Source organism: Saccostrea cucullata, unplaced genomic scaffold (assembly GCF_032062105.1).
Source record: "Saccostrea cucullata isolate Sc308-1 unplaced genomic scaffold, CSIRO_AGI_Scuc_v1 ctg2404, whole genome shotgun sequence".
NCBI lineage: Eukaryota > Metazoa > Mollusca > Bivalvia > Ostreida > Ostreidae > Saccostrea > Saccostrea cuccullata.
In genome coordinates, this window is record NW_026918661.1 from 1,371 (window position 1) to 145,549 (window position 144,179).

At 32.7% G+C, this 144,179-nt stretch overlaps 4 protein-coding genes and 4 long non-coding RNA genes across 11 annotated transcripts; 3 read left to right on the forward strand and 5 right to left on the reverse strand.

The window, feature by feature from the left end:
• Positions 1-36,808: 36,808 nt before the first annotated feature.
• On the reverse strand, positions 36,809-38,707 carry LOC134269349 (uncharacterized). The gene is made up of 4 exons (XM_062751550.1): positions 38,666-38,707; positions 38,330-38,522; positions 38,030-38,158; positions 36,809-37,937 (listed from the first exon to the last, which is right to left on the reverse strand). The coding sequence occupies exons 2-4, from the start codon at positions 38,463-38,465 to the stop codon at positions 37,111-37,113; spliced, it is 1,092 nt and encodes a 363-aa protein (XP_062607534.1). The 5' UTR covers positions 38,466-38,522; positions 38,666-38,707; the 3' UTR covers positions 36,809-37,110.
• LOC134269338 (uncharacterized) lies at positions 38,690-42,750 on the reverse strand. The gene is made up of 7 exons (XM_062751543.1): positions 42,578-42,750; positions 42,248-42,428; positions 42,007-42,108; positions 41,747-41,884; positions 41,178-41,386; positions 40,100-40,905; positions 38,690-38,704 (listed from the first exon to the last, which is right to left on the reverse strand). The coding sequence occupies exons 1-7, from the start codon at positions 42,612-42,614 to the stop codon at positions 38,690-38,692; spliced, it is 1,488 nt and encodes a 495-aa protein (XP_062607527.1). The 5' UTR covers positions 42,615-42,750.
• A 7,123-nt stretch (positions 42,751-49,873) lies between these two features.
• On the forward strand, positions 49,874-58,201 carry LOC134269360 (uncharacterized). The gene is made up of 3 exons (XR_009992562.1): positions 49,874-49,940; positions 55,049-55,183; positions 58,091-58,201. It is a non-coding gene; the product is annotated as an uncharacterized LOC134269360 (long non-coding RNA).
• Positions 58,202-62,020: 3,819 nt separating this feature from the next.
• Positions 62,021-87,142, forward strand: LOC134269399 (platelet endothelial aggregation receptor 1-like). The gene is made up of 4 exons (XM_062751592.1): positions 62,021-62,030; positions 63,056-63,190; positions 69,033-69,128; positions 86,955-87,142. The coding sequence occupies exons 1-4, from the start codon at positions 62,021-62,023 to the stop codon at positions 87,140-87,142; spliced, it is 429 nt and encodes a 142-aa protein (XP_062607576.1).
• Positions 71,129-73,259, forward strand: LOC134269366 (uncharacterized). Of its 2 annotated transcripts, none has more exons than XR_009992565.1 (3): positions 71,129-71,639; positions 72,452-72,507; positions 73,096-73,259. It is a non-coding gene; the product is annotated as an uncharacterized LOC134269366 (long non-coding RNA). The 2 variants fall into 2 exon arrangements; XR_009992564.1 differs by having other exon boundaries at positions 72,452-72,511; positions 73,077-73,258.
• On the reverse strand, positions 80,175-84,786 carry LOC134269377 (uncharacterized). Of its 3 annotated transcripts, XR_009992567.1 has the most exons (5): positions 84,488-84,601; positions 83,366-83,396; positions 82,706-82,751; positions 81,482-81,559; positions 80,175-80,233 (listed from the first exon to the last, which is right to left on the reverse strand). It is a non-coding gene; the product is annotated as an uncharacterized LOC134269377 (long non-coding RNA). The 3 variants fall into 3 exon arrangements; XR_009992570.1 differs by lacking the exons at positions 80,175-80,233; positions 81,482-81,559; positions 84,488-84,601 and adding exons at positions 81,859-81,902; positions 84,727-84,786; XR_009992571.1 differs by lacking the exons at positions 80,175-80,233; positions 81,482-81,559 and adding an exon at positions 81,859-81,902.
• Positions 87,143-88,903: 1,761 nt separating the features above from the next.
• LOC134269411 (uncharacterized) lies at positions 88,904-106,878 on the reverse strand. Its single transcript, XM_062751603.1, has 2 exons — positions 106,590-106,878; positions 88,904-89,904 (listed from the first exon to the last, which is right to left on the reverse strand). Exons 1-2 carry the CDS (start codon positions 106,876-106,878, stop codon positions 88,904-88,906), a joined length of 1,290 nt encoding a protein of 429 aa, XP_062607587.1.
• A 21,025-nt stretch (positions 106,879-127,903) lies between these two features.
• LOC134269391 (uncharacterized) lies at positions 127,904-128,816 on the reverse strand. The gene is made up of 3 exons (XR_009992573.1): positions 128,764-128,816; positions 128,440-128,551; positions 127,904-127,973 (listed from the first exon to the last, which is right to left on the reverse strand). It is a non-coding gene; the product is annotated as an uncharacterized LOC134269391 (long non-coding RNA).
• Positions 128,817-144,179: the final 15,363 nt, after the last annotated feature.

The window sequence follows — 144,179 nt, forward strand, 5'->3', positions numbered from 1 at the left end:
AGAAATAATTTAATTATGTCATGTCAAAAGACCTCCAAAATCACGTAAAATGCGCCGGAAGAGAAAGGGTTAATGTTTAAAAAATAAGGATAACAATATTGTAAATCACCTGCGTTAATGTAAAGAGCAATACTAGTATATGATAAGTGTCTCAAATTGCCCCTTAAAATGAATATCTTAATTTTACTTTATATATAGCTTTAATTTGTACATGCGACCTTTATTGGTCATGTTCAATTTGATCAAAATGCCATTGTTTTAGAAATATGACCTCATAAAGTTCATGTTTTCTCGCCATTATAGCTTATATTGTATAAAACTGCTTATTTGCAAACAGTTTCTCTTCCAGAAAATATAGAGCGAAGCCTAGAACAAACTTTATATTTTTACCAAAGATGTATCTATCCAATACTAATTAGTGACAGAAAAATTATGTATATTCTACGCCGCGCTCTATGTTTCCAATAAGAAAAAACATCAAGCAAAAAGCATATTTTTGGCTTTTTTTTGTTAGATTGCGAAAATTGCAATACTTCTCATGTCATTTACAGCCAGTGCGTGCATATAAATGTGAAAAAATATTTTGGAGGTATTTCTAATGTTATCTCTTCTATGAAATGAATATCAATTAAACATATCTGAATATCATTCTTAAATGTAGATACTAAGGAGGCGAAAATTGGCTCTTGTCATATATATTCCTTTGATATGAAACACTTTAAAACATATTATAAGAGCCTGTCATGTGATTATCAACGCTGTGTTAAGATTTAATTTTGATACTTTTCATGGCTGGAAATTGTAAATTAAAGAAATTATCTATAGAACATTCAAATTATAAAGTATAATTTACTTACAGACTGAAATCCAATTTGAACTCATATCTGTGAATCTATAAGCTGGTGCTCAAAATAAAACTTAGATATGTCAAGCTCTTTAAACTATTAACACTAGTACAAAACAGGAAACTTTAATATCTCCTTTAAAGTAAACGACCACACAGTTTGCCCAAAATATTAACTTAACACATTTTTTATCATCAAGGAAGTAGTTCAACACTTACTCAGCTAGATCTATTTAAAAGAAATTGTTTAAGGGCCCTATTCATGAGTATCATTCTAACATCCGATGAGTTTTAAAAAAGCAACATAAATCAAATAAGGTAATTCCATCCTCAGAATTTTATTGGTTCAAAGTAGAAGAAATGCATTTATTTTCACTTCAAAATTAGTTAAAAGCAAATAATAATAGAAGAAAAATGTAAAGGTTGCTATTAGAAGTTAGACAGTACTAAACGGAATGGTATTTCAGCATTAAAAATATTCATTTTTTGTGGACAGTATTATAAATGTTAGGTAAACCCTTATTAAAATACATAATCCTGATTCTTAAATACAAAAATTATGAATATCAGCATTTATCATTATATTTACAAAAAATAAATACCTGAATATATAAGGATTTTTTGTCCCTAGGAACATTTTTAAAATTGAATTTATTGATTAAATAAAAAATATATGCATTTTTATCATTATTTAATAACTTAACAATTATTTGAATTACACCTATTGAAAAACATTCATCAAAGATATTTTTCTAAGAGATATGAATTTACATGTAGATAAATAACATTTTTTGCAACGCCTATGACATCACAAGAAGGTGGAAATGCCTTAACCTTATAATGATATGAAACAACTTACTTTCGTTTTATTCATTACTTATTTGTTTATCATATAAAATCTCATAATTTTCGATCAATTTATATCAAAGTATTAAAACACAGGAAGTTTGTCATATATACGTGTCAAAATTTTTAAGTCCCCACTTATATTTTTTCAAAACGTTCAAAATCTTAACATCAATATACTAGTTGCTGACAAATTTGCTTTAAATTTGCAATACTTACCTGTCAAGGCCAAAAAATTGTATAATCGAATGTGTAATTACTCGACCGTGACCGTTTTTGTAAAAAAGCATGAAGTTCGAGTCTCTTATTTTTCGTATGTATTCTTCAGAATTTTTACTTCCATGTGTTCTTTATCTTTAATTGATAACGAAAAACACAAAAAAGTTTAATTAAAATGCGGTGTATGTCCACACAACAATGTTCAAGTGATGTTGAAATGACCTAAGCTGGTCGCAGTTAAGGAGAGTTCTGTTTTCTTTGACTGTATGACTTTATTTTACTTAAAACCTTTATAATTACCGCCCGAAAAACTACAAAGCATACCTGAATTACTTTTAATCATTAGAAATTCCTAGATTTTCAACAAACACCATAAAATCATCATAGAGTTTATCCGGAAAAATCAATGGAACCGGAACCGGAAGTGCCCTCCCCCTCAATGTCAAACTGGATGAGTGGGGAATACATGTAAAAAGATATTATGTAACTGTTGTAGGCAAGGCAGGGATAATTTTGGTATGCCTTTTTGTCATCCTAATCTTAACCTTAATTAACATGTATGGAAGAAGATAGACCGTAGAGTGAGACAGCTTTTCCAGCAGCAGGATCTAGCGGAACTAGAGGACGATCTAGTCTCCACATGGAAAAAATTCAATAAAAGAATTTTTATTAAATAGTGTGAACTCTCTGAGGAACGGTTGTCTTGCTATAAATTCCTTTGAAAAGAGTATAATGCAGTATTCAACGTTGTGAATTTTTAATTCTAGGGTGCCTTAGCGTTTCTGCGTATTGTGTTAAAGCGCCTAAATAAAAAAAAATTAAGTGAGATAAAAATGTTTAGATACTTTTTTTTATCCTGTTACTTATTAGATTATACTGTTTAAATAATTCGATATAAGAGCGGTGTAAAATAAAAACTTGCCTGGGGACTTAGAAATTTTGACTAGAATATATGACATCTGTACGCTTGATTTGACGCAGTACAAGTGATCCCTAGGAGTAAATCCATTGCTTCAGTAATACCAAAAAGCTTCATCAGGCTTTAAATCGTCATCCATATTTAAATGTTATCGATCAATCAAAAAAAAAAAAAAACCGCTACAGACTGGAACTAACTTTATTTTTCGGAGTATTGAATAATTTAAAATTTTTCTTTAAGAAAAATAAGTTTAAGCTCTACCCTTACCAAACTTACATTATTGATTCATTGCTGATAACCTATGGGGTTTTTTTTAGGTTAGGGCAGTGCAAGCCCTAGTCTAATTCAAATGCTTTTTATCTAATCTCGTATAATTATAATAACATCCTTGTTGACTTTCCAGAATAATATATATTGTTTCTATACTTCACTTTGGGAAAATAACTTGTACACATATGTACGTATGTAAAACATATATTTGCTATATATTTGCTAATGATAAGCTTAAAGGCTATTTCAAGGTCACAGACATTATGTAAACAAAAAATAATTATTTAATGAGAACTTATATAAAGTCCTGAGTTTATTCCTCATAGACTTCACATTCAATTGATGAATCATGTTTGTACAACGTTCTATATTATTCTTTAATTAAATGTTTTTATTTCAAGTCTTTGTCTGAGATAGAATTACATATATTAAATGTACTTTATTTCTTCATAAATTTACAGGTTCATCGATAGTTGTGGTTAAAAAAAAACTAGGTTTCGAGCGGGAAAAATAAAGACAGGAGCGCGGCTTACGGTACAAAGAATAAATGTCACATTTTTTACTTCATGACAATGATCAATCGATTAGCGTACGTGATAATTTTATGCATAAAAGCCTTCGGTGTGTATGCAAATTATCACGCAAGCCACATGATTGATCACATTATATTAAAGCAAAAAAATAGACTGTTATTCCGTAAAAGTGTGTTAAGGCATGTTCATATGTAGATAAACGCTTATCTACAGAAGCATGACAGGAAATAAAACGTTTAATATTTTTTTTCTTCGAACATTAGCAAAGAACATCATATCATACACTAAGCAGTGAATGACAGTGAATGACTATCAGATTATAAAGGTTGGTATACATATATTGATTTTGATTTAATTTTAATTTAATTTTTTTTCTTTTTAAAAAGGAATTGAGTGTTAAGGAAATAAAGCAATAAAGCTATTTATTTAGAGAAACTCCCTGCTTATCTGATCGTTGTGTAATGTCTGTAGTTTCACTAAAGAAAACCAGGAATGTTCTCGAGGTTTTACGGTCCCATCAAATCAAAGGTACAGTACAATGAGACCTAGTTTGCACAATGCTAGTGCTTTCATGTGTTTGTGGGAACTCTCCCGTTTTCAGATCCTGATCTGGGACTGATGTCCAAGTTATTCAAAATCACATACATTGTTTATTTTTAAAAATGTAAAGCACTTCTGTTAAGTTTAAGTTCTTTCAAGAAGGCAAAAGTAAAAAGAAGAAGATTTTTAACGTCTTTAATAGACGTGATAGAGTATATGTCAATGTTAAAAACTGTTTGCTAAAGATTTGTTCTCGGTTACATGCACACATTATTTAAATATCAATTGCATGTATTTCATTTCACAGTGTCTTTAAGGATGCCCTTCCTGATTGTTCTTAGATCTACCGAAAGCAAGAAATGGTATCCAGAAAATCAGCCGTATGATTTTACGGTTAAACTTCCAAGAAAATTCCATGTAATGTCTTCTTGCACATTGGAGCTGACTGCAATTTATGCAAAGCGTACATAAATGTGCCGTGTGTCGATAAAGAAATCTACATTTATTGCGATGCTTGTGAAATGTCCAGAGTAGGAGATGAGGAAAAACCACTGCTTCGTAACATGGTCTTAAACGTGGATAGAATGGATTATAGCGAAATATTTCAAAACCCATACAAAGTAGCAGTTATTGACAGAACTATAGACCATCTCCACATCGAGATAAAAACCAAGAGCAATATGCATGCAACCTTTCTCCGCGACGACCTGACGGTAACCCTTATGCTCCGAGGCCCATTTAGTTATTCACTAGTTCAGAACGATTCTTTGTAATTTTGGAAAACGTGTTCAACATGCAGAAGTAATGTTTGTTAATGTTGGACAGAAGTGATCTTTGTTATCTACCCTCATGACCATACTTCAATCACAAATGCAGTGCTGAAGCAAACATACAGTTCAAATCAAAGTCAAACGTTAGCGCTTTCTTTGTTATCTTCCGACGTTTTATAAGTTGGCAGTGAATATCGATATCTATAACGTATACGTGTGCAAAAAATTCTCTAAATAACTTCTTTTTTGTGGACTTGGACGGGGGGGGTTAACTTCTAATGCTTTATACCTACATGTATGAATTTCATACATTTAACTTTCTGGTTTAGTACACTGTACATGATTTTAATAACAGCAAATTCCCCTGCCCCTCTCCTGGATCCGTGCATGAAGTCACAGTTAATGACGGTGCAAAATGACAAGGAATTTATTAACAAATAGTTGACGATGGTAATGTTTGTATTGTGTAAATGAAACTAGACAAAAAGGAAACCATTTGGTATACACGTGACATTTTACTACAATTCGATGAATCAATATGTAACTCTAATTATGCTCAAGTATTTAAGAGAACAGCTTTACATATAAAAAGGAAAGATAAGATATATCTTATGCATATTAAAATTATCGCATTATTTCCTCTTCAGTTTGAAGGCATGTCACTTCTGACAAGTGAGTTTTATCAAGGATTTTAAAAGTTAAATTTTACAGAGAATATTGTGGTCAGTTTCAAATTTACTGATCTGCGGTAAAATTGATTTGACTTTTTGTACTTCTAAAGCTGTCAATATTTGTATATTGTTTTACTTCCTATATCGATATTGTTCTCTAATATAAACACTTCACTGTGCATCGGTTGAGGGCCTCAAATTCTGACATATACTCATTACAAAGGACCATTAGGCAGTAAGAATTCTTTATCGTGGAAATTTATTGAAATTTTTATACGCGATTCTTTTAACCTCTAACATATTTTCCTTATACATGTACACCTTTTTTTTCACTTCGTTTTCCTTCTTGTTTATTTCAGTGTTTTGAAATTCCAAAAACAAAATCTTCAGAAAACCGTATAGTTGAATGTCATTCGGTTGATGCATACAAGGGGTCATCGAAAAGTTAGACTACTGCGATAACATTTATAAATGTATTGTTTTATTGCTCACAAAATTTATCAGGAATATAAAACAACAAAAGTTTAAGAAGTATTAAAAATTTAAACTAAAGAAATTGATAAGTTACTTATTTATCAGTAACTATTAATAAAAAAAAATATGATTACGCGGCGCTGTCGCAATTGATTTTCATGATGTCCGAACGCGTCATTATTTCTCAATGCCATGTCAGACTACCTTAATCACCTCACTTGATGTGATTCCCTGGAGTTATATAGACTGACATCCATCTTGTTTGCATGATTCTACAATTTCATGGACAGTCAATTCAAATACAGAATTTTGTAAATGGGTCTATACATTATAGAGAAGGATGCTCACTTGATTATGTCAGCATATCATTTGCTTGTTGGAGTTCAGTTTTTCTTTCATATGATCAACGTCACTTAATAATTCAACAAATTACCCTTATCACATGCATGTCTGTTTATACCTTCAAGTTAATTAGATGCAAGTATGCTAGAGCATGCTCAAAACTCCCACAATTTCTAAAAAGAGGCAATCTATAGACACACAAGTCGATGAAACATTACAAATTTCTAATCAATTTTATTGAGGAATCGGAAGAAAATAAATCTTTGACATTATATAGACTTCCAATGAGGTAGTGACTATTCTCATGCAAAGCTTGAACGCTAGACATAAGATGGAAAAAGCAACGGATTTACGGAAGAACTTTGGCTCTAACTATATCATTAAATGATTATTTTTGGCATTTCTATAGAAAGTTAAAGATAAACCAATTAGCCTTTTCTTCATAATTAAGTGTAATATTTTTTTTTACCATGCATAATCATGTTTGTGCTGCTACCAACTCAACTGAAACACTCCAAGCCCAAGCTTCATGATTAGACTAGTGTGCCATTGGATGCCTATCGGTTTTTATTAAAATTACAATTATCAATAAAAACTTACAATTAACGACTAAATGCATGGTAACTCGATCAACAATGAATGTTGGACCTGCTCATGGTTCTGCACAAAATGGAAACAATACGGTTCATTGTTATTTTCATCATATGACAAGAAATACGGACGTATTTGTAATAAGATAGATCTTGACAAGAAGAAACTGTGGGTGTGACTGGTCATCAAGAGATAATCACTCCTACATGGCATCTGATCCAAGCTCTGTTGTTTTGGAGGTCCGTATTTGCTCCTAATTTGTATTTTTTTATGATTTTGATATAGCCTTGTCCTGATTTTTAAAATGAAGGTAAGAAACAACTTCTAACGGCAAATAATTATTATTTGGTCCAGCATAATTTTTTACCTACATGTATTTCGAGTATTCCGAAAATTATGCTTTCCTTCTTGAAAATGGCGTTAAATAGGTCAAAATGGCGATTCAAAATGGCCGACATCCAATTAATTGAATTTTCTCTTACTGTCGTTCAAAAAAGAAAATAATGTGTGAATATCTCACTGAGTGTAATGCAACTATAAAAAATGATAATAGAATGCTAACATTATTACTTAAACTTAGAAAATTTAGTCGTTTATACATTTAATTCGAATTTTCTCTGATTTATTTGTCTATTGTTTCTACATGTATATTATGCTTTGTTCAGGATTTTACATTTGCAAATATACATACACTGTACATTTATATTTTTTCCTCTGCATCGCACTATTCTATAAATGAATGATGGTGCAGCTAATAATTATTTGTCAAAATGGCGATTAAAAATAGCGGATATACACTGTATATATTTTTTTCAAATCATTTCTTAATGTTAAAATAGGAGATAGGATTTGTGAATATCTAACTGAGAGTTGTACAACTATGAAAATGACAACAGAGCAGTAATAGTATCACTTTAAATCGGAAAATTTGGTCGTTTCAATTTGAAATGTGTTAATTAGCTCAAAATGGCGATTGCAAATGACGAACACTCGAATTTCGTAAGATATTCACTCTGATTATTTCTTAGTCGTTTTGCACAAAATAAATATATAAAATTTTGTTTTGTTTTTTAAATAAATGAAATGATGTATAAATGTTCAATTAAAGATTAATGAATTAATTACTTTTTTATGTGGATAAACTTTTAAATATATTTTCCGAATTAAAGTGATAATATTAGTGCTCTTTTGCCATTTTGACCTATTTTACGCCATTTTCATGAAGGCCAGCATATTTTTCGGATTCATCATACTCAAAAATCTATGCTGGACCAATAATAATTATTTGCCATTAGAAGTATTTTTTTTCTATAAATCGGACCAGACTAATATTGAAAATTATTCGTTATCCCCCTATTCTTCATAGACTAGAGAGAAAAAGAGTTTATTTTCTCATGTGACACGAGAAACTATACTCTTTTTGTCTTTATGATGTGAAGCATGAACTATGTGTAAATCATTTCTTTTGCCATTACGAGGGGTTATCAAAAAGTTCGTGGACTGATGCTATAAAATTAATACTATGTAGTCTGTGCTTTAAAAATTTAATGGAATATAAAACAACAAAAATAAAGAAATGTTGAAAATCTTAGCCTGATACGTTAATTATTTGCCAAATTATTATAAAATGAAAACGACATTAAATGTTCACCCGGCGCTATCGTCGTTTAATTTGTTATCATGACGTCCGATAACGTCATTGTTTTTTCAATGTCCGCTTTTTCTACCTCATACACATTTATGATGAGATTCTCTGGAGCGGAGTAAGGACTTCAACCCACCTTGTTTATTATACCCCCCGCTTGAAAAGCGGGACGGTATATAGTAATCGTTAATTCCGTCCGTCTGTTACGCTTTGGGGTTCTCACCTCTTCTCCGCAACTCCTCTCATACCACTGACAGAAATTTGATGAATCTTTCACAGAATCTTTATTACATATTTCCATTGTACACCTCTTATTTTACTTTTTGATCCGACACATATTTTGGGTTTCCAAGGCACAGCAAAACATGGAAAACATGCAATTATAACTATATGGAGGCGGAAGGGGGGGGGGTATCATTTAGTGAGCTCATCGCTCACAGTACCTCTAGTATTACTTTATGATGTCATGAGCAGTGGCCTTCAATGAATATAATATTACAAATAGATTAATACATTGGGAGAGATCCTCGCTTTATTGTGCCGGCATATTTTGCTTTTTGGAATTCAATATCTACAACACTTGATTAACGGCATTTTTTACGTGATTGATTTTTTACACTTTGACTGCAAGTTGACATTAACTGTGTATATCTCTTTTCTCTCTGAATCTATTTTGACATTAAAAGACAAGTACTCTGGATGCAAATTATTTCTCTGTAGCCAGTTTCAACATATATTAGGTCTATACCAGTTTTTTTCAGGGGCAAAACTTTATAGAATGTTGGAAACGGAAACCCCTTTCCCCTTTTGACGTCAATTTCAAGGTCTCATTTGTTTGGAAGTTCCGTATATTTACGATAAAATTTTATAAACTTTCAGAATGAAGTTAAAAAATTTCATATTGTATGGAACAATTGTGTCCCGATACATACCTGAATTAACGGGATTATTGGATGTCAAATGGTCATATCAAAAGAGTTTTTGTCAGTTACACATAGGTCGCTAAAACGTCGTGCTCGAGGTTGCGCCGCCTGGACATACCATTGCTTACAAAAACATTACTAATTTATTCAAAATAAAATTTATAATTTATGGTTTATTCTTAAGATAGAAAAGATGATGCTAACTAGATATTTTTAAATTCATTGATGTGCCTAAAGCGGTTTTAATTTTATGACGCTAGTCCACGACCTTTTTGATAACCCCTCGTATTTTAGGTAACTCGCTATACTCGGCGTCACACAGCATGGTATTGGAGAAAATTTTATCAACAAATACAAACAACCATTATCATATGGTTTGAAACCAAAATCCGATAATACGAATGAGATTTAAACGTGTATGACCTCAAAATATTACTACGCAAAAATGCCATGCCGCTCTTTGCCAATGTCCGACAGCTTTAAAGTTAAACATGCTATATATAATTTGCATCAGTTAAGATACGGTTGGAAATTTATATATTTTGTTTACCATTAAAAGATAGGAAATTCTATCAAACATCTACTCTGTAATGACATAATAACATTTATTAAACTGTTACAGTGTACATGTACATGTAACAGTAGTCCCAACCTTGATGTCTATGCTTCCCCTCGAACATACGTGTCTATATACTGTTTACGCGCTTACTTCTTCATTTTCACGAAAGGACTGAATTTATTTCTTTAATTGCAGATATTGACTGGTCTTTTTTTTTGTTACATAAAGACTTCTCAAGTAAAATTTTGTGGAAATATTGATTTTTTAATCACACTCCATATCTTTAAACTGTAAAATGTGAAATGTTGTTGTCAATTGATAAGTTTAAATTGTTTAAATAATCAGAATTTATTATAAGTGTAAAAATATAAATTTTGCAAATACAATTTAAAACAAATTTCGTGCATGGAACAAATAAAACTGAATTTAACAACTTTCTTAGATTGACTCACATACAAACTCCCTCACATCTAATCTTTGACAGCTTCGCTTACTTTCTTACTGTCCAGCCAATTAAATTTAAGATTGACAGTTGCCTCAGGGCAGGGGGAATCTGTATTAAATAAATTTACAACACTGAAATTAGGTAGAGCTAAGCATAACAAATTCAAAGAACACAATCCTAAGTTTTAACCATAAAGTTGATAACAAGTATGAGTAAATTACATTGATATAGTGAGACAGGAAAGAGATGTCAAGAATTAGATACTGCTACCATGTGCAAATATGTCCTTTTTAAAACATAAAATGAAAAAAAGACCTTCAACAATAGAAGTCAAACAAGACTGAATATTAATAATACAATTTCAATGTATACATATATACAGGAATAGGCTGATTAATAATAATTTGTCATTTAGAAACCTCATAACACATAATCATATCAATAGATACAAACAAATGTTAATCATAAATGCAAAGAATAAATCATTTGTTTAAGTGCGAGGTTAAACCTAATCTGTGGGAAAATGTGCAACATGCAGCTATACCCAAAATATCTTTGATATGTGCTGGAATAATCCTTATATTAGCTCTTGACTAATCATTTGAATAGTGTGCAAGGTCACATCCTTAATATCGTTCAGGTGTGTTCGAAGTAACACATTATCAGTCCAATAGTGTCCAGGGAATTTGAGTTTGAGTTTTTATAACCCTTTTCACAAAAAAATCTTACGAATATTTTTTCATTACGTAGAAACGCAATATAAAAGTAGTTAAGAAAGTTCTAATTGCAAAATCTATCGTAACTTTACGATATGTCCAACCCTCTCTGAAGTATTCTCAAACCTATCTAATTGTAAAAATATAACCACAAACATCAAAATACCGTTAAATAGAACTTTCAAAAGTAACGTCCAATTATATTTTATATTTTTCACAGTCATTTTGGAAAGATAAGAAATTAAATGAAATACACAACAAAATAAGTGTATTTACGATGTAAGTTTCACGGAGAACTTTTGTAACACCTGCTTTTACGTCAAACTTCAAATTTCAAACTTCTTGCTAAATACCAGTAATCAATTGCACTTCTTATTTGTTGTCAATAACTTTTGTTTTGCTGATAAATGACGAAAAATGAGCTTATTCTTTGTTATCATTTACTACTTTTAGGATTATAAAGCATACTGATACTGTTGCTACGCAGGTAAGTTAAGGTTACAACCAAATATTCTACTTGTCAATGTGATATGACGTCATAGTAAGCTATATGACGTGAAGTTTAGAGATAACAATTTCTTTAAATCGATATCTTAGATTGATTTGAGGTCGTAAAAATGAATCAAAATATACAGAGGCAAAATATAAATGGAATATTGTCGTTTCTGGATCTCTGTATTTATCACAGGGGTTAAAAACCAAACCTGTGACGTCATAACTGTTGATCATGCAGTAGTAGAGTGAAAGTGAAACGTAACGAGAATTCATGAAAACAAACACAAGAAATCGGAGTTAAAAGCATTTAGAATGAATATCATGTGTGATTTATGTGGGAATAAAGCTGATGAATAAGGTATGTTAATATATTTCTACAATTTCTTCGTAAAATAAAAGCAGAAAGGGTGTTTACTTGCCGATCAGCCTTTATTCTGTCGTTCGTAACACAAAAGATGCAAAAGTTCAACACTACGCCGCACACACTGAAACTTAAATTTTGTTTTTATCTAAAGTTCTTAGTCTATTGATTTAGGAAATTGCTGCTAGAATCGTATGTTAACAGGTATTGATGAATTTTTTTTCGATCTTATAAACAAGGTGTAAATATTTTGGGAATGTTTCGTCCGAAAGTGTTTAATAATTATTTCTGTGATAGGGCAGTAGGATTCTAGCAGCACTTTTCATGGCACAGAGATGTTTTTACATAAGTATAACTACAAAATTATGCCCGTGGTACATATACATATGTATATAGTGTTGAATTTTTCACTTTTTAATTAAGGCATTTTTTTCTAAATATAGACGTCACGTCATGACGTCGTGGTGGATTGTTTAACGTAGTATAAGTCCCATTAAAGTCTATAGAATGCATGATGATAGCAACAGTTTCATCCATGACTTTTCCGATTTATTAGTGTTTACATATTATAAAAAAAGTCTTAATTCGCCGAATTCTGATCTGTTTGCTGCCTTAACTAACCCGCGTAAGAACAAAGTCTATCATAAGTAAAAATTGAAGTTCAATCTGCAACGATGCGTTCGTGAAAAGCACTGAAGGTATTTTGCAAGAGATTCGAAAGTTAAAATCTTACGCAAAAACTTCAGATTTTTGTGAATAAGGGGTCTGATAGAATTAAAAAAAAATTAAATACATGGGATTCACCTAACTATATACATGTTTACATTGTTTTAAGCATTTTGATTATGTTAATGTTAAAATCGTGTGATTTATCTGATATCAGTTACGGTAGCCTGATAGTTGAGCGTTCGCTTCGTGATCGGGAGGCCCGGGTTCGATTCTCGTTGGCGGCGCCGCGACATACCAAAGACGTAAACAAAGGTAGTGACTGTTGCTTCGCTTAACGCTCAGCATAAGAAGTGAGAGTAACGAGTTTTTCGGATATGACCTGAAAAAACATCATTTGTCGCGGTAGTCGTTGGCACGAATGAGAACCCTCACTGCTCAATGGTCCTGAATTTCGTATATTATTATTTACATAGTCTTTTCGTGACCAGGTACGGGATAATACCTGCTTAGTAAATACCATACCTGGCGAGGCGGAGCTGAAATTAACTAACCAGGTTTCATCCCGTAGCCAGTCACTAAAAGACTATGTAACGAATTTACCCCCATCGATGAAACATCTACGTATTATCTGTGGTTTACTAAGTTAATGATAGGCCACGGTACTTTTACTCATCAACGTAATTCACTCAACCTGCTTTAAAAAACATTTTGGCGAAAATCCGACTAAAATCGGTACCGCCGTTTCAAAGATAATCATTGCTGAACGTCTGCATTGGCACCTGTAAAAACTATCGATAATCCTTAACAATGTCACTTCCGGTTTAAATGCAATCAAGTTCAATGACGTCACAAGTGTGTCTCGCTTCCCTAAAGTGATAGGTGATTAATGACAGAAAGCGCTAATTCCGATAGTTCATTAGAAAAAGACTCGCCAGAATTCTTTTGTGGATCGTCAAGTTTTGATAAGGATTCATTGCTGTGCAATAATACAGAAACTAAGAGAGTATAACCCTTTCGTTTTAAGCCCTACGCAAGTGAACCCTCAGGCGAAGAAGAATCGACAACAAACGATGCAGGGCCCGAGGAAGCAAATCGTTTGCATACTATGATATTGATTGATATATGAGTAAAACAATAGAAAATATTCCCCAAAAACATTTTAAATCATTATTTTAAAAAATATGTTAAATAAAAACATAATTCGACACACACCCCACCCTAAAACTTTTACACGGCATAAACAGCTGATAACATTAACAACGTTGGTCCCTACTAATTTTAATTTAATTTTGCGTAAATTATTTTATATGTTGTGTGAACCCACTCTTTTTCTACACTTGTAAAAATATTTTTCATTGTCATTGTTTTTTTTTTTTTTGTTTTTTTTAGTTTTGCAGTATTTTTTTGACAAACGACCCCATCCCATCTAGTGAACTTGGATGCACATCTGATGCATGACTTTTTAAAATTAGTTTGACGATTAATTGTATAACAGCATATGTAAACATTTTGTAGGTGCAGTTGTGGGAACTGTTCTTTTATGCTTAACGCCCGGGAATGCATATGCAGCAGTGCTGCCAAGAGGAGGACAATATAAAGTCCATTTTTTGTAGGAAGACCAAGGCATTACCTGTATAACTGACCACCCCGGAGTAGCACCAGCCTGTATAATCATATGTGTACTCCAAGTAGCCTGTAATTAATATAAACAGCAGGATGGGGGAAATATTGAAGGTTCTTCAAAGTAATGTGCATTATTTCTTACATGTATATGCGTCTTACTACAAATTATCTTTCAGAATTATCTTTCCAATCTTTACATTTCATATGGATGTCTATCAAGTTTACCATGAATCAAGTGAATTTACTTGAGTTAGATGTCTTGAACCTTAGTAAAAGTTTGCCTTCTCTTCAATACTGAGTAAATAAATCAAATTCTTAGGCTTAAATAACATGGTAAAGGGTAAACCTTTATTATCTTGGTTCTTGCAAACATGTCAAATTGACCATCAAAGACAAAAAATATTTTTTTATGAATGTTTAATTATATATTCAAAACTCAATTAACTTACATTGTATTTTTTACTCCTCACACATCTAAATTCCTTAACAACTTCAATATTATCATATTTACATGTACAAAAATAAAACTGCAAGGTATTCTAGAGGACTATTTTAATATATTGACTTTATGAGCAGTCAACTCACTTTAACATACTGTGTACCGACTTTCATACGTGACGACTTTATTTCGCGATTTACTAGGGGTAAACTATTTAGCGACGATTAATTTTCGCGATCAGACCTTTTTCGATCATTTGTAAATAGATAGAGAAACAATAAGTACCGGTTCGCGGCGAGAAGTATACGCGATGATGAGATTGTTGCAAACTTCGTAAAAATTTCTCGCACGCGAATTAAAGTTAGTTTAAAGTATTCCCAGGTATCTGGCATTCAAGATATCATATTTAAAATAGCTGAGTTCAAATGTAGACGTGATTTAAATTTTTTTCTTTGTTTTTAGAAAATACAGATCTATACACAACCTTTAGACAATTAGCAAGGTGGGTATGGGGGTATCTAAGAAAAAAAAATCTGAGTTGTTTTACCACCATGTGCTGTGAATTGTATCCGAAACAGTTTAAATTGATTTTGAAAATTACAATGGGTTTAAACAACAATAATTATTCAATAATAATTATAAGTTAAATGAATTGAATACATGTACAGTAGAGCCTCTTCAACGGATTTTTTTTCTAAACATGCATTAACTTGATCGATTAAAGCACCATGTCTAGAGTATCTTGAAAGTTTGTCTTGGATAGCAGTCTCTTTAATGGGTCTTTCATAGGCACTGCAAAGTGGAGGAGGAACATTGTTCAGCATGATATACCATTGAAGTTCATGGTCTGATCCTCTGCTGAAGGTATGACCACTTTCATTAATTTGTCAATGTAACCTGCATGTTTTGTTTTTAAATAATTTTGTACAATACAGTCCAACATCATGCTTTACACATCTTAATGATCAATTAAAGCAAAAAACGCTTTCTAGCCACTGGCATATTGATACCCGGGGCCATGAACTACAATATAAAAAAAATCTACTATATGAAGAAGTAGAACTACATGGGCTAATTTTTATATATATGCAATACTACAAGATGCATTGAAGTAAAAAATCACTAGATATGTATGATATTTTAAATTAGATGCCTTTATGAAAAAAAATAATACTGATTAGACTACTAGAATTTAATACATGCATCCTTCTTACCTTCGTCTGATTCTTTTATTTTAGTTTAGCATTTCTTTGATCTCTTTCACAAATGCTTGCTGTCACTTATCTGAAATCCAATACTTCTTCTTGCAGTCTAAACATTATAATATTTAAGTAAGACAAGTGATGAGTTATAATTTGAAAAAATAAGATGCATACAAAAACTTTTGATATACAATATGAGAAAAGTAAGGGACAATATATACATGGTAAATGTACCTGATCAAATTCCTGATCATCAGGTTCAATAAATTCTGTCTGTGAGTGAAACTCATTTATTGTACACTGCATATGTTCATGTTGTAACTGCTTAGATTCCACAACCTGTAAAAAAATTTAAAAATTATGTAGAGCTTACCATTGCCTTAATCAGCTTTTACAAATGTGATAATCATAATTGTTGGACCAAGGGACACTATAAGTTGATACAAAGCAACATTTACTGCATTTATTACACGTTCAACAATCACATCTATAAAAGCATATAGTTATATAAACTTCAAACTTCGGGGGGGGGGGGATACATTGATAATACATGCATATTAATACATGCATATGAGCAAAGGTTGAAAAAATCGCATTGCAAATAATTTTATTTACATAAAAGAATAAGCATTTAAATTTTCAAACTTACCCTAAAAATTCCATATAAAAAAAAAATCAGATCGCATTTTCTTTTGTTGCGAAAGACGCTATGTCGTACTGGTGAAAACTTTCCGTATATAGTTTTAACAAAACTAATCCACTGCCGACGGATAAATGGTCTATTCTCCTTAGGAAAATCGTGTAGGATACATAATCTTTATGTACTGACGTGCAATCCGCGCTGCAACGAACAATTTCCCTGTTCTTTTCTTCAACATGATCAATCCGTCTTATTCTGCATGTCACACTTGTGACATCACACGCGTCACTTCCGGGATACAGCTAATTTCAGTGCGAGCTCTCAGGTGTAAATTCAGTAATTTTTATTAATAGTTCTCACCAGCGAGAGAAATAGTAGTTTTGCTATATATCATTGTTCTCGTTATTGTAATGACTATCGAACTAAGTTAAAATGTAAAACCTACCAAGCTTTTTTTTTTAGATTGACAATAGTCAGGTTGGGGGGAAACGTAAATTCCGCTATAATAGTGGTATCTCACTATTATAGTGAAATTACGCTATATTCCCTGCCGTGGATACCCTCAATTTCATCCGATACCATGTGAGGTGTTTGAACCGCAAGTCATGATGGGTATTAAAATGAACAAAAACTGTCATGTTTGCATGTTTTGAATTTTAATAAATTTTCTACCGTTGCGTTTAATAATGCGAGCACTCTTTTTTTAACGGAAGTTGCATTTTTACATAGCAACCGATGATTGTGGGGGTATTTAAGCCTGTTTGCATCTCACTTATTCCTCAATAATGTGCAGAATTTGATGCTTGTTACAACTGTCAACTCGCACTGGGAAGGGTTTACTGCATTAAACAAGAAAAAGATTATTTCGGTCTGCATGGTTACGGGTATGGTGGCCCGCTATGGTAAACGTTAAGAGTCTACAGACTCATTTTTATCGACCGCAGCGGCTGATCCTTTTGTGGTTGTGTTAGATAGTGCACATGAGAAATGAGAGGTTAATTTTAAATTTGTAATAGTTCAGTAAAATAATTCTTCATTGATAACATGTAGAAAGTCATAAGTAAAATATTTTAAAAATTTGCTTTACTATTTTAAAGTATTAATCGTTGTTATAATGTTTCAATTTCACTGTCACTTCTCAAGATATTTGACAATTTTTGACTATATAAAACAGGGGCGTAGCAATAGGGGGGCCTGCCCCCGACCCCTCCATTTTTTTCCCAACCTTACTTATACTATAGGAAATGTTAATTGAAAGTCTGGTTGGCCCCCCACTTTTAGTGATGTACCGAAAATGTAGTATTAGAATTGGTACTGAAAGTAGTTGTCACTGAGAAAAAGTTTACCCCCCCCCCCAATAGGATTTTCGACTTTGGGTGGTTTCCTTTTTTTGTTTGCTTGTCAAGTCTTTTTCAGATAGGTTGAATTTTTTTCTCCGTTTGCCCCCTCCCCACTTTCAAAAACGATGCTAAGTCACTGTAAAAAGGGTTTACAGGAGGTACTATGTAGATAGAAAAGGAAATTATGATTTAATAATAATGACGTGATACGTAGGGTATGGTTAATAAAAATAAAAAAAACTGATCAGCTAGTAAACAGTGTTTTGAAATTGTTACAGTTGCGAATGATACAAGGATAATTTTGTTTCCATATTTTGCGCAGCGCCTTGCAGCATACCCTATTCTGCAGAAACCATGGACATTATCACGTGATAAAGATCCAGGGTATCTGTACGTGGTTCAGTCATTTTTATTTCAGACTGTCTTCAAAGCAATATGGATAGATAATTTTTTTGAAATAAGTAAATAGAGATTTTAGTGCATTTGCTCATCAGATGGATTCATCGATGTAATAAAGTCAAGGATAAATAATATTAAGAATTTATTGAAAATAAAAATATACGCTTCTCAAGATTCTAGTTCAGCTTTGAATATCTTGTCCTTCCATTGCATGAATATGCTTTCAAAATTGTGAAAGTACTTTTTGAAATGCTAAATTGTTTGCGGCAGATTTGATGGTTTGCATGAATTTTTAATTGTGGAAAATTTAAGTCAATGATATTTTTGACACTATGGTGACTGGTTATTTTAAGTTTCATTGTGGTTTAAACAATAACACTTTTAAATCTAGAAGTCTGAAAAATTAATACTTTTAGTGTGATTTTTTGCGATATATTTTCATTTCATATGATAATAATTACATATATATAATTTTTTCGAATAACAAGGAAAAAAACTATAGCTATTTCTCTCGGATTTTAAAGTTAAATCGTTCTTGCCTAAATGCAGAACCATAAAGCGTTAATAAATTATAGATACATTTGTGCGGAGTTAAAATGATTGTCAATTCATGTTAAAATAAGTTTACAGACACACTTGTCAAATATCCCCGACACCAAAATAAATAGAGTCTTTTTTCCGAAATAAACAATTAACCAGGGGAAATTAAAAATTAGATTTATTTTCTACGATCGTTTATGTAATTAGTTTTTTGGATTATTTATCATTAATTGATTTTGTTAAGAGGATAGGAATCGAGTATATCAATATACTCTTTTCTATGTTTGTCATAATGTGTCTGTCCGTTTACAATAACGAGCCTCCATACCCGTAACCATGCAGACCGAAATAATCTTTTTCTTGTTTAATCCCATAAACCCTTCCCAGTGCGAGTTGATAATTGTAACAAGCATCAATTTCTGCACATTAATGAGGAATTAGTGAGATGCAAACAGGCTTAAATACCCCCACAATCATCGGTTGCTATGTAAAAAATGCAACTTCCGTTAAAAAAAGAGTGCTCGCATTATTAAACGCAACTGTAGAAAATTTATTAAAATTCAAAACATGCAAACATGACAGTTTTTGTTCATTTTAATACCAATCATGACTTGCGGTTCAAACACCTTGCATGGTATCGGATGAAATTGAGGGTATCCAAGGCAGGAAATATAGCGTAATTTCACTATAATAGTGAAATACCACTATTATAGCGGAATTTACGTTTCCCCCCAACCTGATAGTGAGACAGATGAAATAATGATACATGTAGTTGCGGTCTTAAGTTTTAAACTGTACTTAAGTTCTATTTAAGCTTGGTCTTAGACTTTAGTAGCCTTTCTGTTACGTCCCCCTAATGTTTAATATCTTGAAAGTAATGAAGTTTTTCTGTACACATATTATTCCAAAAAACTCCAATGTGTTCACTGTATAATAACATAATTGTATATGCAATAGAACAAACATATAGAGTGTTATCTTAACGATCATGCTTATTTTTTTCTGTAGTCAATTTTAATAAGAATTCAACTTTTTAAAATGTAATATCCTTTATTATTTCATTAATTAAATTCAACTAACATGGTTGCAGTGGTTAATATATATATACATGTATAAAAGAATAAAACATTAATTTTTTTAAGTACTCCTTAAGTTTTGGTTCAATTTTCGCACATTTGGTACTTCTGTAAAGTAATGTACATTATCTTAATACTAATTATTTTATTTTTATTCATCTTTTTTTGTGGAGAGTTATTTTGAATTTTTGTTTTGTAGTTGCTAAATTTCGTGAAATCAATCATTAATTTACATGAAGTTTAAAGAGTCTTACAGGCTTTCGTGCTCTCGATCACATTTCGCTTTCGCACAGCGTCTCCGTGGTTAAATTTTCAAATGTGGAGAAACCTGGTAGTCTATCACTATGAATGATTCATACTAGTCTTCAAATACTTGAATTATATGTATTATTTGGTTTTGCTTGATTCACAACTTCTCATGTCATTATATGTGAAGAGGGTGTAAAACAAGTAAATGTATGATATGTATGTCCTTATAATTTGAAGAATATTCTTGTTCAAATAATTGTATAAATGCTGTATCTAATGGGAAATCCCTTAAATATTATTATCAAATCATGTTTTCACTAGCTATGTTAAGACATTCCAAAAGCTTCAAATATATGAAATGCTATTTGTCTATTTTGAGCTATGTTTTGATTCGATGAAGTATTTCTTTTGTAGATGCAAAAGAAATATCCCCATTTTAGGTTAATTATCACTTTTCTTATCTAATACATACACGATATATCAATTCTTACTACTTGTATTGAGATACATGTACATTTACATATAACAACAACCATTGCAAGACACCTGAGTTCAACATCAACCAACACATCACCATCTAGAGAGGATTTTACATGTACAAGTTATGATTCTCTCCCAACATATCTGCTCAAAATTGCAGTTCGAAATACTCCCCGATCATGTCTGCTCAAGTTTTGAATTAATTCTTGGTACTCCTCCATCACGCCTGCTCAACTTGTCAGTTCTAATTACTGCCCCATAATGTCTGCTCAAAATTGCAGTTCTAGATAGTCCCCCATCATGTCTGCTCAATTTTTTATCTAATTCTATGTACTCCCCCATCATGTCTGCTCACGTGTTCAGTTCTAAGTACTCCCCTATCATGTCAGCTCAAGTTTTCAATTAATTCTAGGTACCCCACAACCATGTCTGCTCAAGTTTTTAATTAATTCTAGGTCCTCACCATCATGTCTGCTCAAGTTTTCAATTCTAGGTCTTCCCGTATCTCGTCTGTTCAAGTTTGCATTTCTAGGTACTCCCCCGTCATGTCTGCTCAAGCTTGCGGTTCTAGATAGTTATAGAGAGAAGTTGCTATAACTTGTACACTGTAATATTTTTGAACAGCCTCATCCTAGTCGCGCGGTATTTTAGTATGTAACCTGTATTGCGGAAATGCAAGTAAAAAACTTTACAACTATGAAGAGAAATTGTAAACCTACTTTGAAATCTAGCTAGCTAAACTTTATTTTAGCAGAAATGTTGCATATGGAAATATCGAGTTTCCTGCTTCTTAAAATTCCTACAGAACAACGAATTCAATTAAACTTCATAATCAATTGAAGACTAAAAGACATAATTTTATTAATAATCAAAACAAAAAATATAAATGCGCTTCTATTGGCGCAACAAAGACTTTAGTTTGACCTTTGCCCACTGTAAATACATCTCACAAAGATTAATTAATTTTAAAAGTTTTTTCATCAATATTTTTTGCTCAAAGAAATTATGTGTACAAGGACAGTCTTATTTTTATCTTAACGAGGTTGGCTCCTGATATTTAAAGTCTTGAACTTTTTTGGTAAAGTATATTTTACTCTCTACACTCATAGCTTAAATAAAAATCAAATCAAAATACAGTGTATGCTTTTTTTGGCGATACAGTACATTAAAATATGATCTTTTTGCACTGAAATATGTGCCTAAATCAAAAATGACACCTTCAACGTTTTCCCTCCAATATTTTGTCCAAATAATGCGTGGAACAAAATAAACTACATGTCTATTAAAAGAGAGACATTTAAAAATTGTGATGAAGAAGAGTTTCAAACTAGAGCCGAGCTCGTTGCAATGCAACGAATAGGTCTTCCGTTGGAGCTACGGAAAAGAAGATGTAACCTTGAGTTTAGGTCAAACCATTCTAAAGTTATAAATAAATAAGCAACCTAAAGGCTTGTAAAGGAAGCAACTTACAATGTTTCGCCAGGAAAAAGACTGTAAAGGAATGTTCTGCGCATGACCTTGAACTTTCTAAATGACCTTGCGACAAGCAATGACAAACTCTGTTATAAGAATACATAATCTGTGTATTACCGACTGGAAAGGTTCCCGTATGATTTTTAGATATTCCTTTAGTCCATATATCCACCCAAAACATCTTATCTTAAGTGACCTTGAACTCTGAGTCAAGGTCATGCCACACCCTGCATTATATGAGCAATGTTTCACTGGTACAAATACGATTGAGAATTTAAAGTTTCTCTGTCAGTAACAGTGACTCGTCCAAAAGACTGTATATGTTCAGTCAAATTTTTTTTCTGAACATATATCGAATCGAAAGAATTTATTAGGTTCAAAACTATGATTTACATAATGATTTAACCAGAAATATATCTATAGGACATGAATGCCCCGCCCAGTGTATATTAGTAAATAATGCGACATTAAATCTGTATAAGTGTATGACGTTTGTTGAGAATATCTTAAATAGTTTCTTAAAAATTGAAATCTTAAAAATGGATATAGATTATAAAAATCCGTTCAGATAATGCATATAGGCATAAGCTTACATAAAAATATCTCAAATGGTTTCTTAAATTCTAAGCAAATTGCAAATTAAAGACAAGTGAGGTCAAGGTCACAGGAAAGTGAAGATCAAAATATATCAGGATACTAAAGTTTGATAAAAATGTCTTGAATGGATTCTTCAAAACTGAAGGTCGCCCGTGTGGCACAGTGGTTAGAGCATCTAATCTACACTAAGGTTTGGATAACTCTCATAAGTGTGTATCAGCATATGAAGTTGAGTAAAAATATAAATGCTTTCTTCAAAACTGAGCTAAATACTAACTGAATAAGGTAAAGTAAGATCAAGGTGAAAGAAGAGGCCAAAGTAAAAAAAAATGTATGTATCACCATAAGAAGTAAAAGAATACTCAGTCTTGAGTGGTATTTTTCTGAGTTAAACACTAACCTGAGAAAAGTTAGGTTAAGGTCAAAAGAAAGGAAAAACAAAATGTTGATGCAGTTACAAACGTGTAGCCTATAGTACGTATCGGCACATATCAGTACATATCGGCACATGAAGTTTGATAATACTATCTTAAATGGTCTCTTTAGACAGATTTAAAAAAGGTGAGATTAAGTTCAAAGGAAAGGTCAAAGTCAAAATATGTTGATGCACAAAAATAGCTCTCATCAATGTTTATCAGCATAGGACGTTTAATATAAAAAAATTGAATAGTTTCTTTGAAATTGAGCTTTGAACTGAGGTAAACACAAAGCGGTACGGAGGGTTAGACGGAAAATGGAAGACGTACATGACAAACAATTATATGCCCGGCCATTTTTATGGGGAAGCATCAAAGGTTCAATGAGAATGTTTTATTTGAAATTTGGAGACTTGTGAAATGATGCGTGGAGACCGATCCTATGGATGAGACCGGATAAATCAAGGTCTTGTGTCGTGGTACATGTAGGTGCTGGCATGAAAAGGATCCAAAGCACCTGATTCCATCAGGCATAAAACTTGAAATTAATAAATGCACAAGCGAATACGATTGATTAAAACAAATATGAGATAAAGTGAAATAAAATACCATATAACGGGTAATTTTTACTACTGTATATTTTTACGAATTTCGGTCCAAAAATGGTGATCTAAATTTTTACACGTTGATGTTTTACGAATTGAATATGTCCGTAAAAATGAAAAACATCAGACGTAAAATTCCAGATCACATTGAATGCATTTACGTACATTCGTACAAATAATGTTTATGAGAGAGAGAGAGAGAGAGAGAGAGAGAGAGAGAGAGAGAGAGAGAGTTATTAAATTGATATATGAATATAAACAATGCAACAAATTACATAATGATTTGTATAATTTTTTAAATAACCTTTATATACATGAGCAATGTACCTTTCATTTATTCATGTTTTTTAACACATAGCTAGGCACACGTGCACATCTGGTATATTTACCGAAAACAAAGAGAGACAACTCAAACTAACATAACTGAAGTGAAAGTATTCAAGTACAGCGTATTAAGAGGTCGAAGTTTTATTCAAAGCACTCGAAGCAGAAGAAAGTGTTCAAGATTGAAAACACGGGTATTCATTTAATTGGAAGACCTGTAATTATTAAGTCATTATCAGAAGTTATGCGTCTCGAAAAAAAATACTAAAAAAAAACGAGTAACCAGGTAGGTCTAACTGATTAATTAATTGACGTTGTTTGTATAATTTATATACAAGTTAATTGAGATTTACCTGTATGACCCCAATTGATGATTGGCTTAAAAGTGCTCAAAATACTAACAGTATACTAATTATATAGCCTCCATGGAGTACATGAGCTTAATAGCAATTACTTTTACACATACCATGTTAAAAATTTATACGCGCCGTTTTATAAATTATGTGAAATTTTACGCGTTGAAATTTTACGGATTTATAAACCTAAAAAAAATACCCGGCATTCGGTAATATGAAAGAGGCTACATGATTTCAAAGCCAATTTCCACTATTGGAGTACACGATGTATTTTTAACATTCGACATGTCTGCGGCTCTCTGTGGCCACGCACGTTAAAAAAATAATGGAGAAACAGAAGAGTGATGGTAAAAATAAAACGTACATATAGGACATTACCTATCTCAAGACTTCCATCACTAATTATAATTATTTGCCGAAGCCCCTTTTCAATTACAATTTTAATAAAATACATTAACACGGAATAGAGAAACAATTTTTGCGTGAACAGGCCAAAGAAAGCGATCAAAATTCAAAATGATTTTATGCACTAGTGTTAGGAATTGCGATTTAATGTAAGATCGGTGAAGTATTCTTATTGATTCGATTAATTAAAAACACAAATTTCTATTAATTGATAGGTCTTTGTACACAATGGATTTTAAACACGATCAAAGACCATGCAGACACTTGCTTTGTTTACGACAACAGGTGGCTGGTACACTAGTGAACGCGATAGGCACCGTGGGATTTGCGCGTTGGATTACATAAGTATGGCGAACGTGGAGATCAACTAAATGATCGTGAATTATTCGATTAATAAAGTTTAAAATTACTTATAATAATAATTAATGTAGAAAGATAGATTTAATATATTCCGATGAAGACATGTTCACTATAAAACTAATTAATAATACATAAAAAGAAAGACTAATTGTTTTTAAAAATTTAATAGTGAACCGTAAAGCATGTATAAAGACCTTTTTAGAAGAAATTTAACAGTAAATACCATAGTGTATATTATTGATAGGAAGTCTGTGTAAATTATACACATGAAGAGGTATTATTTCCTTTCCGAATAAAAAAAAAACGCTACTTGTTACCTGGCCTGCTTTATACTTCGTGTTACGCAATACCCCCGGTATAATCGAGCAAAACAACATTTTCATCAGATCAAAAAGGTGTAAAAGAACAATTTTGATCGTAAGATCCAGATCGAAATTTTTACCGTTTTTGAGTTATAAATTAAAAGCTTTCAAGTTCCCTAAATCCCTAATTATAGGGGCCAGCCCCTTTTGAATAGTATTATATGAAAGCCCCTGCAATTATGCACAACTTTTGTTCTACATGTCTTAACAAAATATTTTTAGTTTTCAAGATATAAAGGAAAATATGTATTAATTTTAGCTTTTTTAGGCGTTCTAATTTTTGACCCCTATATAGCGCCATTTTGAATACAGAAATCGAAAAACAAAAACCGATGTGCACAACTTCAATCCTTCTGTTATCTAAAAACAGTAAAATTTCTGCTCCAGCTCTAGTGGTCTCTGAGCCTTTATCTGGAAATGAAACCCTATATATTTTCGTTTAAAGGGAAATAACTCATAAGCGGAAGTAAATTTTTGAACTGTTAGACAGCATTCTGATAGAGTTTATTATCGTCTATAATGTCTGAAAACTTGAGCAAAATCCATTGAGAAATGAATGAGATATGAGGCCTCAAAGTTGGCGGCTAGGAGGAAAAAAAAAGAATAATAAGAACTAGAGCCGAGCTCGTTGCAAAGCAACGAATAGGTCTTCCGTTGGAGCTACGGAAAGGAAGACGTAACCTTGAGTTTAGGTCAAACCATTCTAAAGTTATAAATAAATAAGCAACCTAAAGGCTTGTTAAGGAAGCAACTTACAATGTTTCTCCAGGAAAAAGACTGTAAAGGAATGTTATGTGCATGACCTTGAACTTCGTAAATGACCTTGCGACAAGCAATGACAAACTCTGTTATAAGAATACATAATCTGTGTAATACCGACTGGAAAAGTTTCCGTATGTTTTTTAGATATTCCTTTAGTCCATATATCCACCCAAAACATCTTATCTTAAGTGACCTTGAACTTGAGTCAAGGTCATGCCCAACCCTGCATTATGTGAGCAATGTTTCACTGGTACAAATACGATTGAGAATTTAAAGTTACTCTGTCAGTAACAGTGACTCGTCCAAAAGACTGGATATGTTCAGTCAAATTTTTTTTCTGAACATATATCGAATCGAAAGAATTTATTAAGTTCAAAACTATGATTTACATAATGATTTAACTAGAAATATATCTATAGGACATGAATGCCCCGCCAAGAGTATATTAGTAAATAATGCAACATTAAATCTGTATAATTGTATGACGTTTGTTGAGAATATCTTAAATAGTTTCTTAAAAATTGAAATCTTAAAAATGGATATAGAATATAAAAATCCGTTCAGATAATGCATATAGGCATACACTTACATAAAAATATCTCAAATTGTTTCTTAAATACTAAGCAAATTGCAAATTAATGACAAGTGAGGTCTAGGTCACAGGAAAGTGAAGATCAAAATGTATCAGGGTACTAAAGTTTGATAAAAATGTCTTGAATGGATTCTTCAAAACCGAAGGTCGCCCGTGTGGCACAGTGGTTAGAGCATCTAATCTACACTAACGTTTGGATAGCTCTCATAAGTGTGTATCAGCATATGAAGTTGAGTAACAAGAGGCCCATGGGCGACATCGCTCACCTGAGAATCTTTTGTCATATTATTCTTTACCAGATTTCCCCCTTGTAATACATATTGTGACCCCGCCCTACCCCAATGATCATAATTTACGCAATTTGAAATTTGCACTACCCAGGATCCTGCCACATAAGTTTCAGCTTTTCTGGTCCAGTAGGTCTTGAAAAGAAAATTTTCAAAGATTTTTCCTATATATTTCTATGTAAAATATTGATTCCCCATTGTGGCCCAGCCATATCCCCCGGGGTCATGATTTGAACAATTTAGAATCTACACTACCCCAGGGTGCTTCCACATTAGTTTCAGCTTTTCTGACCCATTGGTTCTTGAGAAGAAGATTTTCAAAGATTTTTCCTATATATTTCTATGTAAAACTTTGATTCCCCATTGTGGCCCAGCCCTACCCCCCGGGGTCATGATTTGAACAATTTAGAATCTACATTATCCTAAGGTGCTTCAACATGAGTTTCAGCTTTTCTGGCCCAGTAGTTCTTGAGAAGAAGATTTTTAAAGATTTGTTCTATATATTTATATGTAAAATTTTATTCCCCATTGTGGCCCCGCCCAACCCCCGGGGTCATTATTTGAACAATTTAGAATCTACACTATCCCAGGGTGCTTCCACATAAGTTTCAGCCTTATTGGCCCAGTGGTTCTTGAGTAGAGGATTTTTTAATGACCCTACCCTATTTTTGTCTTTTCTTGATTATCTCCACTTGTGAGGAAACTTGGCCCTTCATTTTAACAATTTAAATTTCCCTTTACCCAAGAATGCTTTGTACCAACTTTGGTTAAAATTGGCCCAGTGGTTCTTGAGAAGAAGTCGAAAATGTGAAAAGTTTACAGACGGACAGACAGACAGACAGACAGCTAGACGGACAAAATGTGATCAGAAAAGCTCACTTGAGCCTTTGGCTCAGGTGATCTAAAAATATAAATGCTTTCTTCAAAACTGTCTGAGCTAAATACTAACTGAATTAGGTAAATAAGATCAAGGTGAAAGAAAAGGCCAAAGTAAAAAAAAATGTATGTATCACCATAAGAAGTAAAAGAATACTCAGTCTTGAATGGTATGTTTCTGAGTTAAACACTAACCTGAGAAAAGTTAGGTTAAGGTCAAAAGAAAGGAAAAACAAAATGTTGATGCAGTTACAAACGTGTAGCCTATAATACGTATCGGCACATATCAGTACATATCGGCACATGAAGTTCGATGATACTATCTTGAATGGTCTCTTTAGACAGATTTAAAAAAGGTGAGATTAAGTTCAAAGGAAAGGTCAAAGTCAAAATATGTTGATGCACGAAAATAGCTCTCATCAATGTTTAACAGCATAGGACGTTTAATATAAAAAAATTGAATAGTTTCTTTGAAACTGAGCTTTGAGCTGAGGTAAACACAAAGCGGTACGGAGGGACAGGCGGAAAATGGAAGACGTACATGACAAACAATTATATGCCCGGCCATTTTTATGGGGAAGCATCAAAGGGTCAATGAGAATGTTTTATTTGAAATTTGGAGACTTGTGCAATGATGCGTGGAGACCGATCCTATGGATAAGACCGGATAAATCAAGGTCTTGTGTCGGGGTAGGTGCTGGCATGAAAAGGATCCAAAGCACCTGATTCCATCAGGCATAAAACTTGAAATTAATAAATGCACAAGCGAATACGATTGATTAAAACAAATATGAGATAAAGTGAAATAAAATACCATATAACGGGTAATATTATTGCTGTATATTTTTACGAATTTCGGTCCAAAAATGGTGATTTAAATTTTTACACGTTGATCTTTTAGGAATTGAATATGCCCGTAAAAATGAAAAACATCAGACGTAAAATTCCAGATCACATTGAATGCATCAACGTGCATTCGAACAAATAATGTGTCCAAAAACTCTATGAGAGAGAGAGGGAGAGAGAGAGAGAGAGAGAGAGAGAGTTATTAAATTAATATATCAATATATTACAATGCAACAAATTACAAAATGAATTGTATAATTTTTTCAATAACCTTTATATACATAAGCAATGTACCCTTCATTTATTCATGTTTTTTTAACACATAGCTAGGCACACGTGCACGTCTGGTATATTTACCGAAAACAAAGAGAGACAACTCAAACTAACATAACTGAAGTGAAAGTATTCAAGTACGAGGGTTGTTAGAAAAGTTCGCGGACACATTGAATTACAGAAAATCTATTGTGTACTGTGAAGTATGACCCATGTCTGAATGAATTCCTACATTTTGTTAATTGGTATGTAAAAAATCATGTCCATATAATAAAATCTTGAAGTTTTACAACCATTTTTACTATGGGGTCATGGGATTCACGGAGCAATCACTTGACGTAAGCGACGTGAAAACCAGATTTCAACCCGTTATGCTTTGTCGCAGTTCTATATATCTTTCATTTCTTTGATTTTTCTTATCTTTTTTCTACTTTAAAATTGAATATCTATATCAAGACATGTTACTTTCTACTATAATGTCTTTTGTACTGATTCGGATATTATGAGATCTAAATTTTTTTTTTTTAAAAAGTCTATGCAGTTAATCGATCAGATATAGAAACTATGCAAAACCATATAGGCGCAACGTCCAAGCGACAAGGGGATATTGAAGTATCGGTGGAGTCAATCATTCAAAATGTTAATCCTTCCATCCTTATGAAGCTATGACCATTTTAAAACTTGATCTTTGTATGTGTAGGAAATTTCCGGCAGCATCTTGAACATTTTATTCTCTTTTTAGACATTTTCCTGTCTGCACACTTAATTATTACGTAGTGCAGTGCTCCATGACGCTCAATGACGTTCCGATTTTTGGCTGTGTTTTTACGCGTTGATCATTTATAAACGGCTATAAAACAGTCATATACCCTACAATTTAATTCAAAATTTCTCCAAGTGTTGTTTCCTGTATACTTTAGCGGCAGGTTAAATATCATAAATTTCTTTGCGCTACAATTGTGCAATTCTTAATTTTAATAAAGAGTCTTAGAGATGTAAACGCGCCTAAATGTAGCATGCTCCGTGAAGCAAGATTTATCAAAATAAAAATGCTGTATTTTTTTCAATAATCACAGGAGAGCACCAAATTCTTGTATATTTATTGAAAAAAAGGTTAAGATTTTATCTGGAAAGTTTGACCGGTTTCGTGGAAATAGCGCGCTCACAATAGAACTTGTCCGCGAACTTTTCTAACACCCCTCGTACAGCGTATTAAGAAGTCGAAGTTTTATTCAAAGCACTCGAAGTAGAAGAAAGTGTCCAAGATTGAAAATACAGGTATTCATTTAATTGGAAGACCTGTAATTATTAAGTCATTATCAGAAGTTATGCGTCTCGAAAAAAAAAAAATACTAAAATCTAGTAACCAGGTAGTCCGAAAAATCTGACGTTTTTCTGGCTTTTTTACGATTTTGATATTTTACCTGCCAGGAAAACGTCAGAACCGGCGCCATTACGAAAACTGGGAAATCGCCGCCTCCAACCGGAGGCGGCATTCAGAGGTTGATTTTCGATACTTGTAAACCGAATTAAATGCTGAATTCACATATTATCAATAGTACAAAACCTTTAGTACTCACCAACATCGTTTTAATGTTTCGTTTATGAAATAATATTATCCGATGAACACATTTTATCTGACTGTCGAGATTTGTTTTCATTTCGTGCATTTTAAAATCGTGCAAGTTCTGAATCGAAATGTGGAGTGGTAATTTCTATTCATCGCTATTGGTGAGTTCTAGTAGCATTGTGCCATTGATAAATTGTGATTTCGTCATCTAATTTGGTTCCCAAGTATAGAAAATCAACTCCGGTTGAAGACGGTGAAATTCCCAGTTTTCGTAATGGCGCCGGTTCTGACGTTTTCCTGGCATGTAAAATATCAAAATCGTAAAAAAGCCATAAAAACGTCAGATTTTTCGGACTAGTAACCAGGTAGGTCTAACTGATTAATTAATTGACCATGTTGACGGTGTTTGTGTAATTTATATACAAGTTAATTGAGATTTACCTGTATGATCCCAATCGATGATTGGCTTAAAAGTGCTCAAAATACTAACAGTATACTAATTATTTAGCCTCCATGGAGTACATGAGCTTAATAGCAATTAGCATTACTTTTACATATTATACCATGTTAAAAATTTATACGAGCCGTTTTATAAATTATGTGAAATTTTACGCGTTGAAATTTTACGGATTTATAAACCTAAAAAAAAATACCCGGCATTCGGTAATATGAATAAGAGGCGACATGATTTCAAAGCCAATTTCCACTATTGGAGTACACGATGTATTTTTAACATTCGACATGCCTGCGGCTCTCTGTGGCCACGCACGTTAAAAAAATAATGGAGAAACAAAAGAGTGATGGTAAAAATAAAACGTACATATAGTACATTACCTATCTTAAGACTTCCATCACTAATTATAATTATTTGCCGAAGCCCCTTTTCAATTACAATTTTAATAAAATACATTAACACGGAATAGAGAAACAATTTTGCGTGAACAGGCCAAAGAAAGCGATCAAAATTCAAAATGATTTTATGCACTAGTGTTAAGAATTGCGATTTAATGTAAGATCGGTGAAGTATTCTTATTGATTCGATTAATTAAAAACACAATTCTCTATTAATTGATAGTTCTTTGTACACAATGGTTTTATACACGATCACAGACCATGCAGACACTTGCTTTGTTTACGACAACAGGTGGCTGGTACACTAGTGACCTCGATAGGCACCGTGGGATTAGCGTGTTGGATTACATAACTATTACAAACATCTAGGCGAACGTGGAGATAAACTAAATGATCGTGAATTATTCAATTAATAAAGTTTAAAATTACTTATAATAAAAATTAATGTAGAAAGATAGATTTGATATATTCCGATGAAGACGTGTTCACTATAAAACTAATTAATAATATATAAAAAAGAAAGACCAATTGTTATAAAAAATTTAATAGTGAACCGTAAAGCATGTATAAAGACCTTTTTAGAAGAAATTTAACAGTAAATACCATAGGGTATATTATTGATAGGAAGTCTGTGTAAATTATACGCATGAAGAGGTCTGATTTCCTGTCCGAATAAAACGCAGCTAGGATAAGGCTGTCCGTAAAATATCAAACTGTTTTGATTGCAGTAACTTCTCTGAACTACCAAGATATGACGTCATAATAGAATATGACGTCAAGTCACTGCATACTTGAGTTGACATGACGGGGAAAGTGTCATAATTTGTACATGGCATGTAGAATTTATTTTGGGACCTTATTGTTTAATTCAAGTGTTAGGTACGGAAGCCCATTAGTGCCAACCTGTATATATAAAGGAAAAGCAATATATAAGAGCAAACCTCGATATATAAAGGAAATGCGATATATATAAAGCAAACCTCGATATATATAAAGGAAATGCAATATATATACACATGTATATAAACAAAACTTCGGTATATAAAGGAAATGCGATATATATAAACAAAACATCGATATATATAAAGAGAAATGCGATTTATATAAAGAGAAATGCGAAATATATAAACAAAACTTCGATATATTTAAAGAAAAATATTTCCACCGCCTGACCTTTAACATATTTAATGACCTTCATAAAAACAGAGATTTCGCCAACATATGATAAGCAGCTCCCGATCTAATGATTTGATTACGATCAGTTGGTGTGGCTGTTTCAGGATGGTATTCAATGTGTTGCTTTGTTTATTTTTGTATCTTGATAATTATGATGATTAAAACTGAAGTTAAAAAAACTTGTGTACCATTTACAGTGTGTTGATAAATTAAATTGAATTGATTTACATTTCAAAGACTTCAGAGACTTTTTGGCTTAAAATGTATATTAATGTTGGGAATCTTTTCAATAGAACTATAATTCGGTGCAAAAATACAAGTGTGTTTTATCATGCTTTATAAGTTGTTTTTTTTCACGTTTTACTATGTTTTTTACATGATGTATGGAGAATTTCAAATCGATTTGATTTAAGACTTGGACAAAAATCCGCAGTTTAATTATGTGAGTGTACATGCACTAATTAGTTTCTTTTTATTAATTCTAAAATATAATTGATTTTTTTCCACACCATTATAGACCCTAAAATTATTACAGTAAAATTTTACTTGTCACTCTCTTCCCTCACATTCAAATGAAGTGGGTACCTTCATCCTTCCCCTCCCTCCCATTCCGAACGATATTGTTTATTTTTTAACAATCAATGGGCATACTAGTTTTTTTCAAATAAATTTAAATAAAATTGAATTAGGGCATCAAAAAAGAGACTTTCTGTTAAAGTATTGGATGTATAACAAGCAATATTAGATAATGGAATATTCTTGCATATTTTCTCATGAATGACACTTTGAATGTTTTAATTCCAAGTTTTTATTAAATTTTGACCAAGCGTATTTGAAAAATGGAGCATTTTCAAACCATACCCTCCTGGGTAGAAACAGTGAAGGGGTTGTTATACTATAACAACAATTTCTATGACTTAATTTCACTTTAATACAAAGTTTTCACAGTGAATGAACAAAAATGTCATAGGTGATTAATAAAACAAGAGGCCCATGGGCCACATCGCTCACCTGAGAGGCTTTGACCATTCTGTTCTTTACCAGATTTCCCCCTTGTTATACATAATGCATCCCCACCCTATCCCACTGATCATACTTTAGACATTTTGAAATCTACACTACCCCATGATCCTTCCATGGGCACATATGTTTCAGCTTTTTTGGCCCAGTGGTTCCTGAGAAGAAGATTTTCAAAGATTTTTCCTATATATTTCTATGTAAAACTTTGATTCCCTATAATGGCCCCGCCCTTCCCCCGGGGGTCATGATTCCTATAATTTAGAATTTACACTACCCCAGAATGCTTCCACATAAGCTTCACTTTTTCTGCCCCAATGTTTCTTGAGAAAAAGATTTTCAAAGATTTTTCCTATATATTTCTATATAAAACTTTGATTCCCCATTGTGGCCCCGCCCTTCCCCCTGGGGTCATTATTTGAACAATTTAGAATCTACATTATACCAAGATGCTTCCACATAAGTTTCAGCTTTTCTGGCCCAATGGTTCTTGAGAAGAAGATTTTCAAAGATTTTTCCTATATATTTCTATATAAAACTTTGATTCCCCATTGTGGCCCCGCCCTTCCCCTGGGGGTCATTATTTGAACAATTTAGAATCTACATTATACCAGGATGCTTCCACATAAGTTTCAGCTTTTCTGGCCCACTGGTTCTTGAGAAGAAGATTTTCAAAGATTTTTCCTATATATTTTTATGTAAAACTTTGAAACCCCTTTGTGGCCCCGCCCTTCCCCCAGGGGTCATTATTTGAACAATTTAGAATCTATATTATACCAGGATGCTTCCACATAAGTTTCAGCTTTTCTGGCCCAATGGTTCTTGAGAAAAAGATTTTCAAAGATTTTTCCTATATATTTCTATATAAAACTTTGATTCCCCATTGTGGCCCCGCCCTTCCCCCTGGGGTCATTATTTGAACAATTTAGAATCTACACTATACCAGGATGCTTCCACAAAAGTTTCAGCTTTTCTGGCCCAATGGTTCTTGAGAAGAAGATTTTCAAAGATTTTTCCTATATATTTCTATATAAAACTTTGATTCCCCATTGTGGCCCCGCCCTTCCCCCGGGGGTCATTATTTGAACAATTTAGAATCTACATTATACCAGGATGCTTCCACATAAGTTTCAGCTTTTCTGGCCTACTGGTTCTTGAGAAGAAGATTTTCAAAGATTTTTCCAATATATTTCTATGTAAAACTTTGAAACCCCATTGTGGCCCCGCCCTTCCCCCGGGGGTCATGATTTGAACAATTTAGAATCTACACTACCCCAGGATGCTTCCACATAAGTTTCAGCTTTTCTGGCCCACTGGTTCTCGAGAAGAAGATTTTCAAAGATTTTTCCAATATATTTCTATGTTAAACTTTGAAACCCCATTGTGGCCCCGCCCTTCCCCCGGGGGTCATTATTTGAACAATTTAGAATCTACACTATACCAGGATGCTTCCACATAAGTTTCAGCTTTTCTGGCCTAGTGGTTCTTAAGAAGAAGATTTTCAAAGATTTTTCCTATATATTTCTATATAAAACTTTGATTCCCCATTGTGGCCCCGCCCTTCCCCCGGGGGTCATGATTTGAACAATTTAGAATCTACACTACCCCAGGATGCTTCCACATAAGTTTCAGCTTTACTGGCCCAGTGGTTCTTGAGAAGAAGATTTTTTAATGACCCAACCCTATTTTTGTCTTTTCTTGATTATCTCCCCTTGCGAGGGGATATGTCCCTTCATTTTAACAATTTAAATTCTCCTTCACCTAAGGATGCTTTGTACCAAGTTTGATCAAAATTGGCCCAGTGGTTCTTGAGAAGAAGTCGAAAATGTGAAAAGTTTACAGACGGACAGACGGACAGACAGACGGACAGACGGACAGACAGACGGACGGACGACGGACAAAATGTGATCAGAAAAGCTCACTTGAGCCTTCGGCTCAGGTGAGCTAAAAAACAATTCATTATTAAAAGTTATCATTTATTAATATTATTTCTGGTTTACTGACCTTATTCAATGGTAAGCATGCATTTTATACAAACGCCTTCATTTTAATTTTTTTTTTTAAAAACTCCCAATATGCTTTGGGCTACAATTAACAACAACAGAAATTAACCTTAATGATCACTTTCCATAAAAAAAATACATAAAATATTTTTCACCATGGTATTTTGAAATTATTAAGCATTTATTACCCCTACCCCCTAAATCATCGTTAAATTAGCAGAAACAGGTATGTAACATATCATCTTTAACACTTTAATTTTTGTAAGGTTAAATTTATATTTTGATACCATTTTTAATAGGCATGCAAAACTTAGTCCCAATGCCTATTTTACAATGACCTTGACCTTTTAACCTTGAAAAAAAACGTAAGATTTACTTAATAACAGCAAAAATACATTGTATATTTTAATAAAATTAGAATTAGATCATCTAACCAAAATATTTTCACTACAATTATTCTCACTGATTGATACAAACATCTGTTTTTATACTTTTACAAATTTGAGCCTCATTCAATATCTTTGCAGTCCAAATATACCTGCTGTGCTAGGTCAAAAACATCTCTCCTTAAACTTCTAGAATCCTGGAGTAATCATTTTTACAATACAATCAGTATACAATTATTGACTTTTGTTGAGGTCTTCTCATGAGTATACTGACCTGATCAGGTATTTGTTGACCGAGGCCAAACACCGAGGGTAATCAATACCTTACCAGATCCATATACTAACGAGAAGACCAAATTCAAAAATCAATAAATGTTTTATCAAATCAGAAGTTTTACAACATTTTTGAAATTATAATTCTTGTCTTCCAACACATATAAACACTTATAATGACAAATGTAGAATTTTTGCATGCTCCAGTTGAATGTTGTTTACAAGTTTGAGCTAAAAATAAAGGTGGCGTGACCTTGACAAACATAAAAACAATGAAACAGTAGATACAACCTTTGTTTTTTCGGCACTTATATCATGCATTGTCTTATCTTTACTATATACCAGTACTCATAATTTTCATGAAATTTTATCTGCATGCTACAGAGATCTTAAAAAAAGACATGACTTTGACTTATTTTCTATAAAGGATTTTAGTCGAACGTAGCATAAATTGACAAGGTTTTGTTCATCTAACACAATTAAGAATCACAACTAGAAAAAAACTGCCCTAATTTGGGCATTATTTCCTCAAGGGTTTTCTTGATGTTTGTAACTCGTGGTTGACCTTCACGATTTTTACAGGAAAATATGTTCCTGAGCCCATCCTCTCCTTCACGTTCATATATTTTCTTCAAGTGACCCAGATTTAGTCCAGAGCCAGCCACCTTCTCTGCTGTACTCATTTTAAGGATTCCTTTACCAACAAGCAAGTGCAAAGATGTGACGTTCTTTGCTTTTTCTCTGTTGTACTTTATTTGATTGATAACAGCTGATGGTGGGAAACTGTGAATACACATTTTGGTAGCATCAAATCTTGTGTGGGAAATGAGCTTGCCTAGGACCTTCACATCCTCCATAGCATTGTGGGCATCATATGTAGTGTTTAAAATTGTCCTGGCCAAATCTTCTTGCTTGTAAGACTGGGAGGTGAAGGCCTTCTTGAATACATTGAGACTGTCTATACACCCTGTTACACAGTCAAGAAATTCTGCCTCACGTTTTATGTTCATCATTGCATTCATTAACACAGGAAAATCAAATTTTCGTCCATTGTGGGCAATCAAATACACACTAGGATATTTCTTGAGCCATTTGCAGAATTTATCAATGGAAGAATAAAGATCTTCTGCATGAACCTGTTGACCATGGACTGTCATTGTCCCACTATTGTTGACAATTATCCCGGTTATCTGCTGTGCAGTGGAAGCAATTGGCACCTTTGGATAAACGTAAGCAGAAAACTCTGACACCGATCCCACGACTGATGCAGCAATTTGTGTGATATGTGGATATTTCCCTCCACGCACTGAAATATACAAATGTTTGTTAGTTGATAAATACTGATTAACATATTAACATGTACTAGTAGTTATCTTCTTGCTGCAATTGATATTTTACCCAAGTCAGTTGTCTCCAAGTCAAAAACGATGAAGGTAGTATTTTCCCCTGCAGGCACAGGTTTGAAGTTTCCTTGAGGCACTGCTTCTGGTAAGTGTTCTACATCAGCATCAACAGTAAGCCCAATACCTGCATAAGATTAGTAAAAATAATTTTTTAAAAAACTAAAATGTTCAGCAAAGCATAATATTCCATGATTAAATATAAAGATAGAACACTGATACATGTATTTGTTTTAAATTCTACAATTTCATAAAAAAAGAATAAAAGTAGAAATTTTATTTCAAATAAAAAAAATACCTGACTGATATGAAGCTCCCTCCAATGCTTCATTAGCACCTTGGGTGACCGCTCGCTCTTGTTTAAGCATCAAACGTCGTCTCTTGGTTGAGGGCAGGGAGGACTTTTCTTGAACTCTTTTTCTATGCCTCGTCATCTGCTCAGCATAAGCTGTGGTATATTTCCCAGGAGATAGACCAGCTTCCTTGTGAACCTACATATTCATAATTATTATTTTAATATATAAATATTGTTTTGAATAGTGACAAAAAACAACTAATTTTCATCAACAGAATTTTAGTATGAATTGTAACAAACTGTTTGAAACAACAAAGTAAATTTCATGCATGTACTTACAGCTCTGTGGCTTCCAATCCTTTATTATAACACATATGTCTTAAAAAGAAAACAAAAAACAAAACAATAATACAATTATAAATTAGTAAAAGTGTTATACAAAAGTGAACACAAACAGAAATGTATAAAGTATGCACCTGCAAAGAACCAAGGTGAAAGATTATTCTTTCTGTCATTTAAGATTCTGAGGGTTCCAATGGAAAGAAGAGTAGAAAAATTATGTCATTGTAATGTATTTCTATTTTCTAATTAAGGTCTTCCGTTTCCAACGGAAGACCTTCTACTGATTCTGATGATTAAGATTATTCTTATTATTCTTTTTTTTTCCTTTTCCTAGACGCCAACTTTGAGGCCTAATATTTCACTCATTTCTCAATGTATTTTGCTCAAATTTTCAGACTTTATAGACGTTACTAAACTCTATCAGAATTTTGTCTAGTTTTCCAAAAATTCACTTCCGGTTTTGAGTTATTTCCCTTTGAACGAAAATTTATAGGCTTTCATTTCCAGACAAAGGCTCGGAGATGGCAAAAGCTGGAGCAGAAATTTACTGATTTTACACAATAGAAGGATTGAAGTTGTGCATAGCGGTTTTTGTTTTTCGATTCCTCTATTCAAAACGGTGCTATATAGGGGTCAAAAATTAGAACGCCTAAAAGAGCGAAAATTTACACATATTAAGCTTTTTATCTTCTAAATTAAAAATATTTTGTTAAAACATATAGAACAAAATTTGTGCAGAATTACAAGATCTTTCAAAAGATATCTCGAAAAAAAGGCTGACCCCTAAATTAAGGGATCTAGAGGGGCCAAAAGTTTTTTCCAGATATCTCAAAAAGTATTGAGAATTTGTAATACGTCTAAAAAGCAAAGTTGTTCAAAAATTCAAGCTTAATCTATTGAAGTCGTCAAAATGCGTCTGGTGACGTCACTTCCGGTCAAACCGGAAGTCGTCAGAAAATGCATATTTTTGCCGTTCTTGACAAGTTTTTGGATAACATATGTCACTGGAAGCATAAAACTTAATTTTCCAACCGTCGACATCACTTCCGGTCAAACCGGAAATAGCCAAAAATAAATAGCTTATTTTTTAAGGTTTTGATGCAAAATTGAAATTATAAAGTGACTGGAGACGACTTAGCTCATTGTTTTCTTTTGTTGACGTCACGTCCGGTCAAAACAGGACGGAAGACCTACTCGTTGCTTTGCAACGAGCTTTGCTCTAGTTCATGTATATTTTGGGAATTTTTTTTATGAAATGTTCAATGATATTAATATTTTACAGTTTTGTTTTTCAATCTTAGTTTTATTACTGGTAATTCATGAAAGTAGATAATGCAATAAAACTGATCAACTAAATTAAAAAAAAATACAACAAAAAATTTAAATTCATATTAAAGAATTTTGTATGCAATGAAATAATTTGTTTAATACCTGTGTGATGTACTTCCTTGAGTTCCTTCCCTCATTAATGAAAGCTGCTGTTGCTGCTACTCGAAAATCCAATGATTCAGAGTTTCCATAATGTAATGATTTGGGAGCCCGTAGTGTAACCTCACGGTTAGCATGTTCACATTGTTGGCTACTACCTAAATCTGCTAATTGTTCGGCATTGTTCACAATTGGCTCAAAGATTTTTTCAAGCTGAGATCGAAGACTGTCATCTTTGAGTGAAGCTTTATATGGTAGGCTTCTGTGAACATACTTTTCCTCTGGTTTCCATTTGAATCCACAGAATCTTGAATGACAAGAAGAATGATCCCCAAATTGGTGTGGAATGATAGCTCTCAAGTTTTCTTCCATACCTGTTTTGTCACCTTGGTTCTTCGCAAATGCATACTTAATACATTTCTGTATGTGTTGAATAACACTCTTGCTAATTTTTTTCAAAGAGTACAAATTCTTTCCAATGTTTTTGACGATGTGATTTCTATCATACCGCTTTTTCAATGTCATATTTAAGTCTGACTTAATATGAGAGAGCATGGTGGTATCTCCATCTCCTTCAATGATCTCTATGGGCGTCCCTTCATCTGAGAGTTCCTTGACTCCTTGCACACCACTTTTGCACTCCATTAGTTTTGCGCTCCCAATATGATTACAAACACATCTGTGTTTTCGAACCGGCATTCTGGGTCTATTTCTCCTCCACCAGTTGCAAGTACCACAAGTTCTGTGCCGCACTACAGACTTGATCACCTTTCTTCCATATTTAGCCTTACTCATGAAGAAAGTGTGTGCTGAAAAATAAATAAAAGTTAAGAAAATAATAATCTTACTGCTTTATTTTTATTTTAAATTTATACCTCCAACAATCATGCTTAGATTCATAAAAAATACAATGCCAAATCATATACATGTACATCATTCAGAGGAGTGATTGTGCATTTGAGAGGATAAAAAAATGCTTCAATTAAAAAATTCTAGAGAGTAACATCTAAATAATAAATATTAATCTTAGTATACCAATATATATGATTACCAATGCTACCAAAATAAATTCAGGTCTTACAAGTTAGACTGTCAAATCCCCTTTTGTGCCATGCCGTGTCAGCAGCCGCTGACATTCCTCGCCGTGTCTTACAAGGATAACTGAGCTTCACAACTTTCTTGCCTTTAACTTTATCAACTTTCTTCTTAAATTTTTCAGATCTTGAGGGAGCTCTGGGAGTTTGTAAAACACGCTTCTCTAGGTGTGTAGGATTACAAGGAGTTTTGGGACTGTAATTAAAAATAATTTGAACTTTGTCAATGAGTTAAGACATTACAAAGCAGAGAATATTTTTAAAAATTGCATCTGACATTACTACTATCACACTTCTGAGTGAAAGCACCTGGTTTTGTTTGGCCCAGGTTATTATGATGTGATTTATATATTTATATTAGATTTTCAATTCAAAAAATATAACTGCATGATAATGTATGTATCAGTGGTTCAAGCTTCAAGGTGTTGAATGTTTAATGAAGATTTGTGTTATCCAGAGTACAAGTTTGAAGTTCATTAAGTATAATTCCTTGCAAGTTACCTGTTAACCTAATTCATTGATTGAATTATACATTTATTAATCTAAGAACAAATACCTATCGTCAGAAATTGGAGTTGATAAAGTCTGTCTTGGAGTACTTGCATTATTCTGCTGTTGATCATCTATTGTGTCATCAGATTCAAAGGAGATGTCCAAATCCAAAGAACTTGAAGGAATGACATTCAACAGCTTTCTATACAAAAGAATATTACATGTACATACAGTAATGAATATTAAAAATACTTTCCTTTCCTTTTTCAATATTTTTAGCCAATATATTTTAACAAATTAATAAGCATCAAAATGTTTACAAACCCAGAAGCTACGAGTGAGTCAGGGAGAGGACATACTCCTAAATCATCAATCATCTGTCCCATAGACTTCAATGCTTCTGCACTTTCAGCTTCTCCAATTTCTCTGTAATATTTAAACAGCTACTCAATATACAATTTCTAAATTCTATGCAAAAACAGTCTTTAAGCCACTTTATTGTTGGTACATGTATATAATTTTTTTCCATACATTCATAATCTTTTTTTAAAAAAAAAAAACTTACTCCATTTCCGTATTAAACGCATCAGTAGCAGCTTTCCGGGTGGACGTATTGGCAACAGCTTCTACAAATACCCCAGCTCTTCTCTCCATGTTTTTTAGACTTTTGGAATTTACAGGCTTCAAGTTTAATGTAGACAAAAAATTGTTTACACGAACAGGTCCACCAATAGAATCTATCATACCTGCAATAGTTTATCAGGTGTAGGAATCTACCTATATAGCTTTATTTACCTATATAATATAGCTTTATTGAGCTATTTCTTAGTAAATTTTTATTTTATGAAAATAATTATTAATGATATAATTTCTAAAAAAAACACCATTCACATACCTGTGCCCAGCTTAGTATTGATGGCAAAACAGGGCATCCCTGTTTTCTTAAGTCTGTGGGTTTTTCCGTATGGAACCAAGTTCACCCCTCCACAGTCTACATTCAAACATTTCACGTACAGAAATCCACCTAATCCTTTTCTTAGCTCCCCAACAACGTTTAGGTGTGTTAATGGCACCGGTCCCAGCTTACAGAACTGACAACACTGTAAACTCTCTAAAAGAACTCCAAGTTCAACGATCCGCCGACCCTCCCTCCAACTCTCTCTCTCTGCGTATTTACCGAGTTTTATATTTCTAAAGAGGGGGCAGTTCGGGTCTTCGCATGGATTTTTTTCACAGGTATGGCCGGATTCGTAATTATGGTCCAACAAAACGGTACGAATCCCTCTTGACGCTTTGGAAATCCTTTTTCCTTTAAATCGCCCGAACTTATCCCTGGGCGCAGCCATTACTACGGACCATAACTCTTGTCTAAGTAACGATAATTCATGACTTCCGATTCCCTAGCGACAAAGACTGGAATCAAGGGCAGAGAACCAGAACTATTCCGAGAATTGCCGAGATCGACGCCACATCGGTTAACATCGGAATTTTTACCGGAAGTGCTTTGTTATACATCTAAATCCTTAAACATTATTTTCATAAATTATCGGTCGTAAAACCAAAGGAAGTACGGCTAAGTTTTTGTAAAACAGAACAAGATAGCGCTAGGTTGTAAAAACAAAGTTGATCATATACATGTAAAGCCAATAAATGCACAGAAAATACGATAAATATTATACTTATTTCATTAATATATATACTAGTAATTAAATCAAAGGCGTGTGCCCCCGACCCCCCCCCCCTTTCAAATATTTGTATATAAAAAATGTAGGTCCATTATCCTAAATTCCGTACAGCCACCAGACCCCTCTGCCTTCTACTGCGCCCCCCGTTACGAAATTCCTGGATCCGCCACTGTAAATGCTCTTCTTCTCAATTAAGTACATTATTTTATAGGGCTGGGCAATAATATCGATATTTCAATATATTGCAATACGATGACAAAAAATATCGTATCGCAATACGATTTTGTAATATCGATATATTGGCAATATGCTTAGATTAAGGAATTTTGTCATTAAATATAAAAATGGACTTATGAAAGCTTGTTATAAAGCCAAACAGTACGATAGAAGTTGTTTTGTGGGAGCATTTCAGAACATAACTTTAATGAAATCAACATTTTTTTTTTGTCAGTGTTGGTTACTTGTCATAGTTATGTACATTCTGCATGTAAATTAAAGTAAATATAGTAAGAAAATGCCATTTAAATTACATTGAAAATATTGCAATACATATCGCAATACAGTTACAAATATCGCAATATATCGCAATACGAAATTTCGGGCCAATACCCAGCCCTATTATTTTAAGTAATGTTACAATTACAGTTCATTGATACATGCATAAACAAACAAATAAACACTATTACATAGCAACATTTTGCCGATTCTGGGAAAGTTATAAATGAGTACTGTATAACTGATTCCCCCCTGCCAGGAGTTAATCTGTATATAATCTTGATGGACAGCCGAGCTCTACAGGTCACGCAGTGGAAAATTTTCTCTTTATATATATCGCATTTCCTTTATATATATCGAGGTTTTGTTTATATATATTGCATTTCTCTTTATATATATATCGAGGTTTTGTTTATATATATCGCATTTCCTTTATATATATCCAGGTTTTGTTTATATATATCGCATTTCCTTTATATATCGAGGTTTGCTTTATATATATCGCATTTCCTTTATATATCGAGGTTTGCTTTAATTTATATATTGCTTTTCCTTTATATATACAGGTTGGCACTAATGGGCTTCCGTAGTTAGGATTGTTTTTAAGCTCCGATGTGTTATTATGAAGTTGAACATTTGAAATTTATATAGTCTTATCTCTTTTGCTTGTCTGATATGCACATAATCAAACATTACAAAAAAATATGTGTGAAACGCTCCCCTCACGTGTCCGTAGACAGAGTTAGAATTTAAGAATCGTATTTACATTGGACTGGCACAAGTGAAAGACAAGGATAAATTGAAGATATTCTGCGTGAATCTACAAGAGAAATATGTCCTCTAACTGAATTTTGCTGGGGGATTGTGTATAGTTTATCCATTTTTGTATAAATTGCGATAAGGCGTGGAAAATACCCCCTCTTATGTTGGTAGGTTGAATTTCTCGTAAAATATTTTCTTAACGAGTAAAAATTAAACCTGCCCCCAGCACTTTCTAAGTACCCTAGATCACGATGAATCGATATATGTAACAAACTTTGCACAATATTTTTCATAGGCGTAGTCACAGGGGGGGCAGCGGGGGCACTAGCCCCCCCACTTTCAGATGTGGGGGGGGCAAGAGTATGTCTGTGCCCCCCCACTTTTTAAAAGAAGAACAAAATCACAGCTATTTTCCCCAACATTACCTTTACTATAGGAAATATTCATTGAATGGATCCCCCCACACTTTTTGACCCTTGTATAATTGGATTTGAAAGTAACTTGCCTTTGAAAAAGTTGGCCTCTACCCCCCCCCCCCCCCCCCCCCCACGAAATAGGATTTTCGAGTTTGAGGAACTTTTTTTTTTTTGCTTGTCAAAGAATTCCTGGAGTTGAGCCCCCCACTTTTAATTTGTTTGTTTGTTTTTTTTTTTTTTTTTTTTTTTTTTTTTTTTTTTCCCAATTTTTTTATAAACCGGTTTTTTTTTTTTTTTTTTTTTTTTTTGCTTGTCAAAGAATTTCTGGAGTTGAGCCCCCTCACTTTTAAGTTTGGTTTTTTTTTTTTTTTTTTTTTTTTTGCTTGTCAAAGAATTTCTGGAGTTGAGCCCCCCCACTTTTAAGTTTGTGACTACGCCTCTGTTTTTGTTTTGCACTTGTGCTGAAGCGATTTTTGTGCAACATTTAGGAATGTCATAAATCTCCGTCACGTGATCAACGCAGTCATGTGACATCACAAAAATACTTTATTATAATACCTGATTAAACTATCATCTCAGGTCGACTGCAATTTCAGACAAGGGTTACATATTGAAATTAAAATCTAGGTCAAAATAAAATGTATATTTTTAAGGCATTTAAGGCCTTCGGACAGCCTTATCATAGCTGCGAAAACGCTACCTGTTTATCTGGCCTGCTTTCTACTTCGTGTTACGCAATACCCCCGGTATAATCGAGCAAAACAACATTTTCATCAGATCAAAAAGGTGTAAAAGAACAATTATGATTCTTCTATGATTACCGTTTTTGAGCTATAAATCAAAAGCTTTCAAGTTCCCTAAATCCCTAATTATAGGGGCCAGCCCCTTTTGAATAGTATTATATGAAAGCCCCTGCAAATATGCACAACTTTTGTTCTACATGTCTTAACAAAATATTTTTAGTTTTCAAGATATAAAGGAAAATAAGAGTAAATTTTCGCTTTTTTAGGCGTTCTAATTTTTGACCCCTATATAGCGCCATTTTGAATACAGAAATCGAAAAACAAAAACCGATGTGCACAACTTCAATCCTTCTGTCATCTAAAAACAATAAAATTTCTGCTCCAGCTCTAGTGGTCTCTGAGCCTTTATCTGGAAATGAAAGCCTATAATTTTTCGGGAAATAACTCATAAGCGGAAGTAAATTTTTGAACTGTTAGACAGCATTCTGATAGAGTTTATTATCGTCTATAATGTCTGAATATTTGAGCAAATGAGAAAGATATGAGGCCTCAAAGTTGGCGTCTAGGAAGAAAAAAAAAAGAATAATAAGAATAATCTTAATCATCAGAATCAGTGGAAGGTCTTCCGTTGGAAACGGAAGACCTTAATAATCGTAATCATCAGAATCAGTAGAAGGTCTTCCGTTGGAAACGAAAGACCTTAATTACTTTGCATAATCAATTATTTGATATTTCTGCACTGAAAAAATAAGATTTTTCAGCATTGAAAATTTAGAAAGCAAGAAAATTATTTACAAGTCTTAAACTTTTATAGGTTTTTAGCACATAGTCAAAATCATCTTAAATATTCAGAGAAGAACATCAAAAGGAGGGGTATATGATGTAAATTTTTAGATATAACTAAAAATCTGTCAATTTTATATTAAAATTATTAAAATATACTTCGTCACTTAAAGCTATTGGTATGCAATTGAATCATGGAGTTTTAACTGAATATAGTTAAACTGCCGATGTAATATCCAAATTTTTTAAGAATTAAAACGTTACGTGGAAATATAGGTTAAGATAAAAATCTGCTAAAAAGCTCAGGAGCTAACCTTGTTAAGGGTTAAGACAAAGCTAATTTTTGATTATATGTTTAATAATTGTTTTGAACTGTATAGATTGAATTAAATTGTTAAACTAGAGATTTAGCCATTATAAACCATTATCTTCGTGTATTTGAATTTTATATCAACAAAAAAAAAAGAAAAAGAAAAAGAGTGTCTGGCGACTAAAGCAGCCAAGGTTTCTAGAACTTATAAGCATGATCATTGATAAACGTGATTGTCTTTTATGATTGTTTTAATTGAGAGTTATTATATGAACATTGTAAACCGTTAAGTGTTATGATAGAGATACAGAATGTTTTTAAATACAAATGTATTAATAACTGAGAGAATAAAAACATTTGCATGACGAGTATAAGGAATTTATGTTTGTTTTATTTTGGTTATAAATTCAAAATTTAAATCTTGTATTTTGACTTATATTATCTATGTCCCCAGCATCACTGAATAGGTCAACTTATGGGGGGGGGTTAAACTTGGAAACAAGGAAGATAGATATTTTTACCCTCCCTCTCAAAAGTCAAAGGAAATGAAATGAAAATACACTATACAGTGACTAGGTGACTAGATTTACATGTAGCGAAATTAGCGAGTGAGCAATTGAATATGGCTGACAAATTCCTTTTACGAATTGTGTTCAGTTTTACTTCACAACAATTCTTGAGAACTACGAGATTCAAGGGTTTACTTGTGATATTTTTCGCAAAATGATAGCGTCACCTCTTTTGAACGAGGCAAAATACAAATGGACTGATCCAGTAATACAGAAACGCAGAAAGAAGATTACAAGGATATGTCCATTAAGGAAAAAACATTTGAACGAAAGGAAAAATCTATAGGAAGTTAGCACATCAGTATTTTGTATCAGTAGAGTTTTTGTTTTTTCCTTTAACTGTGACTGTTAATACATAAGTAAGAAATTCTCAACTCGCACAGAATTTAAGGACAGACGAGACGTTCCTTAATAACAGATAAAATTTTCCAAGATTTTGTCATTGAAGTATTGCTAGTTAAACATGTTTCCTCACAAAAAAACTGAAGTATCTTACCAGGCATTTCTGCAAAATACTAGGGGTAGTTTTTCCTATATAATCCTTTTGGGAGGAAAAATAATTTTTCAATTTCAAATGATTAAGTGTTTGGATTTTTAAAAGACGTTTAGAAACTGGTTTAGAAATCAGAATGTAATTAAAATTTTGAATATTTTCCATACATTACGAAAATATACAAAACAGATTTTGAGGAACGTCTCGTCTGACCTTAAACTGGCCAGCCATGACCCAAAAAAACTTTTATCTGTTTGACGCCCGTGTTCAAAATACCGTTTTATGAACAGTCCAGTGATAAATAAACTCCACTGTCTGCAATCCCGTGTTAACAATTATTATGACGTCATGTTTAAACAATACTCATGAATAAAAAATAGAGTATCTATATATATGTATTCTTTTTAGACACATTCAAATAAATGTACTCTCGTTTCTTGATAATATACACATAAATAATTTTGCAATTTTTCTTGTCATAATAACCCTAATCGAAAGGAAAATGATAACCAACTTGATCTCTCTCTACGTTCTGAGATGACGTCAACTCATAATATAACACGACGTCTCTTTGTATTTTATACGTGGATCAAGCTATTATCATAGTTTGTAAGAGAAAAATTATTGTGTTTGAAACATGTATAACTACTATCCCTTCTATTTTGAAAAGTGTTGAGAGCCGGTTTGCACTGTTGATTTATTTCGTATTTTAACATTATTTTAATGGGAATGACACCTAGAGTTTATAGAAAGACGACCACAATTTGGTTATTTTCACAATTTTCACAATTTCCAAAACATATCAGCGTGTGTTTACAGGACGCTAGGTAGCTTTGAATGGACAAATGAACAATAATAAAACCGATCAAAATTCTTGTTCAGGAAATGGGATACTGTAAATAACATATTTTAATGGGTCAAATTTTTATGGTTTGAGAAAAAATCTCTTGGTTCATTGGGATTTCATTTCGTGGATGGAGAACCTTTTGGTTGTCATTTATATTTACACATTTTGAATTTCGCGGTGGACATAAATTTGTGGGTCTTATCATACCACGAAAACAACGAAAATTACCCCCACCCGAAAAACTTGTGAATTCACAGTTTTTAAATTAAAAGAAAGCAAATTCAAAGAAATATGCCCCCCTTTCGGTGTCTTTGTGGTTGAGATGTCAAATATCATCGTCCTATCATATGTCATTCAGAAATTATCACAAAAGTTGAATTTTTAATAAAATAATAAGGCCAATCGTGAAGGCCAAGGTCAAATAGTCAGAAATCATAGCATGCTTGGAAATATCTTGTCATAGGTAATGCATATACAAAATATGAAAGCCTTATCTCTTCTCAATAAAAGTAAAAAGGAACAAACGCATACAGATGACCCCGTATGGCAACAAAGCGAAGATTTAACTTTTCTTAAATGCAAATGAAATATATTGGTACCCAAATTTTTAAAGTTTTCAAATTACAAGGTCAAGATAAAAGGGTTAAAGATTTTTTTTCCCAACAAAAACAGGTTTGCTTTATTGCTGACTCACTTTCATCAACATTGGACCGGAAAATAGTGATGAAACAATATTTTTTTTCATTTCAGGCATCCTTCCCTTTAAAGAGTATTTTGAAATATATAAGGAAGAAAATAATTTTGAAACATTATGACTGATCAATGCGTATGAATAATTTTTTTCTTTTAAAGACTATTACAAAAATTAAGTGTAAATGGCTCGATTATCTTTTCTCTTGGTAATTTTGATTAACAGAGCATTGTCCTGCGATAGGTATGTATAGTTATCTATATGTTAAACAAAAACGTTGTTCCAAATATATTTCATGAAATTTATTACATGGTTATAATTTTAAAAAGTTTACCAAAATTTCATTTTTTTTTGTTTTCAGTGGCATTTCAATAAACTGCATATATTTTTTTTTTACAGACGATATGATAAGGAATGTTGTCCTTATGCACACCAGTGGGATTCAAACACTAATTCTTGTACAGGTAAAGAAAAGCCTAAAATATTCATGCTGAAGAACATCCTTACATGAAACGTCAAGAACTTTGAATAGACAGACTTTTTCTAAATTACAAAGCATACATATATGGAAAAATGTATTAACTATTAAATTTCGCACTGGCACTACATATATTTTGATGCATGTTAGTTTTCTTATTTATATCCCCCGCTTGAAAAGCGGGATGGTATAAAGTAATCGGTATGTCCGTCCGTCCGTAGGTCCGTCTGTACACGTACGAACTGTACATAACAACTGCCCATCTCTCCAATTAAAACAAATGATTTTTTTCATGATATTAAAAGGTTTTACTGTACTTATGAAAATGGATAAATGACCCCTTGATCTTTCCCCATGTTTGAGTTATGTAAAATTCGACATATACATTGTATGATTGATAAAGTTCATTCTTTAATATATGTGCTATCTTCTTTGAAATGGACAGCAAATGTTTGCTTTTGCTGTATTTTTCTGTAAACATACATCCCCACCTTATGAACTTGTGAATTTACAATTTGCCAAACTCTCACCAGAGGACGCGTTTCGCAAGCTTCACTTACATGTGTTGGAGCGGAGGGTAGAACGACCACTGGTGAGAGATTGGAGAGTATGCCCAAATAACTTGCCCTAAAAACAATTCATACTTTCCATACTTTCGAATAACAATATAAGAATCATAGGCAAACCTCGCTTTTAAATCTAGAATTTGTATTTTTGTATTCTTTGACGTAACCAGGATCCCAATTTCTCTTTGATAAATATATCCATATACATACAAAATAAATTCTATGGTACAAACATTGAATAAATAGGAAGAATTTAATATATAAATAGTAACAGGATAAGCTTGTTAAATGACTTCAACTACTGTGTTTTAAAAACTTGTTCTTACCATGTTTACCGGCATTAATTTTGTGCATCAAGGTTTGCAAAATAATTAGACAACAGTCCAAATAAGCTTGCTACATTATAGCCAAGGGGTACACACGAGCGTTGAAACTACCATTAATAATTTCTACATGTAAGACCTTTCTGCAGAGTTTGAAAAATACATTGTTTTGTCAAATAGTTATATATTAACCATTCAGTTATTCAAAACGAGACAAAACATACCGAATGAAGATTTTTTGTGGTTTTAAATTGATCTAGTGAATTGATAGCCTAGCATAGCTTCAGATAACACGAGAACCTCTGCTTCGCAAGTACAGGGTCTGATCCAGTAGTTTTTGAAAAAGTGAAGGGGGGGGGTCTAGGTCAAACCGCAAACACTTTTTTTTCAAAATCAAATTTAAAAAAAAAGAAAGGCCCATGGGCCACATCTCTCACTAAAGTATAATTTGAAAAATCTCTTCTTTACCAGACCCCCCATGTGTTTTTTATTGTGACCCTACCCCACCTTTAGATTTTGACAATTTAGAATCTTCACTATCCCAGGATGCTTCCACATAAGTTTCAGCTTTTCTGGCCCACTGGTTCTTGAGAAGAAGATTTTAAAAGATTTTTCGTGTATATTTCAATGAAAAAATCGAATTCCCTAAATTGCAACCGCACCCTGCCCTTTGGGGTCATGGTTTGTAGTTGTGGTTGCATTTATTTTAATAGGTTAAAATTCTTATTAACATGTTTTGATTGTTTACCTCGTTTATCTAGTTGCGTTTCGGCAACTCGTAATAAATAAATAAAAGATTCAAGGACAATTTAACGAGTATGCATCACTTAATATAGGGTTAAAACCCTAGGAGTTGAAAAAAATTATCTTAGGAATATTCAATTTGAAGAGCTTTCGAGAAAAATCGTGTAAGCTTTTTTACTCCCTTCTTATATTATTGTGATTTAAATTCAAGCAGATGGTGTACGAAACAATTCATATTTGTAAAAAAAAAATAAAGGTATTAGAGACTGAGGTTTAAAATCAACGTCTTCTCAATTTTCATTTTTTTGGTCATTAAAATGGAGCCCCCCCCCCCCCCCAGCGACACTTACAGGTTTCTTATCACGCATGTAAATTTCTTAAAAATTCAACAATTTTATATTCCTGAAACATATAATTATCGTTAATATAAAATAATATATAAAACTGTTGCATTTAGGCCATAAACGTCCGTAAGTTAGGGTCCTCGGATTAAAGTTCTCCGCTAATTAGATAGGTGTTACGTGGTACTATTAAAACGTCAAAGGTGTCATTGGGCAATTAGAACTCGTAAAGCGTATCGGAAGAAAACATCTACCTAATAGTAACAGATTTTTAACTTTACATAAAAAGAATAAACGACCAGGTAGAAAGAATTTTGATATTAACAATATTACTTTGATTATGGACGCGCAATCTTATATCTACCATGTACCATAGAAAAATAACCAAAAAACGTACCGTGAAAGGAAGAGATGGCATTGGAGACGAAGCCCTTCACAACTTCATTATATTGATAAATAATACATTATGATATTTTGTGTATTTTCTATCTGTTACAGCGGTGAATTTCGTATACTAGTCGTAGAAAGGACACTTCAATCTTCGATGGCGCCGTGCACAATTACGAACTTCATAACACTCAGTGCATAATGTGTGTGCGACTTTAAAAATGCCATCTTCGCTAGCCAAGAGGGACAATCCGCTCCTCTGAAAAGAGCGGATTGTCACCCTTGGCTAGCGAAGATGTAAAAATGCATGTAGATAATTCTATTTGGAAAAGTACAATTTTCATTTAATATATATCTTACAATACAGAAAATTATACAGAAAAAAGATATTGTATTTAAACGATTGCTTTGAATGTAGACAAATCCTCGCACCGTCCAAGTCCCTGGTATGTTTGAAAGAACGTCCTAAAACCTTTCTTGTGCTCATTTTTCATCAAAATGCCACAAATTATATTAGACTTTCAATAAACCAATTATCATTCATTTAATTTCTAGCAGGGTTTATAGACGAAGCAATTGAGCAGTTTTGTAAAAACAACACAATAAGTACTTCGCTTGACGAGGGCCCCGTGGGGATCCAGGTTACATTTGTAGAATAGGTCCTCAGTACCCCCTTGCTTGTCGTAAAAGGCGACTAAATGGGGCGGTCCTTGGGATGAGACCGTATAAACCGAGACCCCGTGTCACAGCAGGTGTGGCACGATAAAGATCCCTCCCTGCTCAAAGGCCGTAAGTGCCGAGCATAGGCCTAAATTTGCAGCCCTTCACCGGAAATGGTGACGTCTCCATATCAGTGAAATATTCTGGAGAGGCACGTTAAACAGTATACAATCAATCAATCAATCAATCGCTTGACGAGGATTGACATCTATGATGTCAGAGAAATGGCGCCCAACATCGACGATAAAAATATGCATATTGAGAAATTCAAAATTTGAACCGCTGAAAGAACAAAAATATTAATTTTCTAGCCAACAAATTTTGATAGATGATTTTAATAGCATATAAACTTTGTTATATCAAAAATTATATTGCATGATAAAAATTACCTGATAAAAATGATTTGTAATATCTTTTACAATGATAAACCTTTGTTTACCTTGTAGAACTATTTTTATCAATGTTTAAAGCGGATCTTACCATTGTCCAATTCTTGAATAAATAGCAACATTTGTTAGAAAAATACGTACATGTATGCATTTTGTTTTTATCTATGTAGGTCAGGTCAATCTAGGATCCAATATTAAAATTAAATTGACTGCAAAAGAAAAATATTCAAAAGCAAAAGAACATTAAAAAGCAATGTTTTTATGAAAAATGACAAACTACCAGGAAGCTTTAAAACTAAGAAAAATGACTCGGCTATTTTTAACTTGTTGTTATGTTGCTATCTAGGAAATAGACATAAAAATTGAAAATGCACGCAACACAGATGGGGCTACAATTGGCAGGTACGGCCTCTTTCGTACGGAAAAAATTAAAATGACGTTAACCAAAAATATCAGGTCTTTAAATAGCCTGAAATTGAAATTTATATCCACAAATTTTCCTGATAATGAGACAAAACAATTCAGGCTGTTCGAAGCTTGTTTTTGCTTATTATTAACCTCTTGTATAAATTATTAAAAACACAAGTGGAAATTATTTACTACTCTTAACTAAATCACAACTTACTATTAGATGAAACAAACATTCTGAGAGTATTGTATAAAGAATACAATGTGTCCCCTTCCGGTTTTCCTTTTCTCTATAGGTTGTCATTTTAAAAATATACTGTATATGAAAAATTACCCCCAAAATGTGGACATTTTGATAATTTTCCTTTCTTTATTAATGAAAGTTCTTGGAATATGAATTCAATCTGTCTAACAAAGAAAAACGCCCACGAATGGCACTAAACATTCACATGCGATTTAGTCAAACAGCTCATTTTACATGGTTAAACAAGATGTATTTGTGAAACACTATGCACCCGGCGGCAACTAAGTTCTAAAATCAATTTTTGCAAATGGGTCTCATTCAAAAAATCAAAAGTCAAACTTGATCTATGATTTGTGACTAAGTTAGGATAGACTAACTGTGTCTAGGGACAAACCCTCAACACATGTGCAGTTACATTGTTGAATAAACCCAAACTGGCTATACTCACAGTGTTGCAAAAAATTGCTTTAAAGTCATTTTAACGGTAGAACATTATCTAGTTTGCCACTTTAAAGCTACCGTGCAAGTTTCAGATAGATTACTTTTACAATGACAATCTGGTTTGGAACAATAATTTAGTGCAGCACGAATCCGATCTTAAACCATATTATCAAATATTGAAAATGTCATTATTCCGTCAAATATAAATGAAGTGTAAGGAAATACAAACTTGATCTGGAACTTATCAAGATGCACTCACATACCAAAAATCAACTCAATGTGTGCAGGCTTTTTGAAAAAAGGTCGAAAAAGCAAGCGAGGCGAGGACTGACAGACAGAAAGAGGTACAGTCAGACGGACGGACAAACTCAGAGGAAACCTACAGTCCCCTCTGGTTTCACCAATAGGGGACTAAAAACTACAAGTGATTCCCTTTTTTGTTTTCATTTCATTTTTTATTGTTTGTTTATTTTGCTTTTTTTGTTCTATAATAAGCTTATCTTTCGTAAAATTTCACCAACTTTTCATCAGCTTGCAGATCTGGATACTTCGGTCTGCACTGTGATATAAAATGTCCATATCCATCTTATGGCTACCTCTGTCAAAGTAAATGCAACTGCAACAAAGAGAAATGCAGACCAGCATATGGATGCCTGAATTTAAAAAGTAAATTACTAACTGTTTGAACATCACTCTAAGTAAATTGAAGCAGTTGTTTTTACAAAGGCAATGTTAACTTCAATTATTAGCAGTGTTTTGTATGTTTACCAACTTATTAGCATTTCCTAACAATGTGAAAATTATACATAAACGACGTGATCTTTTTTAATGAAATGCTACGAAATGTAAAAATACAGGTGTTTTTTTGACAAAGCATTTAATTAGCCTGAGACAAATATTAATAAGTATGTCGAATTTGATGTTAAACTAACTAAGCCTTGAACTAAGTAATCTTACCCGTAGCCGATTGAGAGACAAAAATTGAAATGATTGTAGAAGCAATAATGATGCTAATAATGCATCTGGAATCTGAATCTTATTATTTGATATTTTTCTTGTAGGTCGACTCGTGTGACCTATTGCTATCCGTTTTTGTGTATCGTCCTAAGGTGTGCGGCGTGTGTTAACATTAAAATCTTAAACATTTTCAGCTTCTTCTCTGCACCACTCAACTAACATCAACCAATTTTGGCATCAAGAATCTATAGTTGAAGGGAAACAATCGTGAATTTCATGGTCCCTGTCCCCTCTCTCCCCCCGCCCTTGGGCCTTGCTGAGGGGTGTGCTCAAAACCACGTACGGTAAATAAATGCAATCTTTTAAAATTTTCTCCTTTACTTCTTGACATCAAGCAGTCAAACTGTTGGCAAGATTATGATAAGCATTTAGTCCTATGCAAATATTGTTAACTCAGGAAGAATCGAGACCTTTCAGTCGAAACTTTAGATGTCTTTCAGCACCATTTCAGTGACATTTCAGTCACTGAATGGCAGGTACGTTTCAGTGGCCATTCAATCACCTTTCAGTAATCATTCCGTCAACCTTTCAGTTACTCTTCAGTTATCTTTCAGCAACCATTCAGCCATCATTCAGTGACCATTCAGCCAAAATTCAGTGACCATTCAGCCAACATTCAGTGACCTTTCAGCCAACTTTCAGTGACATTTCAACCAACATTCAGTGACCTTTCAGCCAACTTTCAGTGACCTTTCAGCCAACATTCAGTGACCTTTCAGCCAACATTCTATGACCTTTCAGCCAACCTTCAGTGTCCATTCACCCAATCCTCAGTGACCTTTCCGTGTCCTTTCAGCCAACGTTTTTCCCCTTTGCCATTCACCTTTGATAATTGATTCCTTGTAAGTAATGCATTTTAAAAGTTGTTAATATGATAAGAGGATTATGCAAGAATATTAATTTTACGAGGTTTATCCCAGAAAAAGGCGTACATTTTCAATTTTTTTTGTTTCATATGACTATACAGTTCAGAATTGACAAACCATGATCAACATTTTTTGAATTATGCCTAAAACTTTCAATGAAATATCTCTATGAATAAAATTTCCTTCTTAGGTAAAGGAATCTAACAATCAGCTGTCGGTGCAACACTGACGATGTTAAAACGTATTTCATAGTGTTTGTGAATTTGTTCTGGAAACTGTGCCTCTAAAAATTCATATAAGCATACATTCGGCTCTGTATTTTATTTTGTTTTAGTTATACAAAGATATACATTTTATATACTATTGTTACCAAAAGATTTTCAGAATCCCGATCATAAACTTAACTGATCTAATTGTTGAACAGCGGTATTCACGTAGTTTTAGGCCTATGACGTCGACGTCCCGCTCTTGTCCTTTCATTTATTTAATTAAGTGATCTATTCTCTTTATCGGATAACCAGCCACGTAAACCCAAACTCCATCTACCAGAGTTAAACCTGTTTCTTATACTTATGCTTGTGCCTTTTCATCGTTAACATACCTTTTCCCTGTGGAGAGGATATTTATCCCCCTGAACATAGTGTTGCCTGATAATTTGGTGTTCCACATTACCGCCTAACGCAACGATTTTTGACAATATCTAACATAATGTGCTTGGCACATATCGTCATGTATTTGTCATTAAAGATGTCGAATAAATGAAATTATGAACGCTAGTTCACCACATTATAGAGTTTTTATGAAGGTAAACATTTTGACATTATATTGCTTTATATAGCCTTATAACAAAGACAACTTCATTGACAATGCTATTTGAAAAAGTCAAAAAAATTTTCGTGCGCCGACCACCAATATTTAACACCCTATAAATGCTTTTTTATATGCATATGACATCATAGGCCTATGATATTTTGTCAAATTATCAAAAAGATGATTTTTTCACAAGTATGCTAAAAATTAATATATTTGAATAGTATTTGTAATATTCAAAAAAAAAGTTTGCGTTTTTCTGGGACAACCCTCGTGTAACACAATTAAAAAGGCCTTCATTGATTGAGATTTTTTCCCTCATATGGAGTACTTTCATTGTATTAAGGATTGATAGATTTGTAAATAATAAATGAATAAAATTGAGACAAAAATAACTTTTTAATTGCTCTTTAAATTCCATGATAAGTCAATATTAGAGGTTATAATTAGGAGTTATATAATAGATATTTCATCTTTAAAAGCTTCATGATAATAGTGATAACTAGGGGACATATAAATACTATATCAATCATTTTATTGTTCCTAATATTTCTATTTTTCTTGCTCTCGGGCAACAAAACTTCATGTATCAGTTTATGGATCCTCAAAACTGTTGTACTCAGGTGACCGTTAAGGTCCTTGGTCTCTCCTTTGATGGGAGTAGTGTGAATATTAATTTAATTTAAAAGTTACAATCAATGGAAAATGTGGCTCTGATGGCTGACAAAGCTGACTTAACATTAAATGGCAATATTCAGTGTTTATATTTAAACTTGATACATTACAAAATATCGAAGCGGTAAATTGAATCTTGCTCATAAATAACATTCAAATCACACCTGTATTTCACGGATAGAAAACACTTTCTCTTTCAATAAAGATCCTGCGTTAGAAGGATATAAAGCTGGCTATCCTGGACCAAGAGGAAAACATGAGTGTAGATATCCAAATTATGGTGCCAACTGCCAAAATATATGCAATTGCAACCCAGATATGTGTAATCCTGTGTTTGGATGTCAAGGTTTATATTGAGAGAGAGAGTATTAAATAATGGAATTTTGCTACTAAAATATCCGTGTTCTTTACTTTGTTGTTCATTTATCATTTTTGTGCTTTATTATATTCAGGAAAAATTCACCTTAATTGTGTATTATATAAATATAGTAGGATATCATCCATTTTACATTCAAGGGTTATAAAATTTCAAAGTTATATAGCCAACACAAACGATTTAAAACTTTTTTCTGTGCATCATATGAATACAATAATACAGTTATAAAAAAAAAATTAAGAAAAATTGCTTATACCTTTTTTATGAAAATTTTCTTCAACACTAAATATATATTAAAGTTTGTTCAAGTGATTTTTTGCACATATATGGTTACACCATTTACTTCCTTTGCAAGATTGCAGAGCTGGTTATCTTGGACCAAACTGTCAACATGAATGCAGATACCCAAACTATGGTTATGACTGTCAAAAGAAATGTGCCTGCAAGAAAGAGATTTGCAATTTTGTGATTGGATGCACACAAATAATAAGTAAAATATTGGGTTTTTTCCTCATAGTTCTTGCTTTTCTTTTCCTACATGTATATGATAAAAGATTCAAATTTCACATCTTTCTTGATTAAAATGCGCAATCTGACTGCCGACTATATTTTTACGAAAGGGAACAAGGGTTACATAAGATGCACGAAATGCTTTATACACCTCTCTCACACGTTTTGTACACGATTCTCGCACACTTTGATATCGGTTTTGGTTATCTGCTTGGAATATCTAATTATTAAATTTTTATGAAAAAAAGTGTGTCGGATTCATGGAAGTTTGAGATATGTCTGGATTTGTTGTCTTTTTTGCACAAGTGTAGGAAGTGATGATTCAAACTTATATGAAATCTGTCGGGAATGTTTTATGTATTTTTTATATAACAGATTTAACGGCAAGCATGGCGCATTCACAGATTCCAGAAACAGCTACGAGCAGTTCTTCTTCTAAGCTCAAAACATCAAGTTTGCAGTCCTCAGAAAAAATATCAGGTATTGTATTGTTTAATTTATATAATAATTCTATTATTTCTATTAAGGACAGATGATACAAACAAATGTTTTCTTTGAAAAGGATTTAATATCATGTCACAAGTTCAGAAAAGTGGATGGTTCTTAGAATTTTTTCTCCTAAGAACTGGAAAATAAAAAAAGACTTGGAAAATATTAAAATTATTGCAATAAAAAAACCAATATAGACAAATAACATTCAGTAAAGGTTTACAGGTGAAAACAAGTTTCAGAATATGTTACCATGATGCTAAAAGTGTAATATGAACTTAAGAGAAATATACCAAGCCAGATGAACTTTATTAGAAAAAGCTTAATGGTAGAAATCAGCCTATGTGATATTGCTAATTTTTTGTCATTTTGTTCTTCCTCACAAAATTCACATGGTTTGGTATATTTTTTAAAAGTTTATATTACACTTTTAGCACAAAGGTAATATACTCTGAATTTTATTTCACCTGTAAACCTTTACTGGGTGTGTTTTGTTTATATTTCTTTTTTTTTATTCAAATAACTCTAGTATTTTCCAAGTCTATTTCATTTTCCAGTTCTTAGGAGAAAAAATTCTAAGAACCATCCACTTTTCTATACTTGTGACATGACATTAAATCTTTTCAAAGAAAAAATTATTTGTATCATCTGTCCTTAATTTTGGAAATATTTGTAAGGTCTGATACTTTTTTAATAATAAAGCAAGTGACCCGAAGTTGTACTTTATTGTAAATTAGTTTTATTTGAAAAACAGAGCGCGTTAGACTTATCTTTCTCTTTATCCGGTAAATCACTATTTATTCGCGATAATTTTATTTTCACGTTAGTACGCGAGACAGTAAGCACGCAAAAATTTCATTTTCGCGTATAATAGAATACCTTATGATTATATAGAGAAATATTAACAATTTGTGAAAATTATGTCTCGCTTATAAAGAGACAATGACTATCTCGCAAAAATAAGGTGTCGCGAAAATTTAGTAATCTACAGTAATTATGCTCTTTGCACAGTATATATTTTCGTTATATAAAATGATTCAGTTCGTGTGGAAACATTTCTAAAGACAAAAGGATCGACTCTTGACTTAGAGCAGACGCTCTAACCACTGCGCCACGCGGGTTGTTTTTTGTACTGAGGTAAAAACTATGACTCTTGTTTGATGTTTTGAGCAAAGTCGAGAATATCAGTCTCAAATCAGCTACTTCCAAAATTCTTTGTAGATTAATTTAAGGCTTGACCATGATTGTTCTGGTGACCAGAACTTCACATATAAATTTCTAATGTTTACAGTATACATGATGAAATAATAAATTATTGTATATGACAGCAAATTCCGCTATTACATGTACTGCTTTCACGAGACATGAATTATACTTGGGTTATGTCTCGTGAAAGCAACCTTTATATGAAATATACATGTATCTGTCTCTCATGAGTTATGAAGTCTCAATAGCCAGAACAAACATTTCATCTAATCATTGGATAAAAATGCATATACATTTTACTGTATTAAAACAGAGCTTGATACATAGCAAATAACCATTGGTTAAACCATACTTGATAATTAATAAGGGTGTTCAAATGTCTTTTTGAAAAATCAAGAAAATTCATGAATATTCTTCTTAATTTAAAGTAAATAATACTTTAGCATATTTTTGCCTTTGTTTTGAGAGTTAGAACATCCGTTATATATTTTGCAGATGATCAAGATGTAAAAATAATGAGCTTGATAAGTCACAGATTTCTATCGAAACCCGAATCAGCTGGATAAGGATAAAAAATAAGATAATAAATATATACGTATAGTTAGAACTTTGCAATGTACCTAAAATAATTTACAAATGCATTGAAAACAATTCCCGCCTTTTTTTTATATGTTTCTTTAACGGAAAAAAATATCAAAAACATTTTCAGACTCCCTCATACACCTAGCTATAAGAGTATAATTTTATCCCTCCAATTGCATTGAAAATAGAAAATCATTTATCGCAGAAAAAAGAATATACAAGCCCAGTCCTTTAGAAATATAGCAGCTGTATGTGTGTGGAAAGGGTTCATCAGAATGAAAGCTTGGGTACATGTATAAGAGTACTCTTCAAATTTGTATCAGGTATCCCTTTCACAGCTTGATAATACACAAAACATCAAAATAATAACATTTATAATTTTTCAATGGCTAGAAATTTAGGCTGTAGAGCGGCTTAAGTTTTCGTCGGAAATGCAGGAATAACAAGCATATGCGGATCAAACAGCAACCTTTGCGGATCAGGGAGGCGAAATTAAAACGATTAATTTTTCTTGATCCCTCCTTGCAATCTCAAATGGAAGATGAAGTTTTAGAACCCCAGATGTTTTGGGTTTATAGCCGCGATTGCAAGGAAACACTCGTGCAATAATTCTTTAAACTTCAAAGCGATTATGATGTACATTTGAATTTTTAATTGTTACCCTCTACTTAATCCAAAACTCCAATCAAGGGTCCCTAAAACATGCTTAAGTAGGATAACTTCTGTATTAAATACCATACTACAACATATTTGAGTAATATTTTTGCATTGACCCTACCACACCGTTTTTAAAGATATTGTAAGCTTCCCACGGATGACCTTTCATAAATGGGAATTACAAACGATAACATCATACTGTACATCATCAGTAGGGTGGTACTTCAATCCTGGTTAACTTCAATTTATAAACATAACTAAAGCTCCTCAAAGGTAACCATAATTTATTAACAATTTGAGCAATATTGAGCAAGAATGGCATCAGGTATAATATATGAGTCTTGGTCGGTGCTGTTAAAAGGGATGGGGTGGGAATGTCTAAGGTGGTCGTCAACTCAATATTGAATAGTTATCAATAAATATGATTCAAATAGATGTGTTGGGGGATAGGTTATGTCTCACCTACGCTGCTGAAGCAAATTTTCTTCCATAAATCTTAATATTTATACACTTCGGAAGTAGTCATGTGAAACAAATTAACGAATAAAAAAGATATAGGGTAACTCTCGATCAATCACAGCATTCTGCGGCGCTGTACAAACAAAGATCTGTTAAGCAACATCAAACAAGGCTGCTGCACAATGAAGATAATAACTACAAAATGGAATTCCTATAAACAATTATAATAATTATAACATTGTTTGGATCTGAAGACATTTTCATCAACTGCAAGTAAACATTGTAGTGGAATTAAGCGTGTATTTCATGATAGAAATCTGCAATTGTACAGCTGACGATATTCAAATAGCTCTGGTACATGTATATACCTTTAAAATCATTTAATGATACTGTATTTTACAGGATTATATTTGAGTCAAGTAAGACCCTACAACTGCTATAAATGCATACTTTCTGGAGTCATGGAAGTTGTTTATATCCCTCGACATCTAATTTGTATTAGCCACAGTTTCGTATTTTAGAAAGGTGTATTTTAGTACGCATTTCGATGCTATGACGGCTTGTGAATATTCACAAAATTAATGTTTGAATATGTTTTACAAAGATTTATCAAGAGTTTGACGTGAAACTGGATTTATTGCCAGTTACACATTTTTTAATTGCATGTACCTTGAATTCATAAAATATAGAACACTTATAAATGCATACAACAGGTACATGTATGTTAATTTGCTGCAAATAGATACTATGTTGTTTAAATATACAACACTAAAATAAAGCAGTGTTGTTCATGCGTAACAAAAAACACCAAATGAATATTAAAATATGTAAACAAGTTAAAAATAATAAATTCTACTCCCAGACCATCAAAATATAAAATTATTTTGCGAGATTGCAGACCTGGTTATCTTGGACCAAACTGTTCACATGAATGCAGATACCCAAACTATGGTTATGACTGTCAAAATAATTGTGCCTGCAACGAAGAGATTTGCAATCCTGCATCTGGATGTCCGAAAGTAACAGGTAATTTTCTTTTTTCATAATTTTCTTAGTGGTATTTTTTTAAGTCTTTTAAACATTGCTTGAAAATATACTAGAAGGAAAAATAAACGCAAAGTAATTATAAAACTTTGGCAGTAAATAAGAGCCGTTATTGCATATGTATTTTCCAGTTAATATCAAACATTTAATTCCATCTTTATTCAACAAGTTTCCGATATCTTTCGTGATTTTGGCTGATAGTACATGAGTTAATGAACTTCCCACGACAGTACCCCTGCAGTACAATTAAGGTGACAATTATCGCCGATTTTTTTTTTAATTAAAGATTCTATGCTCTATAAAGATGAACGATTCCCATTGAGACATTACTGACATCCGAAAATACAATGTGGTTCAAATCTACATGCTTGTCACGTGATTATGGCAAATGTACTTGGAGTTTCGAAGTCATCTATAAATTCAAATATTGCACAAGGATAACCAAGTTAAAATTCTTTGTTTATTTTATGATTTTTTGATGCTACTTGTGTTTTGTGAAAAGTGCTGCGAATCTATATAAATTCCACTATTTATTTGTTAATATTATTATTTGCTAATACTACACTTGTTAGACGGCAGATTGAATATTTTGTTTGTCACGTACGGGGTATTTTTATTACAAGATTTTAATGAATTTTGCAGCGCCTTTCAAATGAAGTTAATGTGTAAAAACTTGCATGGTACATTGAGAGTATGCCTTTGCAATAAAACGATTTATTAGGATCCTTCTATTACTTTTTCAATGAATCTGCATATAAATGAAGATACTCGGCCATATCACTTGTCTAGAGAATATACGGACAGTATTTGAATAAAATAGTTAAATTGATGTTGTATCCAAGATAACGGCTTTTAATTTAATTTTACTGCAAATAAAATTTTATTTGATAATGAAAGGCAATTTCTATTGTACAAACTGTGACTTCATCAACCTCTCACTCTGTACAAACTCCGTCAACTTCCACCAGATGACGTCATTTTGACAAGTGCATTTCAATAAACAAAGAGTTTATATTTTGCTGTGTGGGCTTTAACAAAACACAAAACTCCTTGTAATAGCAAGTTATGTTTTAATCTAGAGGTGTCTATAAGTTTAAAATCGCAAATAATTTCATTTTTTGACATAATATTTTGTGCCTTAAGGTATTTCACCCGACTGCTTTGAAGACAAGAGGCCCAAGGGCCACAGCGCTCACCTGAGCACATCGGGCTTGAATTTACTCCCCCCCCCCCATCAGGCATTCATCATTTGAACAAACTAGAATGTACACTACCTGAGGATGATTCCATATAAATATCACTAATCATAGCTTTGAAGTACTTGAAAAGAAGATCTTAAAAGATTTCCCTATATATCCCTATGTAAAACTTGGGTCGGCCATTTTGGCCCCACCCTAGCCCCGGGGGTCATGATTGGAACAAACTTGAATCTACACTACCTGAGGATGATTCCACATGAGTTTCATCTTTCCTGGCCCAGTGGTTCTTGAGAAGGATTTTTAAAGATATTTCCTATATATTCCTACGTAAAACTTGGGTCGGCCATTTTTGGCCCCATCCTTGCCCCGGGGGTCATGATTTAAACAAACTTGAATCTACACTACCTGAGGATGATTCCACATGAGTTTCATCTTTCCTGGCCCAGTAGTTCTGGAGAAGAAGATTTTTAACGATTTTTCCTATATATTCCTATGTAAAACTTGGGTCAGCCATTTTGGCCCCACCCTAGCCCCGGGGGTCAAGATTTGAATAAACTTGAATCTACACTACCTGAGGATGATTCCACATGAGTTTCATCTTTCCTGGCCCAGTGGTTCTGGAGAAGAAGATTTTTAAAGATTTTTCTTATATATTCCTATGCAAAACTTGGGTCGGTCATTTTGGCCCCACCCTTGCCCCGGGGGTCATGATTTGAACAAACTTAAATCTACACTACCTGAGGATGATTCCACATGAGTTTCATCTTTCCTGGCCCAGTGGTTCTGGAGAAGAAGATTTTTAAAGACTTTTCCTATATATTCCTATGTAAAACTTAGGTCGGCCATTTTGGCCCCACCCTTGCCCCGGGGGTCATGATTTGAACAAATTTGAATCTACACTACCTAAGGATGCTTCCACATGAGTTTCATCGTTCCTGGCCCAGCGGTTCTGGAGAAGAAGATTTTTTAAAAATGCCATTAAATTTTAACAAATTCATGATTATCTCCCCTTGGAAAAGGTCGTGGCCCTTCATTTGAACAAACTTGAATTCCCTTCACCCAAGGATACCTTGTGCCAAGTTTGGTTGAAATTGGCCCAGTGGTTCTTGAGAAGAAGATGAAAATGTGAAAAGTTTACGACAACAACGACAACGACAACGACAACAACGACAACAACGACGACAGACAACGGACAAATTTTGATCAGAAAAGCTCACTTGAGCCTTCGGCTCAGGTGAGCTAAAAAGTTCAGAAAGAACACATTACTTCAAAACCTTGTATTATAATACGTAATATCGCGATTACCTCACAGTTATCTAACTTACTACTGCTCTTCTGCGGGGGAGCCGAGAAAGCTGAAATCTCACGAGATTCCCGGGGCACATGGCATTGATAACAGTAGTGTCAATCGAATGATTTGAACATTTTTATGCCGAAAGTACAATGTATTGCCAAGAATTGATTTCCAAATAGTAGATTGTCAAATAAGGAAAGTTTAGATTACTTTATCAGCTTTAAAATACCACGATTTTCAATGAAAATTTAATGAGAAGACTTAAAAATATCGTAAAAAATGTAACATTTAAGGATTAGCTCCTCTCAAAGATTAATTAGGCTGGTTCAGCGATTGTTAAGGAAGGTATTCCACCAGGATTTTTTACTTATCTGTCCTTATAAATTCTACAATGATCAATCTTGCATTGTATTCAATAGCACATTTGTCCCCAGCCAACAGACGTTCCCTACCTCCATCGCGAAAGAGTTCCACTAAGTTAAGTAATCGCGATATCAAGTATTAATTTTCCTGACATATTTAAATTAAATAACGTTAATTATTATATATTCAAGGAAAAAAATCACTTAAAAAATCACAAAGAAACAAAACTGATGAGGGATTTTTTCTTGTGGTGTAAAGGTTTTTATCAGAAAATTCCGCAAATTTGCACATTTATTCAATTTACCCACACATACTTTTACTCAAAGAATTTATTTATGTAATGATAGAAACTTTAAGAATATGGGTCTCAATTCATATATCTAGAACATTTTTAGAACAAAAACACATTCCCTCAACAAACTTTGCCGAGAAATGAGATATATATATAAGAATTTTAAAATACAAAATTTACACACTTGTCTGAAAATCGCATATTTTGACCAATATTTAAAAATCTACATCACTGTCCTCGAATTTTCCTTTTGTATAATAAATAATTTATAAACATTAATTTGCAATATTTCTTCAGTAATATTCAAACTATTTTACATAAAAAAGATTGTAATTATTAACAATTTTTATATCAAATTGAATATGATAAAGGTAAATTGATTGAAAACAAAGCTAAAATTTAAGTGCCTAAAAGTCAATTTGATTGTACCGTACATGTAGCTGAGTACGTTACAAAATGACCCCCTTTTTTCTCTGCGATTTGGAGTCATAGTATATGAGTACGAGGGGTGATCAAAAAGTTCGCGAACTAATTGGATAACTTCCATAAATGAAGCAATATTTGGTTTCAGTGTTGATTATATTTTAAATTAGTTTTCTCCAATTTTAATGCACATCTGCCATCGTTCTGCTGATGCGCGAATCACGTGATATGGGCAGTCACGTGACCCCCTCCAAAGCGTTCTGTCACAAAAGCTGAAAGATTTTTCCGAGTTTTATATTTCTTTACATGTAAGTTAATTTTTTAAACAAGAACAGTTCATCTGTCAAAAATCGCCACATCTGAGCAACAGAATGAGTGGATAAGATATTCTTTCCCAAATTGAGCGTGGCGACCATCAAAACTCAAATTCTCTGTCTCGGGAGAGTCGTTTTTATAAGGTGGATAAAGTATGGGTGCCTACTTATAATCATATCTAATTTGTTAAAAATGAAAAGTAAACGATATCTTAGGTATTTAATAATTATATTTTTGTCGAGATATTCAACTATTTTCCAAACTGTAAATTAGACGTGTTTGATAACAACTTAATTAATTAAAAACACATCTCTTTCCAAACTTGCTTTCACTGGGCAACAAAACAAATATCATTTTAACCATCTGCATTCCTTCACTTAAACGATAAATCCAATCATTGATTGAATCTTTAGGAAGTCTGTTTTCTTAATAAACTGTGTACAAATTATCATATGCTACTGTAAAGGAGTTTCTAAAATAAACCATAAAATTTTACAGTTATTCGTTGAAAGAGTACAACTGAGACAACCATTTTTCATCACGAGTGATCTCCATAGTGACGTCATTTTCACATTGTGACGTCACAAACAAAAAGCTAAACTTTATTCAGCAAATGCTATTTATAGAACCTGTGTATGGTAATATGTTTACCAAATTTTTCTCTAATCTGAATTGTGGTTTTGTAGATATAGAGATAGTTCGCGAATTTTTTGATCACCTCTCGTACTTTTCAAAATATAATTCTTATCAAAATCCTTAATTTAACATATTTCACGAGTGACGTACATACATGTTCCTTAACTGTTTTTGCACCGAATCAGTGAAAGTAAAATTCTCATCATCTCCCTTGTGCATCTGTAAAAATCTTGAATTTCCTGTGCAAGGAGTTTAGTGAATTTAAAAGGTGTAAATATATCATGCTCTTACAATCTACGCGGGCGCAGAAATTCTAATGAAACGTCACATCTCTCAGTTTTGTTGACGGCACATGCACATGTTAAGGTACATGTATAAAATAATTGTTGTAGGTATTTGAAGAAGGGAGTTGGATTGATTGAGGTAATGGATTAGATTGTCATTATCCCAATCAAAGCAAATATCAATTCTAATTAAATCATTCGATGTAACTAATTAGATATTAAATCTACTTGCATATGCAGATCTAGTTATAATTTCATACTTATCTTATTGATACGTTAAATTCATCAAACTCCCTTTGATATAAGAATCTTACCTCCAAATTTTTCAATGTACAATAAATACATTGAGTATGTCCTATTGATTGATTGATTGCATACTGTATAATGTCCCTCTCCAGAATATTTCACTGATATGGGGACGTCACCATTGCCAGTGAAGGGCTGCAAATTTAGGCCTATGCTCGGCACTTACGGTCACTTATGAGCAAGGAGGGATTTTTATCGTGCCACACCTGTTGTGAAACGGGGCCTCGGTTTATACGGTCTCATCCGAAAGACCGCCCCAATTAGTCGCCTTTACGACAAGCAAGAGTGTACTGAGGACATACAAGTTGATGAAAAAAGAATATCATCAGTCTCGTTTAAAGTCATAATTTCGTAAATTCTATGGTCGATACAATGACGTTGTCAGCAAATACATTTAACATTCAGTATAATAGTGACAGACCGTTTTCATACTCATTGTTAGACCATTATTAATACACTGAAATGACGAAAAAAAATTCTGTTTTTCCCAATCATGACAAGGAGCACACATGACCGGTCGGCAGGGGATGCTCACTTCTCCATGGCACCTGATCCCATCTCTGATGTTTTGGAGGTCCGTGTTTGCCCTACTCCTACTTTGTATTGTTCTATGGACTAGTGAAACAAAATAAATATTGAAAATGTTCGCGGTTTTCTAGGACAACCGTCTTACATGTAAGGTGTTTTGCATCTTTTTTGTATATTTTAACAGATTCATTTCTTCGTATGAATCATTCACGGGATTCAACAATGGGCACAAATAAGGCTGAAGTCAGTTCAACAATAAGAAAGACGGAAGGAATAACAGGTATCATATTTAAAAAATCAATAAAAAGGCTTGCACTTATAACAGATGAGTTTTAAGGTATATATTCAAGATAAAATGGATGAGTATTGAAGACTTTTGAGTCATTTTAAGATAGCTAATGCATGTATGTATCGCCAGATACATGTACTAGTAACAAATAAACGAAATTTACATAATTGATAAGATTTGCATCTCGGGTGTTTTTAATGACATATCTGCCCTTTATGATAGGAAAAACAGTAAATGCTTTTGTCACAATATCTGTGGGAGATTTATCAGATTGACAATATCTACGAGGGTTGTCCCGTAAAATCATGGACTAGTTGTCTCGCGTAAATAATCATGATCACTGCGATCTGAAATTTTCACCAACCCTATGTATGAATTTTCTGAATAAGCATAGCAAATTTCAAATAGATAATATATGCATAAATAAACAAATTATGTGATTTTTTGTTAAAGTCACGTCGGGAGTTGCTACTTACACGACATTATTCTTTTCATCCGTTTTTCATGTTACATTTCTAGTATACTTCTGATAATAAACATGTGAAGTAATATATTGAAATAAAGGTTTTTTTTTTTTTTTTTTTTTTTTTAATCTTTATTTTCAACTACAACTGAACTTGGGATAATATATCCTAAGATATTCCCGGCTAATCCTCACCTATGGTGCCAGGGGCCCATTGGATTGGATAAATTATATCTTATATGTGGATATGTATATGTAATATAAATAAATATATATAAATATATAGACATAGAAATTATACATATATGATATGAATCGGAAAGATGCACTACCTTATAAATATAAAAATATGCAAATATTTGATTTTACAAAAAATAATAATAAATAAATAGATAAATAATTGAATAATAACAATTAAGTCTCGCTGCCATGGGGTACATCTTCCACCTCACAGAGTCCATAATAGTTACCCCCACCTGGCAGCACTACTGAAGGACAGACCCCTTCAGATAGTCAGACTATTATTATCACAAAGCTATCGAAATATCATAGAACCATTTATATGTAAAGTTTACATCTAATTTTTTATAAATCTCATATTGATACATAAGGTTTGCCTTTACATAATACAAGATATCATTTATATTTTCTTCTCTGTTTTCATATCTTAGCTTTATTTTTATCTTATATATAAAAAATGCTATGTAAGATAATAAATAATTCAATGAAATAGTGGTTTTGTTTTCTTCATAGAAAAAAACCAATACAATAGTTTTCCATTTTATATTCAAATTCAGACGGTTTTCTATATTTTCCCCAAATCATTTCTACATTTCTACAATCAAAAATTTGATGTTTTGTATCTTCAAGTGATTCACAAAAAGGACATTTATTCGATACATTTCTATTCCATTTGTGAACATTTTTGTTATTATTTAGTAGATTTTGTAATAGCTTATAATAAATTCTGCTAATTGTTTATCTTTTATTTCGTAATTTTTGATTGATAGATGCGTGTCTTGTTTTCCTCAAAGTTAAAGCTAAAGCTTCTCGACCAATATTTCTCGGAGTAAGGTTTTATAAAAGTTTTTTTTAGAAAAATGTCATATATTATTTTACTACTTATCAGGTTTATCGGTAATCTTTGTTTATTTTCTAACATAATCATCGTCTTATTTTTTATGTTTATATAGGCTCCTTTTGAAACATCATGATGTTTCTGTATAGGTTTTACAACTTTTTTTAAAATATTGTATTCACTGATTATGTTGGATTTGTTTACAAGAATATTTTGAAAATAATTGATATCATGGAAGTTTCCGTTTTCGTCAAACAAGTCCTTAATATGTAAAATCCCACTTTTTATCCAATTGGTGTAGAAAAGACTTTTATCATTAAATCGAACCAGGTTGTTCAACCATATAGGTAGAGACAATATTTCATTATCGGTTATCTCCCTTATATTGTGTTTTTTATATTTACAATCGTTCAATGTACTGAAAATTTCACAGTAGAAAATTGGTACAGTGCTGCTATCCCACAAGTTGACTAGGATAGGATCGGATAGGATTCAGGATTGAGGATTCACGATAGAAACATATAGAAATTAATCCAATCCTATCCTATCCTATCCTATCCTGTATCCTACAGCCAATCAGATTCGAGCAAAGGTTAATTCATATTTCAGAATAAATTACAAAAACGAAATACGGTATAAAATGTTTACAATAGAAATATTTATAATTTTTTCAAAAGAAAATAAAACATTCTTTTCTCTTAACACATATTTACATTATAAACTTCGAGTAACACGGCGTACGATCTAACCGTGAACGATCACCGGAAGATTTGGGAATGTAAACAACGAAGAGCCCAGGCATCGAAAGACAGTATTTCTTCAGCTTGTTTGGATGATTTAACCGATTCTTACTTGTGTAAAAGTGTATTAACATGTTTTTCTGTTAAATATGCTCTGTTTGTTTGGATAATTCCACAGGAACCGTCAGCAGCGGACTTGAATAGATGATGTGCTATATCATGTAAGTATACTTCACACTGCACACAGTATGTGTGCATTTTTATACACATTTATCGCTTTAAACAGTGTTCTCATGTCCTAAAATATAAAAATTTTATTCTTTTTATTAATATAAACAAAAATCGGGTGCGAGAAAAACGGAGTAGTGTAGACAGAAGTGCGGGGGGAGGGGGTGTTAATATTTACAAATACTCTGTCTTATGATTGATCATTCAATCAGATATCAAATATCAATGAGCTCTAAGACTAAAACAATCATATGTATTATGCCTAAATCAGGTTGTTACTCTTTTCATTTCCCTAATAAGGTCAGAAAATAGTTTTTTTTTTATTTCTGTGTAATTAATAATAAATGAATGTAGAATCATCATGAACATTTCTAATGCTTCTAGTCGCCCGCGTGGCGCAGTGGTTAGAGCGTCTGCTCTAGAGTCGCGAAGTAAGGAGTCATTCCTTACCTTGCGGGTTCGAATCCCACTGCGGGACTAGAGACCGGTCCTTCGGATGAGACCGTATAAACCGAGGTCCCGTGTCGCAGTAGGTATTGGCACGAAAAAGATCCCTCACTGCTCAAAGGCCCTGAGTGCCGAGCATAGGACAATATTTGTAGCCCTCCACCGGCAAGTGGTGGCGTCTCCATATGAGTGAAAAATTCTCGAGAGGGACGTTAAACAATATAAAAACAAACAATCTAATGCTTCTGCTTAAATTTTAATGAGCTCACTAAGCAGTGCACTTACATATTGTGCATGTATGTTTGATGTACTGTGCGTTATGAAACATAAGTTAATCTTGGCATTTTATTCATTACAGAAAATGGATTGTCTGCACTCATGCGTCATCGCAGTACAAGGATTTCAACCTAAAAAGTATGTATGATTTTATTTTTATCATGTATTTTTACATGGTCATTTAAATACATAAACATCATTATCTGAGTTGACGTGACATGTCTGCAGTTACTCGGAACAATTGATTTTTTTCTTTCAAAAATATTGAGAGTAAAACTAAAGGAAATGTTGAATTTTTCTGGTCATCATGTTATAGTATCATAGATTTTCATATTCAAATTTCAAGACCAAAAAAAAAAAAACCAAGAAAAAACATTAAATAGATAAAAACAAGCAGAAATAGAGAAAAGTCACTAAAACAAATGTATTCATACTTGTTAGAAAGTTGACAAGATAAAATGAATTATAATCTACAAGTAAATTATGTTGAATAATTTTTTTTTCTTTTATATGACTGAGGTTGCAGTATAAGATTTTATTTTTCATGATTTCTAAATGCATTACTTTTGGGAGAGAAAAAGGTGAAATTGTACATGAAATGTGAAAGATAGTCACAATCCAAAACATTTTAAACATGTTAAATGTGTATGAAATGTTTATGACAAAATTTACAATCAGCATGTCTATAATATCATTTTTTTTCCCAGAAACCCTGGACATTTACAGCTGTACAGAATGCAGTTCATGCCATATGCTGTTAGTGTAAATGATGAAAGATGTTCAAACCAGTGTCACAGAGTCCTAAGTCTGAAATCATGGTGTTTTTACTAAGGAGATCAGTGTGTTTTCTCTGCATTGTTGACATTTGAAGAACTGTTCGGTTTATGACCATCTCTCTGACAATAACTCTGACAATTTTAATTTCAATTTGAGCAACGGTTAAGAAAGCCAAATTCTATACATGTGAAACATTAAACAAGATTAATAAAACATTGATAAACTTTAATTTAAACAAAGTTCATGTACATGTATCTGTGATTTTAGCATTGAAATTCATAAATGCTGTACATGTATACTTTTAATGACTGTCTCATGGTAATGGAATATTCAATTGTTAAACATTGTTTAGGAATCACCTTGAATAAAAATATTGTGAACTTGATAAAGTATTTTTCCTCATTTAAAAACTGAAAATTTTAAGATCAAATGTCAAGGTCAAATACAAAGTTTACTCAAGAATGTGGTATAAATGCTGTGAGTACTGTGAATTCTTATGCATGTTTTGTAAGATCTAAGGAACATGTGGAGCATTTTAATATTTCTCAATCTGACACTGAACACGGATTAACATTCAAGATGAAAGGTCAAATATAAACTTGTTTTACTTAAGACTGAGTTATACATGTTTAAGATGGGAATTCTGAATTTCTCATGCATGTTTTATAAGATCTTAGAAACATGTGTGACCTTACTACAATATTTATTAATGTCAATCTGTCAACCAATATCAAATTTAGAAAAAAATATTCTATTAAACATAAATTATTAAATTTTCACACATAAAAAAATTGAAAATTGAAAATTACATTTGTACGGTGTTGAGCTGACCATATAAAATGAGGAGAAACTGAAGTGAAATGAAAAATTATAACAATTAGATTATCTTGAATTTAGCAACTATATATTTTGCATATTTTAAAAATATCACATGCAATTATATATGATGAACTGAAATTTAAAAAAAAATAAATTACTGAGTTTAAATTTTAAAAAAATCATACAATTAATATTGATTTTATAAGACAATTTCACATTTGAAATGTTTGATATGTGAAATTCAAGATATTCTAGATCTACATTTGACTTGTCTGTTTGGTCTAGTCATATATTTTCTTTCAGAATTGCATACAGAAAAATCTGTCACACAGGCACAGTTAGACTAAATCTATACAATTCATGTACATGCATGTTATTTTCATGGTGCTTTCTTTAGGAAAAAAAAATTTTTACATGAAAAAAATATACTTAAACATTATTACTATATAGGCATATGATTTTTTAAAATAAAGAAATATTACGCATTGGACGCAAGTCGCGATCCCGGGTCTCGCGAATATTGTAAGTAGGAAATTTAAAACACCAAGTATATTTTTCTTTAATTCTTCTGATAGGCCAATTTCTTTTCATATGTTTGCAAAATCAGTATTTGTCCACGTGTAATTACGATCTTTTTGTTAACATTATTTTTCAACATGGTTATGATATTCGTAAATTTAATTTGTGCTGAGCGGTTAGTCGGGAATTAGGGAATGCCGATCTCGATTATTTTTCTCCATTAAAATGTCTAACATTTAAATGAATACCATAACTATATCTGATTTTATTTTATTTTCTGGTAATTCCTTTTTTTCGTTTTGTCAATTTAATTCCTAAATATTAAAAAACTGAGAATTGCAGGATAGGATAGGATAGGATTAGACTGAAATTACAGGATAGGATTGTGGATGCAGGATTCACGATAGGATAGGATAGAATTGTCAACTTGTAGGATAGCAGCACTGTAATGACTTAAATATTTGTTTTATTTCACCTGTACTTGTTATATTTGTCCTAATAAGATACTCTGGTGAAACGAATTTTCTCGCAACACAAGATATAAAGAAGGACTTTAAAGATGAATTTTTTTCGTTGAAAATTCGTGTAACCCATGCGACCTTGAGCGCTTTCAGTTTACAATCAATGTCATCAATTCCTATCACTCCTTCATTCTGTTTTCCGATTAATGTATTTCTTTTTATCCGTTCTCTTTTTCCCCATAGAAAATTGAAGACTGTTTTCTTTATTTTCTTAATTGTTTTGTTTTTAGGATATTGCAAAATAGATGCACTATAGTAAATTTGTGTTAATGCTAAAGTATTAATGACAGTACTTTTTCCATATATAGTTAACTTTCTGGTGTTCCACATTGTGAGTCGTTTTTTCTAATTTATCGACTTTTTCTGTCCAGTTTTTTTTTCATAGCACTGGTCAGAATCATGACCTATATATATTTCTAAGCATTTTACAGGTGCATTAGTAATATATATATATCGTATAATTTATCATATCTGTTTTTCAAGGGCCCTAATAATATTCCTTTAGATTTATTCTTATTAAGTTGCATTCCTGATATTTTGCCAAATTGTTCAATTATCTTTATTGCGTTTTCTATAGATTTTATATCTTGTAAAAAGAGCTATGTATCGTCTGCGTGTTGAAGGATTTTTATTTCTTTGGGCATAAATTCATTAGTAAAACCTTGTACTTCTGGTGAATTGTGTAATTTTATTGAAATTATTTCTACAATAAATAAAAATAGCAATGCTGAGATTGGACATCCTTGTCGAATTCCTTTCGTCATTTTACAGGTTCTAGACATCCATCCATTATTTTTGATACGAAATACGGGCTTTGTATAAAGAATTTTCATCCATTTTATGAATTGATCTCCAAAGTTGAATTTATCTAAAGTGCTGAACATAAAGTTCCATTCAACAGAATCAAAAGCTTTTTGAAAATCAAGAAGTAAGATTGCTCCTTCTTTTTGGTTCGCTTCACAGTATTCAAATATATCAAGTAAAAGTCTTGCATTTTCACCAATATATCTACCTCTGATGTATGCAGATTGATCTTTATTAATCAATTTGTCTATAACTTTCTGAAGTCTGATAGCGAAAATGTGTGTTAATATTTTGTAATCACAGTTTGTTAAACTAATAGGTCTATCGTTTCTGAGATCGTTCTTTTCTCCTTTTTTATGTATCAGAGAAATAATTGATAATTTTTGCGAAAAAGTCATTTCCTCCTTTTCAGATGTCTTATTTAGTGATTCATAAAAATATTTTTTAATATAGTTCCAAAATATTTTATAGAATTCGACGGGTAACCCATCAGAGCCAGGAGATTTGTTGTTTTTCATTTGTTTTATGGCCTGCGCACATTCAGAAATCGTGGGAAGTTCATCACACATCTCTCTTTCTTGAATAGTTAATTGAGGACATTCACAATCTTCTAAATATTCTTTTATGTTTTCTACTCGGACCTGTTTTGTTGAATATAGATTTTCATAAAAATTACAAAGTGACTCCATGATGTCTTCAGTTTTATTTAGTAATTTATTTTCTTTTTTAATTTCATGTATCGTATTTGCCGATTGATTTTTTCTTTCTAATCTGAAAAAGTATGATGTATTTTTCCCCATTTTCTATCCAGTTTGCTTTTGATCTAATAAATGCACCCTTAGTAGTTTTAGCATAAATTTCGTCTAATTCTGTTTCAAGAATTTTTTTCCTTCTCATGTCCATTAAGTAGTGCGGAGACGTTTCAATATTTTCTATTTCTTTTTCTGTTTCTGTGATTCTTTGTTTTCTATTAAGACTTTTTTGTGTTGAAAAATTTATTGAAAACTCTTTGATGATAGATTTAACCTTTTCCCATCTTATTTGATGATCTATTACACCTTCCAATTCTTGTTGTTTATTTTTCAACAATTCCCTTAACTCAGACGTATAATTTGGGTCAATTAGTAGCGAGGTATTTAGTTTCCAGTAACCTTGACCTCTTGCTTCTTTATTCATTGAAAGATTTAATCTAATCGAAAGATGATCTGAACTTCTATTACCTTGCGTATTAGGAGCTTTTCTAAGAAAAACACTTTTGACAAATCTAACTCAAAAGTTTTAGACAAAAATACAAAATCTATTCTACTTTTTGGTATTCCGTTTCCGTCAAACCAAGTGAATCCTTGTTTTTCTTTATTTTTTGTCTTCCATGTATCAATCAAATTTAAATAAGTTAGCATATCTTCTAACTGTTTTGAGCTTTTATCATTATTTGTTGATTGTGTATTATGTCTGTCCTGTTTTTTAAGTACTGTATTAAAATCGCCTGCAAGCATTATGTTGTTTTCATTCATTGCTAACCTATAAATCCACGTTTTTAATTTTTTGAAAAAATCTATTCTACTTTTATCATAGTTTGGTGCGTATACGTTTACAAGGGTGATGACTGAGTCATTTACTTTTAGATTAACCAAAAGTTTACGGCCATCTAAAGATCTATGCACATTAAATTTTACTATTTCAAAGTTAAATTTCTTATGAAAAAGAATAGATACTCCTCTGCTATGTGCAGAATCTGTATTTGAATGTATGGATGTGCCATACCATCTTGAATCATATTTAAAGTTATTTTTTTCGCAAAAGTGCGTCTCTTGTAGAAAAATAATATCTATATTGTTGTCATTAAACCATTGATATAATGTATTTCTCTTATCATAACCATTTAACCCTCTAACATTCAGGGTAATACACTTTATGTATTCCATATTGAAAAAAGTAGACAAAGAGAGAATGATTGTGCATAATTAAACATATAAGCATGCATAGCTAAGAATTGTTATTTATTATGGGTAGCCGGGCGAGGTAGCCCAGATCTGACCCTGTTTTTCGGTTTTTTCTTTATTTCCGTGGCTATGCGTCCAAGAATCTGTCCCAGAACATTTTTTCCGGGCCACGCTGTGGGTTTAGAACGCTTCGATTGATTAAGGTTGAGGCCTGTTGCCCAAAAATCGTCGTAAGTAGTTTCGGCGAAGACGACATTTTTGGGTGAATTTTCAAGAGAGTCACGGAAATCCTCTACTTGTTCTGATTTTTTCGAAATAATTTCTTCCATTACTTCCACTTGTATGGAAATCCAGGTATCGGATGCCGTAATTAGGTTGCCAATTCTTTTGGACTCAAGTGCCGACTCCGCAGCTCGGATTTTATCTGCAGCCATCAGATCTCCGGATCGAATAGCTTTGACACACTGGAAGGCTTGTTCAGCAGAATTGAATTTTTCGCCAAAGACAGAGAGTTGACACGGATAGAAATTTGATAACACGTTCTCTTCACCATGAAAGAGAATACAGTTATTCGGACATTTTTTTGAGTAGTTCGGACACTGCTCATCTCCCGGGGAATGTCCCGGCTGAAGACAAATTTTGAACTTGGATTCCTCCGAGTCTATTGTAAACTGTCAAATGACATAAATAATAAACTGTCAATCATATGTCCTAAACATCGAGAGAAAAATAAAACTCTAATCTCAAGATGGAAGCATTATCTAAACCTGTTTATCTAAAAAACAGTGAAATTCAAATGAACAGAAACAAAAGAATATCTGATTTTGAGCTTATGCAAAGTGTGATTCGGTCCGTCGGGGATATGGTACGATGCATACAGCTCGACCGTGACCTCTGGCGAATATATTTGATCGATGATCAAAGCAAACAAACATTGCTGGCGCAAGGGGTTGACATCAATGATCAAAACTTTAATGTCTATGACCATAATCCTTACACAACAGGCTCAAAATCCCCTGCAGATAGAGTTCTCAAAGTCACTGTGTCTGGCGTGCCTCTCTCTGTAGATGACAATGAAATTTTGGCAATGCTTACTAAAGTAGGTACAAACCTAAAAAGCGATCTACAATATGAAAAAATAAGAAATCCGTGACCAAAAAAATGACTGGTGTGTTGAATGGCAACAGATATATCTACATAGAGCCTTTCGCAGATAACAAATTCCTACCCCGCACGAGCTACTGCGCAGGAATTCAGTGCCACATCTATCACTTTGGTCAACCAAAACCGCCAAAAAGAAAATGTCGCATTTGCTGGAGTTCGGATCACCCAACCAATGAAATAAAGGGTTATTTCTCGCCAATAGCATTTTCAAAAATAAAAATATTCACACCTCCTAACCTTATTAATATTCAGGGTCATAAACCCAAGGGAACATTCATTGCATCAGATTTTTTCTTTAAACAAGGAAAGACAACTCAAGATTTTTAATGGTATAGTCAGTTTCTTTTATCAATCAATACACATTTAAAATGTGATTAATTGGAGGGAAAAAAGAAAATGTATTGTGAGATATATGTTTTATTTCATTAACATCACTTCTGATTAAAGTTTATGTTGAATGAGTATAACATTAACACACAGTCTATTTTCAGTATAAAATACTGCTTATGTATATAAATATGTTCACTAAATTTCTGTTTAAGGAATACAGGTAAATTGATTTTCAAGTATGCACTGTACCTGATTTCACATAAGCTACATATCTGCAGCTACTATTACATGTAAATATTTCTGGAAGGTATCTATCTACATAATTATACATGTATTCAGTTATCAATTTTTTTTTTGTTAAATGAATTCAACAAAAATAAATTAAACTGATATGCACACCATTTATATATCATGACTCATATTGGAAAAAAAGACAAAGTAAACAAACAGCATGCAATCATGTTTGTATTTACAAGAAATTTACTAAGCACTACATGTAGACAGACAATGAAATATTCAACAACAAATAAGTTGTATATTACAGGACGTATGTTATAATAAAGATAAAGCTGTTTAAAAATGAAGTAGAAATTTATAAAACAATATTTAGATATTGGCAAGAGCGTCTGCTCGAGAGTCATGAGTAAGGAGTTGATCATTAAATTGCTGGTTCGAAATCCCACTGTCGTACATAGAGAAAAGACTGAATATACAGAGGTCCTGTGTTGCAGTAGGTGCTTGCACCAAAAAGATCCCTCATTGCCAAATTAGCCATCTGTGCTAAGTAAAGGACAAAATTTGCACCTCTCCACCGACAAATGTTGGCATCCTCATGAATGAAAAATTCTCAAGAAGAACGTTAAGAAACAAACAATAAACAAAAGCGTCTTTGAATATGCAAATTCTTTTTTCTTAGAAAGGATTCCTCAAATGAACTGTATCATCCCATGCAGTCTTCATGAATTCAGCAACCATTTGTTATATGGCCTGAAAATATAAAATGTTAATACATTAATATAAAAGTATATGATTGATATATTTATAATTCATCTTAACTTAATTAATCAATAAAATAAAGTCACAATTAATATCTTGAAAGGCTTATTGGACTGCTGAAAAACTGAGATATCCAAGAGATTCAGGGTAAGATATATAGAACAAAAAATGTGGACTTTAAAATGACTCTGATATCTCAATGTGTTCAAGATATCACTCAGTGTTTAAGATATATACCAAAGTTAAACTCTAAATAAAATTCATATATGCCATTTACGGTTGCAAATTCAATCTATCATTGTTCATTAATAATCTGCATGAGAAAGAGATCTGCGTAAAATGAGCTTATTATTGACAAAAATAAAACATGCAATGCAAAGTGTTTGCAAATCATTCATCCAATTTGTAATATACTGTCATGAACGTCAACATACCCTAGGTAGTTAAAGTTGTTTGATTTTAAGATACATGTGTACTGTTGTTTAACTGTACTTAATTAGACTGCACTGCATTCACTTGATTTCCATCAGCACACATTTTTCACATTTATCATCCATCATTTATTATTATGATGAGAGTTATGCCCCTTTTCTATAACCCCCAAAATATTGCTTTCTCTCTGAAAATTGTAGCTATTTGACCTTATCTACATGTAGTTTATGAGCTCTGCAGATTATTCATAACCAGCTATTCTAAGTTGCAGTTAGTTTGATATTGAAAGATTAATTGAAAGATTGAAATTCAAGATATTAACTAAAGTCTCCTTAAAATAGGAATTTAAATTATGAAAACTGAAATTATTTTAATCTCTACTTAATTCAATTTAAAAGCCAAGAAATAAACAAAATGATTTGCCAATATTTACAAAGGACTTTCTGTCTCTAATTATGGCACATCCAGTACCCTTGATTTTGGGATTCTGTACTATGATGTATTTGTTAAAAAAAATGATGATGCATCGCGGCTCTGATAATCTAATAAGATTTTATAAAAAGCCTTAAATATTCCAGAATAAAACTTTGACTCCCCTCCCCACTGTGGCACCACCCCACCCTTTACCTGTATGATCTGAACAAATCTAAATCTGCTCTGAACTATCTCAGAGTGACTTATCATGACTTGCCTATTCTTGAAAAGAATTGATTTAATTTTTTTTGTCTACGGATTACTTTTGTTCTCTCTATTTTATTGCTTTACTCTATTTACATCAATAACATATCATCACCATTATCAGCGTACCTTCTCTTTGGCCTTGACATCCTTTCCTATTCTCATGGTTGAAGCTTTCATCAGACAATTTGTATTGTTACAGCTGAACTACAATTATGATTAATGAATTTATACAATCCTCTAAATTTAATTAATGCAAATAAAATACATGCATTTGCAATTATGTGAAAAAACTGAATGAAAAATACTGACAAATATCATTGCACTACATGCAAATCAGAAAAATATGAAAATCATTTTAAGGTTACATAATATACTGATTTATGTATTGGCATAATTTTCAGTTCATTAAATTGTTTGCTGAAACATAAAACCAACTGTATTTATACTGTCCCTTTCAATGGATTTTTTTCTGCCTTTGAACTTACATGTACTGTTATGCAAACGATGTGAGAATTTTTCCACCCATTCATTATTATTAAAGGATCTACTGAAAATTGAACAGAATGTGATTAAATCTTTGAGCATTAAACGAAAACAAAAATCACTGATCATGCATTATTTTCAATTATATTGACCCTTTTTATCAACATCAACATCTCTCTCTCTCTCTCTCTCTCTCTCTCTCTCTCTCTCTCTATCTATATAAAAAATAACTTTACACAGGATTCTTTTATACATTAATATGTACATGTATATATTGGAGTAATTGGGCATGCTTCATATTTTTTCTTTGTTTATTCCACACAGCATGATCAGGATGAAAATAATTAAATACTAGTTATAATATTGCATATTATACACTTATTCAATGGTTGTGAGTGGGATAGCTCTTTTATCAAACCTGCGACAGGGAACTATTCCCCGAGGGCTTGCCCGAGGGGAATAGTTCCTGTCAAGGGTTTGATGAAAGAGCTATCCCACTAGCAGCCATTGGATAAATGTTTTATTATACTGATGTATAATACAATTTTTGAGTTTTGAACTTTTTTTGAGTAAGATAATACTATAAGAATAATCTGACATCATGATGACGTCACAATGCTACTGAAGTCATTATGACATCATCAGTCAATATATTTATCGCTGGAAATCAAAATTTGGTGGCAAAAATTGCACGAAAATTTTCCGAGGGTGGATAGCAAAAACTATACCCCGGGGTATAGCTTTGCTATGCGTGGACTATCAAAGATAGCTATTTTACCTTCTTAACTTTATATAGGAAACATTTTAACAGAAGTATAATAATAAATGTTATAAGTTTATCCTTCCAGTTACATGTACAATACTCACAACAGGCAAACCTTGAACGTTCACATCGCTGTCTTCAGAGTATATCCTGCAAGAAACATTCATTGCACATTATAATTGTTTGGATTTGATTTTTCTTTTTCATATATTTGCCTTTTTTTAAAAATGAAATTATAATTTATGTGCATACATTTAGTACAGTATCATGGGCATACATATGGCAGATCATTTTTAAATTCAATCAACAATTCCATTCTTCAAAAGAATAGATATACATTGTATACATGTAAAGGTCAGTAATGCCCATGTTTTTAAAAGTGGAAAAAAAATACTTTCTTGTGTATGTGATTTGTGTGGGATGGTGCATATCATAAAAAAAAAAAGCAAACAACAAAAAGGATGTCTCCATAGCTGACTTTACAATGCAAGGCTAAAAAATAATTGATTACCCCCTGGACTGGGGTCAGTGAATTAGTAGTAGCCTAGTGGGGTAGTGATACTCTGATGAGCTGACTAGTAAAAAACCTGAGTGAGCAGTGAAAGAAATTTTTTCTAGCCCTACAATGATTTCACATTTGTCTTACATCATATATATATATATATATATATATATATATATATATATATATATATATACATTTTCTAAATTCAATAATGTTTGCTTATGACCTTATAGGGTCAATTGTATTATTTTTGTCATACCTGGAGATGGCTGTTCAAGATGTACTCTAACCTGCAATAGACAACAAAAAAGAAAAATATTTTTCATGTATAAAATTAGATACATGTATTCTTACAAACAAAAATGCAAAACATCAATGTAAATTTAATATGTTTAAATCAACACAGACACAAATTGATGCAAGTCTGTAATTTATTATACCCCCCGCTTGAAAAGCGGGAGGGTATATTTTAAAAGTAATTGGTATTGTCTTTCCTTCTGTTACGCTTTGGGGTACCCATCTCTTATCCGCTAATTCCCCAGCTGATACCACTGAGTGATATTTGATGAGACTTTCACAGAATCTTTATTACATATTGCAATGGTGCATCTTCTATTTTACTTTTTGATCCGACACATATTTTCGGTTTCCCATAGTAAATCATGGACATTAATTTAGTGTCATGCAGAGCTCATTGCTCACAGTACCTCTAGTTTTATAATACTTATACTATCTCATTAGCTAAGTTTTAGATGGGCGATACTTTTAAAGGGAAAAAAGTGGTACAAATAGAAATATTCAAAAACTTTCATAAACTACACATGTGAAGTTTCATGTCTGATATATATACATAAGTATGTGAGAACTGCATGCATTGACTCATGTTGACATCATGCATCTGATCATAACATCTATGATATTAAATTAGAAAAGTATTAACCACCATTTTTGATCAGTAGGCTCTGGTGAAAACTGCATGATTGATATAAACAGCTGACACTATTAAAACTGCAAACAAATGTGAACAAACCTTTATATCCAGGTACACATGTATATGTGTAGAGGAAATTCGAAGAACTTGTGCATGTACACACGTGTATACGGATAGAATTAAATTTTAGTCTCTTGGTATTTAAAAAACACACAAATGGTTCTCACAAGTCACTGGGTATTGATAAGTAAAAATAATAATGACTTTTATGCGTAATTCTGCATATGCATGCATGGTAGACTACCTTACAAGTAGTTACGGCCTATGCGCACCTGCATTTTCTCTTCAATTTGAGACATGCTATTAACATCATTTGACAAACATGCCCTAAATATTTAGCCATTTTGTGCTACAGGTAACGGAAAAAAAAATAAATAAAATTTTACTTACGAGGGTTTTATTTACTAAATCAATGTATGTGGGTTAATCTTGACCGACACAAATACTCCCTTCCACGTGGAAACATGTTTACAAAATCGAGAGGTGTTGTTTTGACACTTTAAAGTGCAATAGCACTTGACAGAATGAGAAACCGTATACCTGCTTTCACTTTTCAAGTAAAGAATCGTTTGTTTTTCAACTTTTTGCAATTTACAAACCTTATAAATCGAGAAAACATAAAGTTTTACCTCTTTTTTCATGTTGAATTTCTCTCTCGATTTTCACCACTAGCATGTTGCTCCCGCTGAATTCTAGCGAGGAAAGCTGTTTGGACGTTTACGGATTTTGTTCATATTTGATTAAGTTTATCTCCGAATTCTTCCGATTTATGCTAATAAGGTTAGGAGGTGTGGTATTATTCCAAAGTTATCTATATATTGTCAGTACATTAAACACGGATATAACGTTAATTTCTACTTGTCTCGTTGTAACAGAGAAAAAAACAAACAAAAGAGTTTTTGCTCGGAAAAAATGACATATCTCTTTATAATTCGTGGAAATGTCACAGTATCGTTTAATTACATCACATTTCTACGGAACATTTTTGTTGAAAAACTATGTTTAGAGAATGGATACGATATCCACTGAAACAAAAGTCTTTTAGGATGTCCATTCAATGAAAATTAGTGCACCGCCTTTTCATGGGAATAAAAAGAAATTTTTGTTATTAAATTTACGATTTGATATACACTGAGCACTTTTAAACAACTAATTTTCCTCGAAAGATAATTAAAAGTCTCCATTGTAAACATTTCTTATAAAACATCATCCACATCCTGCAAATATATCCCGATGCGTAAATGACGTCATATCAAAAGTGTATTTGTTGATAGCTTATTGATTTATTCCGAATTCAGGAGGCAAAATTAATTCATTAAAATTTATATCAGTGGAAAGTATTTAAACTTAGTTTAGGTACATCAGAATGTAAGAAGAATCAGAATGTCTTGCGGATGTTTCCACTAGCTGGCTAAAATGACGTCTGACGTTCTTATAAATCACGATTCGGAGTTGTACGCCAATGTGCATTTCCTATGATTTTATGTACGGATTTTTGTACCAATCAAGTTTTACCTGTTAATTTTCGATCAGTACGTCTCTCTTTCTTTAGACTGCATTTTTCTAATTATTTTTTTCCCGAATGATCATGATGACACATACAAATGTAGTTTAATCTTTAATGTACTATGCTATTGTAGACTTTCAAAGTGTGGCATCATAACGAATAAACCACCATGACAGAAATTTAAAATAAATCGTCAAGATAAACTGCTTTAGTGGAAAAAAGTACATTTACCCAAGGTTCTGTCCACCATTTTAATTTATAATACTACCTTAAAGTCATTAATTATTCTCTTTTAAAATATATCTTTTATTATTTAAACATCAAAAAGGATCTATTTGGACGTCGTTTTGACGTTATAACGTTGAATATCAATTCTTGACGTTGCAACTATGTATTGTATTACCTTGCAGCATACGGATGATAACGTTAGTGTCTAAATCACCGTTACGTTTCATCTTTGCGCTACAAATAAAGTTGGACAAGTCCTACCTAAATTTAGGAATTTAATTGAGTTTAATCTCCATAAACAGCTGAGGAACCAATTAGACACAAACGTGCGATCTTCTGTGGATTTATTAGTATACATGTAAGTAATGGAAAATATTCCCACCGTCATTCAACTTATAGATATTGTTATATTGACTGTCAACAGTGACAGCGTCTTTTGCTATTATAATTTAGCCGTTTGTCCGTATGTTTTGTAGTACCTGGGGACTCGATCAAGAAAGACTTCACTAAGAAAACCCATTTCATTTCTATACGTAAGATCTGGTGATTTTGGGGGAATTTTTATCTTCTGTGTTCATTTTAAGTTTCTTACGGTGTTTTCACGCCGTCTAATCAAAGTGAACAGCTCTCCGGTGCTTTGTAACGTCATCAATCGTTACTATTTGTCGTTGTGTTCCATTATGAATGCTCAGGAAATTGCCAAAACATTAACCAAATGCTTTGAAAGTTTTAAAAAGTCAACCAAATAAATTGCAAAATCGAATAAGGATGATTTAAACTCCAATCTTTTATATTCTCTTTTTAAAAAAAACCTTCGTTTTTTGACCGCGCGCCGTTGATCCATTCCCTGTGCACATTCAATCATAATAAAATCTTAATTTTTGTCTAAATCTTATTTTAAAAAATGTGATTCTATGAAATATGATAAAGAGACATTCACTAAAAATTTCAGCTTTATGCGTCCATTAATTTTCGAGAGAAACGCTTTTCCACGATTATACCGGATAACCCTCGTGTGTGGTTTTTGGAGACCAGGTCTTCCAAGAATCTTAAAACGTAAGCATTTGTGCTCTTTACTTAATTTGCATAATTGTGTAATGTCATTTTTATTATATTTAAAAGAAAATGTGAAACCAGAAATCCATCCGTCAAAGATGCCACCTCTTCAAAAGGAAGCAGACATTTTACGTATTTGCATAGTCGTAGCCGGAACTGTTCTTTTCTCTCTGATCGTCGTTCACATTCGATTAAGTGTTCGCCATTATCTAACAACATGTACTGCAGCCAATGAGCGGAACAGCCTATATTAAACGTCTTCGTATATCCAAAAGAAAAAAAAAACTTGATAGCAAACCAGACTTTATTGTTTGTATATTTTATTTCAAATTTATTGCTATTTATTATCTTCAACTTCTGCATCACGAAACTACAACAGTTGCAAAATTTATTCAGTAAGTATGTGAATAAAGTGTATTAAACTTCTCTTTTAGAGTTCTTTTATTATTTGTTTGAAATCATTGATGACTAAACTAAAACTGTCAGACACATAGACACCGATATAAAACTTCTATAATGTAGGTTGAAAATTCACTAGAATAAATGAAATAAATAATCAAAGTATAAAATATCTGATTTCTTTTGCAGTAAAATTAACTATCTAATTTAAGAAAACAGAATCTTTAAAGAGATTGAGTACTGAAAACATTTGGCAATCAACAATGTCATCTTTAATCTGTTGTATACAAAATAAATTTCAGCATCCTTTGTGTCAACGACTTTTGAAATTACAACCTCTATTGAAATGATTATATCAATAATGGTTGGAATGCATTTCAATAACATATATGGGTTGCAACCACTTTTGAAATCACGAACACTATTGAAATAATTATTTCAGTAGTGGTTGAGAGTACATTTCAATAACAAACGTAGGTTGCAAGCACTTTTGAAACGCAACCACTATTGAGATTTTTATTTCAAAAGCGGTTAAAGGTACATTTTAATAACAAACATAGAATACAATTACTACTGAAATACGACCACTATTGAAATACTTATTTCCATGGAGTTTGAGTGCATTTCAATACAAAACATAGGTTGCAACCACAATTAAAATTATGTTCACTTTTGATTGATTTATTCTATATTGTTTAACGTCCCTCTCAAGAATTTTTCACTCATATGGAGACGTCACCGTATGCCGGTGAAGGGCTTCAAATTTAGACCTTTACTACTAAGGCACTCACAGCCATTGAACAGTGAAGGTTCTTTATGGATAACTGCTAGGGTGGTGCTCAGTTTGACACATGAAAACACAACTAATAGTTGAGGAATTGGAATGGTCATTTATTTAACAAATAAATGACAAAGTATTATGCAAATAAAACATATAAAACAGTAAAAATACAACAAACTAAAAGCACAATACCATAATTCAATAGAGGGAGTTGTGGCTTGATAAACATTACAAAAATGCCACATCCCTAAAAATAGAATATAAAAAAGTCATACACATAGTATTTAGACTAGAATAAATCAAAGTAATGAGACAAGATAATTTGGCAAATTGTATATACAAAAAGTGTCAAAGATTGGGCATCTTCCGCCACCTATCAAACTTGTGGCTTCTACAGTTTGATATGCCCCATCCACCACCCGGCAAAAAAGTACTGGGACTGTAAAGGTAACTTTAATACGTAGATAAACACAACCAATAAACTACGCAATGATCATTAAACCGGGAGCCCCTGTTTCCACGGTTCAATCTAAAGTTCCATTTAAACGAAATAAACCTGAAGCCCCTGCCTTCAAGGTTTAAATTGTGTCTGATATTTGAGTGAAAATTCCCATCGTTGAACCTAAGGCCCCTGTCCTTAAGGTTCAATACCCGCAGTGTCCGGTAAATCATTCGCAGTGTTGAACCTGAAGCCCCTGACTTCAAGATTCGGAAAACGCCCAGTGTCTAAAAAGTATTCACGTTGTTGAACCTGAAGCCCCTGACCTCAAGGTTCATACCGAAGCTGTTCAGAATAGGGATTGTGTTTGGCATAGGACTGTTCCACCTCAGATTTTCATGGTCGGTTTTCTGATGTATTTCGTAAATGCTGAAGATTTCCAGTGGCCCATATTTTGTATTTGAATGCCCGATGAACCCGAGGCTGCCGCTGTCGTGGCTGCTCCAATCCGAAAACTATGGTACTTGGTATTTGGTACTTGTTTATATCTAGACCACAGAATGTCAGGGACAACTTTAAGTGTTCAGTAAAAAACTGACGAGAAACTGGGGAACCATCCATGAATGAAAACAAGGGTTTTGCAGGTGAACTGTGACCTCTAATGTTCATGAAAGCTTGTAGAACTAAGAAGGGGCATAAGAATGGGTTGGTCATGTTTTGCTGAATATGCAGAGTGGTAGACTGATTAGAATGTTTGAAGTGAGGGATTGTAAGGTTTATGGAATTGCCTTTAACAGAATCTTTTTGGAAAGTAACATGCTCAGCTAACAGATAGTGCTGCTTGGCGCCTGCTGTTTTTGTGATTTCTCCCACCCTTAGGAAGGCACAAAATGCCAGAACAAACATAGCGTGAAGTAGTGTGCTGTTAAAGGCACAAGTAGTTATGGATGGTAGAGCAGCTACAACTTTTGACAAAATGTCTGGTGTTATAGGTAATCTATTGTCAATAGATGGCTTAACCTTGCTAAATCCTTGTAATTGTTTTTTGATCAGAAGGCTTTGTGTAAGGTCTTGATAGCCTCCGAGTTGAAAGGTAAAGCTTAGTGCAGCTATGTGTGTGCGGGTTGTTGAAGCAGCGAAGCCTAACTGGTAGCAATGCGCAATATAAAGTAACAAATGAGAAAGCGATGGTGGCAGGGGATCTGCATTTCTATCAACATGGGTATGAATGAAACGTTTGTAAGTTGCAAATATGTTCTTATAGGATGACAAAGAGTCTTCTGAGAGGGAGTTCCTAATAAGAAAGTCTGCTGTTCTGGTCAGAGGTGTAGGAGTGTGTGCGGAACCATCGTTTCTTCCATATCCATGTTGGGAAAGAGTTCCTTGAATCTTTGTATCTACAAGCGAGAGAGAAGATCAGGTGCAATATTATGAAGACTGGGATATGTTCAGCATGGAAATGAATGTTGAATTTTAAAGATGATACGATAAGACGTCTGTTTAATTTCATCAAATTGGAATCCTTGGAGGAGGTTTTGTTTATAACATGAACCACCGCACTGTTGTCTGAGTTTAATACAACTGATGTGTTTGAGAGCCCCTCACCCCACATTTCCATTGCGAGGACAATAGGAAAAAATTCTCTTACTGAAATATGCTATTCTAGCCACTGTTGCTGAAAGGGGCCGTAAAACCATTTCCTGCCAAAAGTACACCCGAATCATAAATTGCTAGCGTCCTTTTATAGGGCAATTAAACGTGAACTCGATGAGAGCAATGAAGCGTTAAACGATTTACACAATCGATTTGAGGAGAATGAAAACATGGCTAAAGCCGCTTTCGCTAAGGCTAACCAAAACGAGCAATATTCACGAAAATACAATGTTAAATTCCATGGTCTCCCCGAAACCGAAGGAGAAAATCCCCTGGAAATTGTCAATAACGCACTAGCAGAAGTAGGGGTGGAAATTCAAGGCAGTGATGTTGTGGCCATTCACCGAATCCCCGGAAAGCCGGACGAACACAAACCCTTAATTGTAAAATTTCTCAACATTGACTCAAAAATCCGTGTCATGAGAAAGAGATCAGACATAAAAGAATTAAAAAAGGGTTGGAAGGTGACTGATGATGTAACAAAGGCAAACGTTGATCTTATAATCGAACTGACCAAGGATCCCCGGATAAAATCAGCCTGGTATTTTAATGGCTCGATCTACGGACAATATGGAACCAAACGCGTGAAGTTTGACATTTTTGACAATATCGAACGCAAACTGAAAAACAAGTAACTTTTCTTTTCGGAAACTCTTTGGTCCAATTGGTATCTATTTGACATTTACAAAGATGAGGTGTACTTCCGGTGTTGAGAAGGTAAACAAAACTTGTTGTTGAACTCTGTCTCGTGCCGTTCAAGGGTCACAAGGAACTAAACTTTTTTTCTCATACTTTTTTGTTTATTTTTTTCTAGTTATGTTGTGTGAAAGTTTGTCAATGTGTGTGTGTGTGTGTGTGCATGTACTTACCTGTGTCAATCTACCTACGGAAGGGGTGTGCCCAAAATTTATTGCAACAATACAGAGCTGGAACAATCTTTTTTCTTTTCTAAACCAGTATGAGTTTCAGTGTACTTTCTTTTAATTGTAGGGGGATTGGAGGTATAGAAAAAAGAAGGGATGTATTAAATTATATTAAGCAAAAGAATTTCTCGGTATGTTTACTTCAAGATACTCATTTAACTAATGATGATTATCAACAAGTGAGGTCTTTCTGGGGCTTTGATGTATATTTTTCACCAGGAAAATCAAATGCTAGGGGCACTGCAATACTATTTAATAACAATTTTGAATATAATATTCACAAGCAATACAATGATGATGATGGGAATCTCCTTATACTTGAAATGAATGTTTTCAACAAGTATGATTTTATGTTAATTAATTTGTATGGTCCAAATAAGGACAGCCCATCTTTTTATGAGTCTTTGTTTGATATAATATCAGAATTTAATGGTGAATTTGTTATTATGGCAGGGGACTTTAATCTGATACAAGATAAAAATTTAGACTGCTATAACTATAACAATGTAAACTAGACCTTATTTTTGTCGTTCAACAAAAACGGAGGGCTTTTCGACCCCTTAAAAAGAAGAGTCTTACATTACACAGTAAAAATAAATATCAAATAATACAATATCGCACAAAGTTCTTTTGAGATCAATTCTGAAAGGAAAACATAACAATTCTCTTTGTCCACCAGTGTCTACTCAAAGAGAAATAACTCTTTCATAAATTATTAAAAACATACGAAAATATACTAATTTTCAATCCAATTAAACTCCTATAAGGAGTCCAGAAGTGACCCCACGGCCTGTAATTTTTTAACTGTACTCCTTATGCTTAATGCAAAACCAGAATTAGTTTGAAAATTGGTTGAGAAATAAAAAAAAAAAGTTAAAGAGAAAAAGCTGTTTTCTGTACTTACCCATAAAGTCCCTTCCATTTAAGGGATTTTATTTCCATGAACTTACAAACTGTAGACAATGATTGAGTCATTATTCATGTGAAATATCACGAGAATTGCTTACTTCCTTTTTGAGATATGGGACATTGTATGATTTCATATTTAACATAGAAATCTCCATAGACAATTTTAAGGGACTCATAAAACCGGAAGTACTCTTCATAAACATACCAAAATTGAAACATAGAGGAAATATTAGGTTCCAGAAAGGTGGACAATGGGAGATAAGTGTTGCACAATTATTTTTGATACTACTGAAAAATACAATATTTCAGATCTCTAAAAGTCCTATAAGGGATCAAAAAGTGACCCCACGGACCAAACTTTTTTAAAAGTCCTTCTTTTGCTTTACTCAAAACCGAAATAAATTTGAAGATATGGGGCGAAATAAAAAAGTTACAGTCAAAAAACTGTTTTTCTATTCTGGCCCCTAAAATCCCTTTTATTTTTGGGAACTTTGTTTTCATGACCAAACCCCTTAAAGATAGTACAATATACAGTTATTGACTGGGTATGAGGGCAACATATGATTTGTTGGACCTGAAGGTGAAAATGTTGCCCGAGGCCGCAGGCCAAGGGCAACATTTTCATCTTCAGGTCCAACAAATCATATGTTGCCCGAATCCCAGTCTATAACTGTTTTGTTATACCCTTCACTGTTCACTTAAGATTGATCAATTTTATCAATACACGCTATACTATTAATTATTTTATATGGAAAATTATGGCTTCTTCAGTAATTATAAAACATCAAGATGAGAAAGAACAAAATCAATTATAAATCTATTACCGGTATATCACAAGAATTATTTATCACAAAACATACTCTTCCCTTCTACCTTACCTTGCTGTTAGCAACAACTCTTAATAGCTCTTAACTTCGGCTATTTTCGCGTCGCCGATATTGAACGATGATTATTAATTGTGACGTAACAGACAAGTGACGTTGCGGTCTAACAATTCTTATGTAAGACCGGTCAATAGTGAAATTGTTAGACCGACGTGATAAACATTTCTTTTGTTGGACTTTTTATTAGTAACAAATATATAGAAGGATATTTATAAGGGTATAACAAAAATTATTATTCATGTGAAATATCACAAGAATTGCATGCTGTACTTTTGAAATAAGAAAAACAAACGTGATTTCAAATTTAACATAGAAATCTCCATAGGGAATTTTAAGGATATTATAAAACCGGAAGTACTCTTCATATACATACCAAAATTGAAACATAGAAAGCATATTAGACTGCAAACAGGTTGACAAAGGGAGATAACTCTTGCATCTTTATTTTTAAATTTACTTAAAAATACGTAAATTCAGGTCTCTACAAAACCCATAAGGGATCAAAAAATGACCCCACGGACCATTATTTTTAAATTGCCCTTGTTATGCTTAACTCAAAACGGAAATCAGTTTGAAGATCTATGGACAAAAATAAAAAGTAATAAACAAAAAACTAATTTCTGTACTGACCCCTAAAATCCCTTTTATTTTAAGAAATTTTATTTTCATGACCTAAGCACCGAAAGGCAATGCTAAAGTAGTTTTTCATGTGAAATATTATGAGACTTCCTTGCTTCCCTTTGAAAATAAGGGACATCGTATGATATCAAATTTAACATGGAAATCTCCATAGGCAATTTTAAGGTACTTATAAAACCGAAAGTACTCTACATATCCATACCAAAATTGAAACATAGAGAGCATATTAGTATTCAAATAGATTGCCAAAGGAAGATAACTCTTGCACAATTGAGTTTGAAAATACTTTAAAATACAAAATTTCAGATCTCTAAAACTCCTTTAAGGGGTCAAAAAGTGACCCAACGGAACATATTTTTTAGACTGTCCTTTGTATGCTTAAGTCAAATCTGAAAACTATTTGAAAATTCCTTGAGAAATAAAAAAGTTACAAGCAGAGGTCTGTTTTCAAGGTTGGCCCCTAAAAATCCCCTATTTTCAAAAATTTCAATTTAATAATTTGATGAAGTCACAACAGTTTCAGAGTCATTCTGCATACAAAATATTACAAGAAAATGTTGAACACTTAAGAGATAATGTTCCATGATTAATTTAGCGTGATTTCAAACTAAACATAGAAATCTCCATAGGCAAATTTAAGGCACTCATAAAACCGGAAGTACTTTTCATATGCATACCAAAATTGAAACATAGACAGCATATAAGGTTCCAAACAGGTGGGCAAAGGGAGATAACTCTTCACAGATATTTTCTAAAAGACTTAAAAATGCAATTTTTCAGGTCTCTAAAACTCCTTTAAGGGGTCAAAAAGTGACCCCACGGACCATATTTTTTAGACTGTCCTTTGTATGCTTAAGGTAGAGATTGATAGCTTGTCAACAAAAAAACTACCCATTGAATTTTTCTGAATTTTTTAAATGTTTGTGTTGAGTCCTTGTTCTAAATCATACCAAAAATTCAAGACAGGTCATCGGGCTAGTTTTAGAGAAATTTGACAATTTTAATATAGCCTTCATCAACCACCGAAGAGCTGAAAAAGCAGGGTAAAAAAATATAAGAAAATGATATGAAAAGGGCTGTAAATTTTTTATTGCTTTATCAATTATCATTTGTCTTATATGAATTCAAACATCTGTCTATATGGATTAATATTTGATATCAATCTTAAATTTATCAAGCATTGTAAGCAAAAAACAGAATTACATTTACCAAGATGCATGGTCAAATTAGGTTAAAATATTGCCTATTCATTGCACAAAGTCTCACACTTCTGCTTCCACTGTGAAAAAATTACCCATCAAATTTCTTTTTTTATTGCATATTATAGTTAGCCTACAAGTTTCTTAAATTTTAGAAAAAAATCATACTACATAATGGGGTTTAAATTCAACCTGGAACAAATTTATTATCTTACACCCTACCCTACCCCCTTCCTTTAGAAGGATGCAATTTTGAAGAATGTGGTGACTAAGAGAGATTATCAAGAATTTATCTAAATATTTCACAGAAAATGAGTAAATTCTTTGTAATATTCTTCTAAATTACATTTTGTATCACAAAATCAATTTATACATGTACACCTAGACACATGTTGCCCTGGTTGACCTTTTTGCACTTATATTGAAAAAGATAAGAAGTTTTCCTTATATCATTCAAATTGACTTTGATAGGTAGAATTAATCAAAATATTTCAAAGAAAATGAGTAAAATTCCAAGTAATATTCTTCTAATTTACATTCTATATCACAGAAAACAATTTATACATGTACACCTGGACACATGTAGCCCTGCTTGACCTTTTTGCACTTATATTAAAAAAGATAAGAACTTTCCTTGACATCGTTCAAATTAACTTTGTAGATTTATTATACATATGATTCTTGGATGAATCATCAATGACAATATCTTTTGACCAATTCTGTGCATAAGTAAACTGGTTTTATTATCTTCCTTTGACAACAATAGAATGATTAATTTCACTTTTCTTTTAAAAATTCCTCTTTTATTCCAAATACATGTACAACATAAATAAGAAAACCCAGTAATTATGAAGTTTTGAACACAGAATCAATCCACGGCATGTTATCCTTGTTTTGAAAATATTCAGATAAAAATGTTTTATGTATTACACTGTTAAATGAAGACTGCCCGGTCATCAGTTGTCAGATATTAATACACTAAAGCATCACATGGTAAAAAGTGCGGGAAAATTGGGTGATTTGGTTATCATTACATACATACAAAAATAGTGTCATAATTTACAAAAAAAAAACATACAATGTATTAGAGGTAATTAAATTATGGATTTTGCAAACAGATTCATAAAAGTTAGAAGAATCCCACCATAAACTGTACATGATACTGTACAATTTTTAAACTCATGATGTAGTTCAACAAAATAAAGTGAATACATTTAGTACATGTATGGTAATAGGATAAACTTGCTATTTTGCTTTTTGTCTTATTGGCTAACAAAGATCAATGTAAACATGTATTGCATTTTTAATTGCCATCGCATGCAGCCAGTTGCGTCATGTTCAAGGACCCTGACAATTCCATTGTTTTTATGTCAATACAACAAAGGTGTTCTTTCACAAGGATCTGCAGTGAGCAAAATTCATTCTGCATATTCAGATTTTGAAGCATGTCTTATGATGTGATATGTCCGTTCCTCTTTACTGTCTCCTTCTGGTAGTTCTTTTTCTGAAAAGAACAAAATATTTTAATACAATAAGAAAGAAAATACATGTTTTACTTCTTTCTTACACTGCAAACATAGTATGACTATGTCTATATGAATATAAGACACTTTTGAGATACCTTTTTTATATAATGTCATGAATTTTTAAAATTAAATGCATATAAAGTCGCCTCATTAATCTTGGCACTTTTGCTCCCAAGGAAATTATTTGGATTAATGAATTGTCTTAATTAAACAAACTGGTATATAAGGATAAAGTTCAAATATTTTAGTTTCTAAATGTAGGCCACACTCTAAGGCCAAGACCATGGGGTTAAAGGAAAAGAAATAAACGTGAAATACAAAGACTCAGCACAAACTGTTCACGAGTTAATATCAAAGGATCAAGTTTTTGTGGAAATAAAAAACTACATGTACCTGTCAGTGACACATCAATGCATATACAACTAGCAACCTAACTACCGTAAATCTGGAAATTTTTACGTCGATTTTATTTTGCGAATTCGGGTCAAAATGCTGTTGATTAATTTTTACGTTTCAAAATTTTGCGAATGACCACTGCTCTGTTTACATTTTCTTATTGGTAATTTATTTTTAAGAAAAATATTTTTGCGAATGCAATGAACTCGCAAATTTGCTAAAAATTTATCTACAGCAAAAATTTCCAGATTTACGGTATGATATGTGGAATTAAAATACTTTTCTTTTTACATCTTATTCCATTTTTTAAATTCAGTTTTGTCCCTAATTACCTTATTGATATACATCCAATATTCTTTTGTAACACTACAGATGACACTTGATTAGCAAAGGATCCTATATTTCCATGCAATCTGTAACATGATGAAAATAAAATAAAAAATAAAGTAAATAGCTTGATCTACTTTTTAAAAAATTGTAGAATTTATTAACAATTTTGTTTTATTTTGCAAATTTAGCTATGATAATGTGAAGAGGTTAATATTGTTAAAAAACCATGAGAATTACAAGTTTTTGAACAATACTGACTTCTTCATATTATCATACCAATTCTTTGGTGCTTTCGTTGAAATAATTTCATTCAAATTAGAAAACATCTTTACATTTTACATTTTTTTTTGGTTAATATTCAGTTTTGAATTCAATTTACAATATGTCTTTTTATATGTTTATACACAAGCATTTACCTGTACATGTATTTAAGTCAATAGAGCACCTAACCTGTGATGAGGGATCCCCGGTTAGATTCTCAATCCAGCAATACATATTCCTCTTTTCCTGACACACAAGTATGCCACTTTATGTTCAGTTTGCTGTAGCAGAGCTGGCTTGAACTTTCCTGAAATATCAATTTGATCTTTGAGAAAATATTGACTTAAGAGAATGCTTCTATATGTATACAATAATACTGTATGTACATTATGGTGTTTAAATTAAAAATACAAGGACTAAAAATCATAAATTTAAATTTTTAATACAGGTATTAAAAATACCTCCTTTTTACCACCCCCTTGAAAAAAAATTCTGGATTTTCCCTGATACATGTGCAAGTGTAAATTGAAAGAAAAAAATACAAACCAACGGCTATTTTGGAGTTAATGTAAAAAGCACCCTTGACATTCCTCTTTCCGGGTGACACTTGATTTGGTCACATTATTTCAACAGAGAAAGCTGAATACACTGTCTAGTTCATATAGCTTGCTTCACCTGTAGTATTAAATATTTCTTTTATAATCTATGAATATGATATCCGTTTATAATCAGGGCCCTTTTGAGCATAAAACAAATACATACATAAATTTATTACAGGTACATAAATATTACATAAGACTAAATAAAAATAGTCTTGTTTCCTGCTACCCGACTGACCCTATTTTTTGTCACTTGATCCTAAAGTTGTTTCTTTTTTTTTTCAAAAAGACAAAAGATTTGCAAGTAAATGTCCACTATCATTTATAAAAGGGGTTATAATAATTAAAAAGCATCTGTCATCCAAAGCAGAAAATGTTTACACATTTCTGCATTTGAACAATTTAAGCAAAATATGTTTTGTTTTTTTTCTCTCCATTTTTTGATCCTAGTAACTAAACACCACCTCGTGTATTAGGCACAGATAAGTATGATTACTTTACATTGTTTACCAACCCGACTTTTATCATGTTCTGACACCAGAAATGTCCGGTTTTATTCTTCTATTCTAGAAGTTACAGTCTGTTCATGAAATAAGTTTTAATTTTTAGCTAAATAAAACTACTTTAGGAAGGAAAAAAAATCTTCTATGAAGGTTATTGGTTAAATATACTGGTTGTACCAGACATGTGCGTAAACAAACAAGCACCATAGCCATGATCGATATACTAAGTCGTAAATATTCACCTTATGTATCTGACACGGACACAGCATACAAAAAATCTGTTCTGCAAAAATGTTACTTCTTCCGTAACACCAATTAACATCTGTAGGGTCATAGTCTTTAACATGTCTATACAGAATTGAGAAAACAACATCAGGCACTGATCGACACCGGTGTACCCACGTGGTGCTGAAGCGGACACTGGACAAGGAGTAGTTTCACCAAAATTATGTTCATGGTCGGCTTCAGTCTCACTTCTATTTTGATTCTCATGAAGATGCTTCAATTTCGTGAACCGTAAAGATTTATTACGTATGATAACTTTGTATTTTAAGTCGAGGAAATTTCTCGATCGCTTCGTCGGCCATCTTGTAGCATAGACAATAATGTGTAAATGGAAACTTTTATTTGACGGCGTTCCGGAATCCGGAAAAAAAGCACGTGCAAATATGCGAATTCTTTCTATCACGTGATTTCTATCGGTCTCTACCTTAAGTCAAATCTGAAAACTATTTGAAAATTCATTGAGAAATAAAAAAGTTATAGGCAAAGGTCTGTTTGCAATGTTGGCCCCTAAAAATCCCCTATTTTCAAAAATTTCAATTTAATAATTTGATGATGTCACAACAGTATCAAAGTCATTCTGCATACAAAATATTACAAGAAAACATTGAATACTTTAAGAGATAATGTTCCACGATTAATTTCAATTTAAAATAAAACTTTCAAGACCCATGAAACCGGAAGTTCTGTTCTGATTGATATGAAACTTACAATATATGTTCTACTAATGAGTTCTAACATATTTCTATGCTCAAAATAATTTTTGTAGCGTAATTGTGACTTTCAAAAATTTCATCCCCCCTTCTTCAATCTTTGAAGTCTTATATCTCGAAAAGTATTTGTGTTAAAAAATTACGTACGCGCACTTTTTTATTGGATTATGTCTCTAGAATTCATATCTCAAATTTGGGAGTCTAGACTCTAAAATTAAAAATGTTTTCGGCTTCTTAAGAATTTTCAGTTTTCCTTTAGTAGAAACCGGAAGTGACTATTCCGGAAGTTGTTCTTGTTTCACGCACGAGAGATTTTGATTTGCTATTTAGTGGTTACAAAATAATATACCTATTCTCAAAGGTACTCCCTAAATGCTGAACGATAGAAGTGTTCAGTATAATAATAATAATAATAATAATAATAAACTAGACCTTATTTTTGTCGTTCAACAAAAACGGAGGGCTTTTCGACCCCTTAAAAAGAAGAGTCTTATATTACACAGTAAAAATAAATATCAAATAATACAATATCGCACAAAGTTCTTTTGAGATCAATTCTGAAACGAAAACATAACAATTCTCTTTGTCCACCAGTGTGTACTGAAAGAGAAATAACTCTTTCATAAATATTTCAAACATACGAAAATATACTTATTTTCAATCCAATTAAACTCCTATAAGGAGTCTAAAAGTGACCCCACGGCCTGTTATTTTTTAACTGTACTCCTTATGCTTAATGCAAAACCAGAATTAGTTTGAAAATTGGTTGAGAAATAAAAAAAAAGGTTAAAGAGAAAAAGCTGTTTTCTGTACTTACCCATAAAGTCCCTTCTATTTAAGGGATTTTATTTCCATGAACTTACAAACTGTAGACAATGATTGAGTCATTATTCATGTGAAATATCACGAGAATTGCTTACTTCATTTTTGAGATATGGGACATTGTATGATTTCATATTTAACACAGAAATCTCCATAGACAATTTTAAGGGACTCATAAAACCGGAAGTACTCTTCATAAACATACCAAAATTGAAACATAGAGGAAATATTAGGTTCCAGAAAGGTTGACAACGGGAGATAACTGTTGCACAATTATTTTTGATACTACTGAAAAATACAATATTTCAGATCTCTAAAAGTCCGATAAGGGATCAAAAAGTGACCCCACGGACCAAATTTTTTTTAAATGTCCTTCTTATGCTTAACTCAAAACCGAAATTAATTTGAAGATATGGGGCGAAATAAAAAAGTTACAGTCAAAAAACTGTTTTTCTATTCTGGCCCCTAAAATCCCTTTTATTTTGGGGAACTTTGTTTTCATGACCAAACCCCTTAAAGATAGTACAAAAATTATTATTCATGTGAAATATCACAAGAATTGCATGCTGTACTTTTGAAATAAAAAAAACAAACGTGATTTCAAATTTAACATAGAAATCTCCATAGGGAATTTTAAGGATATTATAAAACCGGAAGTACTCTTCATATACATACCAAAATTGAAACATAAAAAGAATATTACACTATAAACAGATTGACAAAGGGAGATAACTCTTACACTATCATTTTATGAAAAAACTAAAAAATACAATATTTCAGGACTCTAAAACTCCTATAAGGGGTCAAAAAGTGACCCTACGGACCATAATTTTTAGACTGTACTTTGTATGCTTAAGTCAAATCTGAAAACTGTTTGAAAATTTATTGAGAAATAAAAAAGTTACAGGGAATGGTCTGTTTTCAAAGTTGGCCCCTAGAAATCCCTTATTTTCCAAAATTTTAATTTCATACTTTAATGATGTCAGAAGTGTATCAAAGTCATTCTGTATACAAAATATAACAGAAAAATCTTGAATACTTAAGTAGAAAATGCGCCACGATTAATTTCATTTTAAAAGAAATCTTTTAAGGGTCATAAAACCGGAAGTTCTTTTCGGATTGACATGAAATTTTCAGTATATGTTCTACAAATTAGTTCCAACATATTTCTATGCTCAAAATAATTTTGGAGACGCAATTGTGACTTTCAAAAATTTCATCCCCCCTTCTTCAATGTTTGAAGTCTTATATCTCGAAAAGTATTTGTGTTCAAAAATTACGTACGCGCACTTTTTTATTGGATTATGTCTCTAGAATTCATATCTCAAATTTGGGCGTCTAGACACTAAAATTAAAAATGTTTTCGGCTCATTAAGAATTTTCAGTTTTTCTTAAGTAGAAACCGGAAGTGACTATTCTGGAAGTTGTTCTTGTTTCACGCACGAGAGATTTTGATTTGCTATTTAGTGGTAACACAATAATATACCTATTCTTAAAGGTACTCCCTAAATGCTGAACGATAGAAGTGTTCAGTATAATAATAATAATAATAATAAACAAAACGGAAACAATAGGTCTTTTCGACAAAAGTCGAAAAGCCCTAACAAGACGAAAACAATAGGTCTTTTCGACAAAAGTCGAAAAGCCCTAATAACCCAGAAGCTAGAAAAGTGGTATTGGATTTAAAGGAAACACTTGGCCTGGTTGATCCTTGGAGAATTAAGTATAATAATCGGAAGAGGTATACATGGTTTAAAAATAAACCAACTAAAAAAGCTAGACTAGATTATTTTTTGGTGTCAAATGAATTAATGGCACTTATCGATAAAGTTGACATAAGTCCGGGCTATAGATCAGACCATTCAATGATTGAACTTAGCATTACATTAAGTAAATTTGAAAGAGGAAAGGGGTTCTGGAAATTTAATAACTCATTGCTTAATGATCCTGTCTATGTTGATAAAGTCAAAGAAACAATAAATACGGTTAAACAGAAATATGCTGCTCTCCCATATAAGCCTTCAGAAATTAAGAATATATCAGATGAAAATTTATGCTTGACTATAGATGATCAATTATTTTTTGAACAACTGTTATTAGAAATAAGGGGAGTAACAATTGCCTTATCATCTAGAAAAAAGAAGCTTACAGAAAATAAAAGAAAATCTCTCGAGGAAGAAATAATTAAACTAGAAAGTGATCTTAATGATAGTAGTGATTCTCCAGACACTTTTGAAAAATTAAAACAAGCACAAACCAAACTCGAAGAAATTAGAAAAGAATATATTAAAGGACTATTTGCTAGAACCAAGCTTAAATGGATAGAATATGGAGAGAAACCTACTAAATATTTTCTTAGTCTAGAGAAAAGAAATTATATAAATAAAACTGTAAATAAGCTTCTCACAGATAATGGTATTGTCACTGGACAGTCGGATATCCTATCCGAAATTGAAAGATTTTATAAGGCATTATACTCATGTGTGGGCAATAAGTTACACGATGTGGAATTGGAAAGCATTATTAATACTGAACATATTAATGTATTGGATAAAAACACCGCTACAGAACTTGAAGGTTTGATATCGAAAGAGGAAGCCCTTACAGCACTTAAAAATATGAAAAACAATAAAAGTCCTGGAAGTGACGGGTTTACTGTTGAATTCTTCAAATTTTTTTTGAAAGATTTGGGAACTTTTCTAGTCAGAACTCTTAATTATGGATTTATATCAGGGGAATTATCTTTGACCCAGAAGCAGTATTATTTCTATTCTCCCTAAGGGGGATAAGCCAAGAGAGTACCTTAAAAATTGGCGGCCTATTTCGTTACTAAATGTATCATATAAAATTGCCTCCTCATGTATTGCTAATAGAATAAAAAAGGTCTTGGACTTCTTAATTCATGACAATCAAAAGGGCTTTCTTCAGGGTAGATTTATAGGAGAAAATACTCGAGTTATTTATGATACAATCCATAATACTCTTGAAAAACAGATCCCAGGTATCTTATTACTTATTGATTTCGAAAAGGCATTTGATTCAATTTCATGGCGATTTATGTATAGGACCCTAAAGTTGTTTAATTTTGGCCCTGATATAATAAAATGGGTATCAGTTTTATACAACAAAGCTAGACTGTGTGTTTTACAAAATGGTATTTTTTCTAATTTCTTTTTAATTGGACGAGGTTGTCGCCAAGGAGATCCTGTATCCCCTTATTTATTTAATCTCTGTGTTGAAATTATGGGTATAATGATTAGACAAAACAAAAATATTAAAGGAATAAATATAGGAAAGGAAAAAGTTTGTTTACTCCAATATGCGGATGATACAGTACTGTTCTTAGATGGCTCAGAAAAAAAGTCTAAAAAGTGCACTTGACCTTCTTTTTCAATTTTCAAAATTTTCCGGTTTAAAGCCTAATATTAGTAAAACTAAAGCTATCTGGATTGGCTCAAAACTTGGTTCAAATGAAACACTGTGTGATAATACAGATCTAAGTTGGACTAATCAACCATTTACAATATTGGGTATCACTTACACTGCACATCTTAAAGAAATGGAACAACTGAACTTTGATAGCAAATTAGTTGGGATTCAAAAAGAAATAACACAGTGGTCTAAAAGACATATTACCCCATTAGGCAAAATAACAGTTGTTAAAAGTGTTTTACTGTCCAAACTTACTCACTTGTTCAGTGTTTTGCCTACACCAAGCGTACAGTGGATTAAAAAATTAGAAAAATTACTTTTTAAATTTATTTGGGGCAATAAACCTGATAAGATTAGCCGAAAAACATTACAGTCAGAGTTTTAAAAAGGTGGATGCAGAATGACTAATGTTGAAATTTTTATAAAATCTCTTAAACTTACTTGGTTTCGGAGAATACTTTCCACTAACGCAACACAGTGGACAGTGTTGTTTACAGAAATCACTGGTTGTAATGTCACACAGATGTGTCTGTTTGGGTCAGAATACATTAAACAAAAAATTAAGTTAATTTCCAATCCTTTTGGGAGAGAAACACTCTCATATTTTACAGATTATATTAATATTTGATGTGGGTTTGAATGTTATTATTGTATTAGTAAAAAAATATATCTTTCAAACTTCAAGAAAAAAGTGTACCATTTTATTTAATGATTTATTATTGTACTTGAGTAATTATTTTGTTATAGAAAAAAAAGTATATGATGTTGAACAATTTGAAAAAAGATGGTCTAATTGGAAATGTCTTTTTCAAAGTAATGACTAAGCATTGGAGTTTTATACTATTGTTATATTGACTGATATTTATTTAATGACTAAGCATTGGAGTTTTATACTGTTGCTATACTGACTGATATTTATTTCACCCCCCTTCCACATGTAATATTGTGTGAGTCTCACTCTGTATGTAAGTGTGTGTACGTCTGTATGTGAGTGTGTCATTAACTACATTTAAATGTTTGCTTCTGAACATATATGTAATGTGTTGTTTCTGTAAATAAAAAAAAAAAAAAATAAATAAATAAATTGCTAGCGTCTGTATAAAGATGTAGGGTTTTGGAAGTGTATATTTCCCCAGAATAGAAAAGTGCTTTACCATTAAAATGTTCTAGAAAAATAGACCGATTGTAGGTCTGCCCTAGCCTCAGCATTTAACCTGCGGTGGTGAGAAGACTTTTTAATATCCTTAGTTAGGTCAATGATTCTACGAAGAAATGTTCTTCCAGGTGGCACTACTGAGCAGGCGAAATTTTAACAGGCCAATGAGGGACTGTAACTCATGTAGGGTAGCAGTATGCTTTCTTCTAAAAATACTTACTGTATTTTTCAGGCGATGTAATTTGTCTTCTGGCAGTCTTATCTCAAATTTGATGGAATCTATTTCTAAGTCCATAAAGGTCAGTGTAGTACACGGCAGTAGTGTTTTCTCAGACTTAATTGGTAGGTTGATGTCATTTGCAAGAGTGTGGAATGCCTGAAGTGCATTATGACACCCTGGTGAGTTTGGGTAACCAATAAAGAGAAAGTCATCAAGAATGTGCACCAGTGTGTAACATCAAATTTTGCATGAAGGATCCATTGCAAGGCTGAACTGAATTTCTCAAAGAGGTTGCAAGAGTAACTAAGACCGAAAGGGAGAGTTTTATCAAAATAAAATTGATCATGAATACTAAAACCTAACAATTCAAAGTCACTAGGGTGAACTGGTACATGTACTTGTTTATAAGCATTTTCTAAGTCAGTTTTAGCTAAAAGTGCCCCCACCCCAATATCCCTAATGATTGAGATAGCATGCTCTATGGTTTGGTATTGCACGGTGCAAAATTCATGTGGAATGTGGTCTTTGATTGACAACCCTTCGGGATAAGACAAATGGTGAATCAATCTAAATTCACCAGGGTTCTTTTTAGGAACTAGGCCAAGAGGTGAAACTTGCAGATTAGGAAATGGGGGGGAGGGAAATGGACCAGCTACTCTACCCAACTCTATCTCATTATTTAACTTTTGCCACAAAACACCTTCATTTCCCTGCAAAGAAGCTAAATTTTTAGAAAGTCAGAACTCACGAGGGCCTTGGTATGGAATTCTAAAACCTGATTTGAAACCTTCAACTAAAAGTTTGATAGAGCAGGGTCATAGTCCTGATGATATTCAGCAAATTTGTCAGCATTTATTGGGGTAACAACAGATTCATCAATCTTTTTTGGTGAGGGTTGAGGGTTTCTTGCGCTGGTCATTATTGGTGGGTTTTGCATTTGCTGCACTGTGTTGGCCTTGCTTATATTTTGTGCAGTTACGCCTCGAGTGTTTATTGGAGCAGTATTGGCATATATGTGCATATGGACAAGAGTTTCCTCTGTTACAGGAGCTTGTATTATTAAACGTGAAGCAGTATTTCTGCTTTGAGGGAGTTGCACGAAAGGGCTGCTTCTTTAGTTTTGTTTTTGCTTCAAAACCTTGAAACATTGCATCATGAAAGAGTTCAGAGTTTTTTGTATCCCAAGGACAAGCACGTGGGGCAACTTAACGCCACTGTCTGAATTTCTCGTCGTAACTTATGGCAGCTTCATCCCCACAGGACTTCGCTATGCCCTGAATGATTTGTGCGTATGTCATGAGCTGCCCAACCTCGTCTGGATATTTTACGCAGTAGATTGCCACAAAGACATGAAAAAAAAAGACATCAAAAAGGCCTCCAACCACTGTGCAATGGTTTTTATATGGGAGTAGTCATTAGATTTAATAAAAATCAATTGTCCATCATTCTCGACTGATTTGAATTTTGGCTCCTGCTCAAAGCTTGACTATGGGATTAAAGTGGCAAGTTTGATGTATTCATTTGCGAATATTTTGGTTTTAATTTTCATGTCCACCCCCTGTCCCATAGGTTTTGAAATTCCCACCTGGGAAATATTCTTTTGCAAATTATTTTGAGAAATTGAGGCATTAGTACCTGTGGTGGTGTCTTGATTATTTACAATGGTATTGAACGTCGAAGTATTTGAGACTTCATCCGATCTGTCTTCCAGCTGTCCAGTCGCTGCTGGCTGTTGGTTAGCTGCTGGTTGCGGGGTGTTTAATTTCGACATGCATTCTTTTACAGTCTTTTCAATGATGGGTAACGCTGCAGCCATACATTCTGTAACTAGGTTTTTCAGTTTTGATGAATCGTTATCTGGCTGGGTAGATCGGTTATCGGTTGAGGAAGGTTTGGTCCTACGCCTCTTTGGACGAGAAGCCATAATCTTGAAAACGATGACGTTTCAGTTTGGATGAATCGTTATCTGGCTGGGTAGATCGGTTATCGGTTGAGGAAGGTTTGGTCCTACGCCTCTTTGGACGAGAAGCCATAATCTTGAAAACGATGACGTGGCAATAAAATCAAAATAACTCAGTAATAAATAAAGACTTAATTTAAAGGAACTAAAATTGCACACCACCATTTGACACAATGCCATAAACCTGTACCACAACCATAGTTGTTTAAGGGCACATAGTTAATTTGGAATACCTGTGATATACCGGTGTTTAATGGAAGTGTACAATGAATTCCTTGCCTTAGAATCGTATGAAAACAACTACTAGTAGCCATAGCTACTAAATCAAGGAAATATAGCCATTGCTATAATAAGTAGCCAGAGCTACTACGAGTCACCCTCCAAAATAGCCAGAGCTAAAACATGTTAAATAAAATAACTTGACCTAGAAACCTAAGCGTTAACCTACTTGTCTAATTAGTGCTAAATATCATTCTTCAATTGCCATGAAGCATTATAAATAGCCAGTGCTAAAGTAGTCATATACTACAAAGGGTGACTCAATTGCAGACCATTGTGTACTGCAAACATCATCTAGCCAGAACTAACATAAATTTCATTAAGTTGTGGAAGTGCAATTTCCACAAATTGTAGAAGAGTGAGCCAACCCAGCTTATTTTACATTCATATGCTTGGTTCAATAAGAGAAATTACTGGGTGACCCACTCATCCCATAAATATCCCGTTGTTTGAGATAAAGGAAACGATTCATATATACCTGAATGAAGATGGTTAATCGCTGTAATCGAATATGAAAATATAGAGATGCAGGTAAAATGGCTGCTGAAAATAAATAAACAGAATAATTAATAGAACAATTACCATCTGTTTTTGTCAACAAGTAAATCCTTAAATTAATAATATAATACTTGTAATTTATGTTATCCTAAAATATGGTTATGAGAGTAAAAATTTAAATAATAATACACGTCGGAGTAAAATAGTAAATAACAATAATTTAAAACATTGCAGACTGAAATGACAGCCTTTCTACATATAAATAATATCTATTATATTGTTAGCTTAGCCAGAAGCACCCGTCATCATGGCTAGCAAAGATAATTTGTGTCTAGCGTTGCAGGGACAGGAGAATTCCTCTCAATTGTCTGAAATATTTTCTCATCCCCAAGGAATTAAGATGCACGCCATCACAGAAAATATTGTCTCTGGTGTTTGTAAATCCTTTCATCCTCCAATAAGAGAGGCCAACTTGTTGGCATTGAGTTTTGAGGGTTGAGTTAGCGCGTAGCACTCGGGTGTTGTACTCCTGTGGGTCGATATGTCTTGTCCTCTCTCGAGGTATCAATCTCATCACAACTATTTTGTTAATATTGAATTGTGTGCGGATTTGAGTCAAGAAGGCTACGAGTCCGTGAATTAATAGATCTACTGTATCTTCTCTGCAATCTAAGTCATTTCCACCTAGATGGACAATGAGACATGTAAGTCGATACTGTTGGGCTACTGCTGATAATGACTGCAGGTGGCGCAGATTCTTAACCGCCCCTCCCCCCTACTCCCCCGCTGATTCCGAAAAATTTTACATGTGGGAGGTTTTCAATGTCAAGTAACTCCGATGAAGGTTTACTGTTGCCAATGTATGCACTGAATCTCTTCACATGTGAATCACCAATGAACAAAATGGTCATAGTCCGATTTCTAAATTTCTGTCATTTGACCTACGGAATGTTATGAAACAATCACAAACCCTAAAACGAATCCAATGTCCGCTTTATTATAACTCAAACTAGTCTATAATTTGATATGACTCGCCTTTTGTGGAAAGCGTACTTTGTCCACACAGAAAATGTCACAGAAGTAGTGAAGGAATCTACCTATCGAATGGGCCTATCGCTCTCGGGCCTATGACAGTATCGTCGCAGATTTGTATGAAATAAAGAAAGGTCAAATAACTGCAAATCAACGGGTTAAGTTACCTCAGATGCGTTGTGCCAAGTCTCTAGAAGTTGTAGGATGTTATTCGTTTGATCTCAAGTGCTATGCATCCATTCAGATATCGAAAAATAGTTAAAAACTTTCACATGAATAGGTAAACAAGGAATGAAAAATGGCGAGTGACGATATCAGGATGCGCAAGGGCAACTACAGGAAACAGTGTTATATTTATAAACAATGGCGGTAAATATGAAAACAGTATCCATAAATGTTTTAAGTTCATAAATGTACAGTAAAACACGTTTAGTACGAACACGGATATAGCGAATTCACGGATATAGCGACGTCGTTTTAGATCCCCGGCAAAATTCTTAACAAATCTTTGTAAAATTTTACGGTTATAACGAACTCTGATATAACGAATTTACGGATATAGCGAACTGATTTTGAGTCCCGTTGAGGTTAAATATAATGAATTTTACATCTTTTATAACGAACTTTCAAAGATTTCAAAATTTCATTAATTGAACTGACTTTATTTTCTCTCAGCATTTGTATATAAAATTCAATTCATAATTAAACCTTAGTTATCGAAGGTATTTTTTGTAATATTTGCTTCCCTAACATATTTGATAGTAACACTTGAAGGAAAACATGCATATTGCGAATTCGCTATATTTGGTTTTACGAATTCGTTATACGGATATAACGAATTACGGATATAGCGAATTAAATTCACAGGTCCCCATGACTTCGCTATAACCGTGTTTTACTGTATATTTATCGTGCCAGCGTCTACCGTGACACGGGACCTACAATTTTAAGGTCATATCCGAAAGACCCGTGACTTTCACTTCTAATGCCGAGTGCTTGGCGAAGGAACAGTCACTACCTATTTTTACGCCTTAGGTTTGACGCGGCACCGGGAACGAGAATCGAACCCGGCTTCCCGATCACGAAGCGAACGCTCTACCACTAGGCTACCGTGAACGGTGTGTTCACTTTTAAAATAAAGATTTCAATAGTGATTAAAATTTAGTTTTAAAACTGATTGAAATATTAATTTTAATAGTGCTTTAAACAATGATTCCTAAAGATATTAAAATGCGTTCTATAGACGCTGACAATTATTTTTATACCAAAATCACATTGAAAGCTTTGTAGAAGTATCCCAACTATTAGAACATATATAAAGATGAAACACACATTCTGTTATCTAACACATTAAAGTAATTTATTATGGTTAAAATATGATTACTAAAGTTGTTTTATGTTTACCTTTTTTGTAGAAATTTCAATTAATACAAGGACTCTTTTTATTAAACTGACCTTTATATAATTCAAACATGTATGCAAATGCCATAAGCTAGCTCTAGCCGAATCGGCGAAAACCAACATTGATTTCAATCAATTAATAATATGCAGTTTTGAAATAATTCTGTTATATAAAATTAATTTTTGTCATTGATTTTGAAAGGAAAGGATCATAAATACATCTATATGTTGAAATTATAATATTTAGACTACACTGAAAAATAGAAAGAAGACTGATACTTTTGTGTGAATCTGCCTTGATTAAATATTTATATTGTTCATCTAGAGATCTAATTCCATTTAACGGTAAAATGGTAGAAACAGATACTTTGTAAAACAAGCTTGCAACTGGTTCTGTTTGCTTCTACTTGTATGTGTCAGCGCATCATAGGCCTATTTGAACAGATTTGAACTTCTATCATGTTTTTGATTATCTGGGAAGAAAGAAAAAAATGCTAACAGCACAATTATCTTATATATTTGTCAGAACAGCAGGCAATAAGCTTGGTATACAATTTGTAACATATTACTAATAATCATAAGTACGATTGCCAAATTATATATCACCCGAAGTAATTACAATAAAGTTATCATGGTTGACTTCACGTGTATCTAACTTTATATGGTATCAGAACTGTGCCGACTCCAAGCCATCATCTCTAAAAAGGACGATGGAGAGTCTTATCGGATCAAGTCCATCTATGAATTTGGACAGTTATGACTTGGAGGGTGATTGGATGTCTTTCATATGTGTGGAGTTTGTGTTTACCAGGCAGTTTGAATCTAAATCCGAGCCTAAAATGTGCATACCTGATGATTTAGGAAGGAGAAAATGTTCGTAATATCTTCGCTATATGGAACCTTTCAGAGGACGATCGAAAAAAAGTTTTTTGTGTACACTACAAGAAGCTTGAGGAGTATGTCAAGTAGCGAACTAATGTGATCTATAACTGGTACAGATTTCAAACTAGAGTTCAGTCTGACACAGAAACATTTGATCAGTTCGTTACAGAGTTAAAATTAGTTGTTTGTGATTGCGACTATGACAAAAGTGATGAAATGGTCCGAGATCAAATTGTCATTGGTGTAAAATCGCATAAAATACTTGAAAACTAATCAACGTTAGGTTTGATTTAATTTCACTCTACAGAAATCACTTGACATTGCACGACTTCATGAATAATCTACAACTAAGACAAGAAAATATCTGGGGAAGTCACTTCAATTCATGCCATTCGCAGCAAACTACCGTCCAAACAACGCAGCAAACTACCGTCCAAACAACCTAAGTCGTTGAAATCCACCAAAACAAACAAAGCCGTCCCATAAGATTGATTGATTATTGTTTTTTTTACGCCGAGTCGGCAATATTTCAGCCTTATTTCGGCGAATCCGCCCCATAAGCATTGGTAAACAACATCAATGATAGAAATCTAATTTCCAAATAATAATAACCAAAGCAAATTTAAAATCGTACAATGGACACAAAGTGAAACCTGTTGGCAGCATTACAATCCAGTGCACATATCGAGACTATGTTTGTGAAAACATTTTCGAGGTTGTCAACATACCTTTGAAAACCAATCCTAGGATCTGCCACTTGTTCTGTCATGGGTCTGATAAAGCAAACCTACAAGCTTGATTGTTCAGAAACAGCAATTGTTCCTAAAGTCATTTAATCTGAAGATGTGTAGATGATTTAAAAGCTTAGGACTCTTACCTGTGTAATAAGAAATCGGGATTGATCCATTGGTACCTCCAGTGTTACACCCACCTCATCGTGTGCCATAAACACTCCTTGACAAAATCCAGGATGAACTTAACTGCATGGAACAAGCCGATGATATTGTGAAGCAGAAAGAACCCACAGCATGGGTTAATTCAACGGTGATACTACTGAAACCAAATATAAAGCTGCGTATTTGCATAGATCCTAAGGATCCTAACAGGACCATTCGCAAAGAACACTACCCACTCAAGACCATTGAGAACGTCATACAGCAGATCACGGAAGCCAAAGTATTTTCTAAATTAGAAGAAAGTTGGAAACTCTGCACTTTTAATACTCCGTACCGGGGCAGTACGTTTAAAAGGCTACCATTTGGCATAAACTTTGCTTCTGAAATTTACCAACGCACAATTTCAGAAATGATCAGGGACCTGGAAGGATGTGAGGTAAAAAAATACGATATATTGATATGGGGAAAGGACATGGAGGAAAATGATAATAAACTTATAGCTGTCATGAATCGCATCCGGGATCACAATCTGAAACTAAGGCTTGAGACGTGTGAGTTCCAGAAGAGCCAGGTTGCATATGTAGGACATGTACTTACCTCAGAAGGGATTCAGCCTGATTCTGAGAAAATTCGCGCTGTTAAAGATATACCTGCTCCACAGAATGATTCAGAACTACAAACATTTCTTGGATTTATACAATGCTGAGGAAAGTTTCTACCAAACTTATCCGAAGTCAATTCATCACTCAGAACATTCCTGGAAAAGGACGTCTGCTTCCACTGGGACAAACCACAGGAGGAAAGCTTAAAATTCAAAGCGTCTCGTCAGCAACACACCTGTATTGCGTTTCTATGACCCGAGAAAGCCACTTACCTTGACTGTAGATGCCAGCTCGAAGGGCCTTGGTGCTGCTCTTGTTCAGAATGGTCAGCCAATTACATATGGGTCGCTAGCTTTAACAAAATTGAAAAAGAGACCTTAGCCATATCATTTGGATGTACCAAACTTAATCAGTATGTATATGGCCGCCACGTATTGGTCGAGATTGACCACAAGCTACTCCAGGCAATTTTTCGCAAGCCGCTTTATCACGCGCCTGCCCGACTACAGTCACATTTGTTAACATCGCTGCGTTATAACCTTGAAGTTGTATATAAACCTTAAATCCTTGTTTTTGGAAGATACCCTTATCCGTGCTTTCCTTAAGGAAACAAAGAAACAGTTCTTGCCTGATATTAAAGTCAACTTTATTGCATACTTACCCATGACACCAAAACAGTACGAGCGATTTTAGAAAGCAACACAGGAAGACCTGGAACTTAAAACAATGCAGGCTGTCATAAAATCTAGTTGGCCAGATACCAAAAACAACTTACCACGATCCACTTACCCTTTTTGGCTTTTCGATGACGAGATTACTTGTATCGATGGTTCAATGTTAAAAGGACATAAAATCATAGTACCGACCACACTGTGAAAGGATTGACGAGGGGTGATCACAAAGTTCCCGAACAATTTGAATAACTTCAAATAGATAAATAGATTTAGATTTTAGTGTTTATTATTTTTTAGAGTAGCCTTCTCTGACTTTAATGCATAGTTGCTCTGCCCGTGCGCGAAACACGTGATCCAGGCGGTCACGTGACATGCTCTGAAGCATTCTGTTTATCGACGTTAAAATATTTTTCCAAGTCTTTTATTTCTAACAATGCAAGTTGGTTTCTATAACAAAAACAGTACATTTGTCAGAAATGACCTCGTCGCGGAAATAGGATGGTTGGTTAAGCATACATATCCTTTCAAAGAAAACACATGGTGACCGTCATAACCCGGGTCCTCTGTCTTAGGAACGTCGTGTATCCAATATGGATATACATGTACTTGTAGGGGCCTGCTTTTTTCATATATAATGTCGAAATTAAACAATATTTTAGGGATTTAAAAAATATTAATATTATTGTAAAGATATTTCACCATTTTTTCTAGCTGTAACTTACCAATCTGTCATAACAAATTGCCATACAAAAGACACATCTCTACGCTAGCTTGCTTTCAATGGGTTGCAAAACAAACGTCATTTTATACCATCTCCCTCCCTTCACTAAAACAACCAATCCAATTTATGTTTGAACGTCTAGAAAGTATAATGTCTTCATAAACCTTGTACAAATCATTTCAAAGGAATTCCAGAGTTATACGTTAAACTTTACAGCCATTCTTTTATTGAATAAGACTGAGAAAACTTTTTTTCGTCACGAGTCACCTACATATTTATGTCATTTTCACAGTGACGTCGCAATCCTTGAGAAAAGTGCATGACTATAGGTATGTCAAATTTCATTCTGATCTGAATTGTGGTATTGTAAATATAGTGATAGTTCGCGAACTGTTTGATCACTCCTCGCACTAGACCCATTCACACCTCTCGTATTGGAATTGTCAAATACAAGAGCCGAGCTCATGAAAGCTTATTCTGGACAGGGATGATTTCTTCTATTCAAGAAGTGGTGGAAAACTACCCTATCTGTGCAGTAAATAGCAAAATGAATCCTAAAGAACCTCTCATGGAAACTGAAACTCCATCATATCCGTAGTCCGTTGTATCAGCAGATCTGTTTGATTTCCAAGGACACTCGTACTAGCTTTGCGTTGATCATGCCTCAGAGTGGTCTGAGTTTGCTAAACTTGAAAACCAAACTAGTGGCAACACCACCTTACATTTGAAAAGCATCTTTTCACGTCATTGAATATAAGACAAAGAAGATGGGCGCATTTGGCGTGTGATCTGCAGGAATCATTTGTACGAAACATTTATGGTTTAAATGTCCATGATTTGGTTGGCTGAGCATATAGCTAGTCTGATTTTACATACACTTCCATATGTTGTTTTTTTTTTCATTTAGTTTGAAAGACTTTGTGAGATTGTAACATTTATGTCCGTTTTTCCTAGGGGGTACTATGACATAATAATGTTTCACAAAAAAAAAAAAATAAACACCCAAAATATTTAATGCATAGATGCATGTAACATGTACAATCATGTACATTATAGAATAGAAGATTGGAATTAATTTCGCTCGAGAACCAAACTGAACCAAAATATATCTAATTCAAAATTTTAATACCCGAGTACATAAAAAGAAACTGACAAAATGAATGGAATGAATGAATGAACTAACGGCCCCAGGCAAGACTCGAACCAAAAACTTTACGCTTCGAGTGCAATGAACTGGTAGCCCAACTTACTGAGCTATCACCGCTACACAAATACCGGTGATTTTAAAAGAACAAAGAAGCACCGCATTCACACATTTGGTTTTTTTTGGAAAAGTTCATTTTTCGTGGACAATTGATGCGCTGAAATAGACAATATTTTAATTCCAGGTGATGTGTGGTTTCAAATATCTCATTTTATCTCGTTTTTGTTTCTGCTCAAAATAATAAATTTGTTTATTTTCCTCGAGGGTTATATTTGTTTTCATCAAATAGCGATAAGGAAAGCGTTTCCAGTAAGTTCAATTATGATTTCAATTATCTTTTGTATCTATAACCAGGGCATTGATATCCATCTGAATCTAATATTTCCTCAGGGTTTGTCTGTTGCCCAACTTGAATCTCATTTTTCTCGTTTGTATCCAAATAAAGACATTGATATCCATCTGTGTCTTTCATTTCAGTTTTTATTCTTTGCTCATTTTTTTTATCTCCATTTGCCGTAATGTCTGCAGAGTGATGAATTGTTAATTCTTTTTCTTTTTTCGTCATCAATATTGATTCTTCCTCGTTTTCATCAATTGTTTCATATATGTGTGAGTCAGAACACGCAGAAACTATCGATCTGTTTGGTTTTATCATTGGAATATATGCATTTTCTCTTTCCACACCTTGTCTTGATTCCCGTATTTGTGCGTAATGTACTGAAAGATGTTGTTGAGGTTCCGTATTCCTTCTTTGACATTTATCACTTTTTTTAAACAATATGACAATTACAATTATGAAAAACATCATTGATATGAAAACAAGACCTAAATTAATTGAATTGTTTCCAAATAGCCATGACACTGGCGATGATGTACGAGTTATGTCAATGGTCGTTTTACTAATGATATCATTAATACTCTCATTCTTAATTGTTAGATTAATAGTTCCGCCTGGCAAGTCACTAATTCTCCATCTTCCATCAATCGTAGACTCCTTGGATACTTTGCTGTTATTTTGGGTGGACAATCGATGCGCTGAAATAGACAATATTTTAATTCCAGGCGATGAGTGGTTTGATATTCCTCATTTTTTCTCGTTTTTGTTTTTGCTCAAAATAATAAATTTATTTTTTTTTCTCGAGGTTTATATTTGTTTTCATCAATAAAAGCAATATTATATTAAACAGGTGATTGTTACATGTATACTGTACAGGTATGCACTCACAACTCTTTTGAATAGAGTATACATATATCCGCATTAAAAAATACTTATTCCCAGTTTTGATATTTGTTTCTGTATAATTTGATATATTCTACATGTACAATGAATTCCATGAGATATAACATAATATTTCCATAAAACCTATGGAATTGAAGAGTTGATGAAGGGAAAAAAAATATTCTTCAACTTTAAAAAGTAAAAGTAATGAAAATAAATGATTTTTGGCCAATATTTTAGAAATAAAAATGCTGTATTTTTTGTTTATTTTAATATATCGAAAACTGATATTTAACTTCTTTTAAACAATGCTGGCGAAAAGATAAAAAAGGTCATTATTTTAAAAGCTTATTCTCTGACTTCAAAGGAATGCTTGAGTATCGAAGTACTATTTATCTCTTCTATTTACCAAATTAAGTCTAGATTAGTAACATAACAAATTTTCACCACAGCAGTGAAGGAAACTTTCAATTTAACTGAATATGAAAGAAGAGCACGCTATAAAAGTAAAAAAAAGATTAAATGAAAACTGACGTTTGGGTTGTCATGGATTTTCATATATTTTTTTTTATAAGTTCATGGCGTCAAATTAAAGTATAAAACGTAGAATTGAATAAGTCTCTATCCAAAAAAATCCGTTGAAATAAATACTACCTTATGTAGGCAAGTAAGTATAAAATAAATATATGATTTAACGCTTCCTTTTATTTTTAACATACAAAACTAAATAAAAAAATTCACGCACATGAATAAATGAAATAGATTCGCGTTTAAATACTCACTAGTACTTTTTAACCGAGTACAACCAGTGACTATATTACAGTCCAAAGGCTCGCAGTCACATTCGTACTGACAATCTTGGCCGTAATTAGGGTGCCGACAGGGACTAGAACAATCCTCTCCAATATATCCAGGGATACAATCTATAGCTATAAGTAAAAGGGATTTATACAGGTGACTCTCTATGTGTCGAACTCCGCTCTATTAAATTAAATTTCTCGATCTCTCGAAGTAAACCTTCTTTTCCCTCTATATAACTAAATGAAAACTCATGATCTCTCGAAGCTCTGTATTTTCCTCTATTTTCCCGAACCGAGACCTGGGTCCCGTCACAAGTACACATATTTCAATGTTTCTTTCAAAGTTTTAATTGTGCATATATATATATATATATATATATATATATATATATATATATATATATATATATATATATATATATATATATATATATATATATATATACTCTAAAAAATGCGTAGAAATCCATGCAGCTTGGACATACCTAGGAACGCAACATTGTTAAGGCTGATATAAGGAGGCGGGACCTAATTTATACAGGAAAAGTTCACTGTGACTAAAATATGACTTTTATGTATTCCTCCATCGTCGCAAACCACGGCCAAAATGTACGATCCTCTCCCATTCTGGCCGTGGTTGAACGATGAGAGAATTGTTCGTAGCTCATTAAAATTTAGACCAATGCCAGTAAAGCATAGTCGGAAGATGAACTTTATCGCAACCATTCAACATCCAATCGCAGCAAATGAATACTTCTTGTATACTGTTGATGTCAGTTGTTGATTTCAATTGCGATGGAAACAAAACTTGCCACTGACTGAATATGACGTCACAATAGAGAGGCCTAAATATTCAAGATTACGAAACTTTTTGTGATCAAGCAGCCACGGTAGGAGAGAGCTAGATGCGGACTCCGGACCGTGGCTTGAGACGATGGTATTCCTCTTAATGCAAAAAAATGAAATAATTTGCAACAGTTACTTTAAACTCCATTAGCATAATAAACCACAATAAAACTTATCTATGCATTTAAAAAAGTTGCTAGTGAAATCATATACAGCTGATTTAGTTAAAATGACGTATTTCATGTGCTGTGAGAGGTAGATTGAGGAATTTTTTAACAATGAAAAATGCGTTTTATTATAAAACAGAATGTTATTTACAGGTTTTAAGTAGGCCATTAATACCAATGTATATCCTTTCTTTAGTACGATTATTCATTATCTATCAAGAGAATGTATTTAAATGATTTTGTCGTGTTTTTATGTTCAGGTTAAGTATAGTATATATTCATCGAGGTGCCTCGATAAATCGTTCGTTCGCAAGGGCAGACATGTACTCTCAATATACCTTAACCACTTTCTTTGAATATTAATAAAGTATATGTTCCTTAACTTGAAAAATGCTGCTGCTTTCTTTAAATCGAGAGAGTGACTTTAAAAGTACACAAAATATTTGATAAAAGTCAAACATATTTCGACATGGGCCTTTTTACTTGATTTTTTTCCTATAAAAACCTGAATTCTATTCAAAGCAGCAGCCTTTTCCAGAAAGTACGAAGTACACAGAAACAATTAATACCTTGAATTTTTAATTTCAAATGGGGTATGTCCTTGCGATATTGAAATTTGTCAATGACCTACATTCATACTATGCATTCATAACCTACTATGCATTCGTCATGTGACTGTCCATCGATAGTACCAAACTTCATACAGTACAAAGTAGGTTTTACTTTGATATTTCCATAAGTATTTAGGTCTGTGGTAATAAAACAGCTGATTAAAAAATAAAGTCAGTTTTAAAAGTAATTCCCGTTTTTGCATTTCTATTTTCCGTTGTTTTCTCATAGTAAGCCTTAACAGTTCTGAAACATTGAATGCCGCCTGGGCGCGGGGATGGAAGTTTTAACTTGGCATTTACATAAATGACACTACACCTGTGAGACGTCTAGTGTGTATATCATAAACTGGTTAATAGTAATTGGTAAATAATTAACAAATCATTCCAAACTAGTTTAGGCATGACAATATTTAGAGACCTTTCAATATTTTTCATAGAACTTCTATTAAAGTCTAGGTAATCGCACTATACATGAAGCAAACATATAGCACAAGGAGTTGAATATACCGATAACCGATTAAGGGAAATCAAGTGAAGGACCTTATCAGGCAACACCAAAAATTACTATTCAGCATTCTGCTGTTATGATCAAACAAGAACAAATAAATATTATAAAACTTAAAGAAATAGTCTTATATATAAAAAAAATACGATCACTATTGTTAATATCAAGTAAATTAAATGTAAAATACAAATGAAAACGTGCACTTAACAATTATATATATTCCGGTATCTAAAACTGATTTCTGGAACTGAAAAATTCCGGAATCTATTCACTTTTTTCCGTGAGATCAAGAGTCCCCTGTTTTGTTTCACCAGTTTTTTCGCATTGTGATTCAAATGGAATTGAAATATTAATGAGGGGAATTAAAAACGCAAACCAACAATTATTACTACAACAGCAAAAACCGTCATGAAAATATGACTTCCTAATATTAAGCAATTCAAGCACTGATTTATGCTAGCAAAGAGGAACGCTATTTAAAATATTTTTCAATGAAGGCAAAAAATATATTTAGCATACAGATAAAAGAAATGCCAAAATAAGGAAATCATACACTATACTTTTTAACAGTAAATAAACATGAAATTTCTGTCAAGTAAACTAAAGCTAGATAAGTGTTAATTATACAATATGCCTGTTGTCGAAAAGGAGATAGGAAACGCATTTCATCTTAAGACATTGGCATTTGCGGTAAAGATAGTACTACTTCGCATATATGTCTAATGAAATACACATTGAATCTTTTACCGTTTTACATAAGACAAAAGGAAAATTGAAATATTACACTTTTTAAAACCTTTTCAAATACATACTGGTAGTATTAGATTTGGTACAGCCACTGATGAAATTACAAAACGGAAGTTTACAGGTGCATTGTTTCTGGCAACCTTGACCGTAATTTGGAAATCTGCAGGGATGAGAACAATCTTCTCCGACAAAGCCGGGACTACAATCTATAATTGTCAGTGAAAATGAAATAGGAAATTCTTATAAATCATAAATTTGGAAGGTATTCTAAATGTAAGATTGAACCCAGATATTTTTTTTCTTATACATGTTATACAAAATGACATTTAGGTAAGAAATATATTCTGAACTTACAGATTAAGGTTAATTGATATGTATTTCAAAGTTATTCCCGAATCTATCATTCTATTGAATCATAAAAGATACATGTATTATACATATATACTTTAATATTTTTAAATTGTATAAGAAGGATATGGAGATAACGAACAGTATTAAATCTCAAAGTCCATTAAACAATATACAAAGTCAGAGCAGAGCAAACACGGACCTCCGAAACATCAGAGGTGGGATCAGGTGCCATGGAGGAGTGAGCATCCCCTGCCGACCGGTCACACCCGCCGTGTGCTCGTTGTAATGATCAGGAAATAACGGAAAAAATCCGTCGTCAATTCAGTGTATAAATAATGGACTAACAATTGGTATGAAAAACGTCAGTCAGCATTTGACTCAATGATAAATTGTATTTGCTGACAAGGTCATTGTATCGACCATAGAACTTACGAAATGATGACTTTAAACGAGACTGCTGATGATGATATTCTTGTTTCATCTACTTGCTTGTCAATAATTTACCTCGTTTAAGAAATTGTTCATAAATAATGAATGAATGAAAACAAGGAGCTAATAAGTGAGGCCATGGCTGTTGATCAAATTAAAACTGAAAAGGAACGAGAGTACGTGAAAACTAAGAGATAAAGAGGACAGTTTTAAATACAAACCTTTACATTGTTCTTTTAATTCATCCCTATGAATCGAAATTGAAAGAATGCATTTAAATAAACAACATTTTCTCTGTAAATAAAATTAGAAATTAAATGGAAATTAAATTGCTTTTCATTTATCATTTATTTAAAAAAAAATCCTTACCTGATGCACTTGAGGTAAACGAATGATATATTTCCTAAGATGCACATGGCTTTTAGAACAAAGGTTGAAAATTTGTGTACGTACATGACTACAGCTGCGACAAACTATACTTTGTGCAGCATATCGTAAGCGGTGAAATGAAATGCCTTATACGGCTTTTTTATTTATTGCACATAGCTCTTCCTATATCAAACAACTAGCCAATCATTTGAATGAATAACACACTATTGCGGTCTATTCTATGTTTTCATCAAGCCTCAAATATATGATTCAGGCCAATCTGCGATATAAATAGTCTGTGAGAAAAACACTTGAAGTAGTGTGATTTTTTAAGTACAAGAAATAGTAACTGATGCATTCGTCCCTGTCATGAAAGCCTCACTTAGAGAGGGAGTTGATCTTTTGTGTTTGTTAAATAAAACTTGGGGCATGTCTAAAAATTAAATCTTTTTGCTGAATTGTCTATTAAATTAAAACTCATATTTATACCAAATTTTAATCAGTATGTAAGTTTATTCTGACTCAAAAAACTTAAATGTTCTATTCAATCACATTTGTCCAAATCTGCAAAAGTCATAGAAAAAAAATTAATTTCAAGAAAGATACATTACCTAATTATAAAATATGGAACCGGTAGAAAGGTTGTAATACATTTCATATGTTAGTAGGTTACATGTAATATGAGTATGTGAAAACAAAAAAAGGTAACATCAGTTTTTTTTCCACATGTCTCCCCTTCCAAGAAACTTCCATCTTATAATTTTACAAATCCTGGGCCATTTTGAGCCTCAAATCGGTACCATAAATTTCGCCACAGGTACTTCGAATATGCAGTTATTTAACTTTTATTTGTACGACAATGAATTATGAAAGGTTATACTAATTTTAGAAACATGTTTAAAGGTAAGTGATCATGAAAGATGCATCTTACGTTGTGAAAAATTATAAATAATATATATATGTATATATGCCAAAGAAGTGATTATTTGTAATTTCTAAGCTTAGTTCAATGAAATTTTAATTTATTCCAGTCATGTATTTTTTTCAATTTTACTGTTTTTTTAATGTTTTTTTTTACATAGAGTTATAACTAATTAAAAATAGAAGTTAGCATAATTTTTTTATTCAATTTCAAATAAGTAATGGTTCGATAAAAATTAAGGTAAATCATATACTGAGTATATTTAAGGAAGATTATAAACGCATCACAAGGCTAGAAATAGTACAAATCCTGCTGTTACTTCCCTTCTATATCATTATATTTTCCTTATTCAATAATAAAATGCAAAATAAATCCCTGTATCATATGTCACGAATATCTTTATAAAGGAACATATGGAATGAAAACAGATATTTAGTTTTATTTGAATGGCATAGCTACGTCCTGACACCATATCCGTTAAATGTGTAAGCTTTGAAAAGACGGAATTACTCAGTTATCTAAGTTCATATGTAACTCCCTTTATATATATACATGTATATATATATATATATATATATATATATATATATATATATATATATATATATATATATATATATATATATATAACTGTCTGAAGAGCCATTAGGCAGAAAGCGCTAACAGTAAAAATGATTTTCGAGATTTGTGATTTCTGACTTTTTTTCATTGGATATATATATATATATATATATATATATATATATATATATATATATATATATATATATATATATATATATATATATATATTTAAATGAAGGGAATAAAATCAAACTTAAATCACGAATTGAAATCCGAACCCACTTATCTATGACAAACGGGAAAACTAAATGCCAGAGTTCGTGTGCACAAACAACAAATTAAAGACCCTCGTGTGCGTAATACACCGTATTGTGAACATTTCGCAAAATGTGGCAAAGGAATATTTTAGATTTTCCCTTTTTATAAACTTTCAAATGAAAACGAAATTCTACGTTTGGCAAAAGAAGACTGTTTATCAACCACTTTAAAACCAATCTTAATCGCAAATGATATTATATATTTTATATTTTGAAATCTTATTTGTATAATGTGTGATAGTTAGTGTAAGATCAGTACACTAACTACATGTAAAACGCCAACTTAACGCTACCTTGATTTATTATGACGTCACAATGAACTTTATGCTTTTGACGTTACCAGGTAACCTTCCTGACATTTGTATAACTGCATGAAGAGCCGAAGATGGCGAAAGCGATTCCAGTAAATGTTTTGTGATATTTTTTTGATTTTTACTTTTATTTAAGGAATGACTCTAACTCGCGGATTATAAAGCGTAAACTGACCCAAACCAGATTATACTCGATAATTTGGTCAAGAATTAGAGTCATTCCTTACAATTTAATTTTTTAATAATAAAATTAATAAATAATAAGATTATGTTGCTTTTTACGAGTTCAAAGTTACTGCGCAATAATACAACCTTAGTAATGGAAGTAATGAGAAGTGAGGGGAGGTAATAACTGATACTTAGATCTAGCAGCCATAATGTTTGTTTACATAAGATAAGATCGAGTAACTGTTTGAAGTACATTCATTATATCTTGAATTTTCCATGGTTTCCGAGCACTGGGAATTAGGGGATTGCATGGATAAGATGACGAAGCTGGTCGTCAAGGGTGTGTGTCCCATACCAAACCAGATGATACAAAATAATCTGCGTTCCTTTTTGGATATGAACAAAAAGCAAGTTTTTTGACTTGCCTAGATAGCTGTTCCTGCACTGCTCGGAGACAGATTCCTAAGGTCGAGAGTTCAACCCCGGGTTAGGGCGGAAGTTGGTATCCATATGAAAAGTGAATTTCTTGTGCTTTCCACTGCATGAAAAGTCGGGTCTACTTTTACCTAAATGCAATTTAAATGCTGCGATTATTTAATGTTTAAATGCATAGTATAACATATTGTGGGATCGTAAACGCTAGAAAATAATAGGCATTTAATACGAGTTTAATGGAAAATTAAAAGAACAAATTTAATAAAGTTTGGAAAATTGTAAACTTACTAATACGTTCGGATTTAAGTCTCCCGTAAACAAATATTATACCTCGAGTATACAAAACGTATAATTATTATTAAACATGCCCATAAAATAAAAGTTTTACGGTTATATTAAATTTGATCGTTTAATAACATTTAACGTAGAACTTTACCTAGTTATTTTTTGTTTAATTCACATTTTACTTTATAATACTTCCAAAAATTAAGTTATATACGGAAAATTGTAAACTTACTAATACGTACAAATTTTAAACTTTCTTAAACTAATATTAAATCTCTTGCATATGTGATGAAATATATGGATTAAACCTATACCCATATCATTAAGATTTATGGTTGTATTAGATGAAATTTATTATAGTTATATTATTACATATTAATTTTTTTATTTAATACTTATTCCATCATTATTTCGTATGGTTTATAATTGTGTTTTTCGCAAGTATTTTACAATACACAAATCCACTTCTCGTTCAATTTTATTTTATGTTATTTGTGTACAAACAATGAGTTCTAACAAAGTATAAGATATTTCAAAATTAATGCCTAAATGTCAGAATTTAAAAATTTACAATCATGAATGTAGCTCAATTATAATGGAGTAAATTTTTGCATAATAGTAGTAGGTACTAAATAATACTTAAGTAAGTGAAATAATTTTGTATTTTACAAAACACTTATTGTGGAATTAAAACTTTATTAATTTAAGATACCCTGACAACAATGGGTCATCATGTCCAAACAAATCAATAACAAAATAATTATGAAAATAGAACTGTATGTAAAATTTAAATCTGCAATAAATCAGAACACAACAGGTAAAAAAATGCAGTCATTTTTGACTCCAAAAGACTGCAAAACCTGTGACTGCCCCTATAAAGTATTGAAACTGCTGCATGGGTTGTAAATGGTTTTTCAATTTCCCACAAAAATCATATCATACTTTGCACAGAAGAATAAAAGTTGGCAATAAAAAATGCCCATTCTTTTTACATGTACATCTATTAAGACCCACTAAGCCACTGACAGAGAAGCCTCACTCACCCACAAGCAAGAGCAAAAGGATCGGTCAGAGACACCACCTTTCTCTTACTTAGATATCAAGATCTGCCACTTACTGCCAGCAAAGCTCTTTCAGACTACCCCTATATTGTTTCCCAAGTATTTCCACAATAGATGTCAATGCACTAATTATCAACTTGTAAAAACATGGCAATAAATCAGAGATTAAAAGTGTATGTACATGTGTGTGACACAATAAGCCAGTCGATCTGGTATCAATAAAAAATATGACAGCTTTTAAATCTTTAACCGAGTACAGTAAATACTTAATGTTTACTGTGTAAAATACAACACCAAAAAAAAAATCTTTTATATCATTTGGTTATGTCAATTCAAATTAAAGAAACAGCATCGCAATTACACAAAATAGTAACAGCTGATAATTTGTCTCTAATACCCCATATTTGTTCCAACTGCTAGGTTTATTGCTTGATGATTATAACTTTAACATATCCTCATTTTACATTGGAATGCAAGGCATTGTGATATTTTTTTCAGTCATTAATCTTCTACACTTTGCCTCAAAATTTCAAGAATGAGCTTGGAAACATGTACATATAAAATGTCCTGTATAAACATATGTACAAGAATATTTAACAATTTTTTTAGCCTTAATTACAATTTAATCTTAATGCAAAAAATTCATGTCATAAACTCTTTTACTTCATATGGAAGGAAACAAATTAATATTTTACTCTTTCAATTCTCATCACTCTTGCAATATAATATCTATAAATTAAAATCACAATTCACCCTTTTTTTACTCAGAAATGTCTCTACCTCATCTGCTTAGTCTACTTATTACATCTATGACACACTAAGCCACTGACAGAGAAGCCTCACTCGCCCATAAGCAAGAGCAAAAGGATCGGTCAGAGACACCATCTTTCTCTTACTTGGGTATCAAGATCTGCCACTTACTGCCAGCAAAGCTCTTTCAGACTACCCTTGATTGTCTTATTTTTTTCCACAATAAATGTCCATGCACTTATTATTTATGTCAAACTCGTACATATATGTATTTTATAAATCAAGATTAAAATGTATGTGATTGCATACTACACGATAAACCAATTAATGTTTAAACAATAAAAAATATAACAGTTTTAATCTGTAATGAAGTATCAGAAAAAACTTTAACTGTCAAAAATACAACAATAGGTATATTTTTCTTATCTAACATTGAATTTGTCAATTAAAGTTAAGTAAAAAAAACATCACATTTGTGCAAAACAGTAATAACTTAGATATTTGATTTCTAATAGCCAATTTCTGTTCAGTCGCTTCATCATTAGGTTTGACTCTTTTAGATTCTTTATTTGTCTTAGTTCTTGTTATGCTCTGCCTTTTAGAGTGTTTTGATTTGAGAGTGGCACTTTTGGTGTCCTGTTCTTTAAGGACTTTTTCACATTCATCAGAACACCACTTCAGTTTTCTAATTTCATAGATAGTATCATCTTTCGAATCATTTTTTGTACTGTGAAGACGTAATCAATATTTAAAACTGCTCCTTCTTGCTTTTTCTTCTCTTCATCCCAAGAAATTTTCAGCTCTGGAGAAGCACATGTAGCTTCTAATTTCTACAACAAACGTACAAATAAATACCCATTTGCCTATATATACATATCATATGTGTGCTTCCGGATTTATGCATATATTAACTAGTACGCAAAATCTAGGTTGATTGTAAACTTATCAATAGACCTAGAGGAAACACAGCTCAATTTTGATTAATTATTGACAACTGAAATATTTTTGAACCAATCTAGATTTTAAAAGAAAGTGTATATGGCGGTCTATTTAATATTACATGTATGGGGTGATGTGTTTACATTTGTGTGTGATTACATTGATTGCAATGTAGTTCTGAAAAGGAACAATTGTACGACACAGAAAGGGGTTTGTGAGTTTTGTTCCATATAATGTATCTTTAGTCTAGGTGGTTCTCTTAACATCAGAACTTTGACATTTACAGAAGACCATAAAAGATATGCCATTTTTTCAAGTCTGGGTAATAAAATATTTATATATAATTTCAGACCAGCGAGCTACAAATTTTGAAGCTAGTGTTGATGTACATGTAAATTGGAGACTAATGACTTTTCCCCCATCTTTTTTGGAGCATTTTACCACTATGCTTACCTGCTTGACCTTGAACATGTTGAGGTACCCTTTTCTCTGTTCCTCCACAATAATTCTTTCATTTAGCAGCAAGATACTATGGATATGGTAAAAAGCTGTAAGAAACAAAAGATGAAAAATTAATAACAGGTATGGCTCTCCATAGAAAGAATATAAAAAAAGGAGAAAAGATATACAAACAGGGTGTACTTATGACTAAAGCAAGTAGATAACATTTTACACAATGATAAAATTCTCTGTGCCATCTAGTTAAGAGAATTACATAGAAACACATATAATTAAATGAATAGATCAAATTTATAGACGACAAATTATGATACGAAACATACATAATGGTACAGTACTCCGAGCACATGGAATTTGAAGATTTACAAAATTTACGAATATGCAAATAATAGCATTTACAGCATTTAACATATTAAAACAGGCGTATCTATAGTTTCAGACCAGCAAGCTACAGATTTTGTGGATGTACATGTAAATTGGGGACTAGTAACTTTTTGCCATCTTTTTTTTTTTGAGCATTTTACCACTGTGTTTACCTGCTTGACCTTGAACTTGTTGAAGTGCCCTTTTCTCCGTGTTCCTCCAAAATATTTTATTTCATTTAGCAGAAAGATACTATGGATAAAAAAATATGAAAAATTAATAACAGGTATGGCATTTCATAGAAAAAATATACAAACAGATGTATTTATGATTAGAGCAGGTAGATAACATTAATACAATAATAAAATCCTTAAACTTTTGTGATCTAGTTCAGCGAATTATTTCATAAACATATTATAATATGTATAAGATCAAATTTCGAGACGAAAAAACATGATATGAAACGGATGTACATAATGGCGAACCATACTTGGAACACATAGAATTTAAGAGTTTATGAAAATGCAAAGGTTAGCATCTACAGCATTTGACAAGCAAGTTATTGGGATAATGAGCAAGTGATTTAACATAAAATAAAATATATTAACAACTTATATTGTAGATAGCAGGGGTTTAAAGTGAACAGCAAATTCAAAGTTCTAGTAAATGGTGGCAATCTCATACACAATAAGTTGTACAACAAATGATTAGTTCGTACCTCAAACTGGGTAGCCAAATATCTGGTCATGTCACTTTAAGAAGGAAGGATCAACAAGTTCGTTGTTGTCAGATCATTCCCATAGATACTTCAAACTTTTCTTGCACAATTTCTGAAAGAAAAGTTGTATCTTGAAGGTTTTTTTTTTTCAAATTAGGATTAATTCTGATGAATGTAAAAATTTGAAAAATTTACAGATGACAGACGAATACCAGACACTGATCAGAAAACTCGCTTGGGTCTTAAAATAGCTCAGGTGAGCTAAAAAAACAATTCGATTCATGTGATTTTATTGATCTTATCAGAAAATTTAAGAAATCTTACCTTTGTGTTAATTTTCATACTGGTTTTGTCCTTCTTGTGAGTATTCGGATTCCTGTAAATAATGCATGTAATTGTGCATCATAGAATATGATAGCTATTTTTAATAATTTATGCTGAAGTATTTAATGTAAAATAATTATGCATAGCTCTGTGCAATTTATAGTATGTTTAGATTACCTATCAGAATCCATTGCTATTGTATTTTTAGGATAAGGAAATTAAGAATATAAACCTCCTCTTGTTTACTTGGTAAATAGTAGTTCAAGTTGTTGCAATATTTTTTATAGTCTTATGCTAAAATATACAAGTTACTAAAAACAATGCTAGGTTATATGTGTTATATGCAAATTTGAGCTGCATGCTTCTCACCATTTTCACAAGCTGACTATATACGCCGGTGTAAAGACGAATAATGACCCCCATCGAATAATGACCGGTAGGTCATTTTTCAACGACAAAAAATGACCCCCACCCGTAGAAAAAAATCATTTTTTGTAGAAAAAGGGTCCTAGGGGGTCATTATCTTATATGTTAGTCCTATAAAATAATGACCCCCATTGAAAAATGACCCCCTTTAAAGTGATACAAAATATTACACTCTTTGATATCTTTTTTTACAGCGAAACTAATTTTTACATTTTCTGTAACAAGAAAAATACAAAAAGTCGTTTGAAATAATTCAGAGATTCACGTAGTCTTTCAATGCTAAAATTGTGTTTGAAAAGAGATTCTTTAATTGTGAAGTAAATAAAATTTCTTTTTAATATTCCTCCTTATAATGTTTGTTTAAAGAATGATATTCCACTTGTTTTTTGAAATCAAACCATGCAAAAATCAGGTTTAAATACTCTTTAATAGGAAAAATTAAATTTTCCGTCATTTCAACTTTTAGTTTGTTTAAGTTTGGCAAATCCTATTTGACAATGAAAGAGGAAGAAATTTTTACCCCCCCCCCCCCAAAAAAAGAACATTACGTTAAATCAAAACAAAAAAAAATAATAATAAATGAAAAGCAAAAATATAAATAAAACTCTATACCTTTCAATAATTCTGAAAGAGGCTCTAGATGAAATATTGAAATGAAGTTAAGCCTTCACACAAGTACTACCATATCATAATTTACTTTGCTATGATTAAAGCATACTTTAAATGTTGGTGGAGGTATACTTGAAAGTATTGTGGTAAAGTAACAGTTAAAAATTAGTAGAATAGTAGATTATTTTTAGCTTATTTATAATTCCTTCTTATAGAAAAATAAAGGTAGGGTGGTTTTTTTTTTGCTTTTGTTCAATATCGACTTCCTCCTAAATAAGAAAGGGGTAGGGGTAAGTATAAGACCTAAAAATATGCTCTGTAAAGCTATGGGCTAGTGTAAAATACACAGTCATTCTAATGCAAAAACTATACAAGTCATGTAGACATAAACTTTTGATTTAGCACACAGTATTCATTACATTTCTTTTAACGTAGAACCTACTTCATATGACATCACAACTTGTAAATGTGTTAAACCTGTGCTAACCCATTAAGACGTCATAATTAATTCAATGCCACTTTTTTCCGTACTTGACATCTTCAATAAAAATGGTAGAAAATACTGCATTTTGAAATTCACAGAATTCAATCATGCCAACATAATCTTGATTCAATTCATATATTTTTTGGTTTATAATGCTTAATGGCAATATATTTCTGGAATAAGAGAAAATATGTAGGCACCTTTTATTTACTAGATCTAGACCTGAAGTTGACAAACCCAAGACTATCTAGTGTAATGAAATTACAATGTACATACAACTTTCGTAATAATTTGAATGGTATGTAACCATTTTGAAGGAATGCATAAATCGTAAGAAATCTTTAGTTGCCAGCTATATAGTGTAATGTCTTGATGAAATGTGTCTAAGTCAAAGATGTACGTGTTGTAGATCGTTTGATCGTGTGTACATTTTTGTGATATCTATAATGAAATGATGTGCATTCCTTTTAACAATTATTTGTTACCTATTCATATTCTTGGTGTTTGATTACAATTTTTCTATCAAATATGATCTTTTAAAAGAAAAAGTACAATTTCTGATAAATATTTAATCTGAAAGTAACCCCAAACAGTCATTTAATTATTAAATCCCGTGTAAGTGAAAAAAGGTCAAGAATATGAGTATCGGTAAATAGCCTATCTTTCATTAGTTAGAGGGGAAAGGTATATATTTTAATCATTTTTTGTAATCATTTGGCTATGTTCTTCATCATATTGAAGATTGAAAACATTGTGACAAAGACGTCTAAAAAATATTTACAAATATATAGGGTGAATAATTGACTAAAAATAATAGAGTTCATTTGACTATTTTTTAGCTCACCTGAGCCGAAGGCTCAAGTGAGCTTTTCTGATCTAAATTTGTCCGTCGTCTGTCGTTGTCGTTGTTGTTGTCGTCGTTGTAAACTTTTCATATTTTCATCTTCTTCTCAAGAACCACTGGGCCAATTTCAACCAAACTTGCTACAAAGTATCCTGGGGTAAAGGGGATTCAAGTTTGTTCAAATGATGGGCCACGCCCTTTTCCAAGGGGAGATAATCATGAATTAGAGAAAAATTAATGGCATTTTTAAAAAATCTTCTTCTCAAGAACCACTGGGCCAGGAAAGATGAAACTCATGTGGAATCATCCTCAGGTAGTGTAGATTCAAGTTTGTACAAATCATGACCCCCGGGGGTAGGGTGGGGCCAAAATGGCCGATCAAAATTTTACATCGGAATACATTGTATTTAGGAAAAATCTTTAAAAATCTTCTTCTCAAGAACCACTGGGTCAGGAAAGATGAAACTCATGTGGAATCATCCTCAGGTAGTATAGATTCAAGTTTGTTCAAATTATGACTCCCGGGGGTAGGGTGGGGCCAAAATGGCCGATCAAATTTTTACATAGGAATATATAGGAAAAGTCTTTAAAAATCTTCTTCTCAAGAACTACTAGGCCAGGAAAGATGAAACTCATGTGGAATCATCTTCAGGTAGTGTAGATTCAAATTTGTTTAAATCATGACCCCTGGGGGTAGGATGGGGCCAAGATGGCCGATCAAATATTTACATAGGAATATATAGGACAAATCTTCTTCTCAAGAACCATTTGAGACAGGAAAGATGAAACCCCTGTGGAATCATCCCCAGGTTGTGTAGATTCAAATTTGAACAAATCATGACCCCCGGGGGTAGGGTGGGGCCAGATGACCGATAAAAGTTTTACATAGGAATATATTGGGAAACCTTTTAAAATCTTCTTTTCAAGTACTTCAAAGCTAGGCTTAGTGATATTTATAGGGAATCATCCTCCGGTAGTGTAGATTCTAGTTTGTTCAAATCATGACCCCCTGAGAGGTTAAAATTCAAGCCCCCTCATCCCTTCCCCCCCCTCCCCCAGTTAACTTTCAGTTCTGATCTGATATGTGCTTTTTCCTAGCCAATGGCTCAGGTGAGCGATGTGGCCCCTGGGCCTCTTGTTTTAATGGTGGACGTATCTTTTATGTTAATTGAATAAAAAAGAAATTATTCTTGATAAAATATTGTTTAATATTATTCAGTTAAAAAAGTTTATAAACGACGATGTTTGAAGAAGTATTTTTGTGATTTTTCATATTCCCTTTATGACAAGTACCCCTAAAAATATTTGAAAATGTGAAGTCGCAGTATGTAAATACCATACCAAGTTTCACAGCCTGTTCTAGATTAAAAAACAAGGAAACATATCATGATATCTTAACTGATTGATAAGCAAGTACTAATTTATCATTTTGAAAAGTTTGAAAATCTTGTGACAAAGACTTTTCCGACATAGGTTCTACGTTAATTCTTGTTTTACTCCACCCTTTTACTCATTTCTGAGTATATTTTTCAGAGAATTTAATATGAAAATCAGAACAAACATTTTCATTGTTGTAACGTCTTCTTTATAATGTATATTAATATGAAAAGTTAATTGTAGATCATATATTTTTATGTCCCCGTATTCGAGGATAAGGGGGTATATAGTTTTATCGTGTTCATCTGTATGTCCGTCTGTATATCTGGTGGTTTGTTTGTCCGCAAAAACCTTAACCTTTACCATAACTTTTCATTTATTGGAGCTATGACTTTCATATTTAATATGTATATTCCTTGTGACAAGACCTTACTTTGGGTACCACCAAATTTGACCTTTTGACCTTAGAGTTTGTCCCATTTTACACAAAAATGCCAAATTTTTACTTTGGCCATCTTTTAAACGGTAGATACTAGTACTCTCATACTTCAAATATGTAGTTTTTTGGCATTACCTTTCATTGGATACTAAAAACCTTGACCTTTTGACCTTGACCTTGGAGTTTTCCGTACTTATGATTTTTTTTACCTTGACCATAACTTTTGAACGGTAAGGGCTAGGGTATTCATACTTTACATATGTAATCCTTGTTACATTAAACATTTTCTTAAGAAATCATCAACTTTGACCTTTGAGTTTGACCTACCTTTCAAAAACTTATCCTTAGCCATTACTTTTGAACAAGTGGTGCTAGGGCTTTCCTATTTTGCAGTTGTATTTCTTGTGAGAAGACCCTACTTTGGGTAACAATATATTTAAATTGCATTTAAGAAAAGTTTAATCTTTGCTATGTTGTCATACAGGGGCCTAGCTGTTTCACAAACACATCTTTTTATATATGAGGATTTGCGGATAAGAGATTGATACCTCAAAGCGTAACAGACGGACGGAAGGACATCCCAATCACTATATATCCTCCCGCTTTTCAAGCGGAGGATATAATAATATATAATACTGCTGATTTTTTCTGTCAGTTCGATGATTTCCACCATCAAAAAACAATGTTTACCTAACGTTAACCCTTAAGCTTTGATAAATCTTTTACTCCTCTAGATTCCGAATCATTGCATTTACCTAAAAATATAGCTATAATTGTATAATGTTATGAGATCAATATATCATCTGTTTATTCCCAATAAGCTCAGGTGAGCATTTTGGCCAATATGCTTCTTTATCCAATTTTTTTTTTGCCCCCTAAAAATTTTAGCTTTAATCTAAAGGGGGTCATTTTTCTACGGGGGTCATTTTTCTTCACGTGGGTTCTGCAAATTTTTACGGAAGTGACACTTTTTCTACGGGCAAAAGGGTCATTTTTCTACGTCGAATAATGACCGGGGGTCATTTTTCGCTGTTGAAAAATGACCCCCGGTCATTATTCGATGGGGGTCATTATTCGTCTTTACACCGGCGCTGTGGGGAATCGTCTCAGGCACAGTCCACTGCAAGTCTGCAACTATTAAATAATCAAAATAAGTGCTGAATATGATCTTGAACATCTTAAATATATATTTTTTTACATTGTACAACATACTTTGTAAATGCTGAACAGAGGAACACTTAAATTCCTGAACCAATCCCAAACGAGGAAATTCTGGTTAAAATCCATCTTTATGAGATGTTTAAAAGTGTTAAATAATTATTCCAAATTTAAATAGCGCTTGCCCAAACGTTTTTACGGTCAGGCATTTTATGTGTAGTGCCCAGACTAAGGAACAGTAACATTGTCAGTAGCAGAAGCAATTATTCATTCAAGGACACATGATAAAATTTTGTACATTGTTCCTACCGCAGTACAGGGTCGTTAAATGTCTTCATCTTCTGTCAAAACAAAAATTCCATCCAAAGCTAATCATGCTTCTCCTTTTCGCGACACACTCTTTCGCACTTTCCTTCTGTACAACATCATGATCAAGTTCAACATGGCTGTGTGGAACCCCCAAAAAATTGAATTTCGGCGCGGTGTGTTGTTTAAATTAATTGCTTTTCGAGCCCGACTTCGATCCCGATGTAATTGTAGTACAGTATTAGTCGACAGTTTTAGTGAAAAATCTAAGTTATATTCCATAGTTTTGAAAAATCTACATAAGGGTTAAATAATTAAAAATGAATAAATGAATAAATAAAAATTAGAATAAATAATTTTTTTTTTCTGAAAATATGTTTCTATATATATATATATATATATATATATATATATATATATATATATATATATATATATATATATATATATATATATATATATATATATATATATATATATATATATATTTACGAAATTTCTTAAAGAACAAGGTTCACTTTTGCCTTATTTGGCCCTGTGAATTTCTGAAAAACTGAAACTGCATAGTTTTAGTTAACAATGCATAAAATATCACTTAAATCTTCGGTGACTGTGTATGTATAAAACATGACGTCATTTTCTGGCCAGTCAATGCATTATGACGTCACGAAATGCGTCAATTTCCTCATACTCTGAAAATGTGTACAAAAGCGGCCAATTTTTAAAGCTATTTTTTGATATTTAATATAGAGCGCAACCTCTGATCTAAAATATGCAACTAGTAAATGATAGAACTGTTTCTGAGGATTAATGGACATATTTTATTTTTTAGATCAGAGAGTGCGCTCATATTATTTTTCTACACTGAAAGTACTCAATTATACCTGTTTACCTAAAAAATTAAGAACATTGCGAATTCATAAAGCCATTTCCCCAAGACCTGGACTCTGAGGAGAAAAAAATTTAATAGGATATGAAAGCACCAATCTCTACTTTGTTTCAGTGCTTCAAATAGAAGATCAAGTTTAAATCAATCGATCGGTATTTCTACAGGGCCTTTTTTGCGTAAAGTGAACCGACTTCTTTTTATAGCCAGCTACCAAAAAAATTACTTTAAACCCGACTTTGAAAAGGCCCTCGATTTGGATGAGTGAATCAGTTTTTTTAAACAAATGCTAATTAATGCAAAAGTTTTTTTATTAATTTTTTTTTTCATATTTTGTCTAATTTCTTCTATAACTCTGCAAATACAAGTTTTCATAATGCCGTAACGGTCATATTCAATGTGTTAGCACACTATCTGTGTTACGATACGATGACTGTAAATCACGTTTTTCATCGATTGAATAAAAATTTTCCATTATTACTATTTCATTGTCATCGAGTCTGGAATGAAAATGGAAGAATAAATTAATGAGATTTACTTATTTTACATTTGAACTTGATACTAAAATCCAACCCACAATATTTATCAATGTAGTTTATACTGCATACCGGTATTTAGAATAAATTGAAAGTTAATCTTACAATTATTGAGGTCTTGTTACAACGCCAAATGTAAATAACAACGCCAGATGTAATAAACCTGGATTATTACATTTCGCGTTATGACATTTTGCCTCGAAATCAACGCAGAATTTAATAACGCAAAATGTAACAACACATTTTGGAGAATTATTCCATTTCGCGTTATTACATTTTGCGTCGATATCAACGCAAAATGTAATAACGCAAAATGTAGTAACACGATTTTTGGATTATAACATTTTGCGTTGTTACATTTTGCGTCGAGATTAAGCAAAAGGCAGGAACGCAAAATGTAACAACACATTTTTTCGTCGACGAGATTGAGTGCAATTTTCAATAGTGTTGTGGCCGATGAAAAGAAAATAAAACCAAAAAAAAAAAATAAATAAATAAATAAATCAATTTTTACAATTAATAAATTTTATAATATATTGATTATATTAATGACATGTTTTTTAAATCAGTTTAATAAATGTATTCATATAAAATGTGTTGCAAATTAGAAACGTGCATCTGTGGGCAGGGTTTTTGGGGGTATTGACCAGTGTGCTTTTGTATTTTTATAGGCAAATGCAATTGATCTAAAAAAAAAAATTAATTCATTTGTACTAGCAGGTGTAAATGTATAGCGGAAAGGGGTTTATTGACAATAATAATACCATACTGTTCCATGCAAATCTCCAACTTTGCAGACCAGCAAAATCAGAATTCCCTCTCTCTTTCTTTCCATCCTATAATAAAACGAATTGTTTCTGCATGTCCACAGTAATACAATAATAAACATACGAAGTAAACACCCCGCCCTATGCCTGCCCCTCCGATCCTCGCTTGACACACACATACACTTAACCAATGTATTCGTGCCGAAAATGCATATCAAGAGCTTTTAATGAACCTATGATCAATCTTTGTTAATTAAATATGTTTTATTGGTTAGAAATTTAATGAGACTATCAAAAATATGCCAATCAAAGTTAATTAATTAAGCAAAGTGTATTCAATATAACTAAAATCAGAGTCAGAAAAACAATACCATTTGATGTCTGGGAAAAAGCCCTAACGTTCGTCTTATTGTTTTAGTTATGAATATTTTACAGCGTGTTTCCCATGTTGGTTACATGTATATTTGAATCATATTTATGATCTTTTTTGTCAAACGCAATATCAAAAATATTAATTTTATTTTGTTTTATTACATATTGTTTTATTACATTTGCGGTGTCGTCAGTGCATATACCAAGTAGATACAAGGTCACGGATGGAAATTTATATAAAGAGCTAAAAATGACCAACGACACGAATAATAAAAATTGTCAAATTTTCGGGACGCCCTGTCCCTTCCCCAGGACAAAGAAAAATGTTAAAAAGTCATAAGAACAAAGGAATAAGAGAAACAAAAACAACTAGTACTACTACTACAAACTACTAAACACAGTATATTTAGTACATGCTTAGTTACATGTTGAATTGGAAATTTTTAAGAACAATATTCAAGAAAGAAATCCGGACCGCTATGAAATACGTCCGATCTATCGGGTATACTCGGGTGAAGTGCGATTTACATAATTGAAAGAATTAATTAAGCTAATTAATTATGACAATCAGTAATCGTACATTGTTTCATTCTATCAAAATGGCGTAACTATATTTGATAAAGAATAATCAAAGAAAAATAATATAGCACGGATATTTTTACATATTAATTATGATCCATTATAAATTTTAAAATATTTTAGGTCTTATGATCGGGAAAAAAATAATTAATAAAGACGTAAGCAATGTATAGTTATGTGGATTGTTCGAGAGTTGGTGACGCAAATTAACCGTAGAGTTTACACTAAATTGAGAGAAAATCTTGTTAAGTATCATCAGGAATTGGGTCTAATTTACGTTCATTCTGGTGAAGTCACAATCTCCCATGTAGAGTTGTCGTTTGTTCCTCTCTCAGACACCTCTGCAATGGGCTCACGTCAAGATTTTTGACATAACGTATAAAACGTGATATTTGAAGGATTGCTTCAATTCAAATTAATAGTTCTGGATTGATTTAGTAAATATCTATCTCAAAACTCAGACATAAGCATAAACATTGAATTATAACAATTTAAAACAACCGCACTATTTCTCGTGTTTAACACTGTGTATACGCGAGCCAATGACAGAGGTGAATGTATGAGCCGATGGTAGAGAGTGGTGAAGTCATTCAGTTTGTTAATACCATTAGGGCGGAATGACTTCAATCTATGCATCCAGAACTTTTCTTTGCTTTTTCTCTGAGCGTCTGTCCATCTTGGGTTATGGTCAATCACCACTACTGTCATGTCTTCCCATTTGTGACCCTCAAGGTTGAAATGTTCCCCAACGGGTTCATTGAGTTTTTTGGTCCTAATGGTCGAACGGTAATTATTGACTCTCCTGCGGAGATCTCCTGTTTCACCAATATACTGTTTGCAGCAAACTTTGCGACTGATGAAATAAATGCAGTTGTCAGTATGACAGGACAAATCCCTAGTATTTTGTAGCTGCGGCCTGTAACAGGGCTGTTAAAAGTGTCTGTGTCAGTGCTGTGCTTAAAAAGAAGACATCTTCTGTCAGAGCAAGTTTTAAAGCCCCCGTTAGGTAATGGGTTGTCCAGTCTGGTTCTTACTACCATGTCCTTTAGGTTCCTTGGGCGTCTGTATGCAGCCAATGGGGGTTCCTTAAAGACCTCTGCCATTCGTTTGTTTGAATGAAGAATTGGTAGGTTTTTTTGAAGGATACCGCTAAGGTTCTTAAGTACGGGATGGTATGTGGTTACCAGAGGGACCCTGCCGCTATTGTCTTTCTCCTTGTAGCGTAATAGGTTTTGCCTGTCATGTCCCGCCATCTCATCAATAGCTGTTTGTACGGTGCGGGCATTTTAGCCTCTTTTGCATAAGTGGGACTTAAGAAGACCACTTTGCTCCTGATATAAGGCAGGGGACGAACAGAAGCGTCGAATTCTGGTGGCTAGACCCTAAGGCACTCCCTTAAAAGTGTGCGGGGGATGACAGCTAGTGGGCATAAGATATAGGTGGGAGTCTGTTGGTTTGGTGTAGAGACTGAATTCGATTTCACCATCAATTTGGGTAGATGTAGTATCTAGAAATACGTTTTTCGAATTAGATACGTCTACTGTAAATTTGATCGACTATTGAAAGGTGTTGGCAAACGTAATGAATGCCTCGAGGCTCTCACGACATTCCACAGACTTCATCTCTGTATCGTCAATGAAACGCAACCAGGTATAGGGCGTAAATGGTGCTTGAAGTAACAAGTTGCGTTCCAGTCTGCCCATGAAGACATTGGCATAAGACGGTGCAATTTTCGTACCCATAGCAGTGCCATTAACCTGCAGGTAATGTTCTCCGTTAAACATGAAGTTGTTTAACTTGAGAACATGTTCAAGGAGCTTGGCAAGGGACTCGGTAGAAGGAATTTGTATAGATCTACTATCCCAGACTTCTCTACAGGCTTCGATACCCTCATCGTGCGGAATATTGGGGTACAAAGATTCTCCATGGGGTGTACAATTGCACTGACTATGGGGCGACCTGGCATGCCTTCTTTGTGTATTTTAGGAAGCAGATAGAATTGTCCTGGTCTACAGTCAATAGAATTTAAGGTCTCATAGACGTTGATACCAATCTCATTTTTCTCACACATATCGTCAAGAGTTTTAGTAATGGCGGTGGAGAATTCTTTAGTAGGGTCAGAGTCCAGTTTCTTATAGAAACGTTTGTCTGAGAGTTGTCTTTGGGCCTCTGCCATGTAAGTCTCTTTATACAGTACTACAACTGTAGAGCCTTTGTCTGCTTTCTTGATTACAGTGTCATCCCGATTTTTTAATGATTGTAAGGCATACATGTACCACTCTTATAGGCAGGGTATCTCACAACTTATCTGGACTTATCTCACAAATGATCCATCTTTGTATCTCTCTACCAACACTTTCTAGCAAATTAGTAAAAGATTTGAACAAAATTTTGTTTGATTTCTTGGGAAATCTAAGGTGGATAAAATAAAATAGAAAACAACAAAACAATTACTCAAGACTTTCCAAATGAAGGCCTTGAAATGATTGTAATCAATAATTATATAAAAGGTCTGAAACATCATTATGGATTTATAGATTACGCGGGTTTGTTAAAGCAGCACATTGATCAGAATTCGGCGAATTAAAACTTTTTTATAATTATGTAACACTAATAAATCGGAAAAGTCAATGATAAAACTTTTGCTATAATTATGCATTCTATAGACTTCAATTGGACTTATACTACCGGAAGCACATCACCACGACGTCACCATGTGAGGTCTATAATTAGAAAATATGCCTTAATGAAAAAGTGAAAAGTTTTATTCCCACATGAATCACACATGATATTCATTCTAATTGCTTTTAAACTCCGATTTCTTGTGTCTGTTTACATGAATTCTCGTTACGTTTCACTTTCACTCTGCTACTGCATGATCAACAGTTATGACGTCATAGGATTGGTATTTCACCCCTGTGATAACTACAGAGACCAAGAAACGACATGATTCCATTCATATTATGGCTCTGTATATTTTGATTCATTTTAACGATTTCAAATCAATCTTAGATATCGATTTTAAGAAATTAATATCTCTAAACTTCACGTCATATAGCTCATTTGACGTCATATCATATAGGCAAGTAAAATATTTGGTCGTAACCTTAACATACCTGCGTACTGATCAGTCAAAATTCCAAATGGAAAATTTTATTAAATACAACTTTGAATTCAAACAAAATGTTTTAAACTGGATTAGATTACATCAATGAAGATAAAAAAATAGGAAGAATTTGTTACTTAACCAATTTGGTTCAATAATACGATAAAAATAAAATTGGAAATAAAAGTCTATTTTCTTCACAATATTTATCAACGATTTGCTTGATGAAATTGGGACATTTTTGAGTTTACAAGATCTCCATGAAAAGTTCAACATTAAAAGGCACATATAATCCACAGTGAATTGAATGTATCACATTCATTATTGTAGACGCATCCGTGTATGGCATGTCAAACGTTGCTATATTCGATAATCTTGTGATGTATATTCAAAATCTTGTGATGTATGCTCGAAATCTTGTGATGTATATTCAAAATCTTGTGATGTATGTTCGAAATCTTGTGATGTATATTCAAAATCTTGTGATGTATGTTCGAAATCTTGTGATGTATATTCAAAATCTTGTGATGTATATTCAAAATCTTGTGATGTATGTTCGAAATCTTGTGATGTATATTCAAAATCTTGTGATGTATATTCGAAATCTTGTGATGTATATTCTATAATCTTGTGATGTATATTAAATATCTTGTGATGTATATTCGAAATCTTGTGATGTATGTTCGAAATCTTGTGATGTATATTCAAAATCTTGTGATGAATGTTCGAAATCTTGTGATGTATATTCAAAATCTTGTGATGTATGTTCGAAATATTGTGATGTATGTTCGAAATCTTGTGATGTATATTCAATATCTTGTGATGTATATTCGAAATCTTGTGATGTATGTTCGAAATCTTGTGATGTATATTCAAAATCTTGTGATGTATGTTCGAAATCTTGTGATGTATATTCAAAATCTTGTGATGTATATTCAAAATCTTGTGATGTATGTTCGAAATCTTGTGATGTATTTTCAAAATCTTGTGATGAATGTTCGAAATCTTGTGATGTATATTCGAAATCTTGTGATGTATATTCTATAATCTTGTGATGTATATTCAATATCTTGTGATGTATATTCGAAATCTTGTGATGTATGTTCGAAATCTTGTGATGTTTATTCAAAATCTTGTGATGTATATTCAAAATCGTGTGATGTATGTTCGAAATCTTGTGATGTATATTCAAAATCTTGTGATGTATATTCGAAATCTTGTGATGTATATTCTATAATCTTGTGATGTATATTCAATATCTTGTGATGTATATTCGAAATCTTGTGATGTATGTTCGAAATCTTGTGATGTTTATTCAAAATCTTGTGATGAATGTTCGAAATCTTTTGATGTATATTCAAAATCTTGTGATGTATGTTCGAAATCTTGTGATGTATGTTCGAAATCTTGTGATGTATATTCAATATCTTGTGATGTATATTCGAAATCTTGTGATGTATGCTCGAAATCTTGTGATGTATATTCAAAATCTTGTGATGTATGTTCGAAATCTTGTGATGTATATTCTATAATCTTGTGATGTATATTCTATAATCTTGTGATGTATATTCAATATCTTGTGATGTATATTCGAAATCTTGTGATGTATGTTCGAAATCTTGTGATGTATATTCAAAATCTTGTGATGTATGTTCGAAATCTTGTGATGTATATTCAAAATCTTGTGATGTATATTCAAAATCTTGTGATGTTTATTCAAAATCTTGTGATGTATATTAAATATCTTGTGATGTATGTTCGAAATCTTGTGATGTATATTCAAAATCTTGTGATGTATATTCGAAATCTTGTGATGTATATTCTATAATCTTGTGATGTATATTCAATATCTTGTGATGTATATTCGAAATCTTGTGATGTATGTTCGAAATCTTGTGATGTTTATTCAAAATCTTGTGATGAATGTTCGAAATCTTGTGATGTATATTCAAAATCTTGTGATGTATGTTCGAAATCTTGTGATGTATGTTCGAAATCTTGTGATGTATATTCAATATCTTGTGATGTATACTGAAATCTTGTGATGTATGCTCGAAATCTTGTGATGTATATTCAAAATCTTGTGATGTATGTTCGAAATCTTGTGATGTATATTCAAAATCTTGTGATGTATGTTCGAAATCTTGTGATGTATATTCAAAATCATGTGATGTATATTCAAAATCTTGTGATGTATGTTCGAAATCTTGTGATGTATATTCAAAATCTTGTGATGTATATTCAAAATCTTGTGATGTATGTTCGAAATCTTGTGATGTATATTCAAAATCTTGTGATGTATATTCGAAATCTTGTGATGTATATTCTATAATCTTGTGATGTATATTCTATAATCTTGTGATGTATATTCAATATCTTGTGATGTATATTCGAAATCTTGTGATGTATATTCTATAATCTTGTGATATATGTTCAAAATCTTGTGATTTATATTCAATATCTTGTGATGTATATTCGAAATCTTGTGATGTATGTTCAATAATCTTGTGATGTTTGTTTGATAATCTTGTGATGCATATTCGAAATCTTGTGATGTGTGTTCTACAATTCAGTGATGCGTGCAATATGACGCAACAGTTTTATTAGAAAGTAAGGACAATTTTCATTGGTTAGAAATAACGAAAGTAGCTGGAGCGATTGGGAAAAACTATGCAGCTGGTGAGAAAAAAAAACAGTCAGTCAGTTTGTTTATTACAGCACTAATCACGAGATGCACGAATGTTGACCCTTGTGACATAATGGAGATATTTCGGCCTGCTAGGGAAAATACTCAGTAAACGTAGAAATATTGACAAAATTTGTAGGTACTTGTAACGATATGTGACGATGCTGCATTGTCAGATATTTATACATAACGTTACATGCTAAAAAGTTAATTGTCGTCGTAATTAATGAATATAGCAGAAGAATAATGAAGAGTAAATACTACAAAAACTGTGCAATTTGTAACAAGGTTAATTTTTGTTTAACAGCTGTTTTTATTGCATTTTATTTCGTATTATTACTACCAAGTACTGCTACCGTTTGTTAATGTTATGCACATGGTTATCTTGTACTTGCAAGTAAATGTAACATTTAATAAAATAATGAAAAAAATAAGTCATTTAGGCTATGATTTGATAATAACATGCCAAATGAACATGTTTTGCTTTTTAATTCTCCTTCACTCAGTCTTTGTATAATATATTTTTAGACGAGCTGATCGCCAACCAGGAGATCAAAATGATAGCATCTGCTCCTGCCACTTAAAGGGTGGTAAGAAGGAGGGGGACCCTGCATATTTTGCACGGAATGAAGGAAAGGCCATGGATTTCTCTGATCCTGAATGTACAAAAAGGTGAAGTTATTTTTCAAAATATGACCGACATCTTGTTTTTGGATGGTGGTGGGTGGAGTTTAATTGAGAATATTTTACTAAAAATCTTTAAAAGGGTACATGTATAAACAGAGTAGCTTACAACTCAATAAACAAGATGTGTTTGTAAAACACTGATGCCCCCGTATGG

Excerpts from the sequence above, each read along its gene's own strand:
- LOC134269349 (XM_062751550.1), bottom strand. The coding sequence starts at position 38,465 with ATGACGAGGCATAGAAAAAGAGTTCAAGAAAAGTCCTCCCTGCCCTCA. Across the intron at positions 38,159-38,329 it reads GGGAGCTTCATATCAGTCAG|GTATTGGGCTTACTGTTGAT; the intron begins GTATTTTTTTTA and ends AATCTTATGCAG. Across the intron at positions 37,938-38,029 it reads CTTGGAGACAACTGACTTGG|TGCGTGGAGGGAAATATCCA; the intron begins GTAAAATATCAA and ends TGTATATTTCAG.
- LOC134269338 (XM_062751543.1), bottom strand. The coding sequence starts at position 42,614 with ATGCCCTGTTTTGCCATCAATACTAAGCTGGGCACAG. Across the intron at positions 42,109-42,247 it reads GCGTTTAATACGGAAATGGA|AGAAATTGGAGAAGCTGAAA; the intron begins GTAAGTTTTTTT and ends TAAATATTACAG. Across the intron at positions 40,906-41,177 it reads GGGATTTGACAGTCTAACTT|CACACACTTTCTTCATGAGT; the intron begins GTAAGACCTGAA and ends TTTATTTTTCAG.
- LOC134269399 (XM_062751592.1), top strand. Across the intron at positions 63,191-69,032 it reads TGGATGTCCGAAAGTAACAG|ATTCATTTCTTCGTATGAAT; the intron begins GTAATTTTCTTT and ends ATATTTTAACAG. Across the intron at positions 69,129-86,954 it reads AAAGACGGAAGGAATAACAG|AAAATGTGAAACCAGAAATC; the intron begins GTATCATATTTA and ends TATATTTAAAAG.
- LOC134269411 (XM_062751603.1), bottom strand. The coding sequence starts at position 106,878 with ATGGCTTCTCGTCCAAAGAGGCGTAGGACCAAACCTTCCTCAACCGAT. Across the intron at positions 89,905-106,589 it reads TAATCAAGACACCACCACAG|ATACAAAGATTCAAGGAACT; the intron begins GTACTAATGCCT and ends TCTCGCTTGTAG.